Source organism: Miscanthus floridulus, chromosome 6 (genome assembly GCF_019320115.1).
Source record: "Miscanthus floridulus cultivar M001 chromosome 6, ASM1932011v1, whole genome shotgun sequence".
Taxonomy (NCBI): domain Eukaryota; kingdom Viridiplantae; phylum Streptophyta; class Magnoliopsida; order Poales; family Poaceae; genus Miscanthus; species Miscanthus floridulus.
The window spans coordinates 14,323,015-14,453,085 of NC_089585.1; the positions used below are offsets into that span (position 1 = coordinate 14,323,015).

Here is a 130,071-nt window from a genome sequence, read left to right on the forward strand (position 1 = left end):
GTGGTACATAAGGGTGGAGCTGATTGTGCAGTAGGTGAACCTCTTCATGCAGATTATCATTGTATCCCTCCGCATTGGCCAACTGCTGTTCCAGCTCAAACTAGTCGAGCTCTCAGGACATCTTCCCTAGACCAAGCTGCATTTCGCTGGTGAGTTAACTGAGTCATTTCTTCAGTGAGCCTTTCTATCTCGGCGTCGTGCTCCCTCTGAAGCTGACGTCGGTCTTCGCGGGCATGACCAAGAGCACCAGACACACGTCTGAGGCTACCTTCAACTCCCTCTAACACTCTCATCACTGCGAACATGGTGCTCATGGCAGGATTATCGCTGTTCTGCCTTTCTGCTGCACCAATCTCCAAAGGTCTTCCTCTTGCCTGCTGCCATGAGTCAGTGGAGGGATTACCTCTTGGAAAGACTCCAACCATAGCGGCTGCTAGTTCCTGAGGAAAACGATCCATGATATCCCTCAGGATCCCAAAGGCTGCCCTGCCAGCTGCTTCTTCAGCAGTCCTGCCAGTCGACTCATAACACCAACCTGTCCACTCAGAATCGTCACCTCGGGGACGAACAATGGCCTCCACAGTAACTAAGAGACCTTCTCCCAACCGCTCATTTGCCCAAAAGTAGCGGGGTTCCATTCCATCGGGATAACCTACATAGCTGAGCACTCTCCACAAGAGGGTAGGCATCCCAAACTCTCCAAGGAACGTGTGACGTTGACGGGTACATGGAGCAAGCTGACGGCTAGGAGCTCTACCTCCGGTGGACTTGCGAGCAGTCTGCTTGGTGCGTGCCATCTGCACCATCAACATGCACCCTTTTGTGAGACAATGCCATAATGGATAAGAGTTACATAACCGAGTAAGAATTTTATAAGGGGGAAACAATGTGATTATGTGAATGGTGTTTAACATGATGCATGCTCGTGCCGTACGTCCTCACAAACTTAGGAAAAATTTGTTTCTAACGGTAGACACGGTGGCATACATACGTTCTCTCATATAGATCGTAACTAGTCGAACTACACGTTTCGTTGTTAGTGTACCTGCATAAAATTTCATTTCAGCCCTAAACCCATAATGAAATATGCAGAATGTAATTGTAAATACTTTCATATATGTATCCCCATACATATACTTCCGTATCAATCTACCCAACAATAATTTAAACCCACAATTAAATACGTACCATGTACACATGCAAGTATGCATACATAGCCGTACCAATGCTAACTCTTCCCGACCGCACGCTCACATCTTGCGGTCATACACTCATCTTACCTTGGCGTAGAGGCATTTGATCCATACATTACCACTCAAGTGAATGGCATCCATACTATAGCACGCCGTATGGACGACGAAGTAAAAACCCCCATGTTAGTACTTAAATAGCCACCTATTAGTCCTTAATTTGGGCATAAGGAAAGTGATCATTGGCACACTTTAGATTTCAAATACCTATTATATACTAATAGTTGCTAGAGAGGGGTTTTTGGAAAACAAAAACTTTTGTTTTTAATACACTTGTGACAATTAACGTTGAATCTTGCTCTGATGCCAGCTGTCGCAGAACCGACCAATTTATAAGAATACAAGTACAATGGCAATCCGCAAGCAGTTGCACTGTCATACTTGAATCCATATAAACCCGGTAGTCCGTCGAGTACCACGACGGGTCTCGATAAACGATTTACAACAACCAAGATCGTACAGGATTCAACATACATGCCACATATTACATAAAGTTCACAGATACTTTTCATCATCAGAGTACGAATAGAAAGTTATTACAAACCGAGTTTGACTAATTAAAGCGGAAGCAAATAAGTTTGAAGATAAGTTTCCAACGTAGTTTGATACAGTGCCAAACCAGATCACGGTCCACAAAAGCAAAGATAGGAATTACTAGGGAAGCCTGCCCAAGGCTTACTCCTCATCCACAGCGGGATAGAAGCAACTCTTGCAATAACCATGATACACAGTGCCATCTGCAACAATGGGAAAATAAACCCTGAGTACGAGAAGGTACTCAGCTAGACTTACCCGTCATGAACCAGAAATAAAACGACTCCAAGGATTATGCAAGGCTGTATAAGTGGACGTAACTTGACAACATTTTGCAAAAAAGGCAATTAACCGTTGTACAGTTGTAATTCTTTTATCAAGTTAATTATAACTATCCATTTCTAGGTTAGCAACTATCCTATGCCAAACAGGTGGTATATTATTTAGAATCATACAATAGTAACCATAGCAGGTATTGTAATTCCATATTCATTTGAACCATCACGTTTCATAATATAGTTACTACGATGTTGGGACTAGCCAAGTTTCTCACTATCCGGGAGAGACGGCGATTCGAATCGATTTCAACCAGCTGGGAATTTATTCCTAACACAAACCCAGATCTATCAGCCACGATAGTCTTAGGTCACCTTTGGTACAACTCAGGTACACATTTCGCGGGTCCGTACTGCGCCGCACAATCTGGAACACCAGATGCCAGGATGCTCAGGCCAAGCCTGCCCTTGGGCTCAGTCTGATCGTTCCCCGGAAGGAGCGCACAACAAAACGGGTCCCGGCCTGAGTTGAATTACTCGGCTTCGCGGTCGGAACGAGTTATCCGGCCAGCTAAGTGAGAGGCATGCGTTCAATCTTGTCAGAAGCGCCAACAACGGTACGGTCCTTAATCGACACAGACGGGGATAGGTCCACACCCAAGACCTCCATGCCTTGTTGCTTCCCTATCGACTTCCCGTCCGGTCTCAATTTACTTTTACCTCATGGTTCTGTTCCACGATAGCAGATATAGCCAACCGTGCTCCGGTATCCACCTATATCTCGCAGGTGACAGGACATCACCCGACTTCTACCGGTCTAAGCATGGCTAAGCATATATTCGATCCTGGACCTATACCGGTTAAAGGGTTAATATCTGGACAAGGAATGTACATGCATCAAGTGGTTTCATTCAACTCTTATAACCTAATGCATCAATCATAAATACGTAAGTAAACATTTGTAAATTACTGGGAGACTTATAATGCTCCGGGGCTTGCCTCGCAGAAAGGAAGTAGGACGATGGTCAGGGCACTCCGGAAGCTCTTCAGGGTTCTGCTCCACGCCTTCGGGAGCGGGGACTTGCGGATTCTCCTGCGGGTTCCCTTCCTCTGCTTCTTCGAATTCCAGCAACGTGATCTCTTCCTCCGATCCTAGATGCATGAGTATGGTATGAGTATCACGAATGCATAGATGTTAACAAGTGCATCGCGTTGTTTGAGTAGGTGCATATCTCTTCTCAATTATTACTTAACTATTTCTACAATGCATCGACTACACCATAACCAGCAGCTACTTGTTTCACTCATAACTGTAGTTCTACAAATTCAAAAACAGTGATCCTGGACTTTCTGGAAAGCTTATCAAATTCTCTACAACTTTGTTATTAACCATTTTTACAGTCTACTCTTGTTTCAACATGTAACTCATTACACTCTAGAATCAGTCCAGAAATGTGTTAACATGCAATATAAAGTAAGAATATTTCTACATCAGGTAATCATTCAAAATTTGACAACATATAACCTACCAACAGTGTAAGCATACCAAATACAGTTAAGATGATATAATGGTGAAGCCCAAACTATTTATTAAATTGCCTTTATTATTTTATTTAGATATCTAGGCTAAATAATAAATATATATCAAATGTGCTTAATAAATTCTCAAAATTTTACAGAGTCTTACTAATGCTATCAAAGGACTACTATAAAAATTTCATGTCATTTTACTAAGTAGAACATCCTATACAAAAATGATAAGGAAGCAAGGCTTGAAATAGCAATAATGGAAAATCCTATTGAAAAGTGTCAAGCAACAGATTTCTTATTTTTCCTAACATCCATATGGTACTAGTATCACCTCCAATAAATTTCATGAATTTTGGACTTATAATTAATTTATAAAAATTCATGCAAGGATTAACTATTTATAAAAGAAAAATCTATAACTATAGATCTACACATGCACTGGTTCTCAAATTTTTATCCAAGCTCAGGTATGACAAGAATAGGCTACCACAAAAATTTCATAAATTTTGGAGCACAGGAACTCTAGATATAAAATAAACAAATTTGAATGCATTCAAAAGCACATTTGAAATCCCTATTTAAATTTTCAGAAATTTCTACTGTTGAAGCCAAGAACATATTTTTACTAAATACTACACTTCCTAAGCAACATAATCATATTTATTTCACAATTTTTGGAGCTAGCAAACTGGAGATATAAATTTCACAAAACAAATCAAAAACTGGATTCAAAATGAGTTAGCCCTCTCTACTGCTGTCGCTGACAGGTGGGACCCGGTGGTCAGGGGGCCCCACGCGTCAGTGACACGGAGCAGAGCAGCGGCGCTGCTGGGCACTGCGCGACTGCGGCTCGACGACGGCGAGCTTCGCCGGCGGTGAGGTCATCAGGGTAGGACCTACATGACCTGGCGAACCTATTGAGCCGCTTGGTCGGACCTATTGCTGACCCTAGAGCTAGTGGCGGCGGCCATGGCGGAATGGCGAGGCTGGACCACGGCAAAACGCCGGCGACAGTCCTCGGTGACCCGACCTAAGGCTCGGACGAGCACCGGGGTACTACGGCGGACCTAGCGCGCTAGCTAACGCTTGAAGAGGGGGACTGTGGCGCTCCGGCCACGATGACGGAGCTAGCGGCAGGAGCTCCGGCGAGCCTGTGCACGCGGCTGGAGCTTACCGAGCGTGGTCAGCGGGCACGGGCGGGCGCAGTGAGTCGCTGAGATGATGGTGAAGAGGTTGCGGTGGCGATTGAGTGGCCAGGCGTGGGTTGGTGCCATCAACGGCGACGGCGGCGCTGCTGCTGTGCTTGCGGGCGCTGCGAACGGCGAAGGAGACCGAGGCGAAGTGAAAATGGAGCGTGGCTGAGTGCGGGCGGGTGCTGGGGACTTGAAGGCGCGCGCCTGCCTGCCTTGGCCGCGCTGGACAGAGCGCCGGCGACGCGCGGCCAGCCGCGACGTCCACGCGGCGCGCGGACTCTGCCCCGGTCGGCCACTGAAGAACGGACGATTCAGTTCGTCAGTCGCCCGATCAGTGCCTGACAGCGCGTTTTCGAAACGGTTTATCGGCTAATCGGTGGCTCCTTCGTGCAAACATCCAGAATATATTTTGTAGACCTATGTACCATTTACAAAATCACTTAAGAAACCTTCCTCTAATTCGCAACAGATAGGGAGAAAAATCGATCCTAAGGTGAGCCTGTCAACTGCCATAGCAAAAAGGACTTAGAAAAATTTGTTAAGTAATGAAAGCTTAGTTTTGCTGGTTTTTGTGGGACCCATTCAAGCATGTTAGAAGCTAAATCAGTTCATGACCCATAAATAAAAGTTGTTCCTTATGTCAAACACTACAACTTTGCTTTAGTGAACTCCTCCATGTAAGGTCCCTAACACCTAGTTCAACTTTAGTCAAACTTGTCACTTTGAAATCATGATACACATTCAAACCATGGCTAAATGACCAAACTAGCCCTAGCCCTAAATACCAAAGTTGTTCATGATGATACCCTAAGCATGTTAAGACAATTTGCAAGGTCATTTAAGCATTTCAAGTAGTAGTCACTCATATAGCTATTCAGCCCAACACATGAAATAACACTCAAATGCTTGATCATGAAATATGGCCTTCATGAACAAGGTTCCTTTTGCTAACCTAAGTATAGCTAAGGTGTTTTAGTGACTAGCATTACCCACTTGCATTCATTTGTACAAGATCATATGCATATGTTCCAAGAAACATGAAATAACAAGAAATGTTTCATATGTTTCGATCAAATGTTTCAATTGTAAATGATGATTTATGAATGCTTGATGCTCATGCTCATGTTATGCAAGTCAAGTTATGCAAGGCTAACACCCGAGGTGTTACAGGATGTTTTACAATAGCAACCATAGAGGTATAATTACTATCCTTTCTAAGCACATCATTATCATCAATTGAAATGGGCTTAGAAATTTTACCTAGGGGACATGAATGTGCCATGTGTCCCCTTTCCCGGCATGAGTAGCACTTTCTCTTTGATTGAGCCTTCTCTTCCTTGCTCATGTGGTGCTTCTCATTGCTTTGCCTCTCATGGATTGCTTGAGCCTTCTCCTCAAGCTTGGTGGGATACTTAGAGGCAAAGTGTCCTGTACTTCCACACTTGAAACACTTGATGTGAGCGAAATCTTTCTTCTCATCTTCATTCTTGCTCACCATCTTGGCATCTTGAGTTTGCATTGGATGCCTTGCCTTTCCACCCCTTCTTGTTTTCTTCTTCTTTATCATCAAATCACTACCATCTTCATGGTTGATCTTGATTTGCTCTTAGGGTGTCTTCTCTTGCTCAACATATGGCTTTGGCTGAGGCTTCACTTGTTGCTTCACCAATTGTTTGGTTGGGCACATTGAGATAAGATGACCCAAGTGCGGCACTTGAAGCACTTGACATGCGTTAGCCTCTCTTCTTCCTTTATCTTCTTGAGCTTCTCAATGTTAGGGCAACTATTTGCAAGATGTCCCTCTTCATGACACTGGTAGCACATGGTATGAGAGAGCTTTAATTGTTGTAGCTTTTTCATCTTTCTCTCTCTCTTTCTTTCACCCTTTGTCATCTTCTTCTTGAAGCCAAGGCCACACTTGTCACCATAGTTTCTTTGAGTCTTCAACATATGCTCAAAGGTGGCTTGAGAGTTGTAGCACCTCTCTAACTTGTTGCTCAATTTCTTCACTTGTTCATTGAGCTCATTGTTCTTCTTCAAAAGGTTAGTCTCACAAAACATAGAAGTAGAACAAGCATCTATATGTGAAGAGCATGGCATTTCTAGTAAATCATCACAAAAGGTGGATACATGCTTCTTGCCTACATCACAAGGGTTAGCAATATTTTGCAATTCATCATTTGATCCATGTGATGAGCTCTCATTATTTTTAAGTTTCTTTGTAAACATTTTAATGAGAAAAGTATGTTGTTCTAATAATTCATCATGAGATGCAAGTAGTGTCTCATGATTCAATTTTAGTTCATCAAGTGAAGATTTATAAGCATTAAGTAGTTTCTTATGTTCTTCACAAGAGTTCTTTAGAAATGAGTTTTCATTTTCTAATTTCAATGTTTTAGCTTTCTCATTTTCTAATGACATGGTCATGCTAGCAAGTCTACTACCAAGCTCATCATATGAATCAACATGATCAACCACATAATCATTTGATACCTTGATGTCACCTTATGACATGAGACAATGTGGTGTAGTTGGAGAGCATGTAGTAGCATCTTCATCATGGCTTGAGCATGAACCATCATCACCATCAAGTGTGCATGGGGTAGCATCATCACTTGCAACACTTGTGGCATCATCATCAACCTTGTCAAGTGAACTTATAGTGGATTGATCATCATTATCATCACTTGACCATGAGGTGGAGCAATCTTCCACAATCACTAAATTGTGGTTATGCTCAACACACTCATGTGCCTTCTCCTTGGGCTCATCATCATCATCGGAGACCGCACCATACTTTTCATTGAGATAACTCCAAATCTCATGGGCAGTCTTCATGTCCATGATCTCTCCAAATATGTAATCAGGCAAAGATCTATACATGATGTTAGTAGCTTGGATGTCGAGATCTAGGCATTTCTCTTGTGCTTGAGTTAGATTATCTTCACCCAACACATGAGAAAAGCCTACATCTACCATCCACCACATTTGAGGGTAAATAAACTTAAAATTGCATATTATCCAATTTTTCCATCGTATAAAGTATGTGCCATCAAAAATGTGTGGACAATCAACATCTAGCCCATAAGCCGCCATCCTCTCGGGTCGGTGAAGACCACAAATGAAAGACCTAGCTCTGATACCAATTGAAAGGGTCGAGATGGTGACTAGAGGGGGGTGAATAGTCCTTTTTAGAACTTAATCACGTTGGCTAACCGAAATAAGTGTGGAATTAAAACTATCGGTCTAGCCAAGACTACACCCCTCTATCTATGTTCACTAACACCTTGCAAAAATACTAATTAAGCAATAAGGTGTTGGGCTAGCTAAAGCTCTCCTAACCAATTCTAGAAGCAAGGTCACATAAACCTATGCCACTAGTACTTTAAGCAACAAGGGAGCTCCTACACATGCTAGTAAGCAAAAGCACAAAGCCATCTAAGCTCACTAGCAATGCTCAATAACAAGGAAACCAATGTCAAAATTAGAGAGCGCAAATACTTAGCTACACAAACTAAGCAATGTGACTAATAAGGTTACACAAACCAAATTAGTCACGCAAGGGAGCTACTTCTATGCTACACAAGCAAGAAGGTAACTAGTAAGCTACACAAGCTAACTAATTACAAGAGCAACTACACAAGCACAATGTATATGAAAAGTAATTACAAGCTTGTGTAACGAGGATGCAAACCAACGGGAAGAACAATGTTGACACGGTGATTTTCTCCCGAGGTTCATGTGTGAAAGGTCCTAATATGGCTAGAGGGGGGTGAATAGCCTATTTAAAAATCTACAAATCAACTAGAGCAATTTGATTAGTATGACAAAAAGCATAATGCAAACTTGCTCTAGCTCTACAAGGGTTGCAAGCCACCTATCCAACAATTCTAGTTGCAATGATTACTTAGGCACACAAACTTGCTATGTAATTACTCACTAAGAGCTCTCAACCTTGCTACTCTAAAGAGCTCAACTAGATGAATATAAATAATAAAGCAAGCTCTCAATTCTAATTACACTAAAGAGCTTGTGTCAACTAGTTTGCAAGAATGTAAATAAGTGAGTAGAGTGATTATACCGATGTGTAGGGGATGAACCAATCACAAGATGAATATATAGCCAATCACCGGGAGAATGCCAAAGACAAGAGACAATCGATTTTCTCCCGAGGTTCACGTGCTTGCCAACACGCTACGTCCCCGTTGTGTCGACCAACACTTGGTGGTTCGGCAGCTAAGAGGTGTTTCACAAACCTCGTCCACACGATTGGACACCGCAAGAACCGACCCACAAGTGAGGTAACTCAATGACACGAGCAATTTACTAGAGTTACCTTTTGGCGCTCCGCCGGGGAAGGTACAACTCCCCTCACAATCACCGAAGGTGGCCACGAACAATCACCAACTCGTGCTGATCCTTCACCGCTGCTCCAACCGTCTAGGTGGTGGCAACCACCAAGAGAAACAAGCGAAATCCGCAACGCAACACGAATACTAAGTGCCACTAGATGCAATCACTCAAGCAATGCACTTGGATTCTCTCCCAATCTCATAATGATGATGGATCAATGATGGAGATGAGTGGGAGGGCTTTGGCTAAGCTCACAAGGATGCTATGTCAATGAAAATGTGCAAGAGTTATCCTTTGAGCCGGCCATGGGGCTATAAATAGAGCCCCCATCAAATAGAGCCGTTATACCCCTTCACTGGGCAAAACGCGCTCTGACCGGACGCTCCGGTCATACTGACCGGACGCTGGCCCTCAGCGTCCGGTCGCCCGATGGACGCCACGCGTCACCGGCTTCAAACGCTGTTTGTCAGATTTCAACGGCTATGAAGCTGACCGGATGCTCCTGTAAAACTGACCGGACACTGAAGCCCCAGCGTCCGGTCGTTTCCAGTAAGCTCCCCGAGGCATATTTTTCTGACCAGACGCGTCCGGTCCACCTTGACCGGACGTAGCCAGCGTCCAGTGCTCAACCCTGAGCCACTGTGCAGACCCGTCAGTTTGACCGGACGTAGAAACCAGCGTCTGGTGCATCTCAGGTCCAGCGTCCGGTGCAACACCAAAACTGGCGACCTCTCTGCCAGCTCGACCGGACGCAGCCTTTTAGTGTCCGGTCGCTGAGTGACCCAGCGTCCGGTCAGTAGACCGACGCTAGCATCATTTCGACCAACTCTATTTCAACTCTAACTTCTTCACCCTTTCTCAAGTGTGCCAACCACCAAGAATTTTGCATCCGGCGCAATAGAAAATAGACATTTCATTTTTCCAAAAGCGCCGAATCCTACCGAGCAAGCTCGGCGGGAGGGAGAGAGGGACCCAAACCCATCTCAACCCTATAAACACCTTGTGCACATGTGTTAGCATATTTTCACAAATATTTTCAAGGGTGTTAGCACTCCACTAGATCCTAAATGCATATGCAATGAGTTAGAGCATCTAGTGGCACTTTGATAACCGTATTTCGATATGAGTTACACTCCTCTTAATAGTACGGCTATCTATCCTAAATGTGATCACACTCACTAAGTGTCTTGATCACTAAAACAAAATGGCTCCTACATTTTATACCTTTGCCTTGAGCCTTTTGTTTTTTCTCTTTCTTCTTTTCCAAGTTCAAGCATTTGATCATCACCATGCTATCACCATTGTCATGATCTTCGTCATTGCTTCATCACTTGGAGTAGTGCTACCTGTCTCATAATCATCTTGATAAACTAGGTTAGCACTTAGGGTTTCATCAATTAACCAAAACCAAACTAGAGCTTTCAATGTGCTTGCCAACACGCTAGTCCCCGTTGTGTCGACCGCTCACTTGGTGGTTCGGCGGCTAATTGGCATCACCCGCCAAGCCCGCACATCGGGCACCGCAAGAACCTACCCCGAAGGTGAGGGTAGCTCAATGACATGCTTTACTAAAGTTGCTCTTCGTGGCTCCCGTAGGGCGAGCACAATGCCCCTCACAAAGCACTTCTTCGGAGCGCCGTACAAGCTTCTTGCGGGCTTCCATGGAGACCACCACCAAGCCATCTAGGAGGTGGCAACCTCTAAGAGTAACAAGCACCACTGGCTTGCAACTCGATCACCTAGTGCCACTCGATGCAACCTCACGATGCAATCGCACTAGAATCGCTCTCTCACATAATCGGATGATCACTATCAAGTATATGTGAGATGGAGGGCTCTCAAGCACTACTACACAAGCCACCAAGGCTCTAGTGTGCTCAGCACCAGCCATGGCCGAAGGCCACTTCTATTTATAGCCCCAAGGGCTAAACTAGCCATTACCCCTTCACTAGGCAATTGTCAGGTCGACCGGACACTCCGGTCAAGTTGATCGGACGCTAGACCTCAGCGTTCGATCGCCCGCTGACGACCACGTGTCCCAACTCCAATGGTCATTTGACCTGTTCAGACGTAGCAGCTAACACTGACCAGACGCTGAGCCTCCAGCATCCGGTCGTTTCTAGTAAGGAACCAAACATGACCGGACGTGTTTGGTCTGTCGTGATCGGACGCAGCCCCAACGTCTGGTCACTCGCAGCTTCTCTGCTCTGCCTACGTCACCATATGTCAGCTTGACCAGACGCACCCTGCCAGCGTCCGGTCACTTCCAATGCCAGCATCTGGTTACTCTCTAGTGACACTGCTTCGTCCAACAACAGGACCGGACATTGCCTCCAGTGTCCGGTCACTTTCAGAGCCAGCATCTGGTCGACTGACCGACACTGCACGCTGACTACCACCACTGACCGAACGCTGAGCCTCAGCGTCCGATCACTACGTGACCAGAGTCTGGTCCACTCTGTGGGACCTTTCTCATCTCCGTTTCTTCACCGAGTTGATCCACATCAACTCCAACTTCACCTCCTTTGTGAATGTGCCAACACCACCAAGTGTACACCACCATGTATATGTGTGTTAGCTTTTCACAATCAGTTCCCAAGGGATGTTAGCCACTCAACTTGTCACGCCACTCAATTCTAGCGACGATGCAAAGTTAGATCACTCGAGTGGCACTAGATGACCAATATGCAAACAAATTTGCTCCTCTTGATAGTACGGCCATCTATCCTAAACCCGGTCATAAACTTGTCTACACACCTATGACCGGTGAAATGAAATACCCTAGGTTATACCTTTGCCTTGCACATTCCATTCCATCTCCTCCAATGTTGATGCAACACATACACCAACATGATCAACAATGATATGATCCACTTCATATCATCACGTGATCATATTGGTTCATCGATCTTGACTTCACTTGCTCTTCACCGTTGCCATCGTCCATCGGCGCCAAGTCTTGCTCAAGCTTCACCGCCATGCGGTCCATCACTCCAAAGCCTTTGACTTGCCCTTCATGCTTGCAACCGGTCCATCAAGCCAAGTCTTGTCTTGATCTTCTCCACCTTAATCACATGACTCAATGTCATGTCTCATGTGCAATGAGCTACTTCATCATCACATGTGTGAGCTTTGTAATATTTCCAATCCATTTTCACCTTCATGGCATATATTGCTCACACACATGTACCTATGGACTAATCACTTGTATATCTCACATAAACATAATTAGTCCACCTAGGTTGTCACTCAATTACCAAAACCATACAAGGACCTTTCACACGCGCGTGGGATGGTGGCCTCACTGCACCTTCATGTCCGTGTCCACTGCCACGCTCAGCGCCAAGCCAAGCCATCCTAACTTCCCTATTTCACAGTCGTCGTGTCGCCAGAACCGCCCCCTCTGATTTCACCATAGTGAAGCCACCATAGTAAAATTAACCTAGCCCTTGGCTCCATGGTGTAGCCTGACACACAACCGACCCCACCTCGCTGCTTGTGTCCCCGCACAGTGCTTCAATTTGGAGCTACCGTGCCACCAGGTCCTTAAGATCGGGTTGGCATGCGCCGTTGGCAAGCTGCATATCCCGAGCACCACATAGCAATTACTTGCACCACCAGCCTCATCTCACCCTCCTAAGTACCCTGCGCACATGGCTAGCTTGACTCGGCCCATCTCCGAACGAACCACCACCTCGAGGGGTTCCCTGGTGAGTCACTTGTACTCACTAGCTAACTCGCTTGTGCCATTTTCGTTGTCACTCATCGGAACGCCCCTGTCATGGCTACAAGGTACCCGCCGACGTGGTCCCAACCTCGCTGCAGTGTTCTGGTTCACGCTTCCTTCGCCTAGCGCTTCGTGTTCACCCCTAGGTAAGGATCAGCTTTGTAGTTAGGGCGGGAGGGTTTGTTGTGGTCGGTGTAACCACCGATGCCAGCGGCGCCGCACCGGAGCACGCGCGCGGATGTTGGGGGTATCGTTGTTGTGAAGGAAGGTTTTTTCAAGGGCGTATCCATAAAACAATAGACTAGCGGAACAATACGCTTAGCACTCGTGGGAATACAGAGTAGTCCGGGGGTGCTTTTGAAGATTGGCCGGAGCGCGCGGGTCCTCCCTGCCGTGGGCCATCATTGCCGACTAGGCTTCCCCTGCGTGGGCCGTGTGAGTTGGGCCACAAGTTAGAAATCGGTTTCTTCAATTTCCAGTGAAGTAGAAATGCTTATTTAATTTAGTATGTGCTAAACTTTGATAAATTGTAGCAAATTCTGTAGACGTCCAAAAATAGTGAAACCAAGTTTGTTAGGTTCACAAAAATACCATCTATCTATTAGTGTAGTTAAATTACAGTTAGCTATGCCAATGGTAGGTTCATAAATTCAAACTAGATAGCTAGTATTATGTAGTGTAATATTTGTAGGAATTTTTGTGGTAAATTGGTGTTAGCTATAGCTACAAAAATTTTATAGTAGACTCACTAGATTATTATGTGCTTGCTATAAATTTTGTAGCCATAGACTAGGTTGCTAAATAGAGTAGCTATTATCCTTGCTTTATTGTTGAAAGGTCCTTGTTTGGTTTTGGTAATTAAGTGACAACTTAGGTGGACTAATTGTGTTTATGTGAGATACACAGGTGATTAGTCCACAGGTACATGTGTGTGAGCAACATATGCCATGAAGGTGAAAATGGCTTGGAGATGTTACAAAGCTCACACATGTGATGATGAAGGAGCTTATTGCACATGAGACATGACATTGAGTCATGTGATGAAGGTAGAGAAGATCAAGACAAGACTTGGCTTGATGGATCGGTTGAAAGCGTGAAGGGCAAGTCAAAGGCTTTGGAGTGATGGACCGTGTGGCGGTGAAGCTTAAGCAAGACTTAGCGCCGATGGACGATGGCAACGATGAAGAGCAAGTAAAGTCAAGATCGATGAACCAATATGATCACGTGATGATATGAAGTGGATCATATCATTGTTGATCATGTTGGTGCATGTATTGCATCAATATTAGAGGAGATAGAATGGAATGCACAAGGCAAAGGTATAACCTAGGGCATTTCATTTCACCGGTCATAGGTGTGTAGAGAAGTTTATGACCGGGTTTAGGATAGATGGCTGTACTATCAAGAGGAGCAAACTTGTTTGCATATCAGTCATCTAGTGCCACTCGAGTGATCTAACTTTGCATCATCTCTAGGATCGAGTGGCGTGGCAAGTTGAGTGGCTAACATCCTTTGGGAAATGATTGTGAAAAGCTAACACACATACACATGGTGATGTACACTTGGTGGTGTTGGCACATTTACAAAGGAGATGAAGTTGGAGTTGATGTGGATCAACTCGGTGAAGAAACGGAGATGAGAAAGGTCCCACAAAGTGGACCGGACTCTGGTCACGCAAGTGACCAGACGCTGAGGGACAGCATCCAGTCAGTTGTGGCTGACAGCATGCAGTGTCAGACTTTGACCGGATGCTGACGCTGGAAGTGACCAGACACTGGTAGGGTGCATCCGGTTAGGCTGACGTACGGTGACGTAGAAGCTGGAGAGTGACCGGACGCTGGGCTGCGTCCGATCACGACCGACCGGACACGTCCGGTCAAGGTCGGTACCTTACTATAAATGACCGGACGCTGAGGGTCCAGCGTCCGGTCAGTTGAAGCTGCTGCATCCGGTCAGGTCAAGTGACCGTTGGAATCGGGACACGTGGCCATCCATGGGCGACCGCACGCTGAGGTCCAGCGTCCGATCAACATGACCGGAGCGTTCGGTCAGCCCGACTTTTGCCCAGTGAAGGGGTAACGGCTAGTTTTGCCCTTAGGGCTATAAATATAAGTGGCTCTCGGCCATGGGAAGGGCTAAGCACCTCAGTGGACTTAGTGTCCATGCTTGTGAGTGCTTGGGAGCCCTTCATCTCACACATAGTTGATAGTGATCATCCGATTATGTGAGTGAGCGATTCTAGTGCGATTGCATCGTGAGGTTGCATCGAGTGGCACTAGGTGATCGAGTTACAAGCCGGTGGTGCTTGTTACTCTTGGAGGTTGCCACCTCCTAGATGGCTTGGTGGTGGTCTCCGTCGAAGCCCGCAAGAAGCTTGTGCGGGGCTCCGGAGAAGAGCTTTGTAAAGGGCATTGTGCTCGCCCCGCAGGAGCCACGAAGAGCAACTCTAGTTGAGCATGTCATTGAGCTACCGTCACTTTCAGGGAAGGTTCTTATGGCGCCCGATATGCAGGCTTAGCAGGTGATGCTAATTAGCCACCGAACCACCAAGTGAGCAGTCGACACAACAGGGACTAGCATGTTGGCAAGCACGTGAACCTCGGAAGAAAAATCATCGTGTCAACCTTGTTCTTCCCATTGGTTTGCATCCCCGTTACACGAGCTTGTGATTACTTTTATATACATTGTGCTTGTGTAGTTGCTCTTGTAATTAGTTGGCTTGTGTAGCTTACTAGTTACCTTCTTGCTTGTGTAGCATAGAAGTAGCTCCCTTGCGTGGCTAATTTGGTTTATGTAACCTTGTTAGTCACATTGCTTAGTTTGTGTAGCTAAGTAATTGCGCTCTCTAATTTGGCATTGGTTGCCTTGTTATTGAGCATTGCTAGTGAGCTTAGGTGGCTTAGTGCTTTTGCTTACTAGCATGTGTAGGAGCTTCTTTGTCGCTTAAAGTACTAGTGGCATAGGTTTGTGTGACCTTACTCTTAGAATTGGTTAGGTGAGCTTTAGCTAGCCCAGCACCTTATTGCTTAATTAGTATCTTTACAAGGTGCTAGTGAACATAGATAGAGGGGTGTAGTCTTGGCTAGACCGATAGTTTTAATTCTGCACTTGTTTTGGTTAGCCAACATGATTAAGTTTTAAAAAAGACTATTCACCCCCCCCTCTAGTCGCCATCTCAACCTTTCAATTGGTATCAGAGCTAGGTCTCTCATTTGTGGTCTTCACCGACCCGAGAGGATGGCGTCTAATGGGCTAGATAATTGTCCATACATTTTTATGGCACACACTTTACACGATGAAAAAATTGGATGATATGTAATTTTAAGTATGTATGCCCTCAAATGTGGTGGATGGTAGATGTAGGCTTTTCTCATGTGTTGGATGAAGATAATCTAACTCATGCATAAGAGAAATGCCTAGATCTCGACATCCATGCTACTAACATCATGTATAGATCTTTGCATGATTGCATATTTGGAGAGATCATGGAGTTGAAAACCGCCCATGAGATTTGGAGTTATCTCAATGAGAAATATGGGATGGTCTCCGATGATGATGATGAGCCCAAGAAGGAGGCGCATGAGGATGTTGAGCATAACCACAATTTGGTGATTGTGGAAGATTGCTCCACCTCATGGTCAAGTGATGATGATGATGATCGATCTACCACAAGTTCACTTGACAAGGATGATGATGATGCCACAAGTGTTGCACATGAAGATTCTACCTCAAGCACACTTGATGGTGATCTTGGTGATGATGGTTCATGCTCGGGCCATGATCGTGATGCTACTACAAGCTCTTCTCCATCACCACATTGCTTCATGTCATAAGGTGACACCAAGGTATCAAATGATAATGTGGTTGATCATGTTGATTCACATAATGAGCTTGTTAGTAGACTTGCTAGCATGACCATGTCTTTAGAAAATGAGAAAGTTAAAACATTGAAATTAGAAAATGAAAACTCATTTCTAAAGAATTCTTGTGAAGAACATAAGAAATCACTTAATGCTTATAAATCTTCACATGATGAGCTAAAATTGAATCATGAGACACTACTTGCATCTCATGATGATTTATTAGAAAAACATGCCTCTCTCATTAAAGTGTTTACAAAGAAACTTAAAAATAATGAGAGCTCATCATATAGGTCAATTAATCAATCACATATTATTGCTAACCCTTGTGATGTAGGCAAGAAGCATGTATCCACCTCTTGTGATGATTTATTAGATATGCCATGCTCTTCACATATAGATGCTTGTTCTACTTCTATATCTTGTGAGACTAACCTTTTGAAGGAGAACAATGAGCTCAATGAACAAGTGAAGAAATTGAGTAACAAGTTAGAGAGGTGCTACAACTCTCAAGTCACCTTTGAGCATATGTTGAAGACTCAACGAAACTATGGTGACAAGTGTAGACTTGGCTTCAAGAAGGAAATGACAAAGAGCGAAAAAAGAGAGAAAGAAAGATGAAGAAGCTACAACAAAGAAAGCTCTCACATACCATGTGCTACCGGTGTCATGAAGCGGGACACCTTACAAATGGTTGCCCTAACATTGAAAAACTCAAGTTAAAGAAAGAAGAAGAGAGGCTAAGGCATGTGAAGTGCTTCAAGTGCCGCACTTGGGGTCATCTTACCTCAATGTGTCCAACCAAGCAATTGGTGAAGCAACAAGTGAAGCCTCAACCAAAGCCACAAGTTGAGCAAGAGAAGACACCCCAAAAGCAAATCAAGATCAACCATAAAGATGGTGGTGATTTGATGATAAAGAAGCAGAAAACAAGAAGGGGTGGAAAAGCAAGAGAAAGAGCAATGCGTCCTAGGATGAATCAAGATGCAAAGCAAGTGAGCAAGAACAAAGAAGAGAAAATAAAGAAGATTGCTCACATAAGGTGCTATAGTTGTGATACATTGGGCCACCTAGCTTCGGATTGTCCAAACAAGGAGAAGCAAGGCAATGGAAGGCACAACATGAGCAAGGAAGAGAAGACTCAATTAAAGAGAAAGTGCTACTCATGCCGGGAAAGGGGACACATGGCACATTCATGTCCCCTAGGTAAAATTTCTAAGCCCATTTCAATTGATGATCATGATGTGCTTAGAAAGGATGGTAATGGTACCTCTATGGTTGCTATTGCAAAATATTCCGCTACTCATACTAAGGCATTGCCTAAGTATGTTGCTCCTAACTTGAGAGGACCCAAAGTTGTTTGTGTATCATCAAAAGGTGGATAATTGATTGTAGGTACCATCGGCATTGGAGGCTTGATTCAATTGATTTCATATTGATCATCAAATGTTGAATCAAGATATGAAGCCTAGTGCACATCCTAACCCAATGCCATGATAGTTGAATGAAGTCTAAGTGCCACAACATACAAGTGTCATATTCAAGTTGTGGTGATTTATTGGATTATTTGATGGCTTATAAATATTTGAGTTGAAGTTTGCTAAATGGATGATCATGAGCTAACTAAGGTATATCTCTTGTTGATCATTTTATTTTGGTGCATATGAGTTGATTGAATTGGATAAATATGCAATGCTGCTTGCTATAAGATGATTGAATGGATATTTGATTAGTAATCAAGTTTGAATTGATTTGTGTTGGATAAATTCATAAGATGACTTTTAGTAAGTGGTTTGAATGGATATATATATTATGGAAATGTTCAAACAAGATTAGTTTCAAGTTTGATTCATATTTGATGAAGTATATCTCAAGGGTTGAAATATGTTCTATAATTGAGAATCTGAGCTAGCTGTGATATTAGCCATGTTTAAGTGATCAAAACCTATTGGAATGGCATAAAAATTGGTGTACATGCTCTAGACTTATGATATAAGATGCTATACAAATTTCATGTGAATTGTATGAGAGTTGCTTTGGTTTTGGAGTAGTTCTTGTCAGCTATAGTACAACAGTTTTTAGCATGTAGCAGTGGTGGAAGAATTGAAATCTGGTAGCAATATAGAAGTCAAATGAAGCTCAAATTTTTACAGCTGGTAGATAACTTGGTAATTCATACCTCCACCAAATTTAGTGGTATTTAGATTTGTACTTTGGGAGATATGCATATTTCTTTAAAGAGTATAAAATCTGCCAGAAAAGTGACAAATGTTGGGTTGATCTAGAGTCACTTTGATTGAAAGGTCCTCAAGTTAGAAACATGTTTATAAGTAATTGAGGCACCTAAGTTTAGTTTTGAGATGATCTAGAAGTATGACAAGAAAAAGAGTACAAGGCCATTTGATTGAGGAGTATACTTTGCACACTTTTGGTACTCAAGATGAAGATGAAGATCAAACTCAAGTTGAAATTAAAGTTTAAGTTCTAGATATGATTGGAAATCTTTTGGTAGAAAGAAACGAACTTAAACAAGTAGAAAGAAAAGGACTTAAAGAAGGAATCAAGGTTACTCAACAACTTAAGTCCATTATTTGGATCAATCAATCAAGTTAATTCAAGTAAGTATCAAGAATAGTTCTTGGAGAAAGGACACTTCTCCCTAGTGTAGGGGCTTGCCGCCTATGAGTAGATAAACCAAGTGTGGTACTTGGAAGGCTAATATGAAAGTGGTGATCCGAGAGACATTTAAGATGCTTAGTTCAAGCAATCAAAAGGATTGATTAAGAAAAGCAAGCAACACCCAAAAGAGAGCTAGTTATTTCAAGTGGTATTCCAAATAGTTCTCTCATGCAAGCAAGAATCAAAAGATGAAGCAAGTCAACCACAACAAGAAAGTACACTTGATCATAAGTGATATTTATTTCATATGGGCGAAGAATAGAATTCTAAATAGTATTTATTGGTATTCACCAAGCTTATAATTGGACTTCACATTGCTATTGGAGTAATGAATTGGAATCTATGTGACTATCTTCTACTCCAACATAGCAAAGGTATTATTGTAATATGCATGATCATTTCATCCCTTACCAGTATGTGATTAGTGCATATAGTACATGCTTTATAGGGTCATGCATAACAAATTAAATATTTAAATTCATAGCCTACCACTATTGCTTGAATGATTACTTGATCTAGTGGTTAGTATATGAATTTGTTCATGAGCTAGTAAACCTAAGTACTTGATTTTAATTTGAATTGCTAAACAAGTGATAAGTACAACATTGACAAGATAACCCTTAAAAGAGGTGTGAAGAAGCTTGTCATTGGTTCAAACCGGACTTGAAAGCTTAAGCAAATCAATTTAGATTAAGTCATCATAAAAGCTCATAATAATGATAAGTGTATAAGCACAAGACAATAATGCAAATGGATATCTAGATTGTTTGTTTCAAGTGGTATCTAGACTCAAGTATTAAGTGATGTCTAGATCAACCCACAAAGTGATATCCTATAAGTGGTACTCATAAAGATAGCAAATGTTCAAGAAAATGATTAAATTGATAAATCCAACAAGTGGTTCCAAAATAGAAAATTATTTCGATTGGTATCACATCTACATATAGTATCAATTATACAAGTGATATCTATCATGCAAGATGATGGTTCCACAAGTAATCCTCAACTTTAAGTGATCGTCAAATAACGAATGCATCCCTCACCTACAAGAGCTTAAGTGCAATAAAATGGATGACCCATACATAGAATGATAAGATACAAGTAGTACAAGTTACAAGTTGTAAATGGTATCTATAAGTAGTGTCATTCCAACAATCAAGTAATATCCATAAAAAATGCAAGATTCAAGTCTCAACCATCTACCCCAAAGTGCATACATTTGCATCAATAAGAAGCATATCTTTTATGGAAATTGATGACAAAGGGGGAGAAATTGTACAAAGATATGAAAGATATGGGAGAGAGATTGTACAAACATAAGTACAAAGGGAAGAGATAGGACATGGACATGGACAAAGAGGGAGCAACATTGAAGAACAGAAAAGGATCAAAAGTCTTGGACAAGATAAGCACATAAATGGGGGGAGCAAGCTCATGAACTTTGATTGATTGCATTTGATATGTGCATATTCATGTGCTTGCTTGCATTGCATAAGTTCTTAAATTCAAAATGCATGCTTGTGTGGTGTATGTTAGTTATAGAACTTGAATGGTGATTTGATAACTAGCATGCATAGGATGATAGCTAGACACTTGGTATGCTTTACAAGTAATGCTAGTACCTTGTTTTTAAAGATGATCTCATGAGGTATCTAGTGCTTTGTATTTTCAAGTGTTATCTAGCTAACCATGGTGCTAAGGATGAACTTAAAGGTGCAACTCCGATTGGTATCATACTTCAAAGGTTTATTCCATACACCTTAGCATCATTCGGTAGTAATTACTCTCCCACAATTTCAATCTATGCATATATGCAAGCTTCAAATTAAATACCCTAGCACATATTTAGGGGGAGCTAATACTACCATTTCGGGTTTGTGGTACTTGTCCAAAATCATTTACATATGGTAAAATTGCTTGGGCAAGCAACATGAATCCAAAAGAGCTTGATTTATATATCTTTGTAGAGTTGTTATCAATTACCAAAAAGGGGGAGATTGAAAGGTCCTTGTTTGATTTTGGTAATTGAGTGACAACTTAGGTGGACTAATTGTGTTTATGTGAGATACACAGGTGATTAGTCCACAGGTATATGTGTGTGAGCAACATATGCCATGAAGGTGAAAATGGCTTGGAGATGTTGCAAAGCTCACACATGTGATGATGAAGGAGCTTATTGCACATGAGACATGACATTGAGTCATGTGATTAAGGTGGAGAAGATCAAGACAAGACTTGGCTTGATGGCCCGGTTGCAAGCGTGAAGGGCAAGTCAAAGGCTTTAGAGTGATGGACCGTATAGCGGTGAAGCTTGAGCAAGACTTAGCGCCGATGGACGATGGCAACAGTGAAGAGCAAGTAAAGTCAAGATCGATGAACCAATATGATCATGTGATGATATGAAGTGGATCATATCATTGTTGATCATGTTGGTGCATGTGTTGCATCAACATTGGAGGAGATGGAATGGAATGCGCAAGGCAAAGGTATAACCTAGGGTATTTCATTTCACCGGTCATAGGTGTGTAGAGAAGTTTATGACCAGGTTTAGGATAGATGGCCATACTATCAAGAGGAGCAAACTTGTTTGCATATCGGTCATCTAGTGCCACTCGAGTGATCTAACTTTGTATCGTCGCTAGGATCGAGTGGCGTGGCAAGTTGAGTGGCTAACATCCTTTGGGAAATGATTGTGAAAAGCTAACACACATACACATGGTGATGTACACTTAGTGGTGTTGGCACATTTACAAAGGAGATGAAGTTGGAGTTGATGTGGATCAACTTAGTGAAGAAATGGAGACGAGAAAGGTCCCACAGAGTGGATCGGACTCTGGTCACGCAAGTGACCAGACGCTGAGGGACAGCGTCCAGTTAGTTGTGGCTGACAGCATGCAGCGTCGGTCTTTGACCAGATGTTGATGCTAGAAGTGATCGGACGCTGGCAGGGTGCGTCCGGTCAGGCTGATGTACGGTGATGCAGAAACTGGAGAGTGATCGGACGCTGGGCTGCGTCCGGTCAAGGTTGGTACCTTACTGTAATAGACCGAACGCTGAGGGTCTAGCGTTTGGTCAGTTGAAGCTCCTGTGTCTGGTCAGGTCAAGTGACCGTTGGAATCGGGACACGTGGTCGTCTGTGGGCGACCGAACGCTGAGGTCTAGCGTCCGGTCAACACGACTGGAGCGTCCGGTCAGCCTGACTTTTGCCCAGTGAAGGGGTAATGGCTAGTTTAGCCCTTGGGGCTATAAATAGAAGTGGCTCTCGGCCATGGGAAGGGCTGAGCACCTCAGTGGACTTAGTGTCCATGCTTGTGAGTGCTTGGGAGCCTTCCATCTCACATATACTTGATAGTGATCATCTGATTGTATGAGTGAGCGATTCTAGTACGATTGCATCATGAGGTTGCATCGAGTGGCACTAGGTGATCGAGTTGCAAGCCGGTGGTGCTTGTTACTCTTGGAGGTTGCCACCTCCTAGATGGCTTGGTGGTGGTCTCCGTCGAAGCCCGCAAGAAGCTTGTGCGGGGCTCCAGAGAAGAGCTTTGTGAGGGGCATTGTGCTCGCCCCACGGGAGCCGCGAAGAGCAACTCTAGTTGAGCGTGTCATTGAGCTACCCTCACTTTCGGGGTAGGTTCTTGCGGCGCCTGATGTGCGGGCTTGGCGGGTGATGCTAATTAGCCACCGAACCACCAAGTAAGCGGTCGACACAACGGGGACTAGCATGTTGGCAAGCACGTGAACCTCAGGAGAAAAATCATCGTGTCAACCTTGTTCTTCCCGTTGGTTTGTATCCCCGTTACACAAGCTTGTGATTACTTTTATATACATTGTGCTTATGTTGTTACTCTTGTAATTAGTTGGCTTGTGTAGCTTACTAGTTACCTTCTTGCTTGTGTAGTATAGAAGTAGCTCCCTTGCGTGGCTAATTTGGTTTGCGTAACCTTGTTAGTCACATTGCTTAGTTTGTGTAGCTAAGTAATTGCGCTCTCTAATTTGGCATTGGTTGCCTTGTTATTGAGCATTGCTAGTGAGCTTAGGTGGCTTAGTGCTTTTACTTACTAGCATGTGTAGGAGCTCCCTTGTCGCTTAAAGTACTAGTGGCATAGGTTTGTGTGACATTGCTCCTAGAATTGGTTAGGTGAGCTTTAGCTAGCTCTGCACCTTATTGCTTAATTAGTATCTTTGCAAGGTGCTAGTGAACATAGATAAAGGGGTGTAGTTTTGGCTAGACCGATAGTTTTAATTCCGCACTAGTTTTGGTTAGTCAACGTGATTAAGTTTTAAAAATAACTATTCACCCCCCCCCTCTAGTCGCCATCTTGACCTTTCAATCGTATATAGCGTAAATCAGCATTAGCGTAAATCAGGATTAGGAGTAAGAATACCTGAAGTTGCTATAATAATGTAGGCCATACATCATACTTGTTAATAGTAGCAATAGATAACTTATTACCGTGGTCGGTAGCACTAGCTTAGTAGTTGGATGGATGTACTTTCATTTTAAGAGTTGCTGTTGCTATGTTACTAAGTGTTGCATTATCATTTCATGCATGTAGATCACGATTTAGTAGAGTTCATGCCCGTCGACGACCAGGAGTATGAGGAGGTGATCGAGGAGTATGAGGAGGAGATCCATGTACAGGAGGGAGCCTCGGTGCCTGTTGGTGCTGACCTTACTGACCCGTCGCCTGCCTAAGGCAAGCCCCGGTGCATACCCCTACTTTATGATCACTGAATATATATATATATATATATATATGATGTTCATTTAAGTTATAGGAATTTTATGAAAACTACATGCATAAATATACCTACCTATGAGTCCTACTAGTACAGGTCGAGTAGCTGCTATGCTCAGGATATCGGTAGCATGAGTAACCTGCCGTTACTCACAAGTAGGTGATAAATATGATCACTCATGATAAACTATCTAAAGGTAAATGGTGATTGGATAGGGATATGGTTTGGGTATTGGTGGGTGTAAAGGGTTGTGTCCTGCGGCCAACATGACATAGCTCGGTAACACTTTTTTCCTATTTGTGTTGATTAAGGATCGGTCGTTGCATATGGCTCTAGGCAAGTCACAGATCTATTGTCCCAAGCACATACTTGGATATGGGTGCAAGGAAGGCTTGTTGCTCTCTTATCGTGGATCCGGCTCTTTCGGGACCGACTGATTGGAGGCGGAGATGGTGGGGGTCCTTGCACCGCACTAAGTCCGGGACTCAGGAGTGGGGGCTTGGAGTCTAAGTTTGGACGGGAACCTAGACACCCAGGACATGAGAGTGATGGGTTGGTCCTGCTTGTACCTGGGGTACTAGCAGGGCGTGTGTCTTCGGGGCACCCAGCTGGGCACATTGATTTACGAATCACCAGGAAATCCGATAAGGCTTGTCTACGGTTTAGCACCGTAGTAAGAACTGAAAGTTGAAAGGAGAAGAAATGGAACTGATTGTTCAACTCTTGCTTGAAAGTAGAATAGGTGCTTATATAGACTGGCTAGATGATAACTTAGTACGGCTGATAATAATAACATAAATAAGGATTCACTATTAGTATTGCTTTCCGCCAAAATAAACCAGCAAACCATAAAGCTTCTCATATTCCTTGGAGTTGGGAAATTATTCCCACTAGTCGGATAAGTCTTGCGAGTACATTATGTAATAAGGGTTTATTTACCCATGTTGCAGGTGATGCATGAGAAGTGCCTTTGTGTGGAGGATTCTTCTAGTGAGCTCAGACGGATCCCCGTTCCTAGCGCTAGATGTTTATTTTAAATTCCATTGTTTATCATTCCGCACTCTGACATTTGGTATTGTAATAATGTACTTTTAAGAAACTTGGATATATGAAATGGACAAGTATTGTAACTCGTTCTCATTATTGGATCCTTGGAAAAAATGTGGATCTTTCGGGTTCTCCCTTGGGGTGTGCCCGATGGATACCGCCTGCGGTAGCTTGCTTTCGGAGTGCTTAGTGTCTGGTGAAAGACGAGCACCTCCGTAAGTGTGTTATTTTGGGTGGTTCTACCACACTCATAGGATAGAACATTTATGCAGGTGGGTTTCAAACAACTCCTGCAACTTAATGCACAATCAACAGAATAATAAGTGCTTAAAAATAGGGTTATGCACTGGGGCTTGCCTAGGTAACTTATTAACACTAAGTTAGTTGGCTCCATCTTCGAGACGTGATCCAACCATCAACTTTAGGACTTGGGTCATCATTCATCATCTTCCCACTTGACGCCAACATCCTTGTGTTGACCCATCAATCCATCATTGTATAAATGCAATACATGCTTAAGTCAAACAAGCATCCACACAAGCATTACAAAACTTAAAGAACAAGCAACGCGTCGTCACGGTGAAGGGTAACTAAACGTTGGATATTCGACTCTCATCCTCTCCTAACGACTTACTTGCGAGTTACTATTATCAACCTAATACAAATGAGCGAAACAACCATTTACATTTTTAAACATACAAGTGAAAGCTTATCGTAACATGCCAAGCACACTTCTACTTACTAAACATACTTTGCCTAGTCATCATGTAAAACAAGTAGCATAGACAAACGTATATTAACCCTAATCTAAACACCTAACATATATAAAAGCTTAAATAATTATAACTAAGGAATAAAAAGGTGGCGCACCAAACATCTCTTTTGGATATGAAAATTTTATGGGTGGTACATCTTAACTAAACATAACTATTGCATAAATTTCATAATTTCTGGATAAACAAATTATTTACTAGCATTTAATTAAGACTTAATGGTAATAAAAGCATGTGGCACAGGATAATTTAATAGCTCGGTAAATACGCATGCACTGGACCTAAAATTTTTACCAGAGCACACACACATCGGGAGCAACTTACTATAAAAATTTCACAGCAAAAGGATCAACATAACAGGAGATATGAATTTATCCCTAATAAGCATAGGCAAAAATTTAGAGCAATATTTTTTTCTACTAAAACATACAAAATTATACATCTACTGCATAGATCTAGTCACAGGGATTCCAAAACATCTTTATTTTTCTTTTTATGATTTACTATGAATTTTTAAAGTTTCAACCGATTTAAACATAAAAGAAAAGGAAAAACCATAAAAGACAAACACTTTGCAGGGAAGCACCTGAGCTTTTCCTGAATCAACCCGCAGTCTATCAGTACTATTCATGTGAGTCCCGAGATTTACATTCGGAACCCTGGAAAAGCTTAAATTTAGGCGCGAGGTAATTCTCTTCTTCTTCCTCATCTTCACCGAGCAGAGGAGGTGCTCGGGGCGCGGTCGAGTTCGCGCGGCAGGCCACCGGCGAGGGCGAGGGCGGTGCGCGGGGGCGGCAGCGTCCACGCTTGCATGCGTGGGCGGCGGCAGCTCGGCCAGGTGCAGCCGGTGGTGGCCCGGCCACACGCACGGCGCCCGCGGTGGGCGGCTGCACGACGGCGGCGGTGCTATGAGGCGCGGAGGCCGACGAGGACGGACTGTGTGGCACTGGGAGAACACGGCGCACCCGAGGCTGGCACCACCTGCGTCGGGGTAGGGCGCAGCGGCCTGGCCGCGTGCGTGCTGTGCCGCGGTGGCCCGAGCAGGGTCCGCGGTGCTCCCGATGACGCGGGCTCCAGCGAACGCGAGCGGGGCACAGAGGGGAGCGAGGAGGAGGCGGTGGTGCCGGCAGTCGAGCGCGAAGAGGGGTAGAGCGGTGGAAGCGGCGGTGCAGAGGGAGCTCGGAGCCGGCCATGGTGGGCGCGCTCGCGTTCCTGCGGTAGGGAGCGAGGGAGAGAGCCGAGAGAGGGAGGAAGATGGACCGCGAGGACGAGCAAGGCGACCTCGGCCTATAGAAGAAGGGAGGGAGAGGGAGCAGCGCGGCGTGGGCGGCCATGGCGCGTACTGTGCGCGGCCAGAGCGCAGGCGGATTATGTGCCCGACTTGGGATGGCTATGCAGCGGATTCGGTCAAGCTATGGGTCCCACGTCCTGTATAAAATATCTTCAACTCAAAGCAAACTCCAACTTTGCTTAAGGGACCACTGTCATTAGCACCACGGATTAGGAAATAAACATGCTCAAACTTTGGTTTGTCTGATTCCAGTGACTTAGAAATTTTCTAAGTTTCCCAGAAAATTGAGTTTGATTCAAACTTTGGAGCCTTAACTGATCTATCAAACATAAAACTAGGCGCAAGCAAGCACTCCACTACAAAGTACAAAACTTATACTAAGCTTTTCACATAGGCATATTTTAGAGTTTCTATATAAAATAATTATTTATTTATCCTCAAAAAGCTATTGAGCAATTAACACCAATTAGGGTTTTTGACATTTTTTAATCATTTTTCCCACATTACCCTAAATAACTTTTGTTTGTAAACTCATTTAGAGATGTTTAAGCACAAAATCAAGGTTGGTTGACCTCACACATGTTGACTATATTCACAAAGGTGATTTAGACAAACATGTACCGTATCATTTTGTGCAAGAATTTATCACCAAGCATAGAAAACTTATTTATTAGGTTTTATTAAGCCTTAAACTATTATTAAACGGGTACGTAACACCGGGGTGTTACACAAAACACTGAGATGCTTTCAGAAATACCTGCACAAGCAACAAATTAGATGTAGCCTTCGCTGGGAAAGCGGGGAACATTAATTCCAATTGTTTTGTCAAATAACTAGTTAAAGGTAACAAAAATATTAGAGCACATATTCAAAGAAAATGTACAAAAACGGAGTGCTTAGACTTCATATGATGGGAGTTGTTTGCATACTCGAATAACTGCTCCAGCTGCTGTTTGAAGGACTTTCACACCATCAATTTCCTATAAATGCCAAATTCTTAGTAGAAGAACCCAACATCTGTAAGAGTTCTCAACAAATCCAAACAAAGAATCTGATTGATGCACACTTCTATATAACTGATATGCACAAAAGGATATCATGAAAGATTCAGTTAGGCGATATACCTTGGGGTTTGGAATAATTTTCATCTTTAGTTCCTCAGCTTCTACAAGTCTCTTGATATATCTTTATGGTTCACACACCTGTTGGCAAAAACTGTTAGAGAGATAATATTTTCGTTAAAGGTAGATAGGCAGATTTCTTACAAGTAGTTAGTGCTGAATGCCTTAAACTTCTCAGCTGATTTAATTTCATTCACTTGTAAAATACAAAGAGGAGTAGAAAGGGTTGTGTTATATCCGAGTACAAAAGGCTGATGAAATCATGGAATAAACTATGAAATTTAAGTTATGCCTTTTATTTTGACTCAAACTTGCAAACTCTGTTTACACTGAAAGAATTCCAAGGCCAAGATTGTTTCTTTTGACCAAGTGTACTGAACATCAAGTAACCTATATAGATTGGTTTTCGAGGATGATGTATGCAAACAAATTAATAGATAATTGATCGGCCTTATCGATAATAGGATGTCTTAAGGCAACTCTGGTGTTTAGTTTATCCCACTCATGAGATTCCACCACTCAAATCAGAATTATGGAAGGAGATGGTACATCCGTAATCTTTTTATTATTTTAACCAAGATTAGTTGCTTTTCTCTTGACAGAACCTCGGGGAGAACTAGCAATTCAGGGCCCTTCCTTCTGTATTAATCTGTCCTTATCCATTTTTGATGCACAGGGCTAGAACTTTTGGTCTCTGTGTTGATCTTATTTTGGATGGAAGTATGCCTGTCCAAAATGTTTTCTCCCATTAGGGAACTTTTTTGGGATAAGGCATACAAAAAAAATAGAACTATCTAAGATTTTAATTAGCATATAACATAACTGTTTCTCTTAAACAAGCACACTGTTCGAATTTTTTACTTTTTAGCCCTTTTTTCGAAAGTTTCTCACAAATAGATTCCTGGCGGAAAGAATTCAGAAAATGGATCCTAACTCGGAGCCACCGATGCTGGCGCCGAGCTCGGCGCCAGCGTCCCTGGCGCCGAGCCCCTGGGCTGGGGCAAACTTACATGGAAGGAAGCTCGGCGCCAGTCACTCTGGCGCCGAGCTCGGCGCCGTAGATGCTGGCGCCGAGCTCGGCGCCGTTGACGCTGGCGCCGAGCATGCCAAAATGGATATATAAAATTTTAGCCATTTTTGCATATGTCTGTCCCACAAATTTCAGCATGTCCATCTCATGGTAAATTTAAAGACTTAGCCAAATTCTAAGTTGTCCATCTCACGGTAAATTTACCATCTCATGGACAACTTAGAATTTAACAATGTCCAAGTCATGGTAAATTTAGGGACTTAGCCAAAATTTTATATATCCGTCTCACGGTAAAACTAAGATGTTAGGTTAAATTTAGTGGTCGACGCCATGACCTATGGCGCCGAGACGTTACCTTGGCTTGCCGCAACAGACTAGGCAGCGGGTATGCACTACCTCCGGTAGCATCGTCTCTACCGCTCTGAATGGTTTCCCGGCACCCGCAACAGGCTAGGTTAAAATGTTTTCAAAAGGGACCAAAATATAAAAATTTCACTTCTGCTCGCGCATCAATCGATCCATCGACAGACTGGTCTGGTATTCAGCCCTACCCGTCTGGGACGGCACACGGACGGCAAGGCTTGGCCCTGCCCGCCCGGCTGCATGTCCCTGATCCAGCGGATTCTTCTTTCTTTCCTCCCCCTCTGGCGTAATTTGGCCCTCTGACCTCTGCTGTAAAATCACGCACGTCGTACTTTGCTATTCACGCACGTCGTACTGCATGCTCGGCGCCAGCGTCAACTAAAGATGGCAACGGGTACAGAATGCCTGCATGCCCGCGGGCAAGGATACGGGCACCACTTCTTGCCCGCGGGCACGGGTGCGGGCACCATCCTGAACCCAGAGGATAGTTCTTCGCGGGCAAAGAAATTTGCTATCCTCGCCCGCTTATCCGCTAGACCCGCTCCACAGGTCTGACATGTGGGACCTACAAGCAAATATATGTATATATATATACACGATTTGTTGTGAATATGTATCTTCGTATCTCTTGTAATACACTATGATTTATGTATATGCTCAAACTGGCGGGCACACGGGCATGCCCGCGGGCATTTCATGCCCGCGGATGGAGGGCGCGGGCGTGGTTTGTTGCCCGTGGCGGGTCGCGGGCGAGGGATTTAGCTGGCGGGCACGGGCGTAAGAAGATAGTATCCGCGGGCACCACGCCCGTTGCCATCTTTAGCGTCAACGGCGCCGAGCTCGGCGCCAGCATCTACGGCGCCGAGCTCGGCGCCAGAGTGACTGGCGCCGAGCTTCCTTCCATGTAAGTTTGCCCCAGCCTAGGGGTTCGGCGCCAGGGACGCTGGCGCCGAGCTCGGCGCCAGCATCGGTGGCGCCGAGCTAGGGTCCATTTTCTGAATTCTTTCCGCCAGGGTCTATTTGTGAGAAACTTTCGAAAAAATGGCTAAAAAGTAAAAAATTCGGGCACACTGTCTATAGATGCTATGTGATTTAATCATGCATCTGGTCAAATTCAATTCAAGAACTAATCAAATAGTGAAACATGATTCTTGAATAAAGCATAACGATAATATGCGTAAAGGAATATAACTTTTTCTTTTCATGAAATAAGTAACCACTCCAATTGTAGGAGACTACAACAATTAATATTTAAGTGGAATATGAAAACCACAGAGCACAGAATCAGATTCAAAATCACTTATGCTAGCCAACTTGAAAATAGCTTAATGCGACAGGGTGAAACAACGACAGTTGTCAGCAGGCCCTGGACTACTGTCAATGAGCATGTGTTTGCTGCATCCAACTCAAGTAGTATATAAGATGATGGGGGGTGAGAATCGTACCAACCATAATGAGCATGTGATTGGGGATCAGAGTGCAACAAAGGGATTACCTTGTGCTGGGTCATGGCGATGCAGTCCAGACTCCAGACACTGATGACGAGCGTTGTGGTCACCTTCGGGTCGGAGCAGATCGGGGCATTCCTCCGGCGCCGGCGGCCTCCGTCACCGGGCGCAGATGGTGCCGTAGAGGTAGGCGACGGCAGTACCAGGTGCGGGGATGGTGATCTGGCCGCTCGCGCTCTGAATCAGATTTGCGGGGACGGAGGTCCCGTCTCCTCATCTGACAGGGATATGGCATAGGTGTACTACAGCTACATGCCTACATTGAACCAGTCCACACCTAGCCGGCTCACATCCTTCTCCCACATTGCGCCCCTTGCCCCCTTCCAGTTCCCACCTCTCCCACCACGGACACTACCGCCGCCTCTTCCCACCTCTCCCAGTCCTCCTACACTACCGCCGCCTCCTCATTGGCGCTACAGCCACTTCAGCTCGATTTGAAAATGGAGATCCTCGAATCGGCGCTGTTGGGGGAGTTCATCCGCTACATCAAGTCTAACTGGTCGGCGCACTCGCGGGTGGACCAGCGCCAGCGCCGCCTGCGCCAGCTCGTGTCCAAGGTCCGCGCGGTGGTGGACGCCGCCGAGGGCGGCGCGGGGGCGGCCGTGCGGGACGAGTCGTTCTCGGCCTGGCTGCAGGTGCTCCGATCCGAGGCGCTGCGGGGGCAGGAGGTGCTCGACGACGCGGCCCGCGCCACGGCCGTCGCCAGCTCCGCCCGCCGCTTCCTCGCGGGCTTCAAGGCGCTCTTCGTCTGCAGCGCCGAGGTGGACCGCCTCGCGGAGGCCGTCGAGCAGCTCGAGCTCCTGGCGGGCCCAGGCGGCGACCTCGACATGTTCGTCAGGGTCCTCAGACTGGACTCCGCCCGGGCCGCCGCCACGGAGGAGGACATGGACGTCGACGGGCGTTCGGCACCCGGTGCTCGCCACCGGCAGGAGGGGAGCGGCTGCAGCTGTGGATGCGCGGGCACCGTCGCGGCCCTCCTCCCCTCGCCTGGCGCCAAAAGGAAGCGCGCCTGCGGCGGCAGCGGCGGCTCAGGCGTCGACGCCGGCTCGACATCGCGCGGCGAGGTCGACGCGGTGCAGCCGCAGAAGCGGCGGCACCTGGCGTGGATGCGCTCGCGCCAGGGGCTCCCGTCCGGCTTCGGCAGGGTCTCCTCCGCACCTCGTGAACCGCCGCCGCCGGCGTTGCCGCGCTCGCGTCGCGCCCGGTCGGTGGCATTGGCGATGTCTAGGATTCGACGCCGCATCGGAAAGCCGACGGCGACGAGCCATCGGCGGCAGCCCAGCCTCGGACGGCAGTTCTCGCAGATTACATTGTAGACGAGAAACCGACGGGGGTGAAGGGAGGTAGGCTATCGCCCATGATTTCTTAGTGCATTTTGCAAAATTATGGGATTCCTCTAGCAATTAACCTACTGGTAGTGGCAGTTCTTCTTCATCTTTGAATGAATTTAGAATCAATGAACTTGCAGCAGCAGCAGAGTAGTAAGTGCTACTTCGGTTAGTTTGTGATATTGGTAGTAGATTCAAGCTGCACCTGCACTTGTGAGCTGTGACTCCAGCTTAGGAGTAGTAGTGCTAATTCTACTGCTGACTGAGACGAACCGATGGATAACGTTAAGATCTTTGTTCTCTGCAGTTTTGTTGTGCGATGTTGTTTTTTCAGCTTTTCTTATTAAAGAACTGGGAGGGCAACACGTGCTGGTATGAAAAGAATGTAATTTCTCGTTTCTTGACAAGCTAATCAATCTTAGTTATAATAACTAAATATATATAAAATTATATTATTTGTCTCATTAATCATTAATAATGATTTTTTTACAATAAATCTATTTAATAATTGTATAAATATCAATAGTATTTTTATAAACCTAGTTAAACTTATAAAAAGCTTAATTTAGGTTAAAATTAAAGGGTATGTTTGGAGTTCCAGCTTTTTTTAGTTTATTCTTTTTCACATAACACTGTTGAATTAGTCGAAGACGCACAAAATTGCATTATTTTAGGACGGTTTTTGGATGGTGGTAGTTTATTGCCCCGATCATATCGTGCTTTGACTCTGGTCAAGCGGCACATGCACGGATGAAATGGTAGATCTGGGTGATGGAACAACAAAAAATTACACTTTTTTTTTGGCGAAGAATGTGGCCGCCACCTCTCGCTTGGCCGCCTGCTTTGCGAGAACAAGGGTGCGTGCCTGGCACCACGCCTGCATCGATGGAACGACGACTTCCGCTGAAGCTGTTTTGAACTGTTTTGTTTTGTTGCTAGAGAAGGCTGACGCCGTTCCCATGTGCTGACGCGACGGTTCGTTCTCGGAGTTCGGGACTCCATCAGGATGTGGCCGAACAGTTCGGACTCCAACTACAAAGCGCACTGTGAGCCCGTGACTCGCCATGCAGCAATACGATTCCAAGTGGGTCGAGTCCACTTGAAGCGAAAGTCGAAGTACTGCAGGCCCATCTCATGTCAGCTACGGTGCTAGAGACGATTCCAGCCCGGCCCAATGAAGTCTACGGGCCGAGCTCATGCCAACCATCCTACGGGCTTCAGCATCTGGTCTTCTGCTCAACAGCAAGTCAACAACCCGGTAGAGGAGATTGTTTTAAAATTCAATATTTTTTGGTGGAAAAACACCTTGATTGATGTGGATTTTGGTCAAGATCGTAAACTAATCTTTGTATAAGATTCATTAAGAAAGCAACAGCCCGTCTGTGCTTGCGCTAATGATGCGTGTCTTCACCAATTAGCGTCCAAAATCAATGCGTGGAATCTCAAAGGGCGCTCGAACTAACATTATTGATTATTCCCTGCACCCGCAGGCCGCAGTGCGATGCTATGATCGAGTTCGGTGCGTGGTGGATCCTCTTTTCTTTTCGTTCTAGCGAAAAAAATGCCGCCGACGAAAACGAAGCATTTGTATAAATTTGTAGAAATGTGGAGCTTTATTTCGGTTTGAATTGATGCAAAGTTACAAAAGACGCTCAAAAATCGATACGTGAAAGATCACACGCGACGGCCGAATTTACAATTCCAACGGAAGGGGACGAGAAAATGGGAGTATTTACCACGCAGAGACTAGACGATAAAGAAAGGGGAATCGATCGATCGATCGATGGCAGCATTACACGGGTGCGCGCCGGTCACTCAGAATCAGAGGTCCTCCGCGATGCAGGCGAGGTGCGGCTGCCACGGCGCGGCGTGGCTGCCGGTGCTCATGCGCCGCCGGTGCTGCTGCGCGGCCGCCCTCTTGTGCTGCTGCTTCTTCTTGGCTGCCTCCTTCTCCGGCGGAGACTCGGCGCCGAGCTGCCCCAGCTGCCAGTCGGTCACGGCGGCGACGACGACGCTGCCTTCGGACTTGCTGCGCACGTGCCGGCTCGGCGTGCCAGCACCGCCTCCGGCGCCGGCGGCCTTCTTGGCGTCGGGCACGGACGCGGCCGGGATGAGGAAGTAGATCTCCCCGCGCTCCAGCTCCGAGTCCGGCGACACGATGAGGATCCTGCGCACCACCCCCTGCGGCGACGAGCAGGGCCTGCTGAGCACGTGGTTTGGGTGCGCCGCCAGCACCTCCCCGGCCGACACGGCGCGGCCGTACTCGTCGACGCGGCCGCTGAGGTGCACGATCCGCACCAGGTCCAGCGCGCCGCACGGCAGCACGCACGCCAGGCAGCACCGCAGGCTGTTGCCCATGCCGCCGCGCCTCGTCGTGTTCGATGCCGCGCCTGCGCGCCCGACTTATTCCACCCTCTCTCGTCTTTCTGTCCTCGCCGTGACGACGCGGCCGGCACGTATATATAGTTGGTGAGCTCGAGTTGACGACAAACAGAGAGCCAGAAAATGTACTTTTAGGTGACTAAAGCACGGCTCAGCTTCGAAGTTATTATTTTGTTTTAGCTTCGTGAGTAGCTTTTTGATGAGCTGTTTTGAGCACTATATTTCACATAATAGGTTAAACTAATCAAATTACTAAACTGCCCTACTTCATTATCCTCTCGGTTCTTCCCCCACACCTTTCCATCAGATCCACGCAGCGTGCGGCCCTCCCAGCCGAATTGGTCGACGCCGCGCGCGTCCCCTTCCAGCTGCCGCCGCGCGTGCCCCTCTCCCGGCCGAGCCCGCACCGCGCAGCACCCTGGCTACAGCCCGCCATGCCTCGGCGGCCGAGCCTGCACCGGCCGCCGCCGCGCGCGCTCCGACGACGGACGGCGCCCCGGCCGGCCAGGCCCCGTCGCCTCTCTGCGCCCCGGCGAGCGGCAAGCCTGGGGGTATGCTGTCTTTTGTGTATGGTGGGGGTATGCTGTCTTTTGTGTATAGTGGGACCCACGTACGGGAGATGAAACTAGAATAAGCTTTTTTTTTCAGCTCTCTTTCATTTCATTCTCTTGTGAATGGAGAAAAAAACAACTTTATTTATAAAGCTGTTTTAAAAAAATATTTGACAAAAAAAAAGAGCTCACAACAGTTTAAAGCTGTTTCGAGCTTTGCCATCGAGGCCCTGAGTGAAGACACTCACCGGAGAGACGAAAGGATGGATTAATCACGTCATGTTTTTTTTTCCTTCTTGAGAGGAATAATTAACTAGCAAACAAATAATAATGTAATAGGTCATTTAGTAGGGCCCATGTTCTGATAATCATTTTTATTTTGTTTTCTGTTTCGGAGGTAGCGGATGCGTCAATCGGCCTGTTCGCTGGTTGGTTTCTGGGCTGGTTTGGGCTAGCTGGTGCTGATTTGTTGTGAGAGAAAAACACTGTTGGCTGACTGATTTGGACTGGCTGAAACCCACAAACGAACAGGTTGAATGATTCGCACACGGCACACTCATGCGCACAGCCATGCTGCCCTGCTGGAGCTTGGTTGTACTGTATCCTTCCTCTTCCTCCTCGGTCCTCCCTGATGGTGCGTGCGTTGGATTGCATTGCATCAGTAGCCCTCCAATGCAAGCGATGCGACGAGACGAGGACGAGTGTGAACGCACCATTGGAGGATGGATCATGGATGCCAGAGATTGGGTTCTGAATTATTCACGCATTTTTTTATAGGCAAATAGAAATATTTTTAGAGCGGAATTATGCGTGTACATACAGTACTGCTGCTTGTGATTGATGTTTGGTACGCGTGCTACGTGCACAATGCTCCAAAACGAACCCGGCCGTGCAACGTCTTTTTCGTGAGCAGTGGGTGATCATTTTGGGGGGAATATTGTATTTATATTTGTGTCTTTTTTGTCCCGTTCGTTTTGCTGAAAAAAATCGAAACACTGTTCCGGCTGATTTGTTGTGAGAGAAAAATACTGTTTCGACTGAAAAAAAAAAGCTTAAAAGTACGGATTATAAGAGAAGCGAACAATGTCTTTATAGAGAAGGTGAATACGGATTAAGCTAGCTACCTGCCATGGTGGCCTCCGATTCGAGCCAGGCGACTACTACGTGTGTTGGATCATTGGAGTAGCTAGGTAGCTCCGAATTGAAGTTGAATCATTGTGTTGGAACTAATCGTGTCATTAGTCTCTTGCTTAACGCACGTGTAGCCAAGCTGGACCAAAATTATTGTGCAGCAGGTTGGTTGGCTTTGGCTAAGAGCCTGTTCGGCAAGACTGAAAAATAAATTAAAATACTGTTCCGATTAATTATTATAAAAAAAAATACTGTTCTATCTAAACGTAAACAATGTTTTTGTGAGTGAGCTGGCCAGCCAGGCTCAGCCCAGCCAGCCAGCCGAACGAAGTGTAAGCTACTGGCCTACTACTCGATCCCTTGCTTGCTCTCCGGTCAACCCGTCGATGCTCGCCACCGTGGTTCTGCTAGATTGCGTTACCAGACAAACTAATTATGTCAATCGGGTTTTCTATTTTTCTTTTTCTTTTGCGAGGATGATGGTTTTGTTTCACATCGGATCCACAGGCCTCAAATGTTAACCGCTGTCCTCCGCCAGATCCAACAGTTGATCAGCAGCCAGGGAATATCATTAGTGCGGTAATCATAGGATTGTCTTACAGAAATTGACAGCTTCCGTCAGTGTGTCCGAGGTACTACGCACGCGCGGGCAGGTGGCACGGTAACGTGCCAAGTGGCAAGTGAATGGAACTTGCTAGTAGCGGTAGCAGTACCTGTACCTGTTGTACCTTGTCCTTACCATACGTGTGCACGTGGTGGCCGCACGTGGGGGCTTCCATGCAAACAGTAGTGTTTGGAAACACTGTTCATTTGGGAGTGTTCGACTCATGGGGTTGTTTTTGTCCTACAGGTAAATTTTAGTTCCTGTCCCATCGGATATTTAGACACATGCATAAAGTATTAAATATAGACAAAAAAAAAATAACTAATTGCACAGATTGTGGCTAATTTGCGAGACGAATTTTTTAAGCCTAATTAGTTCATGATTTGACAATGTGGTGCTACAGTGAATATGTGCTAATGGCGGATTAATTAGGCTTAATAAATTTGTCTCGTAAATTAGTCTCCATCTATGTAATTAGTTTTATAATTAACTCATATTTAGTTCTCCTAAATAGCATCCAAACGTTCGATGTGACATGGACTAAAATTTAGTCCATGAAACCAAACACCCCCTGAGTCCTCGTTTAGTTCTAAATTTTTTTCTAAAAATGTGTTATAGTACCCATCACATCAAATCTTGCGATATGTGCATGGAGCATTAAATGTAGAAGAAAAAAAACTAATTGCACAGTTTGGTTGAAAATTGCGAGATGAACGTTTTGAGCCTAATTAGTCTATAATTGAACACTAATTGCCAAATAAAAACAAAAGTGCTACAGTAGCCCAAATTCCAAAATTCAGCCAACAAAACACGCGCTGACATAAAAACATTATTTTTGGACAACACTGTTCGGAATGCTATGAGAAAAAAATACTATTCCAGTTAAAAAAACCGAATAAGCCGACTTCTTTCCCAGCCGAACACGCCGAAACAAGTGCCCTCTCCCGTCCCATCCATCGCCCCCCCCCCCCCCCCCCCACACACCCCACACACATCACGACACGTGGCCCGCCGGCGCGGCCCCACGTCCACGCGGTCGTTGTCACCTGTCGATCGATCGGATGCGCCGGTACACCGAACACGTTCCCAAGTTCTTCTCCACGAATCGGCATCGCGACGTGTGAGCGCGTCGACCTCGACTACTTGGCTTCCAGTCCGTTCCCCGGTGGGCCACGGCCGCGGCCACATGATGGGCTAACGCGTGCAGTCTCCAGTGCCTGAGCCCAGCCACTACCACTGGGCCATGCCAGAACCTCCGGCCCGCTTACTACTACTCCGTCGCAAAGCAGCCCATAAGTGAGGACTGACCGACTGAGGACTGCAAAGGCGGTTCATGACCCTAGGCCCCTCGCGTCTCGTCTCGCTGTAACCGATCGCCGTGCGGCCGACCGACACGACGACCGGCAGGAGCACGACGCAACCTGCCCTTCCTCGCGCTCGATTCACCGGCCCGCGTCGTAAAGGACTAAAGGCGGTTGCGTTCCATGCCACGCCTTGCCGTTCTTGGCTGCTCACACCCGATGCGTCTTCAATTCGCCAGGCAAACCTTCTTCCATTCTGGGTTCCTCGATGAAGACGCGAGCGCCGCGTCTTCCGCGAGTGCGCGCTCGTTCATCTCCATCTCTTTCGCCCTTTTCTGCACCTCCGTCTCGGGTTAAAGCCGTGTACGTGACGAGGCCTCTCCTTCCATTGTTACCATAAGCTCTCGATCGGCTGGGAGCTCGGTTATTCGGTTTTGGGTAGTAGCCACGCCACAACTCCACAAGAGCAAGTGAAGAAGAATCTTGCAAGCTGTCTGCCTAGCACATCCGTTCTCCGGGCGTGATCGGCCGCGGCCGGGAGGGACCGGCCATGGACGACGACGGCCTCGGCTGCTGCTGCGGCTGCTGCCTCCTGTGCTGCGCCTGCGCCGCCGAGGTCATCTGCAACTGGTGCACCTTCCTCGTCGCGCTGGCGGCCGCCGCGGTGCTGGTCGCCGCCTTCGGCGTCGCGCTCCCCGTCCGCGCCACCGTCACCGACGCCTCGCTGAGCCGCCTCGACCTCGTCGTCACCAACAGCAACGGCACCGCTACCGCTACCGCCGCCTCATCCGTCTCCGTCTCCGTCGCCTACAACCTCTCCCTGACCGTCCAGCTCCGGAACCGCAACTGGGCGATGCGGGTCGAGCTGGCCGCGCCGCTCGACGCCGAGCTCCGCTTCGCGGGGCGGCGCTTCGACGGCGCCCGCCTGGCGGACCCGGGCAGGAGCGTCCCGCCGCGGGGCACGGAGGAGTTCCGCGTGCTGGCCGCGTCGCCGTCGCCCGGCGGGGCAGCGCTGGGAGGCGCCGGCGCCGCGGCGGAGCTCTCGAGGGAGCGCGCCGAGGGGGTGTTCGAGGTGGAGCTGCGGATCGCCGGGGAGGTCAGGTACCGCCCCGTGCACGCCGGCCGGAGGAGCAGGCTGGAGGCGACGTGCCCGCTCAAGTTGCTCATGCCGAACGCGCCGCGGGGGACGCACTTGGTGGTGCTGCAGAAGGACGTCAGCTGCTATTAGCCTACTATAGCTAGCTTGCTTGCTTACCAGGAATTACGTACGTACGTATGCTAGCATTGCATATATGGTTGCATTGGACGCAGTTTGTTGGGGATGCGTGTGATCTCTGATCTGATCTTTCATATGAACAAACTAACCTAGCATGGATTCCTACGCATTTGCATTGTAATTACTATAGTCACGAATGAATGGCTCCACGTCTACTGTCATTCACCTTCAAGTAGTCATTTACATTCTTCGGTTTGTACATCAATATGTCGTTATTAAATGCGTAGCATGAAAGTTCCTGAAGTGCCCACAACTACACTAGCGAACGCAATACTAGAGAATTTGCAGGAAATTCGCCTTTGTTTGGTTAATTAAAATCAACCTGCAACTTTTTGATCACCAACTACGTTGTGCACGTTGACTATAAGCACTAGAAAATTCTATGGACAGTCTTCTTTAAAAAAATAGTTTCATAATAATAGAATTTGAAAGAAAATACTAGTTATTATCAAATTATATGCACTTTTCCTATCTACCAGGTGCCTGATTTCCTTTAATCCGTCCAGGCGACGTAGCAGCTGTTGATCGTGTTTTGTTTTTTGTGCATGATCAAACTCTCAGATGGAATCCAACGGCTGTACAGTGTCGCGTGAGAGATGGCTACTTTTCAGACACCTGTAAATTAGCATCAAACAATTATATGTGTAACTCTGTTCTCTTAAAGGCCTCGTTCGCTGGTCTGAAACTTGGTTGAAACTGGCTGGTTTTGTGAGAGAGAAATACTGTAGCGGCTGGTTGATGAATAGTATTTGCTGAGGGGATCAGCCGGCTGGTCTAGATGGACCAGACCAGCAAACACGCCCAAAATATGGATTCATTCTGAAATGCTTGACATTTAATTTTGTCCATTTTCACCGTATGCAATTTCACCCCAAAAAATCAATTTTAACATTTTAAATAAAATGTACAGACAATAATTATCGCTAGTTGAGGTGGTTGGAACTAAATCCAGCCAATTCAATTGGCTTTCAACCGGAACAAATGGCCGAAAAGTCAACCGCAGCTGCTGCCGCTAGCTGATCCGGCGGGAGAGATACATTTGCAAAATTTTAGCATGGGAATTTTTTAAAGAAACCGATTATATGAAGAAAATAATTTTTTTCCACAGCAGGCTGAGGTTCTAGCGTTGCCCAACTCAAAAGCCCGGTGGTGGCTGGGCTGAGCCGCTCAGGCCCAGGAGCGCAGGCTAGGCAACCCAACGCACCGTCGCCCCTCCCGTTCCTCACTCGCGCCGCCTCCCACACGCGCACTCGCGGCTCGCGCAGGCAAGGCGCCGCCGCCGCCCAGCGCCGCCGCCCAGCGCCGTCGCTCAGCGGCCGCCGGCGACGAGCCTCCGCGGAAGCCAGCGGCCCTACCGGCGAGGCGGCGAGTTCTTCTTCCTTCTCCACCGACGGGACAGCGCTTCTCCACCGACGGGACAGCGCGTGGATCCGGCGACCTCTGGGCTCCGGCGAGGCGGCGACGGCGAGTGGTGACTGCTGATAGGTGGTGAGTTTATTTGCCTTCTGTCTCAGCCCTTCCTTAGTTTATTTGATTCGATTTCTTCTTATGAGAGCTGCTGTATTTTGAGTGCAGCGTCCACGTCGACCTTTGCCCACTTGGAAACTGGAACTGGGCTGAGCGGATGTAGACCGTTCGAATTCCAATCGCACGGTCTGCGTTCCTCCCTCGTCAAGGGCTTCGTGTCTTCACCGGCAGCGCGCCGTCATGTCGGAGACTGAATCGGCGGCAGTGGCAGCGGCGCCGGACCCGGCGGCTGCAGCGGAGCCGAAGCCTCGGCGGCTGCGGGGGCACAAGAAGGGCGCCGTCACCTGCTGCGTCGCCTCCTCCGCCCGCCCGGGCGTCGTCGCGTCCTCCGGCGAGGTAGGCGTTTCCATCACGCTGCTCGTCTACTCTTCCGAGAACAAACACTGCGCCGTACGATGACTTGGTGTCCTGCTTTGGGAGTTGTTACAAGGGCGCCCCGTGGTCCATGGGCGTCGGCCAATAGTTGCAGTGCAGGCCATGGTGTCTTTCGCTGAGGACACGAGTCGAACACCTCATGCGCAGTGGTCGCTGGTTAATTGGTGCTCGGTTGAGACATTTTGTCGGTCGGGTGGCAAACCATGCGCTGACTGCACATCGAGCTAAGCGTGTTGCCAGAACAACGAGCCGCACCATGCGTTCTCCTCCTTGCATTCTATCAACGCACTGGATGGAATATCCTGTGTGGGATTAGTAACATAGATGATTCTTTCGAGTGTCCAGTGACCATTGTCTGAAAGTGAACTATCTGGTAACAATCTTATAAGGTTATGCCATGCCCCATGTCCCCATGCCTTTTTGTGATTTTATCCATTATATCCATTCGGTATCACAGTTTCATTACATGTTTCATGCTATGTTGAAAGCACCAGTAGGAACTAGGAAGAGATGAGATTTTCATGCGGTAGTAGACTGGTAGGCAGAGAAGAGAAGGCAATCCATCACTAACTACTTGGTCACTATGCTGGAAATTCTTGTATCATAGGGTAGTTGGTGCTCTCCTTGTGTAGGTCTCCTTTTTAGCGACTTGTCCTAAGCTGCAGTCAGGAGTTACAATGATTCATAGGGTCGATGGTTCATACTGTCACATCTCTTTTCACATGGTACTGTCACATCTCTTTGGGACCGCATGAAAAAAGCTTGGTGCCACGTGCCTAATTGAGGAACCATCAAGCCAGGCTCAGAAGATCAACCCAAGTACGATCTGGGCTAGTTCTGTGAAGCCATTCCCACCTTAATCTGAGGGCGCACCCAAAGAGACAGAAATCCTGGAAACCTAGGCCACCAAGCTCAGTAGGGTGACAGATCAATCTGTTCAATGGCCCATACCGACAAACAGGTGGCAATGGAGATGAATATTGGAATTGCAGAGTGTGTGACCTTCACCAAGGTAACCCGCCCAGCTAAATTTAGCATGTTGCCCTTCCAAGTGAGAATTCTATCCACAATCATGTCCACCAACGGCTGCTCCTTGTTGTGTTCAAGCTTGTAGATCGAGAGAGGAACACCTAAGTAGTGACAGGGGAAAGGAGCAATCTGACAGCCGAAAATCTCCTGACCGAAGGCAAGTTCGGCCATGGAGCACCGGATGGGTGTCACCTGGCACTTGTCCAGGTTGGTCTGAAGCCTGGTCAGTGGTCACCCCCTCGTTGAATGTACCCAGAATGTTTCTCAAGTCAAGACCAAAAAAATCCCATTGAAGTGGAGCGACCAGGACCACGAGATCATCCGCACCAGATGCTTGGCACTTGATGGCACTATGGCCCAGTGGCCTGAGAATATCACATTGTTCCGCCAAACAAATCAGTGCATTCAGCACCTCCATGACAATAACAAAGATCATTGGCGACAACGTCACCCTGGCACAGACCTCTTGCATGGTCGATCCGCCTCCCAGTCCGTCCGTTTAACAAAATCTTCGTGCTTGTTGTTGACAAAATAAATATAAATCCAATCATGCCATCCTTGTAGTGCTCCTTTAGCTCAAAATTTTCCTCACCAGCGGTGAGGCTATTGCAGTAATCTTATGCATATGATTTGTACTATTTGCCCCCCTTCCCCCGTTTTTCGAGCCCTTGGTGGGTTAATTGTCATGTTCTCATGTCTTATCCTACTGCCTCAGGATGGATGTCTTTGCTGGTTTGATCTGCGCACAAAAGATGTACTTTTGACCATGGAGGCAGCAAATAAACCAATTTCTTCAATTTGCTTTAAACCAGGTCAGCATGCCATCCAAATACAAGCATCTTTGTATGTTAATCCATGAATTGAATATTTGGTGGGCGTGCAGACATTTTGCACTTACAAAATCATTATTTGTGTAGGAAATGAAGATTGTGTGTATATCTCTGCTGGAAATGAAATATTGTCCTTTGATGTTCGTATGGTAAGTTCAGAATTCAATTGTATTTTTATTGTTAGTTTGAAGTTATATGATCCAACTTACTATTATGTCGCCTGTGCCTTGGTTTCTTGTCAGTAACATGATTACAGTGGTTTTCTTATAGGGAACTCAATCAAAGCCATTAGAGATGTATAACTACAATAGAGATGAAATCAATCAGGTAGTATGCTATTCTACAAAACCACTATAAAATATCCTCCTACTCTGATCTTTCTCGTACAATTCAATTCTAGGCTTTATGATAACATTGAATTGAGCTAAAGATTCAGAATCTGATACTTCCACTTTTGATGCAGATTGCTGTCAGCTCTAAAGGTTTTCTCGCTGCTGCAGATGATAGTGGGGATGTTAAGGTATAGAATATTTTGCAAGTGTATGAACATAAATGTCAAAGATCATTGCATTTTAACAAATATCAAATACCACATTCTCCAGATTTTGGTGTTGGCTATTTTGAGGTTGTTGCATGAATGTGTTGAAAGAGTTTGCATACCTCCAGGCATTGTAGTGCTGACACGAGTAAATTTAGACAAATATTTTATATAAAATTTACGAGTTTATTGTATGAGACTAGTAAAGCAAATTCTAGGGCACACTGTTTTTCCTGCTTAAGGTATATAAGCATATTGTATGGAATTTATTTTGGAATGTTCTGTTTCGAAAATGGCACAAATGATGCTCCTGAAGAATAAGTTTGCTGTAAGATCGTTTGTCATTATGAATTCAAATTTATCGGCTTATATATTTGTGCTTTGTTCTGAAACCAAGAAGAGGTTGTTATGTTACACTTTTTGAATCGCATGTAGATTGCTAGAGGGTTTGGGAACTGGAGAACAGTAGAATAAATGCCTCGAGTTAGAAGAAAGATATGTGCAACACACTGATAGGCATGATTAATCTTGTACTTGTTCAATGATTTTGTTCTTGAGAAGTTATGGTCTATTTTGCAGATTGTCAATACCATTCAGAAGTGCCTGTATAAAAGAATAAGGGAAGCCCACACAAGTGTATCCTTATCTGGTGTAACTGGATGCTTTTGATAATTTTTATTTGTAGTAGCGTTCCATTTTTATGTTTAAAATGTGCAATAAGTTCCTCTCTATATGCAATATGTACGTCAGTTGTTCCTTGATAATTTTTCGTACAGATTTGCAGCAGCGTGCAATTCATTCCTTGGAGACCTTGGACAGGTTAGTGTTATCATTTTCTTTTTCTTTTTTCAGGGTTTTGTTTGGCTTAATCTTGTAGTCTTGTGGCTCCTTTTTTGTCGACCATTTAGGGAGCCAATCCTAGAAAACTTTGTTGGATTTTAATTCTTTTTTTTTCAATGCCTTTATTGTCAATAATAAATATTTTTCATTTGGCAGCAATTACTGGTGGCCTCGACTCAAAGCTCGTTGCATGGGATTTCTCCAAAGGACGAACACTGTTTTCTATTGATTATGGTACCCCCTTTACTTTCCATGGAACACCTGTGAATAGCGTGCATTACTTAGACTGCTCCATGTTCTTTTTGTCTTTGTAAAAGAGTATCCTAGCAGTTCCTTGATCTCATACATTTCCATTAAGCATTGGTAAATTGAGCCCTCATATTGTCCATCGGAAAGTCGGTTCACCTCTGCTTTACATAGAAATATCAGTTTCTGTTCATGTATGACAAAGCTGTATCAGTATTGTTTTCACCTCAAAATAATCTCCAATTCGGATCAATCAACAATTCAACATAATATTCATTACTGAGTTTCAGGATCACCTGAATTGCAAAATGGCAGTTCTTCCGGTAGTGCAGGGCAATGTTTCAACCCTGCTTTTGTTCATTCAGTAGCAGTTTCTGAAGAAGGTATTTTGGGAGGGCTCTACAAGGTTTGTGCTGTTGCAAGGGGGGATGGTGCTGTTGATGTGGTTGATCTTGAGTATGAACTGGCTCCTGCGAAAATCGAAGGGAGCCTCCTCGGGCAGCTATTTCAAAAATGAGTTCAAAAGGAGCTGAACTTGGAGATGGGAGCTGTAATCAAAGTCAAGCGAAAAGAATCCATCTTGACTACACGATGGGTGGCCATACAGCAGCTGTGTCTTGTGTGTAAGTCCCTTCATTTTGTCAATGTATCAGTTAAATATCTCATTATATGCAGCTCTCTTGTGTATTGAGGCGAATCTTGTTTTCTTGAACTAATCAACTGCTTAACAGAGCATTTTCAGTATTTGGTGAGAAGGGGAAGTTCCTCGTTTCTGGCGGCAATGACGCATCAGTGAAGCTGTGGGATTGGTCCAAAGGATTTTCCTCTGAAACAAACAGCAAAGTTGAATTGGTTTTGAATATTGATGTAAAGAAAAAGGTCAGGACTGAACCTTCAATTTTTTGCAACTATTGTGATGTTGTCTCTTTTTTGTCTTGACTATTCATATGTACAGCTGATAACAAAATATAGAAATCTATATAATAAATGGGTTTTTCTATTTTAAAAGATGAAGTTCTTAGGCTCAGTAAAAAAATTCATGATGACCCTCTGTTTTGGCAGGTAAATTGGCTGTGTACTGCTCCAACTGATTCAGATAACTTGATTGTGTGTGACACATCCAAGGTGGTCAAAGTATATAATTTCCGATAGATGGATCAAGGTGTAGCCTCAGTTTGTCAGACAGTTATCCGAGGGAGTGAAGATTGTCTGACCGTTGGAACCAATTTGGTCCTGACTCATGGTATCCAGATATTACAAGCCTGGTGCAGATAGTTCCTGAATTGAGAAGTCATTGGTTAAGCAATTCGCAATATCAGTTATGGCGTGGAACGGATCTGATAAAGTATCGATTATTCTGTTACTGGCGGATCTTATTTTGTTCCGATATATGTGTACAATACAACTTCCACAGGCTGCTAGCTAGACTTATCTTTGTTGTATGGTGAAATGAATTTACGTGTTTGGAGAAAAGAAGGCTTGCTTTGTGCTGGAAGACATTATCTTTTTTTGTTTCTATATATTGTAGCTGTTATTTCTCGATATGGTGCTACCTTTGGCAGCACATATAATCAAGAACCAAGGAAGATGCATGACGAATGTTTTTCTGCGCTATAATGTGTTAATGATGGCCTGTTGAACTATCTCTGAAGGATCTCTCTGTTGCACTCTTGGGCAACTTGTCAGTCTCAGTGGTTGCAAACTCTTGTTGTACCCATGGAAATTGGAAACAGGAGGAAGAAGAGGAGTTCAAAGCTTTCTGTGACATGACGTGATCTTGGTGTGGCTGTGCTGGACTGGATAGCTTTCTGGATTAGGTTGCCCATTTGCCTTTTGCCCCTCACATTTTATACAAACTTAAACAAAGGAGCACATGAATTGATAACACATTTTTGCAGTCTTTCCCAACAATTGCTCAGAAAGTTCTATCTTGTGATGAGGAGGGTATTTCTGCAAAACTTCCAGGTCTGTATCATCTTTCATTTGCATGTGGTCAGGAAGTGGATAGAAGCAGGCCTGAAACTCTCTCCATTGGAAGACAGGAACCAGGGGTTGTGCTGCTGTTCTTGGAGGAGAAAGAAGAGAAGAAATGGGAGGCTTGCTCTTGCCGCATCACCGAAACCTTTCCAAATTCTTTGCAAGCTGCCATCCCGGGATCTCTCTCTCTTCACAAAGGTGACCGCAAAAACCTTCATTACTTCACAGTTGGTAGGCCTGATTTCACAATCTTTGGAAGCTTTTATGGTGAAAAAATAGTGTTTGCAGAATCTCTCGTTCTGCTCTTTGGCAAACAAAAAATAACGATGAGAAAAAACAACAGCGTGCATGGATCAACAGTTCAGCACCTGACTGGAAGCTGCAGTGAACTGCACACTATCGCAAAATGGAACTGAGAGTTCAGCAATGTATCTTGACGCAGTCACTGAACTTGCAGGTGTGCACCTCTTCTGTTCTCCGCGGCAAGGCTTTCCACGCTCATTTTGGTCGGCCATCATCAGATCAGAAGCCAACGGCAACGGCGTGGCGTCGCCAGACATGGTCAGCAAGCATAGCAAGGAGGAGCTCATTGCTTTCTTCAGAGACATTCAGCCCTCCATTGCCGAGAGCTCGCCTAAAGCTTCCAAGAGGACGAGGAAGCAGCCACCTGATCCGTTAAAAGAGGTCCACAGGAGGGAGCAGTCACACGGTATGTCCAAGCCGAACGATGCTGGAGTTGAATTCTTTTCTAAAATGGGCGTATTACAGCTCATTAGTCCTCCTGCAAGCACATGCTGTTTGCTTTCTAACTCTAGATCATACATGCTTTTTATCATGTTGTGATGTGAATTGATCATCACAAAGCATAGGTAGAGGAGACGGCGATGTTTCAGAGGAACGACAGAGGAAAGTGACCATCCTCAGTAGGACGTACGCAACGCGGGGATCATGTGCACTGTATCAGCGTCGGGACCTTCAGCCGATGGAAGGAGCCGGAAGGGGAGGGCGGAAGGGCGCGGAGGCCGGAGTCGGAGTGGCCGGGGCGGCGGCGTCGCCCCTCACGAGTTGGGTCGCGGACTCACGCGAGGAGGTAGGCGTTCGCGCGTATCCACAACGTAAAAAACGTTTTTTTAAGCAATGGGACGATTTTTTTTTTTAAGGGCGGTTGGCGATAGAGCCGCCCCCTACAAATGGTTACCAAATGAGCCGCTCTTACAAATAAATTTATAGACGTAGCCGGTGTTATCAGCCGCCCCTACAAATGGCCCGATTTGTAGGGGTGGCTGGGGCGGCTGGATATCCAGCCGCCCTTACAAATTGATTTGTAGGGGCGGCTAAACAATGAGGTGCCTCTACAAATGGACGCCGAATATTAAAAAGTAAGCACTAAAATTCAAATTTTGTAAACGACCTTGGATGAAGAAACAATAAAAATAAAAGTTGTAGATCTCGAAAAGTTATGAAACTTTGTCATTGACAACCTTTTCAGTTGAGATCATTTACTACTTGAAAATACTGTTTGAAATTATTGTTCCCGTTTTGTCCTTTAATTCGGAGTCAATTCTTAAAAATGGTCTAGTTTTCGCGTACGAACTCCGATTTCGACGTTCCATATATCAAAATCGATCAGAATTTTTTTTTAAATTGGTCAAAAACTGGTCACAAGATCATCTTTACGTGGTCACAAGCTTTTTGTCAATTTTGAGCACGTCTTCTGAAATTTCCACAGGCCACGTCTTTCACTTATTTGAGCTTATATTTTCTGTGGTTACTTCTTTTGTGCTCCTAAGTGAAGGAAAAATATAAAAAAAGAAAAAGAAAAAATTAAAATTTTCAAAAAAAAACAACGATAGCCAAAAAAAAATAAAAAAAGAGAGGGGCAAAAGAGGAACAATATCTAGAGGAGCACATAGAGAAGGTCAAACGTTATTTTGGAACACTAATTGATTTCAGATGAAAAAATCATGAACATAGAAGTTGCAGAACTTATCAAGATCTACAAGTTTTATTTTGGTCATTTCTTTATCCGATAAAGTGGTAATAACATTGTTCATAAAATTTACATATCTCTCTTATAGTTTCATAAATAATAAGAGGGATATGTAACATTTGTGAACAATGTTACTACCACTATGTCGGATAAATAAATGATGAAAATAGAAGTTGTAGATCTCGGAAAGTTATGAAACTCTATAGTTGACAACTTTTTAATTTGAAATAAACTTGTCAAGAAAAATTATGTTTGAATTTTTAAAATTTGAAATTTAAATTTTGTAAATGACCTCGGATGGAGAAACAATCAAAATAAAAGTTGTAGATCTCGATAAGTTATGAAACTTTGTAGTTGACAACTTTTTGATTTGAAATAATCAAGAAAAACTACGTTTGAATTTCTATTATTTGAAATTTAAATTTTATAAGTTACCTTGGATGGAGAAACTACCAAAATGAAAGTTGTAGATCTAGAAAAGTTATAAAACTTTGTAGTTGACAACTTTTTTATTTGAATTAGTTTAGGGCCTCAAACAATCAATTTATGCTCAGTTTTGTATAATACATGGAGAATCAAAATGGATTATGGACAAAAGTGAATGTGAGGTGTAGTGGTAGAGGAGATGGCGCGCGAGAGAGAGGTCGCTGGTTCGAATCCCGATCGACGCAAAGTGTGCAAAAATCGTGAAAAATGTTGCAACTATAGAGTGAGGGTGTGTGTGGCTACCGGTGGGGACCTCCTCGGTTAAATTTTTTTTCTATTTTTTTGCCCATTTTTTCGTGGTTTCTGAAAATTGATTTGTAGGGGCGGCTCAATATCCAGCCACCCCTATAATTCTGATTTATAGGGGCGACTGATAACACCAGCCGCCCCTACAAATCGATTTGTAGGGACGACCTGAGAACCGCCCCTATAAATCAGTGATTTTTAGCCACCCTTTCATAGGGGTAGCTGATAAAACCGCTCCTACAGAGGGTAACCAGCTGCCCCTAAAAACCTTTTTCTACGTAGTGATCTTTAGGTGCGGACGACCTGTTTTTAGAAGTGCTAAAAGACTTGGAGATGCGATTAGGAGTCGTTTTTTATATGGTTTTTTTTATTTTGCTAAAAATCTTAAATTGGGAGAATGTTTTGAAACTCTTGGAGATGCTCAGTCCTGGGCATCGGGCCGGCCCGGCCCGGCACAGCACGGTCATGGGCCGGCACGGCACGATGGCTATCGGGCCAAGGAGGCACGCCGTGCCCTGCGGGCCGTGCCTCATCGGCCTGCGGGCCTGGCCTTCGGCCCAGGCACGGGCCTGTGGGCCATTTTTCGTGCCGTGCTGGCCCGTGAGGCACGACAAAAATAACAGGCTGTGCCAGCCCACAGCCCATTAAATCTAAAACACCTTCAAATAAACATCTCAATCCATTTAAATATCAAAAAGAGCTGTTTTGTGCAATGCTGCCTCATTAAAAACCTACCTAGATAAAACTCACTCTTGTGAGAAACTCTAGGCAGGAAAAAAGAGTGCAGCCAGCTCCAAATGTCTTAATCTTACATAGTTATTACAGACCATTGTTTAAATGTTCAAATGAAAACTAAGCAAGTGAGTGAGGGACACATCCACTCTCAACTCACACAAAAGTACTCCAACACTCCCAGCCAACCAATGCCACTGTTAGCCACCAGATCCATCATCTTCACCTTCTGGTTCATACAGGAACAGATTCTCGAATGCATCTTAATTTCCTTGGTATCAGCAGCTTCATGTTGTTCCCTCTTCTCTCCTAGCTCTCAGTCCTTCAACAAGGTCAGCATCTCAACATGTTCTGGTTTCAAGCTCCGGCGCCGTTCTTCTAGGATCCTCCCTGCTAAGCTGAAACAAGACTCTGAAGAACAAGTGGAAACAGGAACTGACATGATATCTCTGGCCATAATAGCCAGGATAGGATAGGTTAGTTTGTGGTCCTTCCACCACAGAAGAATGTCAAAACCATCCTCATAAGCAGTTATGCAGTCGCTGTCCAAATAGCTTGAAAGTTCAGAAGCAGTAGAGTGAGAAGAAGAACAGGCAGTGCCACTAGAAGGACCAGGCAGACCTGATCCTCCAAAAATTACCCCCCAAGCCTGTTTTCTCTTACCAGTGGGTGGGGTAGGACCAGCAACCCTTTGTGACCTGGTTGCACCAAACTTTCTCAAATATTTCTCAAACATTTTATGCAACTCAGTTTTCAAATCAGCATAGTAAGTAGTGTAATCAGTACCAGTATATTCAGTAAGTAAATGGAGGACCCTTTGCATACCTCTCAGCTTAGCTCTAGGGTTAAGAATGAATGCAAATGAGTATAAGAGAGGAATATCCTTCCAATACTTAAGAAATTTATGCTGCATAGGATACACAAAGGGTCTAAGATTAACATCTCTTTCACATGCATGCAAATGAGTTGCAATCTCCAGAACATGGTGCAGCACAAGAGGACTGGTAGGATAATAAACACCAGACAGTGTAACAGTAGAGTCATAAAATACTTCCAGGAACTCCAATATTTTCCCAGCCACGTGCCAATGGGCTGGAGACAACAGTGCAAAACCATAATTTAAATTTATGAACACAGAAAATACTTCACTGTAAGGAACCAAGTGTTTTAGCATGAGATAAGTAGCATTCCATCTAACATCCATGTCTAAGCCAAATTTTCTAGGTCTCATACCTTTAGCTTCACAGTAGTTTTTAAACATAGCAATTCTTTGATTAGAGGAGTTCAAGAAATTAATTGCAGTTCTAAAATCCTCTATATAAGGTTTGATTCTTTTTAGTTCAGATTTGACTATCAGATTAATAATGTGACAAGCACAGCGTTGATGCACAAGACTGTAACCAGGTGCAGGATCATCAGGTGCAGGATCACAACCAAGATAACCAGCAAACATGGGTGTCAAAGTTTCCATAGCCTTAGCATTAGAAGATGCATTATCTAAAGTGATAGAAAAGATTTTATCAACCAAGCCATACTCCTCAACAACAGATGCAATGGAAGCAGAAATGTTTTCACCAAAATGCTTAACTTGAATCAACCTAAGACCAACAATCTTCTTTTGCAATTCCCAATCAGCATTCACATAGTGAGCAACAACAGATATGTAATCCTCTTTAGCATTACCAGACCATATGTCAGAAGTCAAAGCAACAGATGCAGAAGCATGCACACAGTTCCTAATCATAGCACGATGTTCAGCAAATAACTTATCCAGATCTCTAGTGGTGGTTCTTCTAGATGATCTAACAAATCTTGGGTTATGAGAATTTTTAATATATTCCTCAAATGCATCAGTGTCACCAAAACCAAGAGGAAGATCAAGCCTAGCAATCAATCTATATAGTTCAGTTCTAGCAACAGCAGGATCATAGTTCCAATTATGCAAAGACCCATCAGCATTAAAAGCTAGTCGAGACTGAACCCTAGAAGTATTATCAAGTTTTTGTTTGTAAGATTTTTGGTGCCTAAGAATGTGACCAGTACCAGCAGTAGATCTAGCACTCAACACAGTTCTACACATCTTACATATAGCTCTAACACGCACATCGACACCATTAATCTTCTCATAAACCTCCTCAAAGTCACCCCAGCACTGAGACTTGCGCTTACCAAGTCCAGAAACAGCACCAGAGGAAGGAGTACGAGTACCATTACCATCAGCATTACCATTAACACCAGTGTAGTTGGAGTGGGTGTTGGAGTCCACCGTCCCTGTCCTCGTTGCCCCTGCATCGACGGCATCGACGTCGATCACCGGCTGTGTCCCACGGGTGGCGTCATCAAACACCGCAAAGGGGTCACGGCTGTCGTCGTCGTGCTCCGGGGACAGCCCAGCCGCGACCAAGTCATCGTCGCCAGTCATAGGGAACATGGCACCGTCGCCCTGCGAGTCACACGCCATGGGGCCCTCGGCCGCGGACGGCTGAACTCCAGCATCGTTCCTCAACGGTGCGCGGCTACGGCTTGGCCGTGGTGCCATTGCCCGTCGTCCGTCTACGCCAAGGCTAGTTGACGACGAGGCATCGGCAGCAGACCTGCAAAGAAAAAGAACACGCAAAGAAGAAAAGGATGAGAAAATGATCCCAAAAACAGAATCAAAACACTGAGAAACGTATAGATCTAGGGGCTAGGGTTAGGGTTACGAATGGGGATGGACTTGCCTGCGCAACCGGAGCCGGATGAGAAAATGATCCCAAAAACAGAATCAAAACACTAAGAAATGTATAGATCTAGGGGCTAGGGTTAGGGTTACGAATGGGGATGGACTTGCCTGAGCAACCGAAGCCCGGCGCCGGAGAAGACGAGGGCCACACAAGGGCAAGACGGGATTAAGAAGGACGGCGAGTGACGGTGGAAGAGAGACGGGGAGGCGGACTCACATGTTCATCGACAAACAGAGGAGAAGGAGTAAAAAGGAAGACGGAGAGGGACTGAGGGAGCAGGGAACTCAAGGAGAGCCGGAGAGGTGATGGAGCGGCGGCGATATCACCGGATCCAAGGACGACGGTCGCACCGGCGACGAAGATGGATCGACGAGAGGAGGCGAAGATGGACCGAGCAGGTGTCGAGTGCGGCTGCGGTTGGGAGGCGAATGGGATTAGGGTTAGGGTATCGAGTGCGGCTGCGGCCTGCGGTTGGGAGGCGAGGCGAATGGGGTTAGGGTTAGGGTGATGGAGCGGCAGCGATATCACCGGATCCAAGGACGACGGTCGCACCGGCGACGAAGATGGATCGACGAGAGGAGGCGAAGATGGACCGAGCGGGTGTCGAGTGCGGCTGCGGTTGGGAGGCGAATGGGATTAGGGTTAGGGTGTCGAGTGCGGCTGCGGCCTACGGTTGGGAGGCGAGGCGAATGGGGTTAGGGTTAGGGGCCGGCCGGGGGGGGTCTCGGTTATATGGGGAGCCGGGGAGGAGCCGAGGAGGCCAGGAGGGGAGGGGGCCGTTCTTGGGCCGTCGGCCTGCTTGCCTGCTTGCGGGCCGTGCCGTGCCGGCCTGTGGGCCTAGGGTTCGGCCCAAGCACGGCCTGCACCCCGTGTCGTGCCAGCCAGGGCCCATTGACCTTCGGGCCGGGCCAGGCTAGGGCCGGGCCTAAATAGCGGGCTCCGTGCCGGGCTCACGGGCTCGGGCTTTGTGCCCAGATATGGATATGCTCTTAGGGCCTATTTATTTGATAAAGGTGGCTAATTGCTAGTTGAGCTAAAATCAACATAAGTTATCTAGGGTTGCTGAGCTAGTTGACTACCTAGTACTAGTCAGACATTTGACTAAAAAATAACCCACCTATTACTAGCTCTCTAAAACTCATTTTAGCTAATTTTTTAGCTAGCTAGCAAGTAGCTCTTATATCAAAACATGGCCTTAGTCTGGTCCTAGTCCTAATATATAACATGTTGGATGTTAGCCTCGGTGCTCAACGTCGGAAATTGACTCCTAAGTTTAGATACTGGTTTTGCAGAGTTGCCATTGTTGCCACTATTACGGAGGGGGCTTTGTACGGGCGGCTCCAAACTATTTGTAGGGGCGGCTGCCCAACCACCGCTAGAAATCAATAATTCGTAGGAACGGTTGACCAGCCACCCTAGAAATTGATTTATAGGGGTGATTCGGTATTTTTAGGGGCGATTGAAAAACGAGCCGCCCCTGCAAATCGTTTTTTAGAAATTACAGATTCAGGACAAAAAAAAAAGCAAAAAAAGTTTTTTAATTACAGGAAGACAACCAACCACAAGCACACAACCATCGCAATTCCCGTGGGGATTCGAACCCGTGACCCACGACCTCCTTGTGCGTGCCTTCCCTAACTACTACACCCATAAGACATTTGTATCTAGTTTGGATATTCGTCCTTATTTTATGTCTATCCGATTTTAAAATGAGTATTTGGGATCCTAGACAAATTTAAATGAAAAAGTTGTCAACTATAAAGTTTTATAGACTTTCAAGATCTACAACTTTATTTGTTTTTGGTCATTTCTCCATCTGAGGCCGTTTGAAAATTTTGGATTTCAAATGTAAGAAATTCAGATATAATTTTCTTTGGATAAATGATTTCAAATAAAAAAGTTATGAACTACAAAGCTGTATAACTTTTCGAGATCTACAAAATTTGTTTTGGTCCAATCTCCATCCGAGGTTGTCGAAAAATTTGGATTTCAAACATGAGAAATTCAAATATAATTTTCCTTAGATGATTTCAAAAGAAAAAGTTTTGAACTATAAAGTTGTATAATTTTTCGAGATCTACAATTTTTGTATTGGTTGTTTCTTCATCAAGGTCTTTTGAAAAATTCAAATTTTAAATGTGAGAAATTCGAAGGGAAAATCATACTTGTGGGGTGTAGCGGTAAAAGTAATTTGAGTTGGAAGATATCTTCTTTGCAATGACTCCAGCTGATGTATGACCTTCTCTTTCCTTGTAACCACTACGTTCCTTACGGGAAAACCGGCCTTTCCCGAGAGCCTAAATAGTTGCCGAGCGCAAAACAAAGGGCTCTCAGCAAAGAACTGATTTGCCGAGAGCACCTCTCGACAAAGTAAAACTCTGGGCAAAGGTTAACTTTGCCGAGAGCACGGCTCACGACAAACAAAAATGCTTGGCAAACTTGTCCTTTGCCGAGAGCTGCGCTCTCAGCAAATAAGAACTCACGGCAAACATAACATTTGCCGAGAGCCAGCCTCTCGGCAAAGAAGTCCGCACGGCAATAGGCTTCCAGCGGTATTTAGGCTTACGGCGTTAATTATTTGCCGAGAGCCGCTCTCGGCAAAGTGACCTATTTGCCGAGAGCCATGTATGGCTCTCGGCAAAGGGTGCTTATTATTTCATGTGTTTCTCTTCTCCTCGCTTTTATCCAAAATATTATTATTTTTTTATTTTGGGCGCTCTAAACTTTTTTCTCTATACACATACTATAGGTTCTACTCAATATTAAAATTTTGTGTATTTTTGTAATTATTTGCTATATCTATTTAATTAATTGCATTTCAAGCAGTTTTTTTAATCACGGGTAAAAATTAAAATTTGAACGACGAGTGATTTAAACACGGGAAATAATTAAGTATAAATTGATATTCATGCTATTTATGCATTATTGAGGCCAAATAACATCTTGTTGACGTTTTTTCACCTTTTATTTTACGAATCGAATACCACGAAAATGTCGCCGAACGATTTAAAAATTCTTAAAAAACGGAAACGAAGTCGGAAAATTGTGATATTTGCAATAAAGTCATGGTACCACACTTGGAGGCCGTGGTAAAAATTTGAAAAAGTTTCGCACAAGCGGTGGCGTCTGATTCTTACAATCTGAAACATCTCCGAATATGTTTCATAGAGTTGAGAAGGATCCATTAGGATTTTCAAACAATGTCACGCGTGAATTAGGTTTTGGACTTCCAAACTTTTTCTATAGTCATTAGAAAGCATAAATTATAACACGGCAAAATTTCGTAATTTTTGGGAGCCGTTTGCTATTTTTTAATTCTTTTTTACAAATTATTTGCCGAGAGCATATGGGTTTTGCTCTCGGCAAAGAACCTTTGCCGAGAGCTCTCTGGTTAGCTCTCGGCTCCGATTTGTTTTTTTTACCTAGCCTGCATCAAGGGTTTGCCGAGCGCCCCTAGAAGCTCTCGGCAAAGAGTTATTTAAAAAAAAAAACATTTTGAAAAAAAATATTTAAAAAAACCTTTCTTTGCCGAGAGTGGCTCTCAGCATAGATTTATTAGGTTTTGCCGAGAGTAGCTCTCGGCAGAGGATTAAAAAATTTTTCCATTTATTTTGAAAAAAATCTAGGCGGAGTAAAAAAAGAAATTTTTTTTGCTGCTGCAGTTATTTAAATAAGAAATAAGTATATTTTTCAAAAAAAAAATGTTTGCCGAGATCCGGATCGGCCTGGTGCTCGGCAAAGATGGGATGTTTGTCGAGAGCTGCCGTGATCTGGCTCTCGGCAAAGTGGGCCTCTAGGTTATTTAAATTTTTTTGCTGCTGCAGTTATTTAAATAAGAAATAAATAATTTTTTCAAAAAAAAATGTTTGCCGAGAGCCGGATCGGCCTGGCTCTCGACAAAGGCGGGATGTTTGCCGAGAGCCGCCGTGATCTGGCTCTCGGCAAAGTGGGCCTCCAGGTCTTATCCAATGCGCCCGCGACACAAAGGCTCTCCAACCGCCACCGGCCCGCGCTCACTGCTGCCCGCCACACCGTGCCCGCGCTCACTGTTGCCTCACCGCCGCCGCCCGTGGAGCTCGCCGCCGTCGCCGTTGCAGGCTCGCCGCCCGGCCCCACCCGCGCCGTCCAAGGCCCACCGCCAGACACGCACGCCCCGTCGTCCGGGCCGCCGCAAGCAGGCCTCGCATGGCCGCGCCGCCGCTGGACTCGGGCCGCGGCACGCCCGGCCCCGCCCTGGGCAGATCCGCGCCTGGACAAACAAGGCAGCCGGACCTCGAATGTTACCTGCACCTGCAGCAAGGCCTCGCCTGTCGCCCGCCGCTGGCTGGTGCCGCGGACCGCTCGCCCGCCTGGGCCCGCGCTCGCGCGCTCCCGCCCGCCCCGGCCGACAGCCGGGCAGCCCCTCCCCGACCCGGCCACACCGCACCGCCTCCCTACGAATTCGCGCCCCGGCCGCGCCCGGCCCCTCCCCAGCCGTGTCTGCCCGCCCGCGCCCTAGCCGCATCCCCCGGGCCGCCGTAGCCCCGACCCCCGCAGGCGTCCGCCCGTCTCCGCTCTATCGCACGCCCAGCCAGGCAGCGCCGAGCCTGACCGCACGACCGGCAGCAGGCCCTCGCCTGGTCGCCCGCCGCTGGCTGGCCGCGGCCGCCCGCCCGCCTGGCCCGCGCTCGCGCGCCCCGCCCGCCCGGCCGACAGCCGGCAGCCCCTCCCCGCCCCGGCCACACCGCAACGCCTCCCTACGATTCGCGCCCCGGCCGCGCCCGCCCTCCCCAGCCGTGTCTGCCCGCCCGCGCCCTAGCCGCATCCCCCCGGCCGCCGTAGCCCCGCCCCCGCCGGCGTCCGCCCGTCTCCGCTCTATGTGCCCGGCGCCCTAGGTATTGCAATCTTGTATTTCTTGGTAGTGGTAGTGGTAGTGGTGGGGTGGTGGTGGAGTGGTGAAGTGGTGGCGGTGGTGCTGGGGTGGTGGAGGTCATGGTGGTGGTGTTGGGGTGGTGTTGAAGTGGTGGTGGAGGTTTCGGCGGAGGTTTCGGCGGTGGTGTGCCGATGGCGTTTAGACGTTTGGGATTGTCGATTGTTGTTTATGTTGGAATTGTATATGTGCATGCCGGCCATCATGCCGTTGAGATATATATGCTTGCCGGCCATCGTGTCGTTTGTTTCTTGTAGGTTTTGGAGACCTCACCCTGCAGGGGAGGTGCTGCCAAAATTTTGAATTGATGGTCTTGTGTCCTTTTGATTTTCAGAGAAGATCCCGTCGGAGGCTAGCCGGAGTACCTCGTCTTCCTTGACGTTGCGGGTCTGCCCGCACCGCGTCGCCTCGCCACTGCACCGACCCGCCACGGCCCCGCTAGCCTGACTTCACCGCCACCTAAGGTATAACCACTATTTCTTTGTCCTGGGCATGTATCTCCACGTAACCCAGTTAGGCGTCTCCCGTTCGAAAGAGATAGGGTTACAAATATGCAGATCTATGCATATCTATAACCGTATTTGTTTTGAATTGTCCACATTTTTTTGGACAGCCCGAGGATGCGTAGATGGTGTTAGTTTCCATGGTCTGCTCTGATCCGAGACAGAGTTTCGACAGTACCTTCCTGTTGTTCTCCGGATACACAATCTCCCTGTCCGGACGTGTATTTGGAGAACAGCGGGGAGGTGCTGCCGAATTTCTATCTCGGATAGGACTAGACCATGGGAACTAACCCCATCTATGCATCCTCGGGTGGGATTAGGACCTATCCTTACCTATTAGATGGTAGGAACGACGTGTAGATGCAAGTCCATGGTCATATTTATTACTTGGTGATATATATGTTAGAGGATGGATGACCGTGAGTGGATGTACTCGGGCCGCCGGAGCACCCGTGAGATTACCAGAGAATGGGTCGTCAGGACCGAGGCTTTCATCGAGCAAGCATTTGACCAGGCTCCTGGAGCGGTTGCCGTTTTTTGTCCTTGCACCAACTGTAAGAACAGAAAGAGGCAGACAAAGGAGGTGATGACTTCACATCTTGCTAGGAATGGATTTACGAAAAACTATACCCAGTGGACCCACCACGGTGAAGCCGATCGTGTGAGAGAGGAGGTGGTGAGACCACGTGTCGAGGATTATAATGCTGATGCCGGGGTAGCAGATTGGTTAGATGACTTTCACGAAGCACACTTCGCTGAAGGACGTAGGCAGGAGGAGGAGCCAGAGGCAAGCGCAAAGATGTATTACGACATGTTGTCTGCGGCAGGAAAACCCCTTCATGTCCACACACAGATTTCAAAGCTTGATGGCATTTCACGCTTAATGGCCTTAAAGTCCCAGTTCAACCTCAGTCGAGAGAACTTTGATGAAATGTTGACAGTTATTGGCTCCATCCTTCCGGCTGGTCACCTTTTGCCACAGAACATGTACGAATCGTAGAAGGTCCTTCGTGCACTTAAGATGCCGTATGAGCAGATACATGCTTGTCCGAAGGGTTGCGTCCTCTTTAGAAAAGCACACGCGGATGCAAAGTATTGTCCAAAGTGTAAATCCTCTAGGTATCTGGAGGTAGACTCTGGTGATGGTGAGAAGAGGCAGAGTCCGTACCCCATGAAAATCCTACGGTACCTTTCATTCATACCGAGGATCCAACGGCTATTCATGACAGAGGAGTCCGCGAAACAGATGACATGGCACAAAAATGGAAAAAGATACAGTCCTGAGAAGATGGTGCATCCAGCCGATGGTGAAGCATGGCATCACTTTGATAACATTCATCGTAACAAAGCTGGAGAGGCACGTAATGTGCGTGTTGCACTGGCAACAGATGGGTTCAATCCTTATGGAATGATGGCTGCCCCATACACTTGTTGGCTTGTGTTTGTTATCCCCCTCAATCTTCCTCCTGGCGTCTCCTTCCAACGACAGAATGTGTTCTTGTCGTTGATAATTCCAGAACACCCTGGGAATAACATGGGTGTGTTCATGAAGCCTTTCTTTGATGAACTGGTCCATGCTTGGGGTCATGGGTTTTGGCCCACAAGGGTAAGGCGACAGACGAAATCGACTAGAACCCGGACGACCCAGCCGAGTCCTTCACCAACGAGAGCATCCCCGAGCGCATCAGTCAGTACACCGAGGCGGCAAGGACGGTCCATGGGGCAGACTGGGATCCGCACACCGTGGACATTGACGACGACATCGTCATGAGGGTGGGAGGAGGCAAGAAGCATGGGCGGTACCTCATCGGCAACAGCACGCTCGACCCGCACAGCACTCCCACTCTCTCACAGGTCCGGGCAAGCAGCACGAGCGGTAGCGTGCCCATACGCCCAAGGCAGGACACTTCAACGCATCGTGTGGCAGCACTACAGGTTATTTCTGTTTTATTCGTCGTTCTTTGGTTTTACATTCCTCGAAACTGCTTGTAACAATGCGGTGAAAAATTACAGGCCCAGGTGCTTGCGCTCCAGGAGCATAAGGCAAGGATGGAGGAAGAGCGACAGAGGGAGCGGGAGGCCGAGCGACAGAGGATGGAGGCCGAGCGACAAAGGTTGGAGGCCGAGCGGACGAGGTTTGACGCCTTGGCTCAGTACATGGCAAGTCTTGGCGTCACGATGGGTCGTCCAGCGCCACCAGAGCTGTTCGCTCCTCCACCGCCTTACCCATACCCACCTTACCCATCCGTGAGTTCAACTTCTCTAACAAAAGCTCTTTACTGTGCATGTCGGCCATCGTGTCGTTGATATGTGATGGGAGGCCTTCGTGCCGTTCATATATATGTGTGCCGGCCATCTCGCCGTTGATATGTGGTGGACGGCCATCGTGCTGTTGGTTTTCTTGCAGGTTTTGGAAACCCCACCGTGCAGGGGAGGTGCTGCCGAAATTTTGATGTGTCTAGGCTTAGATTTTAATTTTATACCTAGTTCTGCAAATATTGACTTGTGTACGCTTAGATTACAATTATATGCCTTAGTATTACTATAATTACTAATTTTTCTTCTCCTTTGTGCAGAATCAATCGGCGGGTTCGAATGAGGGGCCTCAGCAGCCGCTGTCGGGAGGGTCGTGGCACGCGTCGTATCCACCACTTCCGCCGCATCAGCAGCCGTCGGGAGCGTCGGGGTACCAGCAGTATCCACCGCCGCAGCAGCAGTAGCCGCCGGAGGGAGGGTCGAGGGACTGGGATGCTTGGGGGTGAGCTTGTTGCTCTTCATAATGTATTGTCGTGCACTTTGTGAGATGAACTGTTGGATTTGAGATGTTAAGATGGATTATGTGAGACATGTGATGTGGATGGCATATTTGTTAAATATGTGATATTTGTGATATATATGATGTGTTATATTTGTGAAATATGTGATGTTGAAGCTGGAAATATAAACAAAAATAAAAAAATGCTCTCTGGACTCTTTGCCGAGAGCTAATATTTGCCGAGAGCCCAACTAACTGGGATCTCGGCAAAGAGTAAGATTTGCCGAGCACCTAACTCTCGGCAAATATGACTCTTTGCCGAGAGCATATTCTAGGGCTCTCAGCAAAGCTTTCCTTTGCGGAGAGCTGGCTCTCGGCAAACCTTTCCTTTGCCGAGCGCTGACTCTCAGCAAAGAAGTTTTTTTAAACCACCTCAGCCCCATAATCTATTTTTTTTTTAAATTCTTTGCCGAGAGTTGCTCTCGGCAAAGAAGTGTATGGGACGACCGTTACGGGCGGGTTGCCGTTACAGCGGTGATATTTTGCCGAGAGTTAGGTTTTGCTGAGAGTTTTTATTTTGCTCTCGGCAAAGAGTTTGCCGAGAGGGGCTTTCGGCAAATAAACCTTTGCCGGGAGACCTTTTGCCGACCGCTCTTTGCCGAGAGCAGCTCTCAGCAAATGATCTGCCGAGAGTGAAATCCTCTTTGCCGAGAGCTTCGGGCTCTCGGCAAAGGAGGGGAATCCGGTTGTGGTTAGTTATCTTCAGATATTTGTACTCGAGATGGTGTTCCGGAATTTGTTGAAAAATTAATGTAGTGCATATCTATAAAAAAATATATAGCTAGCTGTTAAATGTTTTTTTTTTGGTATAATCACCACACACTAATGTACAAATATCTAAATAGCCTAATCGATCATATATGTAGACTGTGTCTAAAATGGCCGTCGTAGGATGACCGCTAGCGTTTACCTCAAAAACACAGCTAAACTAAGCTCAAGCATGAAAACGCCCTGTTGACAGATCTGATCGAACTAAGCCATACGGGCTTAATAATAGCACAAGCTACAGTAAACCTGGTCGAGCACTGAAGGGGACTGGTCGTCGCTTACATGCGATAGGAAGCATAGAGTGGAACAACTTGAATGAGCATGGCCCATGCATGATAACGGCACGCTCGATGCCTACTGGCCTGCAGGGGGGCAGGTTTATCTACTGTCATGTAGCATTACTAAGTTCCTTAATATTTTAAAGCATCTTAATGTGAGCGGTGGGATTGACCTCTCAAATAACCAAATGCATGGTGCCATACCCGTGTGGGCATGGGAAAAGTGGTCGACAAACTGCGGCCCAAACTATGGCCTTTTCTTTCTGAATTTTTCACACAATCAATTTACTAGTGTTGGCTACAACACCTCTCTTCCTATTTTTTCAGTAGTCCTAAATCTTGAGGGGCCAATACCCCTACCCCAATATTCTGGAGATTGCTTGACTTCTCTAGCAACATGTTCTCATCAATGCCACAGAACTTTTCTACTCAACTTACAGATACTATCGTTTTCATGGCCTCTAGAAACAACCTTTCAGGGAATATTCCGACATCTTTTTGTATGGGTCTAGAATTCCTTGGCCTCTCTTACAATGCCTTTAATGGTTCGATCCCCTCTTGCTTGATGGAGGATGCCGATACATTGAAAGTTTTAAATCTCAAAGAAAATAAACTTGATGGAGAGCTTCCTCAAACATGCAGTCTTGAGTGGCTAGATATAAGTGGAAATAGGATCAAAGGGCAGCTTCCCAGATCTCTAGTAGCTTGCAAAAGCTTGGAGGTCCTTGATACCGCAAATAATGAGATCACTGACTCTTTACCATGCTGGATGACTACACTCCATAAACTTCAAATTGTCATCCTAAAGCAAAACAAATTCTTTGGACCGGTGGCACCATCTAGCGCCAAAGACAAAAACACTTGCGGATTACCAAGTGTACGCATTTTGGATCTATCCTCCAACAACTTCTCATGTACACTGAACAAAGAATTCCTTTCACAATTAATGGGCATGATGATGGAAGAACTTAGTAATAAGACATTGGTGATAGAATATTATCCTCAAGGGGTCAACCAGCTGACATATACCAGGCTACCACTGAACTCACATACAAAGGGTCAGAGCTCACATTCGATAAGATACTGAGGAACCTTGTATTCCTTGATGTCTCAAATAATGCTTTCCAAGGAAGCATCCCCGCATCTATCGGTGAACTTATTTTTTGCTGGATGTGTTAAACATGTCACACAATTCATTCACAGGACCGATTCCATCTCAGCTTGGCCATTTGACACTCTTGGAGTCTTTGGATCTATCCTCCAATGAGCTTTCTGGGGAGATCCCATTGGGGCTAGCATCATTGGACTCACTTGCAACATTGGACCTGTCCAATAACATGTTGGTGGGAAGCATACTGGCATCCCCCCATTTCTCAACATTCTCCAACAGTTCATTTCTAGGAAATGTTGGTTTGTGCGGACCTCCATTGTCCAAAAAGTGCGTCAACACAACAACAGCAAATGTGGCATCACATCAATCCAAGAAGAAATCCGTAGACATCATACCGTTTCTCTTTGCTGGAGTGGGTTTTGGTGTCGGGTTTGCAATTGCAATTGTTTGGGGATGTGGAATCCCCATCAGGAAACGACGATCTTAAAAGCCCAACAAGCACTACTTCATGTATGTATGCATTTGGAATGATATGAAGTATCATGTTTGCGGTTACTTGCAATCAGGGAGGTGTCTTATTGTAACATGAGATTTTTTCATGTGCACACAAATGCTTATATTTTTGTAATGGAGGTGTGTTTGACTATTAGTAATTGTAGTGTGTGGCTTAGTGGAGCTATACGGTCATGTACAAACACTCTCATATATACATGCATGATTCTCAGGCATGGCCATGTATTTTGTGTATTCGTACCTGCATCAGTGCTTGGCATGCACGCTATAGTATCCTGTTACAATAATTAATACAAACACACTCATATATACTGAGTTACTTGGCATGCGCTCCTGGGCCTGAGCCCATCCACCACCGGCCTTTTGAATTGGGCAGAGCTCGTCGGTACGTCGCAGAGCAGCCCAAACCAAAACCGAGGGAAGCTTCTCGTCTCCGCACTTGTGGCCTGGCACCTGCTGCGCACACACCCATTTCTATTATCCTACCCACCCCCCACTAGCCCACGCAAGCGGCCGATGGTTGCTAGTACTGTAGAGTACTAGTACTTGCTACCACGAGCACTACTACCTCCGGGGCGCTGCTGCGCGCGGGCGTGGCGATCGAACTAGCGGTGGTTGTAGCAGCATCCGCCGATCAACCCCGCTCCCCGGCGCCCAAGCACGTAAGCGATCCCTCTCCCCTGCTTCTCGCCTCGGTCTGGGCGCGATCGGTGCTTGTTTCCCCCCGTTTTGGTGGGGTTTTAGGCGGGTTTTGTGGTTGTGGTTGTGGTTGGGAGGATGCGGGCACGGGTTGGCGCTCGCTTGCCTGTCGGAGCGCGGTGGGCGATGCGGCGCCGTTTTGAGCGGTTTCAGGGCTAGGGTTTGGGGGCTGAATGCGCGAGCCTGGTTTGGGTTGCAACGGGTTGAGGTGGTTCTGAACTTTGGGCGGTTGGGGTTGGGATTTGCGGGCTTTGTAAGAGCGGAGCTGCGATTGGACGTCTTCCTGCGAGGCGTTTGTTGGTTTTCGCGTGTATTTTCCCTGGTCTGCTTTTAATGTAGTTCGTTAGGGGGACATTGCCGGAATTTTGTGTATTATTTTTGCCATTTTTTTTTCAGACCTGCATTTGTTGTAACAGTTAATCGCTTGTGATTCTGGTGCAGCTTGGCTACTCCGAAATTGCTGGAGTTTTGGTATTTAGGGGAGCTGGGGATTTGGGAGGCCAGAACTGTTGTATTATTTATTTTGTTTTTAATTGTTTGCATATCACAAAGCATGTGTGCGTGGTTCACTGAAACTGGGGAATGATTCCACTTTTCTGTGTGGTTGGCGAATGCTGTGGAGTACTTGAGTAGCCTTTTGACTTCTGTTCTGCCCAGGTGCAGAATTTAACACGGTGGCTTGCTAGATGGCTCACCTGATGATGAGATGTGTATCAGCAGTGATTTTCATGACCAGCATGACAGAAAGCTGGGTTGTTATTTTTGTGCTATGAATTATTATTATTTTTGTTATTCCAGGTGGTGATCCAATTGCACATTATATGGAGTCTTTGAATTCCTTTGGTTACTTATTTTGTTTCATTATGTATTATTGAATTTGGTACTCCTAGTTTACCTGCATCAGCATGTATAATGTCCATACTTGTTCAACTTTCAAGTTTTATCAAAGAATGGACGTTTTATGAACATTTGAGATGAGGAACAACTCTTACGAAGCAAACATACCTATGAACTAGTAACTGAGAGTCCATGATTCTTTAGATTTTCTTTTCCACTTTCCTGTTAGTAGATGTTCTGTACATTACTTCCCTTTTTATCTGCTCTTTGCTTCTCCTTGGTGGCTTCGTGGTCCTAGTGTGTTACTGGTTCCAAATATATTTTTAGACATTTATTACTCCATATTACTCTGTGTTGCTACCTATGGTGAATTATCTCAGTAACGATTTTGTTTGTCCAACTTGCCCCTGCATGTATGCTGTATGCATATTAATGTTGCCATTTTGCACGTTTTTTCATGATTTCCAAAGAATGGGTGCTGGAAGGAAGACTGAAACTTTCTATGCTGCAACACCAAGTGCACAGACACAAAATCGAAGCAATGAATGGTATGGAGCCTTTTCTGTTGCTGCCCGTAATCTTCGGGAAGATGAGCTAGGAGGAGTGATTTTTGGCTGCAAACACAACACCATGAATGAATGCCTCTCTAAACAGCTGTTTGGTTAGTAAATTCCTTTCCACCTTTTTCTTAACTAGCATTTCCTTTTCCACCTTATAATGCAACGCCGCTACTGCAATTAAATCATCACCCCCATAAAACTATAAACTGTCATCCTCACATCAGTTCTTAGCTTTTTGGAACATTGATTTCTCGTCAGTATTTTGTTCAATAGGTTTGCCTTCAAGCCATTTCTCATATGTGAAGAATGTTAAACCTGGCATGCCCCTATTTCTGTTCAATTATAGTGACCGAAAAATGCATGGAATTTATGAGGCTGCATGTGCTGGCAAGCTTAACATTGATCAATTTGCTTGGAGTGATGGTGGTAGAATAAAGACACAATTTCCTGCACAGGTATCATCAAATAAGAATCCTTCCATTTATGCAGCACCATACCCATGTATGTATGGTTAATCTGGCCATAGGTTCATAAGCTTACTGACTCGTGAGTGACTTGTGTATTTTGAAGGTCCTCATCTCCATGAAGACTCACTGCTTTCCAGTTCCAGAGTCTCAATTCCAAAGTGTGATCTGTGGCAATTATTACAGACCTCGTCACTTCTTCTTTGAGCTAGACCATGAACAAACAAGAGCTTTGATATCTTTGTTTAAGCCTGCCCCTGTTCATGATGTTCCAAACAAATGGGATCCTTCCAGATCTATGCAATCTCCAACAGTCGAAGCATATGTTAATCCTGGTCATGTGAAGCCTGAGTCCTATATAAAGGATCTCAATTCATTTGATGTTTCTTCTGAATCTCATTGTATTGACCCGAACAAGTTGGTTGATCCAGATGGTGAATATGCTAGTGCGAGTAGAACATCAACAAGCCACCTTGACGATGAGTCTTCTAACTGGGATGATTTAGATGATGTTGCGACCAAGGAAGGAACTGAATTTGTCAATGATGACCATCCGCATATTAATCCACAACATAATGAACAGTATGGCACAGTGGCTGTTAGGCAGAAACTACAAGAGATGTCTGTTTTACGACAGCAGGAGGCTCAATCCTCCAAGGATACTGTTGATTCTGCTTCAAATAAACCAATGCCTCAAGAACCACAGTTTGATGCCACACTCCCCACAGACCCATCTGATTCCACCTCAAAGGGTGATGTATGTATTGAAGACCTGAAATCATTAGGGCAATCTCGTGGAAATGCTGAGGTGCTTTAAGCTATTCCATTCTATTGCTTTCTCTTTCACAGAAATTACTTTCGGATTACGCTCCATATTTTCAACTGTATTATTTGTAATGTTTGCTATGGCAGTCCTATCTGATATGTCTTGTTGTCTGTAGCTTCTTCACATCGTCAAAGAGCTATCCAAGAGGAATCAAGCAATGGAGAAAAAACTGGTACTGCTCTTCTTGACCGTTTAGGTGGAAAAATGAAAGCATTATTATCCATTAGAGTATAAATAGATAGATTATTTTACTTTCCTCATTGGCTCCGGATCTGCATTAGCATATCTGTGGTTATTTGGATTTTGAAGTTAGCTCAAATGTTCAATAGAATTATGGAATTACATATGATATGTGTACCCTGTAGATGTGGTTGATGCCGAGTTATGTGGTATTGATGCATGGTATATGTGCAATCTCCCTCTTAATTGTGGTTCTTCTATCTACCAGTTTGAGTCAGATAAAGAAATACTGTTTCTGAGGGAATCGATGAAGGACACAGGAAGAAGAATTCAGGAACTGGAATACCACTATGAGAAACTACAATCAAACTATAACTCTTTGGTCCCACTCCTTGGTAGTCCACATGATAATATGGAAGGACCATCAATGTTTCTAATAGGTGGCTACAGGGGCAGTACTTGCCTGTCATCACTAGATTCCTTTTGCCCTAAGACAGACAGAGTAGTGCCTCTGTGTTCAATGAGCTCAGCCCGTGCATATGCAGCAGTAGCTGCATTGAAGGATCATCTCTATATTTTTGGTGGTGGGGATGGCAGTTCATGGTATCACACAGGTAAATGTTCTAACATGATCAAGTGTTTTATATAAGTTCCAAGCTGTTGACTATCTGCATTCCTTTTATTGAAGTGGAATGCTACAGTATGGGCAGTAATAAATGGATAACATGCCCCCGCTTGAAACATGCAAAAGGAAGCCTTGCTGGAACTACATTGAATGATAAAATATTTGCTATTGGTGGTGGAGATGGGTCTGCAGTTTTCTCAGAAGTTGAGATGTTTGATCCAGCACTTGGGAGGTGGATAGACAGTGTGTCAATGCGGCAAAAGGTATGGTCTCACAGTCTCACACTTCCTATCACATTTAGTTTGTTGGATATAGAGTAGAATGTTCTAAACTACTCACTCTGTTCCAAATTGTAAGTCATTCTAGCTTTGTCCTAAGTCAAACTTGTCTAACTTTGACCAAGTTTATAGAAAAATATACTAATATCTACAATATCATACAAATACACTATCAAAATATATGTTATGATGTACCTTATGAATCTAGTTTGGTGTTGTTGTTTGTGCATTTTTCTACAAACTTGGTCAAACTACAGATGCTTGACTCAGGACAAAGCTAGAATGACTTATTGATGGCTTCCCTACTAGTCCATTCTTTATTCTCGTGTTATGGTTAACAAGGTTCAGGATCCATATAATGGAGCAAAATTTAAAAAGGAAATGTTATAGGGAGAAATTGTTTGAACTCTATAGCTAAAAGTTCCAGATCACAAGAAGAAGCAAGCTTTTGCAATAGGTAGTCATATTATTTTATTATTGTTTGCTTGTCATAAATTGGCAAAGCAGTGTTCATTCTTATAGTAAGATCAGTAATTATCAACTGCATTAGAATATGGATAGCTGTTTAAGCGTTGGGATGGTGAGTGTGTATATTATATGGAAGTAGTTCTGCATATCTCTAATTTAATGTAATTTCTTTTGGAACTAATAACATATATCGTACATATTTTTCACAAATATTTTTCCAGTCTGTATCAAACTACTCCATCCAGTCACAAATAAGTGATGATTTGGGCATTGACATGGTCTGCAAAACACAACTTTGACTAGTACTTATTATGAAGTATTTGTAAAATATAGAAGAGGTTCATTTTTATGAAACTACATTTTGAGATAAATCTACTGTTAGCATTCTCAAATATCCAAACTCAACATTTAAAAAGTAACATGCGACAAAAGCTTGAAATGGTTGACTTAAGACAACCCCAAAACATTTACTAATTTGTGAGTGGAAGGGAGTATGCATCAAATTGCAACGCGTGAGCGTATTTGCTGGAGAGAATTGGGCGCTATTTCATGTGATTTGGTGTCTGTAGGATAAGGATCATCTGCATGTGTCCATGACTTATTTGTTTTGTGTTTGTGAGATAATCTGCTGCTCTCCCTCTCCAGCTTTTTGCTGCAGCAGAGTTTGAACCATTTCGGTCAGCTCTTGCTAGCTTCTGTAGAGGTATGGCAATAGGCCATCGCCTCCTTGTACTAGTCTGTACACTTAGAAGTGGCAATAGGCCACTAGTAGTAGTGGCTTACCTCAGCCATACATAGTTGGTAAGGCTGATCTCAGCCATGTGCTAGAGGACATTGTAGTTGGTGTACTCACCTCTATACTTGTGCATATATTCACTAGGCAATACAAGGAGAAAACCAGTTCAATTGAACACACATTCAGAGTTTCAGTGTTGTTCTCGTGGTGTGTCTGCCCTTCTTCTACCTCTAGTTGTGGGTGTGTTTGGACACCAGAAAATCCGCCTTAAGCGGCTTCTCATGTGGGAAAGGGGTGCGGGCGTGCCAGTGTACTAAGTACACAAAAATAAAGAGAGGAACGAGTATTTTATTAATTAACCATGAGTTAACAAATACAAGTTCCTAAAACAAGATGCGCTCCATAGCCTGCTAGCGGCGATCTAACTTGGGCGATCGTGGTCTTCATGGGTCCTGGGGCTTCGGAAGGCTGCCATTTAATTATCCCGTGAGGTAGCTCATGGAGTACCTCCGATTTTGCTGCTGTGGTCGTCGTCTTCAATCTTCGCTTCACGTCTCCATGCATGGTGTTGGTGTAGATGTGGGTGGCGTTGGCGTAAGGGCCTCGTCGGTCCATGAGCCGGTACAACATGGATGGAATATCAACCATGCCCGCCTGCGTCGTTCGCCTCGTCGGTGTCGAACGGCACGTGGTGTCATCGTAGTCGCACTTACGTGGTTGGTGTAGCTTGGATCGCTTCGGACTTCTTCGGCAGCATCGTCGTGGTACGCTGTAGAACTTGATCACAGTGGGGTTGTTGAAGAAGAAGGCCTCGCCAGCCTATGAGTCGGTATAGTGCAGCTAGACTATCAGCTTCGCCTCACTGGCCTGATACACAAAAGATAATAAAATTATACAAATTTGATCCAGAGCTCGAACGACAGCCGAGCTCCCTATGGTTTGCTTTGCTTGTAGTTTTCCTATGCAAGGCACACATTCCTTAATAGAGGTAATTCAAGCGCATGCACGTATATACATGTATATATGCAGCTTGGCAGAGATGGTAGTTGGTACCTTCCTGCTTGTTAGTTTGCATGTAAGCACGCATGTGGGCGTAGCACCTCGCCGTTGATCTTGACAAGCGCGGCGCGGAGTAGCCCCGCGTCGCAGTGACAGGTAGATGGCATTGTTAGTTTGCATGTAAGCACGCATGTGGGCGTAGCACCTCGCCGTTGATCTCGACGGGCGCGGCGCGGAGTAGCCCCGCGTCGCGGTGACAGGTAGATGGCACGGGCGTTCGTCGATCAACCGCTGCTTGTTGTGCGCGCTGAGCCGTCCGACCTCACCCCTCGGGTGCGGCAGCGTCGTTCTGGTGTAAGAGCGGAGCCGTCGTCGATGGCGTCCGGGCTCGCCTCCGTGGTGCGGAGGCGGTGTTGGTGCAGGTGTGGAGCCGTCATCGATGGCGTCCGGGCTCGCCTCCTCAGTGCGGCTGCGGCGGCGGCGTTGGAGCCGTTGTCGACAGCGTCTGGACTGCTTGGCGCAGCGATGAAGGAGCCTACGTAGCACGGCTGGAAATCAGCTTGGCTCGCCGACGCCCTTGTTGTCCTGCATGCATGCACCTATATACAAGCGCACCTCTACTCATATATGTGTTCAAACGTTGCTTCCGGCTGACGAGCCTTCAGCAACAGTGCAGCAAGAGAGTGCGGCTGCACGCTGCTGGCGGCCGACGATCCTTCAGCGACAATGCAGCAGGAGAGTGCGGCTGCGGGCCGCTCACGGCGTCGATGAGTAGGCACTAGAGCAGATGTCGCCACGTGTGCAGTGGACACAGACCGACATGGGGTGCAATACGGTAGTGCTCCCGATCCTCACATGGAGCCGTCTCAAGGACGCCTTCTTCTCCGATTGAACGCATAACTGGATGAAAGTCTCGCGCCTGTTCGCTTGGACGTAATGAAGCCGATGCACAAGGACTGGCCTCCGGCCTGAGCAGGGTCGTCTAGACAACGTTGTTCTCCTCCGGCGACGCGGTTAGCTGACGTAGATGAACGTGGGCGTAGAGGGAACGCCGCTGCCGATCATAGATGCGCTCTGGATAGAGGTGGCTGGTGCCCTGCCGTGGCCACCTTTTCCATCTTCCGCACGGCCGCACTCATCTCGCGTTGATGGCGCCGGTCCAGGCCGGCGAGCCCGTCTACTCGTGCTTGCGGGGCTACTAGCGGCTGCTCCTCACGTAGAGGAGCTTGTCTTCGGCGCCTGTGATTAGCCGGCCGAGCCTTGCTGCGACGGAAAACGGCGAGACGGCTGCCTTCTGCTTGCTTTCGATCTCGGTCCGGCGGCTCATACCCGGGTCCGTCTCGATCCCATCATCTCATCTGGATGGCACTGGTAGACCGGCCGCCTTCGATCTCGGGCCGACGGCTCATACCTGGGTCCATCTCGATCCCATCATGTCATCTGGATGGCGCTGGTAGACCGGCTGCCTCTGGTGATGATCTTCGCCGCTAGCGTCGTTGCGGCGGTCATGCTCCTGGCGCCGGCGGCTGCCTTCCTTCGTGGATCCGCTCCGAGCCTCTGAATGGATAGCGCCCTGGTGGCGGCTGCCTCCGATCGGCCGGGCGTAATTAATCTTCTCCGTGATGACCTGAGGGTCCTTTATATAGACAGCAGCTAGGGTAGCAGCGGGTCTCCTGGACTCACGCACGCGCCGCCTAAAATCTGTTGGTGAGCGTGACATACCCGGAGCCACTCCTTCCTTCGTACGCCGGGTGACGCATCCACGTGCCGCAATTATCCCTCGTGATAACGCTTCTAGAAGGATTCTGGTTTGGACTTCCCATCCGCCGGCCCAAAAATTCACCGGGCCGGACTGTGGTTGAGGTACAAGATCGTACTCCATACACGGCTTCACCTATACGCTGTATAATACGCACAGGATCTGAATTCGGCCCCCCAGCACACAGACGCCATGTGCTGTATGGCTGCCTGGTGGGCTCTGATCGCTTGCTAATTAAAGGCGTTTGGGCTCCGCCGTATTTGAGAAGTGTATACCACACATGGACGTATACATACTTGCTAACTTCTATTGCATGTCAACACGTATGCATGCATGCACGGCACAGTAACGTGTTAGCTTCTTTCTTTTCCAGCACACGTAAATAAACATGCGCACTATGCATTAGCTCATCACGGCCCAATGCAACTTGATTCATGTTTTTACCTTTTACTATTATTTTCAGTAGCATGTATATATGTACATGCATACTAGTGAAATTTTGTACAAAATCTCGTCAAACAGGGTGTGTGTGAGGGTGTTGGTGAGCTAGCTGCTCACCTGTGCAAGGAGATCCAGGGCCAACAGTGTTATCTAGTTAACTCACGATGGTTTGATTTAGAACTCAATTCTTGCTTTTGTTTGTTATATATATATGTTCCAGAGATTTGCTCCTGCTGCAGCCGTATTAAGTGGTACACTCTATGTAACTGGTGGTTATGATGGCAACACGTACTTACAGTATGATCCTTGACCATTCTTTCAGTATTATGATTATGATTTAGATGTCTTTTGACTTTGCTATTGACAAAATGATGGTAATACACAGATCTGCAGAAAGATATGACCCAAGGGAAGGTTTCTGGACTCTGCTTCCAAGTATGAGTGCAAGAAGAGGATCCCACTCCGTAGCTGTCATGAGGGAATCCTTGTGAGTTCTGCGACTCTCTCTCCATCTCCATCCTATGACCTCCTTGCAACCCAAGACTTGCATAATCTGCCTCATTGTTGTGTACACTGAAATAGGGTAGCTTATGTTTCAGATTCGCTGTGGGAGGGTATGATGGAAACAGCAAGATTTCCACTGTAGAAATCTTTGATCTGCGTGCCAATTCATGGAGGATAGGCAGTTCATCCAGCATCGCAAGAGGATACGGATGTGCGGTGACAATGGATGATAATCTGTACCTCATTGGTGGGGTCAATGATGCTGGAGAAACTATCGAGACTGTAAGTCTGTTGGTTGTTATTCTCCCATGATTTATTTTCCCTGGACTTGTTGGATTCTTGAATTTCTTCTGGTGCTGTTTCGCAGGTTGAAGTTTACAATGAGAGGCAAGGCTGGTCGATCTCTGGCTGCAGATCCATAGGGAGGAGGGCCTTTGCCTGCGCTATCACCGTTTGACGGGACCACGGATCTCATAGCCTACCAATTTTTTGGAACAGAGTTATGGTTTGGCAGCCTTTGCCCTCTTGCTGGTTCTACACATTGGTCAGAGTATACCTTCTTCCCAAAACAGTCACTGGGTTGAGAAAAAATTTGATCCCTCCTTCGGCCCCTACTTATACTACTTCCATCCATGGATAAATCAAATTTTAGAGTTGTCTTGAGTCATGTTGTCTCAACATAGCAGGTCCCAAGCCCTGATAAATGAGCAGGGTTGTGATAGGTGTGGCGAGCCAACGTTAAATCTAGCCATTCCATTAGAGATGAAACCTGAAAGAAAACCGTTGGGGCGTAACCCTCTTAACGATGCGCCATATCGGAACCCGGGTATGGTGTTAAATGGGCAACGGCCGGGTCGGCACCCCACCCCTTTGGTGACGTGCCGTGTCACGATCTGGGCATGGTGTCAAGTGAGCAAGGATCGGGTCATCGCTTCCTTAGTGGCGCGATACATCGGCGTCCGGGTGTAGTGAAAAATAAGTAAGGGTCTTCACATCTGAGTCCATGAGTGCGAAGGGTAAGGAAGCTAATCAAACCAACTAGGATCCGTTTAGGTAGTTGGAATGTAGGGTCACTTACAGGTAAGTTAAGAGAATTAGTTGATACCGCGACTAGGAGGCGTGTAAATATATTATGCGTTCAATTGACTAAATGAAAGGGTCAGAAGGTGAAGGAGGTGGAGAATACAGGTTTTAAGCTTTGGTACATAGGGACAGTTGCGAATAGAAATGGAGTAAGTTTTGATTGATAAGAGCCTCAAGAATGGTATGGTGGGAGTGAGAAGGCAAGAAGATAGAATTATCTTAGTTAAGCTTGTCGTTGGTGATATGGTCTTGAACGTAATTAGTGCGTATGCCTCCCTAAGTAGGCCTCGATGAGAGTGCTAAGAGATAGTTCTGGGAAGACTTAGATGGCCTAATTAGAGCTGTACCTAGTAGTGAGAAGCTTTTTATAGGAGATCTTAATGGGTATGTAGGTACTACAAGCGTAGGTTTTGAGGCAGTTCATGGAGGTTTTGGGTATGGGAGTAGGAATCAGGAGGGGGAGAAGTTCTAGACTTCGCGATAGCTTTTGACCTAATGATAGCCAACACTTTTTTTAGAAAGAGAATCTCATCCAGTGACCTTCAGTAGCGGACAACACTCTAGCTAGATTGGCTTTGTCCTCGCAAGAAGAAAGGACAAACGAGCATGCTTGGGTTGCAAGGTGATACCAGGAGAGTGTGTTGTTTCTCAACATAAGCTTTTGGTGGCAGACTTTCGTTTTCAGGTGCGTGACCGTAGGGATAAACAAGCTAAGATTGAAAGAATAAAGTGGTGAAAACAGAAAAAGGAGACGTCAGAGGTATTCAGGGAAAGGGTTATCAAATAGGGCTCTTGGAAGGAAGAAGGTGATATAAACAACATGTGGAAAAAGATGGCAACCGACATTCGGAAGGTGACCTCAGAGGTGTGTGGAGTAACCAAAGGAAGTGGATGCGAGGCTAAAAATACTTGGTGGTGGAACGAGGAAGTCCAAAGGGCTATTAAGGAGAAGAAAGAATGTTATAGATGCTTGTACCATGATAGTAGTGTATACAACATAGAGAAGTATAAGGTGGCAAAGAAGACTGCAAAGCAAGCTGTAAGTGTGGCAAAAGATAGATCGTACGAGGACCTTTACCAACATTTGAATACGAAGGAAGAAGAGAAGGACATTTATAGGATGGCTAGGGTTCATGAGAGAAAGACAAGGGACTTCAACCAAGTTAAGTGCATTAAGGATGAAAGGGAACATCTCTTGGTGAAGGAGGATGAGATCCGACATCGATGGCAAGAGTATTTTGACAAATTATTCAATGGTGAGAATATGGACATAACCTTTTAGTTGGATGACTCTTTTGATGACATCATTAGGCGCTTTGTGCGGAGAATCCAAGAATCTAAGGTTAGAGAGGCGTTGAAAACGATGAAAGGAGGTAAGACGATGGGACGCGTTGAAAACGATGAAAGGAGGTAAGACGATGGGACTGGATGGTATTCCAATCGAGGTGTGGAGATGTCTCGGGGACATAGCTATAGTATGGCTAACCAAGCTGTTCAACCATATTTTTCAATCGAACAAGATGCCTAACGAGTGGAGAAAAATATTAGTACCGATCTACAAGAATAAATGGGATATTCAAAGTTGTATTAATTACCGGTGAATTAAGTTGATGAGCCATACTATGAAGCTATGGGAGAGAGTTATCGAGCATCGCTTGAGAGCAATAATGCGGGTCTCTATGAATCAATTTAGTTTCATGTCCGGAAGGTCAACCATGGAAGCCATTTTCTTAAGAAGACAAGCTATGGAGCGGTATATGGAGAAAAAGGACCTACACATGATTTTTATTGACTTGGAGAAGGCTTATGATAAAATACCAATGAATGTTATGTTGTGGGTTTTGGACAAACATAAAGTCCCAACGAAGTATGTCGGGCTTATTAAGGACATGTACAACAATGTTGTGACTAGTATTCGAACAAGTGATGGAGATACGGATGACTTCCCGATTAGGATAGGATTACATCAAGGGTCAGCTTTGAGCCCTTATCTGTTTGCCTTAATGATGGATGAGGTCACAAGGGACATACAAGGGGACATCCCTTGGTGTATGCATTTTGCGGATGGTGTAGTGCTAGTTGATGAAAGCCGGACAGGAGTGAACCAGAAACTGGAGTTATGGCAGAAGACTTTGGAGTCTAAAGGTTTTAGACTCAGTAGAACTAAAACTGAGTATATGAGATGTGACTTCGGCACTACTATTTGGAAGGAGAAAGATATTAGTTTAGAAGGTCAAGTAGTGCCTAGGAAGGATACCTTTCGATATTTAGGATCAATGCTACAGAGAGACGAGGATATTGATGAAGATGTTTGCTATAGAATCAAAGCAGGGTGGATGAAGTGGCGCCAAGCATCTGGTGTCCTATGTGACAAAAGGATACCATAGAAGCTAAAAGACAAGTTTTATAGGACGGCGATTAGACCTGCTATGTTGTACGGTGCATAATGATGGCCTACGAAAAGACGACATATTCAACAGATAAGTATCGCGGAAATGCGTATGTTGCGTTGGATATGCGCTCGTACAAGAAGGGGTCGAGTTCGAAACGATGATATATGTGATAGATTAGGGGTAGCATCAATTGAAGAAAAACTTGTCCAACACCGGTTGAGATGGTTTGGACATATCCAACGGAGATCTCCAGAGGCACCGGTGCAGAGGAAGATCGAAGTTGATTTGGGTAGAGGCAATAAAAAGAGACTTGAAAGGATGGAATATATCCAAAGACTTAGTCTTAGATAGGAGTGCTTGGAAAATAACTATTCACGTGCCTGAACCTTGATTGCTTCTGTTGGGTTTTAACTCTAGCCTACTCCAATTTGTTTGGGACTTAAAGGCTTTGTTGTTGTTGATGATGATTGAATTTATAGACCAGTATTTATGACACAAAATTATTGGATACACCATGGAATATATTTTTCATATTGTACTCATTTAGTGTCATAGATGTCTTTCTTATAAAATTGGTCAACTTTACAAAAGCTTTAGGACAACTCTAAAAGTTGGTTTATTTGGGGACGGAAGGAGTACAAGACAAAGCCACCTATTTTTCTGGTAGTGCATTTCGGAATTGACAATCACAGAATGCCACCAAATGGTTAAGGCCACAATAGCATGTTCTGTTGTGTAACGTTCAGGCAGTCTACTGCTGCTTGAACTTTTGAGAAACTAGATATGGTATAGGTGATGAGGCGGTCGACTGAATTGTTGAGGGTTCATGAGTATTTTGGGGAGTTCAAATGTACATGCCGAGCTCCTTACAGCATTCGAGACACGCTCCTTGGAGCATTATTTCTTGCTCCGTAATTGCTGAATGCTGATGGTAGCAATCTAGCTAGCTCTGGCAGCTCTAATTGGCAGCCAGTGGATATGATTGTTGCAAGGGAATCGCTCTTGTCCGGTGAACTGGTAGCATCTCTATTCTTCTCATATATAGTGCGTTAGGTTGGTGGAATCGGACTCTGCGGCAATGCATTGAGTTGGTAAACGGCGTGCAACGCTGCTAAGCAAGGAATATGGTCCTAACTCTAGGGATTTGGCTCGCCAAACTGCCTATCGTAGGAGCAAAGATTCGGTGCGACTGCGGACCTGTTGCTTGTGCGAGATTTCACAGGGTTAGTTAAGCCTTGATCAGTTCAGCCATTCTTTCCAAAGATGCCCGATTGCGTTGCGTGTTTCTGAGTAAGTTTTTCGTTAGCCTGATGAGGGCTGGTTATCTTAGCATAAAAGGGATTTCTCTCATTCCCAAATGTTAGATGTGAGCAACTCCAATAGCTTAGCTAAAATTAGTAGCCAAATTCTATAGTTTAGTCATTTTGTCGGCCTTACTATTTTTTATTTTCAGAAAGCTGGCGTCGATGGTTGGCTTTATATGACCACATAAAATTAAAGGATATCTAGTTTTCTATTTTACAAAGTTAAATAGCACATTTGTTAGAGCATACTTAAGGATAGCCAGCTTTCTATTTTACAAAGTTAAATAACATATTTGTTAGAGCATACTTAAGGATAGCCAGCTTTCTATTTTATAAAGTTAAATAGCACATTTGTTAGAGCATACTTTAATAGCCGAGGTGTTGGAGTTGCTCTTACGTATGGATGAAAATGGAACTTGAGGACTAATTGGGTGGTTAGACAACCGATAAGCGATTGGTGTTTAAATTCTGAAACCTCACGAAAGCAAAGAAAAAAAAGATTCTTCCGATTACCAATCGACAGCGCAAGGTTCCCGTACAAGGCTAGCACATCAATTCATCGTCCAGAACGGCAGAATCCAAATAAATCAACAGTGGACTCCTTCAGACGTACACACCAAATAAACCAACACCTTCGTGTCGTTCTCACTGCAAGCAATTATCCAGGATCCACCCTAGTTTATGCGATTAGCATCGCGCTTTCCCCAGCTTTCTTATTTAAAATCACACTGTTTTCTTCACTGCAGCATAAGGCACCAACTTGAGCAGAAATATGTTGCACCGATTTACCTTTGGCTCAGCACGGAAGTATAAAAGGGAGATTCCTCAAGGTCCAATTGACAACATAAATTCTTCAACTCAGACACCCATCTTCAAACCGAGAATCTGCTTTACCCGAAACTTTGCCGGGCCTTACTGGACTCAATCATCGTCGACCAGAATTCTATCCCAAAAACATTGCCTTCGTCCTCTATAAAATCTACCTATTCCCCTCATCGATCATCAAACCACCAGCTTAAGTTTCCAGCACTAGAGCAATGGCCTCCAACTTTGTGCCTGATGCCTGGGCTTGGATCACCAGCCTGCCCCCATTCACCCATTGGCGCACCAGCGCCATGTCCCTTTGCATTTGCACCACACCATCATCATCAGCGTCATCACAGCCATCAATGAACCTCTCGATTGTGAAAAACCCTTCCATCCCCCAGCCTTCTTATGTTACCTTCTCCATCTTTGCAAACTACAGTGTGCCAGTTTCCCTGTGGACGTCAAAACCAGTCCATCTGAAAACAAAGACACAGCAAACTCTAGATGAACAAGATATGATACAGGTCTTCGTTGACATTGTCAACTCAGTGATGAGGTATTGTCCAGACAAAAAATCGTCATTTCGGTTCCCTGGGGCACAGCCTCATGCCAACTTCAAGGACGTGTTCAACATAGTTTTCTTGTCCCTGGCCTTCCTGGTGTGCATCTACGAGTCTCCTCGTGATCTCCGTCCTGGATGCTTGGATTCACTGAGAACCCAGCTTACTGGTTCAAAGTGCAGAGATGCCGCAAAGAACCTTGTAAAGATGCTTGGGGCAAACCTTGAGGACCAGTGGATGCAGACAATGAATCTTGCAGTAACTAACTGGATCATTGAGCTGAGATCCGCAAACCAGTCATCTGGGGTATCATCGCCGCTGTTCTCATATGCCCTCTCAGCAAGCGGGCTCTGGAAGGTGCAGCTGTACTGCCCAATCATAGCCATGGGCATGGAGGAACCTGCAGAAGCAACACAGGATGAGCGCCTTCTCTTCTCACTCATTTATCAGCAGGTTGAATGTGTGATTCAGCTAGCTTATAGAACAGCAAGAAGGGGTAACTGGATTGATGTCGAGGTGAAGGTAGACAACATAAGGTCAGTTATTTTAACATATAAGAACCAGTTCTTTCTATTACATGAACTCACAATCAAGTTTCCGTTCTTTTTCCTGAGGTAGCAATAACAACTTGATTTTTTAGTACAAAGGCCAAAGAATAGTTCAATTTTAGTGGTACTCTGTAAAGTGTATCCGCATAAGTTGGCATCAAAGCTAGATCATTAGATAACAAATAAAACCTAGACATGTCAAAATATAGTCACTTTCTACACTAAAGTAAATTGACATGGAGTAAGGAATCATGTATATTTTTGTAAAATGTTGTTAACTAGGAACAATATAGATCTTAGAGTAGAACTCCCATTTGAGTAGTCTACACCAGAACTGTCTAGAAATTCATTAGCATATGTAATCTATAAGCCAACACTATTTAAAAATCATTAGAAATTCATGGTGGTTCATTGTTTCACAGACTATGATTAGCTGTAGAAAGCAACTTCATTAAAAAAAAAACATTTGTCCACATACATGGACTATCTAATACAACAAAATAAAAGGGAACAGACAGCACTCACTTTTGGCATCTATCACAGGTGTGATGTGGACTCTTTGGTCTCTGAGACCCTCATGGCAGAACGTGGATATGGCTCTGAAGAGAAGCACTTCCCATCTCGTGTCATGCTGCAAATCACACCTATGCAACAATCTGATGTGCTGTCTGTTTCTGTCGGCAAGTCCACCGACAACCCCACACATGAATTTGGTATTGAGAAGGGCTTTGAGGGTTCCTTTGATCCCCCAAACTCATTTGGTCTGAAGGCATCAGTCACTGAAAGCCTTACACTGGCCATGAAGCCCTGGAAATTTGAGCAGTCTGTGCATGGCAACACTGCAACCTTGAACTGGTTTCTTCATGATGGTGTCAATGGAAGGGAGGTTTATTCCTCAAAACCTTCAAAGCTTTCTCTGCTTCAACCAAGGGCCTGGTTCCGTGACAGGTACTCAAATGCATACCGCCCGTTCACAAAGCAGGGGGGTGTCATTTTTGCACGTGATGAGTATGGAGATAGTGTCTGGTGGAAGATCTGTGGTGCAACACTAGGAAAGACTATGAACTGGGAAATCCGAGGCTGGATTTGGCTAACATACTGGCCTAACAAACAAAGGACCTTCCATAGCGAAACAAGGTGGCTTGAATTTAGAGAATGCCTGCAGCTTCCCCTTACAAAGTTTCCATAAATCACTTTACTCTGAATGATTGTATAGCAGTATGAGATATAACCATTGAAAAATCCATGCATGTATGAGGCACAAAAAGTATGATTACTCTATTGTAACTGAATGTACCATTACAACGAAATAACTTGCTCATATGCCTGCTTTGCAATTTAATGCAATCCTAAAGATTTATTCGGTGTACTTACCATTCCTTTTCTTGACCTAACTTGAGTTCAGCCGAGCAAATGTGCAATATTAACAACCAAGAGAGCTCATTAAACATGGACTCATTTCCTACTATAGTACAGGAACTCAACACACAGGACAACTTCTTGTACCGGTTGGCTCATAGTATAAAGCTATGTCTCAGTAAGATGAAAACCACGAATGACTACAACGCTTCAGGTTGAAGCATTTTCCTAACATCTAGAATGAAGTTATTCCTACTTCTCCCCATAACCATGCTTCTAATATGCAAAAAGGCTAAACCCATCATCTCCATCATGGTATTCTTCATGTGCTTCAATTTTTTTATCAGCATTCAATTCTATAATTATCATCTCAACCACCTCTTCAACGTTGAAGTAATCATAACTTACTTCCCCTTCTTTGTGTAACACACTCTTCTCAGATTGAATGACGTCCACGGTCTTGCAGGCAACGTGGACACTTCCCAAGTCATCATTCCCTTCTGTTTTCACCTCATGGACCTCAGTCTCCACAGATTCCACCTCAGTCTCCACTTTCTCATCAGACCGTTGCAACGTGGCAGCCGGTACACTAGATGCCAGCAACGAAAGCGCCGACGTGCAGCCAGAGTTGGCGTCAGCAGAGTTCTCCGAGAAGTTGACACGTGCCTTGGGGCCATACATGGCCTTTGCCGCCTCATCGTATGCATGTGCAGCCTCCACAGCGGTAGGGAAGGAGCCCAGCCATAGCCGCCGGCCACGGTTGGGCTCGCGGATCTCCGCCACCCACTTGCCCCACGTCCGCTGCCTCACGCCGCGATACACGCAGTTGACGTTCTCAGGCCCTCCTTTGCCCGCCATGCACCCTTTCTTGGAACCCTTGGCCGGCGCCTTCCTGGAGCCGCTCTCGTCCTGCAGCTTCTGGTTCTGCTCCTTCCACCACTTGATCGTCTCGGCAATGGAGTCAGGGCCTGTGCTCTTCCTCCTCATCCTCTTCTTCCTGACCCAACAAGGCAATTCATTCATCATTTCATAAGGCCCGGAGCGGAAACACTCAAATGAAAATCATAAGATGTAGAAGGTCATCTATCTAATCCACTTCAAGGAAAGAAGTAAACGAGCCCTGTTGATTCCTCCAAGGGCCAGCAGTAATCTAACCAAGCTGAAAAGAAAGAGAGAGTCGTTTTAGATGCCGTGCACACAAGGCAGTTCTTCTGCTGCCATGGCACTCCAGGAAGAAAGGCATGGACCTGCACCACCATAAACACAAGAGACTTCCACACCCGCTACCCAGGGACAGCATCGCCTGTCTCGCCCAATTCAGCACTGAGACACAGCCTCCAAATAATTTTGAACCGTAATTCTCCACCCGAGATGTCTATCCTACAAAATTCTCCACCGAGAAAGCTAGAAGTTAACAAAAACAAGACTATATTTGGAAACGAAGATCGGATGAAATAGTGTCGGGAACTACTCCTAGACGTGGAAGATTTGGTCTACCCAATCCGCCGCCAAACGAGCACAGCAGCGAGATGAACAAACCAGGTCAGCAGCAGGAGACTCGACAACACTACCCAAACACAAACCCAACGGCCCAACCCACCAGGCACGCACCGATTCCGCGGCAGGCAGGCGCACAGCGCCGGCGCAGCAATGCTCGACGACTACCCAGCACCGAGCAAGGAAGGAAGGAGGACAGGACAGCTCACCTGACAAGGGCCCCGGAGGCAGCGTCCCCTTGCGCTCCCTGGCCGGCGGCGGCGGCGTCTCCCAGCTCCATGGACGGAAGAGCGAGAGATCTCCCCGCTCCTCCGCCGCCCTGCCTAGATTTCGTCGTCCCTCCCGCCCGCCTGGTCCTGGCCGCCTCTCTCCGTGGCGGTGGCGGTGGCGGTGGTATCCTCGTTGTTTCTCGTCTGGGCAGCAGCCAGATCTTCTACGGCCGGCGCGCCCCCCTGGATCTCTCCCCCTCTTCCCTCTCCCACCTCACACCTCGTAACGCGGCAGGTGTCGGTGTCCCACCCCAGCCTTCCCACCTCTGACGCTGCCGCCGCTTCGCTGCCTGGCCTGCCTGACGTGGACGCCACCGCGGTGCGGCTAATCTGGCAGGCTGCAGGCGGGCGCGGGGCGCCGGGGCGGGTCAAACGTGAAACAACACCCCGCGCCAGCAAGCGTTTACACGCCAGCCAGCCGCAAATACGGCATCCGCCCGCCGCCCTGCCAACACCAACACGCGCGCGTGCTTCTCGCCCCGGGTCCGAGTAGTGTACCATCTCTTTCTAACAGAAACAACATCGTGTCCGTGCAACTAACTCCGGATGGCTTTTTCGGCATCACCATTAGAAAAACGAAAACCCTTTGGATAGCTACTACAGCGGCCTTTGGCTGACCATGGATGCTGCGGCCTGCGGTGGCTAACGGCCACCCCATTGTATGCTCATGAGCATTTGTGTCCACGATTTGAGTTGCTTGACGATGACACAGATGGACAGTATTATGGCATGGTAGATCTTAGGCTTGTGTGGATTCAGGAATTGCATAAAAAGAGGTATATAGGCTAAATTTGGTTGCCGAACAAATAGATATACCATACATAACATCACATCCGTTGGGAGGAAGGAAGTAACGTAACTGTCAACTGTAAAAATACCCCCCCCCCTCCCCCTCCCCCAATTCGAAACGTCGAAGAATCCAAAAGATGCTCGAGTAGGCTACAAGGCGTCTTCCTTTACGTGGCAAAAAGGTAGCAACTCTCGGACAAATTAAAGAAGAAGAATGTTAAAGTTGAGGCTCGAAACCCTAGACTAGCTTTGTCCAGTTCAGCTGGATCAGCTGACTCTTGTTTACACGTATCCCGACAATTTAAGTGATACGTAGAACTAAGGTGGCCATCTTGTCTACTTTTATCGCACCTTCTCACTCCTCTATCTCTTTTGTGTCCTTTGTCAATTTTGGACATATGTGTCGTATTGTATACTCTTTTACTTTTTACCAATACCGACGTAGCTGCTCATACATGTCGTGCATACACTTACTTCTATCAATATCTTTCGAATTTGACGTTCATATATCGTACTCCTGCAAGCATCTTTGGAAGATTAAGGCTGAGCTCTTTGATAGGCACAGGCAACACAAACCAATCTATAATCTCAATTTTACAATTTTATAAATCCTATAAGAAAAGCCTCTGTTGTATCACCATCGGTTTCCTTCTCGCGCCAATCATATGACGCATAATTTTTTCCCCAAATTCCCTGTCGTTGTATCGGTTCACCTTGTTTTATTCGTAGTTACAACATTTGTTCAACATATACGGTCGTCATCACGCATCAGCGGCGCTCAAGTGCTGTGGGTACATCATCCAGTCAGATAGTGTTGTCTCGGCAGATTTCAAAGAAAAAAAAAGTGTTGTCTCGGCAAGGCGGTGGCGGTGGCGGTGGCGGTGGTGCCTTGCCGGACGGTTCTTGCGGCTAGCGGTGCTGGGTGCCAGAGTGCCAGACAGCGAGAGTCACGCGCCGTTACGAGGGACAGGTGGGGGGAGGACGGCAGCAGGTGGCTGGGCTGCCAACGTCAGACGCGGTGTGCCGCTGAAAGGCGTCGTTCGCGCTGGTTTTTTTCCTTATTTTTTTTAGAAAACCCTGGCCTTTTTCCTACCACGGCTTTGGCGGTTGATGGGCACGCATTGATCGCAAGGCCTCGTCGTCGTCGTTTGCGTTGCTCGGCACGGTGAAGCTCGGCCCGGTCGGTTCGGTACGGCCCACCTTAGTTCAAGATCACATATTCAGAAATTTTATTTGCTGCTCAAAAAAGATTCAGAAATTTTATTTTATACTTGCTAAAAAAAAGAAATTTTTATTTTACTTCGGTTTGGTGCATCAGATTGCTGACTTCACCCAACTTTGATCAAATTCATGCATGTGCGCTGCCGCAGTGCATCAGCTCATTACAACATCAGAATATTGCATAAGCGAGGAGGATTCAGTTCATCTATGATCAAGAATTCATTACTGATAGATACAATACTAGTCTGAAGAACCGGAGGTCAGAACTAATTGTTCCATCTGTAAGGAGGTTTCGGTTTCCTTCCAAAAGACGCCGGAAGGATTTATATTTGTTTAATGAGGCATTAAATTTTGAAACCCACAGGCATCAAATTTTGAAACTCACCATAGTCAAAACTAACTGGAAGAAACGAAGTAAAGTTGGATTATTAACATGCGATTTGTTGAAGGTTTCAATTCAATGCCCACTAGCAAACGGTCAGATATCATCTCCATATATACCCGGAGGTTGGGGTGATTAACAAACCAATCTGGAGAGAAAGGAAAGAAGGAAAGAGCATCATATCGTGGGGAAAAAAATGGCAACAATTACTGTTCCTCGAGTTGTCCCTTCTCCTGCTGAAGATGCCGCGGCTCTCTTGAAGGCGTTCCAAGGTTACTGCTGCTCCTGAATCCTGATCTTTCTGACTGTAGCGCGCGTAACATGCTCAAATATTTGTGGTTCATTCAGGATGGGGCACCGACGAGCAGGCGGTGATATCCATCTTAGCTCACCGCGACGCGACCCAGAGGAAGCAGATCGCGCTGGAGTACGAACACAAGTACAGCGAGAGCCTAATCCAGCGCCTGCAGTCAGAGCTCTCCGGCGATTTTGAGGTTCAGATTAGTGTGCATGCATTTGCCCTCCTGCTCCGATGATCTTATTTTTTGTCAGTTCAGTTCGCCTGACCGCTAATGCGTTTGCAGAGAGCAGTGTACCACTGGATGTTTGACCCCGCCGAGAGGCAGGCTGTGATGGCGAACGCCGCAACGGAATGCATCCAGGAGGAGTACCCGGTGATCGTGGAGGTCGCGTGCACCAACTCGTCCGCGGAGCTCGTGGCCGTCAAGAAGGCATACCATGCCCTGTACAGGCGCTCCCTGGAAGAAGACGTCGCCGCTCGTGCCACGGGCAACCTTCGCAGTGTACGTGCAGCTAGCTGCAGTTCGCTTACTTGTTCACCATGCATCCAGCATCCTTGACGACGACACTCCTTGTCGTGCCGGCCGGCTAGCTACCTAACCTGTCCTCGTACGTACGTCACCTTCGTTCAGCTTCTGCTCGCGCTGGTGAGCACGTACAGGTACGACGGCGACGACAACGTGGACATGGAGCTAGCGCGATCAGAGGCGAAGATCGTGCACGAGGCTGTGCGAAACGGCGCGGCAGCGGGGGGTCACGAGGAGCTCATCAGGGTGGTGGGCACCAGGAGCAAGGCGCAGCTCAGGGCCACGTTCGGCTGCTTCAAGGACGAGCACCGAGGCAGCGTCACCAAGGCGCTGCCGCGCGGGGACGACCCCACGGGGTACCCCCGCGCGCTGCGGAAGGCGGTGCGGTGCGTCGCGGATCCCAGCAAGTACTTCGCCAAGGTGAGGCGGTGGTCGTCGACGATGATCGTCGTCGTTGTTGAACTGAACAGAACTGATTATTGTTGCCGTTGTATGTGTCGGCTGAAAAGATCGATTCTGAGATGGATTAGGCACGCACGCAGGTGCTGAGGAACGCGACGCGCGAGTCTGCAGGGACCGACGAGGATAGCCTGACCAGGGTGGTGGTGATGCACGCGGAGAAGGACGACATGGGGGCCATCTGCGCCGCGTTCCAGAAGAGGGCGTCGTGCACCTTGGAACAGGCCATCGCCAAGGAAACCTCGGGTGACTACAGGAGCTTCCTCCTGGCTCTTCTTGGAAGCTAAACAACAATACGTATAATGCTAATCCATGATCCCCATCCGTCGATGGCCCGAACGACCATATATCTCGTCGATTATATTACGAAACAAAATAACGGTCTTAGCTGTTTAATTAGACAGTGAGATGATGCAGTGGCGTGGTACATTTACAATTTTACAGTGTGCGTTTTCAGTACTACCTTATATATCTGTTAGTTTGGAGTAAGATTAAGATGTAACAAGTGAAGACAATAACAACAAAAGCAATATATATAATAATATAGAGGACCTACCAAGACTGGATTACCTATGAATCGTGCTAAGATATGTGTAAGTTGTTGCTCTAATGATCGGCATATGCAGAAGTCACCATCTCCTTTAATATTTAGGCCCCTTTAGAACACAGAATTATTTTTCTGTTCCTGCGTTTTTGCTGTGAAAACTGAATTGATTCCTAAAAAATTCATATACTAAAGGAGGTCTTAATTTGATTGTCATCATTTCATTGCAACAGAGCCCAAAGTCAAAACCAATGTGTCATTTCATCTTGCACCGGATAAGCAGCTCTGTCAGGATGTAACATACATTGCCTTTTTTAATAATGGAAAGATATGCATAGTCGTGATTATTACAATACTGTCATTGTGTTGACTCGGCATATCAAGAAGTCACCGTCTCCTTTTGGTCCCAAACCAATAATGCGTCCCTGAATAGTACATGTAAATAAGATTTTGCTCACATCTGTCAAAAACTAGCTCATTCTCATTGACCATAGTATTGCCCAACACAGAGCTGAAGCTCCTATCAATATTTTTGATAGTTTTAGTTTAATGCTATACCCCAGCTGCATACATCACCCATTTGGACAAACCAAACACATTAGTTTGTGCCTTGGTGGTACAATGTTAAAAGTGAATGGAAATGCATGCAAAATAAACTTAGCATAATGTCACTAAAAAAATAGTGTATGGTTTCATGTGATTAAAAAACTGTACCCCCTCCGTTCAAAATTTTATAAGATGTTTTGGCTTTTATAGAAACACTGCTTTTACTATGTATCTATAAACATAGTATATATCTAAGTGGATAGCAAAAGCTATGTATATAGAAAAGTCAAAACGTTTTGCCTTTGAGCAAGAGCAAGGATCCAAGTGTCTTACACAAGAGAGACCGAGAGAGCAAAAGCTATGTATCTAAGTGCTCTTCCTCCTAATGATGAAGGATTCAATTAATTTTACTGATAAAACCATATATTAAAATCAATGAATATAAATAGGTTATCATTTTGATCTGTGGGTTACAAAAGATACATCTCCAAAAGTGAACAGGGCAAGGGCAACAGAGTGAAACAAGTAATAGAAAAAAAATTCAATTACACATGCTCAGTAACAATCTGAGACTAATCGATGATTTTGCTGCAGAGCTAAGTAATATATCTTCATGCAGTATGATGCTAAATGTATGGCCTTGGACATTCATAGTTGAGCAAGCACCTTTGTTGATCATGAGCTGCCGTGGCAGCAATTGTATTATTTCAGCCAATGGTTTAGAAGAAAGCATCGACATAAAATTCTTTTCTCATGTATTATATCTGCAGAATGTAGAGGATAACATCAGTAAATCTTGGAGTCTTGGACCTCAAATCAGGCGCTATCATCCTGTGGCCTCCACAAACCAAGGAATTTGATGTTTTAAATAGATTTACTGATGCCTAGCTGGTGCCACACACCAACTAGAAAATTTGCTAAAACCAGGCTGGTGCTTGCAGGCTGCAGAATTATGGCAAGACAAGATAAGGCTTACCTTGAACATTTCGCTGAAAAGTCCTTCTAAAGGGTTCTGGCGCTGTATATTGTAAAATTTTGCAGCTATTTCATCCAGTAACTGCAAAATGCAACCATGCAATCTCATAAGCTGCCAAAGTTTGCAAATTTTCTAGTTTGACATGATACTATGATAGCAAGTTAGTTCCATGACCTCCAAAAAAAAAAAAGCAAGTTAGTTCCAGAAATACAGCTAACTTTCAACAGATTCCTACAGGATCCAAAATAATCTTTTACATAAGCACATTATTACCAATATTTTTCCACTTTTTTAAACTATTATATCCTGCTTCCTGTCAAATTCATGGCTACAGTTGTAAAAGATGACATGTGATGCTGAACAGATATTCTTAACAAGCAACAAAATATTTGAGAAATGGCACTACCTCCTGAAACACAGGGTCACGATCTGTACTTGTCTTATACTTCTGTCGAAGTGTCCTAAAAAGAGGGTAAGCATCTCTCTCAAGCCTGTAAACAGTGTCACATGTTACAAATGCTTTAGTGCTGGAAACAAATAATATATTCCATGACATATAAATTGTCAGAATTTGAAACAACTTGAAATGTTCCATTAAGATCATTTAAAACATATATGGTGACATTAATATGTTCAAAGTGGCCAACGGGCCTCTAGTCCATCTGGTTAGAGAGCCTCAGTGGCACTGGCTGGCACTCCTCAGGTCCTGGGTTCGGCTCCTCGTGGGAGCGAATTTCAGGCTGTGGTTAAAAAAATCCCCTTGTCTGTCCCAGGCCGAGGCACACAGGTCAAGAGCCGGCCCACTCACAGGTTACAGTTCCGTGTGTATGGATGGGGCAGGGGTTCAGGGATTTTCTCGATTTGTGTGAGAAGACCTTCTTAAGCACAATACCCAGGGGGCGGTCTTGACCTCTCGCAGGCTGAGTTTTATATATATATATATATATGTTCAAAGTGCAGGACTAGTTTGTTATAAAGAAAATACCTAGCAAATATCTTAATAGTGCAAATTTTGTATCCAGGGGCGTGAGCATCCCCATTAGTGGAATTCATCATGCAGCAATACTTCAAAAATTCATCAAAGGAATATTGTATGTAGTGCACATAAAGTTAAGTATAGCTACAACAATTCAGTTTCAAATTCATCCTAGTTGTTAAGAATCAAAATAGAAGAGCAGTCAATCTGGCACTGTTCATCACGTGATGACAGTAGTGTTTTTCAAATAATTTGGAATTCACTACCCATCGTTTCCTGGTAATACTGATACTCTGGAAGATGAATTTTGTCCTGTGTTTTTTTGCCTTAAAACACAGGGTTTATCTTTCTTTTTCTGCAACTTTGGTTCTGCCTTTTCAATAAAATGCACATAGCGGCTTCCCTACTGTATTTCGCTTAAAAACACGTTTTTTGAATGTCGACATGAAAAATGAATTTGAGATTGAATTTTTGCAGGTTTATTTAGCTTGTGTACTGCATACATGATTGTGTGATGATTTTTGAACCACAGCAACATGTTGGCTTAACTATATTTTGGCTAAAGAGGATGATCCCTTCCCTGAACCCTGGGACATCAACAAATTATTGATCTCTTAATACGGGGCAACATACCACAGAAGAGAGCAAAAAATAAAACATGATATCAGTGATTTGTGATACTGGCATTCAAATATAATTCCTGCAATACTATTATATGCTTCAGAAAGCATAGCATGACACGGTAGCAAATCATTAAACAAACCTAACAGCTTGAACTAAACCCAAAAAAAAAGAAAAAATAACCAAAGCTCACCATGAAGTTGTCAAGAGAGAAGTGAAACTATTCTAAAAGAAAAGAAAGAGGCGCTACACCTGTCCAATTGGCATATTAACTTACTTTATGGCCTTAGACGCATCAAAATAAAAACAAAATTTGCCTTTGATCATAACTATTCACAAGAAACATATATGAATCCACACTCCTTAATTAGTTTTTTTCTTGAAGGGACCAGGACATCAATGTATCAGTTCAATTGTTACTAGTTGTTTTAAATCAACTCATCAAGAGCAAGACATGAATCTTAGGTCGGAAGGGCGTACCCAGTGCAGAGAGCTACCGCTCTGTGCGGGGTCTGGGGAAGGGTGTCTGTGGCAAGCCTTACCCTCGCCTGTGCAATGCGAGGAGACCGCGACTCGAACCCGGGACCTTCCGGTCACAGGCGGTAAGACTCTAACGCTTGCATCAGGCCCGCCCTTCGAATCTTAGGTCGGAAGATCACACAAAATTAGGCAATCTACTCATTTTGCACTTGACAATTCATAACTATTCATCCAAAACTGCAACACTTTTCCTGCAACAATTTGTCCAGTCTGAAAGAGAGAACATTCTTACGTTGATAAAAGATCCGGAAAGAATAGGGGACAAACTTACGTTGGTAAAAGATACTTGATGAACTGAATCAAGTCTGTTTTGGGAAAATCCGAGTTAGCAGATTTTAGTTGTTCCTTCATCTCATCCATAAGTAAATTCGCATCTCTCATGTTCCCTTGAGATAGGTACCTTAAAGAATGAATATTATGTCAGGAAACAGAATATCTCTTATTCTCTACCCAACAATAATATCATAACATATACTTGTATCCCACCAATGAAACCGTCTAGTTTACTCTGAAGTATGCTACTCTCTGCATTCGGCATAGGCCAAAGGGAATTTGTGGATCACATGTCAGGATATTTATTCGAGACAATATAACCTAGGTAGTTGTTGTTAATCATGTACCGATTAATTAAAGAAAACTCAACCAACCTATGAAGAACTAGGTATCATTGTAAATAAATATAAAAAATTGGCAGCCAAATTCAAGCAGAGAGTGTACACCCGCAACTCCCACCGAACTAGGTTCAGTTTCTAATTATGGTCTAGCTAGCCTCTACCTAATAACACTGCAAATATAACAGAAACCAGACCTTTCCTGCATTGCAATACACTGAAGATCTGCAATCATACATGGAAAGGACATCCTCCCGATCCCAAGAAAAAATTATGGAAGGATATCTTACATTAGAACCCCACGTGCAATTGCAGTATCATCTTCACCAGGGTAACACTGCATATCACAACAAAAAGGATTAGATTATCACACTATGTAAACTTATTTAAGAACAAAACCGCTACCTTGCCCATAAAGTTCACCAGCATAGAAGCGAACTTTTTTGGATCATTTCCACGTACAAAATGACTTGAGACTTTAGTCATGTCCTGCAGTCAAGGTACTAAACATTAAACCTTGGAGCAAAATCACAAAAGCACTAAACTATAGCAACAGCAGTGACTCATAAAAAAAACTGAAGCTTCAATATAGAAGACATCCACATTCTTATCAGCCAATGAATTATAGCAAGTTACCGTCTCTGGAGATTCCGAATATATGTATTCTGCTAACATAACGTGCAGCTCAGGAGAACCATTTCTTGATGTTCCAAACTCAGCAGACCACCTTAAAAAAATAAATGACACATTATTAGTGTCGTATGAAAACAGCACCTTGATAAGAGGGAGAGCCATCATAAAGCTCAGTAACAGAGTAAGAATGGAAATAACAATCGTAATTCATATTGCAGTGTCAAAACCATACTATTTTAGCATAAGCCACATTTCAATATTTCATCTTGAAATAACAGCATGACCAACTCTAAAAACCATAACACCATGATCAACTATTGAAGTCTCAATAAAACATGTGAAATGAGAGCAATATTATGGAAAATTATCTTTATTCTTTACCTTTTGACTTAACCAGTCAGATGATTCTGAATTTTCATATGAAACGAGAGCAAATGAGTCAGAACCATGCATTACCCTATCACTATAACCCCAATAACTCATTGATGTTATCTGCTAGGTTATGCACATAAGTTTGGAAACAATTTGATGCTTTAATGGCAAACATTTGTTTATTGTTACTTGCATTGAATAAAATTAGTGTAACCCTACCTGATCGCAGCTTTCAGGAATGATGAACAACTCTCTGCACGCACTTTGGCAGCAGAAATAGCTTCAGATAATTGATGCCCTTCATCATCATAGTCATCTCCAAGGAAATGTGGAACAGTTATCCTTGGTAATGCCTCATATATCTTTCTGATACGATCTAATGTGACACAATATAATTACTATCACAAAATGTGATATCTATCAACCAAATTATTGCATGCATCAATTTACTAGAAGGGGATTGTTTTATTCAGTTCATGCAGAACCATAAGAGGACCAATAAAACTTTCTGTATGTAAAGAGAAAAAAAAAGAAGAGAACTAAATATGCTAAAATCAAATTTGGCACTAGAGGACAAGGGTCACTGCTTTCAACAATATTTTAGGCTCTTCAATATTTTGCACGAAGCTAGGAGTAACAAAAAAATGATATACTGTACAAATGGATTGGCTAGATAATTTAAGGAAAAACAAACTGAAACAATAGGAAATATTGGGATGATCAGTAGAAGGAATTTATGCATTGTGCTTCTTTATAAAAGAAAAAAACTGACCAAAAATTTGTTCACTATATGCAAGCTCTCCTGTGATGAGGGTGTCAACAAAGAGGACAGCAAGTTCACCACCACAGGTAACCTGGAATTGTTGATAATAATATAAACACAACGGAATCTTTTACCAGTAAGGAAAATGAAGGATTTCAAAGTTCTACATGCTGCTTGCAATGTGGCTTCTACCATGGATTGGGTCCAAATGCAGTTCAGGTTGGCACAAGTACATAAGCAGTTAACAGCAAAACTAGTGCTCTACCATTTATCCAGAAAATCCAAAGCACCTCGCTATAGTACAGCAAGGTAGCCTGTGCTACAATAACATCTGTTTCCAATTAAAGAGCAAAATGGAATGGGCATTTGTAGAGTCTGTTTTATAAATTATTTCGGGAGTGCAAAAAAAGAAGGAAAAATAAACACAGGAAACATTAACGGCTTGCCGAAGAGGAAGAAACTGCATGCATAAAATAATCTAGCTTAAGCTGTTTTTTTTTCCTTTTTGATTCTGCATCCCCTAAATGGGAAAAAGTTGAAGAAAATTATGCAGTTGGGTAATTCCTACATAAAAATTAGGAAAACTCGTAATGAGATCAAATCAATAAATATTCTTGGTATAAATTGATGGATGACATCAGCTGCTAACAATATTTGTTAACTTGCACTATCACAAGAAAGTAACCTGCCCATGCTTCAATTGTACCAAAGCGCCTGATTGAAGGATGTCCAAGGCTTCTGAATACTTCTGAGCAGTAATATATCTACACAAGATGTGTCAAAACAAGTTAAGATGATCTACTAATTGTTGGTATATTGTGATCACTGAGACTACATTCTCCCTTGGCTAATTCTGGTAAAATTTTCGGCTATTTATTTTTCTAATTATCCGATACATTTTGATCCTTGAAAACCGCACTGTTTCGCATCCTGTTGAATCAAATTACATAAACACCTTCAAATAAAATTCTTTCCTAAATTACCCAGCCTAATCTGCACTATCCTTCTGGCTTAAGAAACATGGGCATCTCATGTGTGAATAACATTTGTCCACAATGCAAAGTTTTTGTTCTTTCTTTTACTTGAAATGTTCTATAGGTATGTCCTGACATGAGTACCTTTAAGATGCTATATGAGCCAAACTAATAACAAATAACAAACCGATTCAGCTCTTGCTCAGGGAGTCAACTTAAAGTAATAATGGTGTGTAAGGTTGATCTCCATCATGTACTAAGAAACTCTTAAATAGACTGAAACATAAGGCTGTTGAAATTGTGCAACAAGAGGAACAAAGGGAGCCAACCATTTGTTATTAAGTTACATAATATACATAGTACCTTGCACTGGTTGACTTGTACATTTGTTGAGCTTCATAGAAATTTCCTCCAGCCACCATACTCTCAAGCCTTTCAATTGCCTGAGAAACATAATTCACAATTATTAATTAATTGAGTAAAATTCTACAGGACATGTGCCTAAAATACAACTTAATGCTGCCAAGGAAGCACAAGCTCACATAACAGCTAATGCTAAAAGGGTGCAGTGAAATACTTTAGAGCAGATAGGGCAAGGTTTTGTTGCTAAATCCATTCACTTTTCATTAGTCGAAAGTCGAAACACACAAGCTACTCATGAATATTCACATCATTGAATTGTTTTTCAAAATGCTTCTACCCTCTTAACGGATAATGACTGCTTTCTATAGCAACAGAAATTTCACACGAGAACTGAAAAAGTAATATTAAAGAAACTTTCAGAGTTTATATAGGGAATTACATAAAAGAATTCTAGTTTCGAGGTAAAAATTGTGCTTCGTTTTGTTCGAGTAAATGGCGCCAAGCTTGGGGAAGAGAAATCATCAAATTTGGTTGTTAGGTTGCTATGATATGGTAATTCTGGTGATAAAAGCATCAACGTTGGGATCTTAATATTATATACAGGACTACTCATTGCTTCCCTTTTTCAATTGATTGAGAAAAGTGTGCAATATCTCTTGTGCAGACAACTAGATTCAACCAAGTGAAACTCAGCATCATTATTGAATTTTTGTCCTCTCGAACGCGTGCCCGCGCCGCCGTGCATTGGAGGTATTCAGCAACCCTAGTTCCAACAAATTGGCGATAAGAGGCGATGCCCCGGAGGCGCAGACGTTGGTTCCCCGAGATCCAACTCGCCCATCACGCACACGCCCGAAAGACACGAACGCTCACATTAATGCGGGCGCGCTCACCTCATCCGCGGGACCCGAGCAGAAGCCCGAGGGAGGGAAGGGATGAACGGGGAGAGGGGATCCCTCACCTTCTCGGGGGGAGGCAGGTCGCGGCGCGACCTCATGCTCCCCCTCATGCTCAAGGACCGCGACATGGCTCCCCGACGGGCTAGCCCCGGCGCCGGCGGCGAGAGGAGGACGGCGGGCAGCGGTGGTGGGTGATCGGAGTCGCCGCGTCGGTAAAGGAATCGCCTCTGTGGTAAGAGACGGCGTGGCCTGGCTCTTGGTGGGTGGGCGCTGATCGTGCTCGCGCGAATCCTAAAGCGATCTCCGAATCCCGAGCCCTTTAGTTTAGGGAAACGGAATTGATAGCATTAGGCCGTTCCTCCGGACGGAAGAAAATTAGGTGGAGACAGGATTAGGCCGTTCCAGGCGTCCGGCTCTTCCGCAGCTCCGCATCGCGTACGGCTCCAGTCCGGGATGTTTGGCTGATCAGCGGCTCGGCTTTCAGGAATATCCTCACGTCCGTTCGCCGTCGCCGCCTCCTGCCGTATCACGCCGTCGTACGTCCTTCCAGAACCCAACACTCCATAGACGCCAGGCTCACCGTCATATGAGAGACACCACAGGTGTTTGTCATAAGCTAAGCAATGAGTTTGGACTTAAACGCGAGACGTCAAGTAATGATCAGGAGCTTTATTTCGAAACCTTGCAAAGATGTTGTGTGATTCTATGGAAATGAGACCCAACTTAAACTTTTCAAGAACAAAAGCAGAACTTTTTGGTTGCATGTTTTCTTTTCAAAAAACATATGCATGAGTAGCGTTAATCATATCTTTTCATGTGCATCACATCAACATGCATCTATGTTGGTCGTAGGAAAAGTTTCATGAAATTTAGGATCACTTAATCATATTAAATAATAAATTATAACATTTGCATCCTTTTTCATGTTACTGCTTTGACCAACATAAAACTATAGGTTTGACCTTAAATGAAAGTTATAGTATTTTCCTTGGGTCATCAGTCATCACACGCGCCGCCCTCTCTCTCTCTCTGCTCTCGCGCCGGTGCGAGCGCCACTAGCTTGGACCCTGCTTGCCCACGCTTTGCATTGATGGGGCAGCACGTGAGCAGGGCAGCCGCCGCGTGTGGCCGCTATTGGGGTTGCACGTTGCCGGCACTACTACAGGAAATGCCTCCCTTAATCAGGCTTTTCAGAGATCGGCGCCATACTCGCCTCCATTAATCCATTAACGAAGGCGGACGCTTCCGGGGTTTGAATCCACGACCTCACACTCAACACTACCTCCTCTCTATCAATGCACCGCACACTTTTTCATGTTTTTTTTTGTAATATATGCTATTGTTTTATATTAATAATTCGTAATCTTATATTGGATATTTTAGGCTAGTACTCAAATGAAAAAAATAACTATAAAGTTTTAAATCTTATCAAGTACTACAACTTTGGTAGGATGTATCTCTATTTGAGATTGTTTGAAAACTTCAAAAAATTGAATATAAAAATATGTGAATTTAAAACACATATTTGAGACTCGAAATGACTTTAAATAAAAAAAAACTTATCAACAACAAATATGTAGCTTAGGTTGGCCACCACAACTTTGGTATTCACTACATGAATATTCAAGATCGTTTAGCAATTCTAAATTTTAATTTCAAAATATATAACTTTCGAACACATATTTGGGACTCGAAACAACTTCAAATATTTTTTTTCAATTACAGAGTTTTAGATTATATTGAGAACCGTAACTTTCATATAGACTATGTCAACAATCGAGATTGTTTGATAATTTTAATTTTTAAATTTCAAAATCTAAAAATTTACAACAATATTTTAGTACCCTAAACAGTTTCAATTTAAAAACTTTTTAACTACAAAGTTGTAGATCAGATCGAGTGCTACAATTTGGATATAAAGTTTGTCTCCATACAAGTTTATATGAAAAAGTTATGAATTATTTTTTGATGCAACTGTTTATGAAGATGTCCACCTCCGTAAATCGATTTAAGGAGACGGACTCTTAGAACGTCCGCCTCCGAAAATCATTTATTAACGGAGGCAGTCATCTTAAAATGTCCGTCTCCGAGAATCGATTTACGGCTCCGTTAATCAATGATTTTCAGTGACAGACATCATATAGGACGCCCGTCTCCTTAAATGATTTTTAAAGGCGGACATTTTCTTGGAGCTCTCCTAACCATTTACGGATGCAATCGCTGGATGTGCCTGCCTGCGTTAATATTTTGACCTGCCTAGCAAAATGTTTTTTTTTTTGTAGTAGTGCGGCGTGCTCGCCGCCGCTGGAGCTGCGCGTCGCCTGCCGTCACTATTGCGCACTGCCGGAGCTGCTCCCTTGCCTTCCGCACACGCGCAGCAGAAGTGGGTTGAAACGATTTCTCCAATTTGGAGGAACGGAGCGAAACCAGATCTATAGGGAATATTTCCTCCTGGATGAATGTAACCCACGTGCTTTCCAAACCAAACAACACAAAAATGGGTTCTACCCATCCTAACCCAATTGGGCCACCCAACAAACACACACTAAAAGAATTTGAATCCAAAACATTTCTACGTCCGTATCCCTACTGGCTACTACCAAACACATTGAGTTTTATGGGTATGAATTATGAAACGTGTCTCCTATCTCTCCTCTTAATTCTCCCATTATCAATTTTGCTGATGTTGCACTATAATAAATGAGAATGAAACTCCGAATCATTAGTATTACCTAGGCCTTGTTTAGTTCCTCCCTCTAAAGTTTACTCCATGTTCCATTGAATGTTTGGACACATGCATAGAGTATTAAATATAGACTAAAAATAACTAATTGCATAGTTTACGACTAATTTGAGAGACGAATCTTTTAAGCCTAATTAGTCCATGATTTGATAATGTGGTGCTACCGTACACATGTGCTAATGGCAGATTAATTAGGCTTAATAAATTCGCCTCGCGGATTACTGACGGATTATGTAATTTGTTTTTTTTTATTAGTATCCAAACACCACATAAGACAACCCCATGTGACACCCAAAAACTTTAGACCCTAGATTTAAACAATGCCTTAATTTAGATGACTGTAATATTTTTGACTTGGGACGTGTAACCAATCAAACACTACGTCAACCGGCCAATAGCAACGTGGGGCGCCCATGCTGAACCTGCTGCATGCATGATACCCATTGCGCCATTGGTTGTTAAGTTGTTCGGTTGGATGGATATTATTATTCTCTCTCTTCAAATGAACGGAGAGCTAATAAGCTAGAAGCCGTTGTGTGATGCTGTCGATCGAATAAGGACTACTGTTTGGTCATTATGATCGATGACATGCATGAATAAGGACTACTGTTTGGTCATTATGATCGATGACATGCATGGCCGTGGTACCCAACTAGTACCCAATCAACCCTCACTGGTACAGCAGAGCTCGGTACTAACAGTTCCAGACCTATTTGTACTGACGTCTAGTGTCGTCGCCAGTATAAAAGGCCAGTGAAAATCGTGATTACTACAGGTGTTTGTTTGAGATGCCGCCAGGTGTTAATACATTTACAGGTTCGTTCAAAACAACCACCAGTGTAAAAGAGATTTACACTGGTGGTTCACCTAAGCCAACTGCAAGTGTATATCTATTAATACTGGAGGTTGGTTTATGTGAACCGATAGTGCAACTATTTTTACATAGGCGATTTACCTAAAAGAGACGTTTCTGGAAAATCTTTTCCAGAGGTGGTTTAGTAGCATAACCGCTAGTGAACTGTTTTTAAAATTTAAAATTTGACGCTATATATTTCCCGCTAGTGAATTATTTTTATTTTTAAATTGAAATAAATCCAAATATAAATCACATGCAATTCTTCCATGCATGACAAAAATAATATTTATTTCAATCTACCATAGTCATAAAACCCAAGTGTATATACAACAAAGTTTTCAACTCATAAGTCCCATGAATTCTCTAATAATAATCATATTTGTTTAGCTCTAGCCTGGCAATATCTACAAGATCTCGGTACCGTGGCTGAGCTAACACAGAGGTAGGATCATGATACTTCCCGTCGCAGTGATTGTTTCATGATGAACCAACACGTGTCCTCGCAAATGTTCATGAGCTCTGTATTTGTGAGGCGATTATCCGTTGGACGACACTTGTATGTCTGCAAAAAAAAGTCATCATATATTTACAAGTGACCAATGCATTTGCATCAGTAATGACAAAACTTCATATATGACTATAACTTACTTTCTTAGGGTTGTTGGTGTATCGTCCGTTTTCTCTAAGAAACTCGCACACATAGAACCCAAAGAGGACCGTTCCAAATGGTTGCTTGTGGCACTATATAAGAAGTGGCAAGTGGTTATATAGTTGCTAGGTATACATATATATATAGATATATTTAAAATTTACCAGATAATTCTTCCGTACGAACAATTTTTTTCCTGCCCGTTTTAAATCGTACGGTCCACCTTGGAACTTATAACACGTGTATGCCCAGCAGAGCTCGAATAAAATCACCAAGTCATTTCCAAACTCTCATCAATAATATAGAAATGTTGAAAAATACGCATGCAAATCTTGACTTACTATTGTAGAATATCGATGAATTTTTTATCATTGATCCGTGCGTAATCTAGAGAGTGAAGGACCAAAAGCATCTGTCGGGTATCATAAAAAGGGATCCCCTAAGCAAGAACCAAAAAATCGCTTAGACCTTGTAAAAATCGAAGCTAAGAGACAAACACCGGCAAACCCCCACCTTATCCGAGGCTCGGCTGGACCGCCCGGCCCACCTCAAAAAATATCCGGGCTCACCCGAAGCGGGATCGGCCCAGAACGAAACCACGAGGCCTCGGACGAGGTACCAATTCTCCGACTCGCCCGAGGCCCCGCCCGTAAGGCCTCGGACGAGGTACCGATTCTCCGACTCGCCCGAGGCCCCGCCCGTAAGGCCTCGGACGAGGTACCAATTCTCCGCCTCGCCCGAGGCCCCGCGCCACGAGGCCTCGAACGAGGACGTCACATCCAACCAACGCGTCCAACCACTCCCACGACGTCAGCCGAACGACGGCTCGATACAGCGGAGTGGCCGATGAGATAGGAGTCACATCGACGCAATGCCGTCTGGGACAGGACGGGGCGAGGGTTACCGGTCGCTGCGCTCGGCGTTGTGCCCACGACTAACACCCGTGCTGCACTGTGCTGCCTAACCCCACCTGCTCTAAGGACAGCGTGGCGTGGAGAGTCAAGTCTGGGTCCCTGTAGCCTCGGAATCGACGTACAAGACCAACTGCTCCCTCTGAGCCTCGGCTATCCGCTTCCGGGCCCCTGTAGCCTCAGGACTCGTGCCCGCCGAGCCCCCCACAATGGTTCAGCCTCTGCACCGACTGGGCCTTGGCTCTCTACGATTGTCAACATACAGCGACCAGCACATCGTCTGCAGTACACACCATACCCTGCGCCAAGCCGCAGGAGCTCCCACGTCGCACAAGATCAGGCGTGACCGGCGTGTCGCTCCAGTGCACCGAGGACAAGGCCGCTCCACCGACCATGCCGCCACAGTGACGAGCTATAGGGCTCGGCATACCGCCTCCGCTCATAAAACGCTACGTAGCAAATACATGTACCGCCCCTGTGCCGCCCTTCAACTATAAAAGGGAGCGACCAGGGCCGCTTCTAGGACACACAGACAAGCAACGCACAACGCTCTATAACACACACGCTCCCTCACTACGAGAGATCAACATCTCAAGCAACCCACGCCACTCCACACAGAGACCTAGGACTAGCTCCCTCTCTCGCTCAGCTTGTAAGCCCCTACTACAAGCACCTCGGTGCAAGGAATACAAAATCACTCTCTTAGACTAGACGTAGGGCACCTATTGCCTGAACTAGTATAAACCTTGTGTCTCTTTGCATCACCATCCGGGATTAGGGGCATGTAGTACACTTTCACTAGTCGGTTGAGGATCCGCCGGACCCGAAACACCGACAGTTGGCGCGCCAGGTAGGGGCGCTACTGCGTGTCAGCTTAATCATCCCAACAAGTTCTGGATGGCAGACCCCATGTGACCACTGCATCACGACACAGTGATCTGGTTCGGGAACCTAGAGTTCATGTCTCTAGGATATGAGTACGATATGGTACTCCTCCCACCCAGAGCCCCATCGATCGACGACGACATCACGCACCAGCAGCCTAGGCGTAGGCAGCGCCCAAGCTACCGCTCTCATCATGCTCGCCAGGCACGATGCGAGCAGGACCACCCCAACACCGCGCGAGCTCAGGGCGACGCACCGTGCTCTGCCAGTGTTCCATACTCGGCTGTTGGTATAGAGTCCCTGGCTGGGGACCTGTCTGGCTTAAGCCTGGGCAAGGAAAAGACGCTGATGGCACGTAGCGACGCCCCATCATCAAGCTCTGCCCCGCCACCTCCTGAGGAGCCGACTCTGGCGGAGCGAAACCCAGCGATGACATCATCCCCGTACCCCTTTGGGTTGGGCAATGCCGCCGCCGCCTACCAACGTTTTGCCCTCGACCTCATCGCCACAACCCTAACCCACACCCACGCTGACTCCTCGGAGGAGGACGGGGCGTGGGCCAGAGCGAACTTCTCTGGGCTTCACGACCCTAAAGCCATGCGCCGCTTCATGGCCATGAGCGACTACTGCTTTGGCTACTCTGACTCCGATGACAAAGGCACTTACGATCCCACTCGCGAGTGCTTCAACATCGAGCTCGGGATGCCAAGCATGAGCGATGAGGACGAAGGGGCAGGCAGTCGCTTCCTGCCCCACGAGGGGGCAGGCGACCACACACCTCCATGCATCGAGCCCCGGGCAGCGTGGAACAAGAACCCCGCCCCCGAGGAACTTCTACGCCTTGACCTGGAGCAGCTCTATGAGCTTCAGGCTAAGACCGACTCCTTCTGCAGCAGCTCCGAGACACCCTCGAGCAAGAGCAGCGGGGTCGCGGTGATGGTGGAGCAGCCCGGTAGAGGGCTCACGACGTCAACCACAGCATCAACAACAACGAAGGGGGCGAGCAACCCCCTATCTTCAATCGCGCTAGCCAGAACGTCTTGGCAGCAGCGATGCTACTCCTGACAATGCCCGAGCCCTCTACCACGGAGGGGTGACGGGTCCACGGCAAGCTCCGAGACCTCCTCGAGACCACCACGGTGTAGTAGGCCAAAAGTTCTGCCTCTCGACAGCGCGAGGGCGCTTCAAAACTACCCACGGCACTGCCTCGGCAGGATAAAAGGGCCTCGGTTCATCCTGAGCCTGCTCGGGCACCAACTGCCAATAAGGCCCCCTCGGTGCACGACCGCCTCAGCGACCGATGCGAGGCACAAGGTGACCACGATGTGGTCAGCAGGCGACGGTGCCATGACAACGATGGGCCTGCCCGAGGCTACCACAAGCACTGAGGCGGTCGCTACGATAGTGGGGAGGACCGTAGTCGTTCTCCTGGGCCACCTGGCCCTCGAGTCTTTAGCAAGGCCATCTGCGGCGCCCACTTCCCGGCCTGGTTTCGGCAACCGGCCAACCTCTCAAAGTACAGCGGCAAGACCAACCCCGAGCTGTGGCTGGCCGATTACCGCCTAGCTTGTTAGCTAGGCGGCATGGACGATGACCTGCTCATCATCCGCAACCTCCCCTTGTTCCTGTCAGACTCAGCGTGAGCTTGGCTTGAACACCTTCCTCCCTTGTAGATCAACAACTAGCGCGACCTGGTAAAGGTCTTTGTCAGGAATTTCCAGGGCACATACGTGTGCCCCGGGAACTCCTGGGACATCAAGAGTTGTCGCCAGAGGCCGAACGAGTCTCTCCGAGACTTCATCCGATGCTTCTCCAAGCAATGCACCGAGTTTCCCTGCATCGGCGACTTGGAAATTGTCTAGGCATTCCTCTCCAGCACCTCCTACCGAGACCTGGTCCGAGAGTTAGGCCGAAATGTACCGACCACGGCGGCCGCACTCCTCGACATCGCCACCAACTTCGCCTCGGGCGAAGAGGCTGTCGAGGCCATCTTCCCCGGCAACGACGCCAAGGGGAAGCGGAGGGATGAGGCCCCCGGGGCCTCGGCCCCCCACCTCCCTAAGAAAAAGAATAAGGGTTGCTAGGGGAAGCAGGAGGTCCTCGAGGCCGGTCTAGTCACAGCTGTAGATCGCAAGAATCCCCGAGGCCCCGCCAGAGGCCTTGGGCTCTTCGACGACATGCTTAAGAAGCCTTGCCCTTACCACCAGGGCCCGATGAAGCACACCCTTGAAGAGTGCACCATGCTCCGGTGTTACTACGCCAAGATCGGGCTCCCCAATGATGATGCCAAGAAGAAGGATGCCGACGATAGGGACAACGACAAGGACGACGGGTTCCCCGAGGTGTACAACGCCTTCATGATCTTTGGCAGGCCTTCAGCGTGCCTCACGGTGCGTCAGCGAAAGAAGGAGCACTAGGAGGTCTTCTTGGTTAAGGTGGCCACTCCTCGATACCTCGACTGGTCTCGGGAGGCGATCACCTTTGATCGGGATGACCACCCCGATTACGTCCCAAACCCCGGGCAGTACCCACTCATCGTCGACCCGATCATCGATAACACCCGGCTCACCAAGGTGTTGATGGACGGAGGCAGCGGTCTCAACATCCTCTATGCCAACACCCTGGAACTCCTAGGGCTCGACCAATCACGTCTTCGAGATGATGCCGCGCCCTTCCACGGCATCATGCTAGGGAAACACACGCGACCCCTCGAGCGCATCGACTTGCCCATCTGCTTTGGCACTCCCTCCAACTACCACAAGAAGGTCCTCACCTTTGAGGTGGTTGGGTTCAAGGGGACCTATCATGCCATCCTGGGGCGCCTGTGCTACGCCAAGTTCATGGCGATCCCTAACTACACCTACCTCAAGCTCAAGATGCTGGGCCCCAACGGTGTCATCACTATCGAGTCCATGTACGAGCATGCATATGACTGCGATGTCGAATGCACCAAGTACGCCAAGGCTCTCGTGGAGGCCGAGACCCTCATCATCAACCTTGACTGACTTGGTAGCGAGGCGTCTGACTCCAAGCATCGCGCCGGGACTTTCGAGCCCACAGAGTCCGTCAAACTCGTCCTGGTCGACCCCACCTGCTCCAATGACCGGGCGCTGAGGATTAGCGCCACCCTAGCCAGCAAATAGGAAGCTGTGCTCATCGACTTTCTCCGTGCGAATGCTGATGTATTCGCGTGGAGTCCCTCAGACATGCCGGGCATACCGAGGGAGGTTGCCGAGCATGCCTTGGACATCTGGGCCAGCTCTAGACTGGTGAAGCAGCGCCTACGCCGGTTCGACGAGGAAAAGCACAGGGCCATCGGCGAAGAGGTGCAGAAGCTTTTGGCGGCCGGATTCATCAAGGAAGTGTCCCATCCAGAGTGGTTAGCTAATCCTATATTAGTTAAGAAGAAAAATGGGAAGTGGAGGATGTGTGTAGACTACACCAGTTTGAATAAAGCATGACCAAAAGTCCCATTCCCATTACCTCGAATCGACCAAATCATTGACTCCACTACGGGATGCGAAACCCTATCTTTCCTTGATGCGTATTTCGGTTGCCATCAAATCAAGATGAAAGAATCCTACTAGCTTGTGACTTCTTTCATCACCCCATTCAGCATGTACTGCTATGTGACTATGCCATTCGGCCTCAGAAACATAGGGGCCACATACCAGCGATGCATGACCTAGGTCTTTGGCGAGCACATCGGGCGAACCGTCGAGGCCTACGTGGATGACATCATGGTCAAGTCCAGGAAGGCCAGTGATCTCGTCGATGACTTAGAGGTAGCCTTCAAATGCCTTAGAGAGAAGGGCATCAAGCTCAACCCCGAGAAGTGTGTCTTCGGGGTCCCCCAAGGCATGCTCTTGGGATTCATAGTCTCAGAGCGCGGCATCGAGGCCAACCTAGAGAAGGTCTCGGCCGTGACCAACATGGGACCAATCCGAGACCTCAAGGGAGTGTAGAGGGTTATGGGATGCCTTGCGGCCCTGAGCCGCTTCATCTCGCACCTTGGCGAAAAAGGCTTGCCCCTGTACCGTCTCTTGAGAAAATCCAAATGCTTTTCTTGGACCCTCGAGGCCGAAGAAGCCCTCACCAAGGTCAAGGCACTGCTCACCAATCCTCCCATCCTAGTGTCACCGACCAAGGGCGAGGCCCTCTTACTCTATGTTGCCGCAACGGCCCAAGTGGTCAGTGCGGTCGTAGTGGCCGAGAGGCAGGAAGAGGGGCATGCTCTACCCATCCAACAACCTATTTACTTCATCAGCGAGGTGCTCTCCGAGACTAAGACATGCTACCCCCACATCTAGAAACTGATCTACGTCATAGTCTTGACTCGACGCAAACTGCATCACTACTTTGAGTCTCACCCGGTGACCGTGGTGTCGTCTTTCCCTCTGGGAGAGATAATCTAGAACTGGGAGGCCTCGGGTAGAATAGCCAAGTGGGCCATCGAACTCATGGGGGAAGCCCTGTCTTTTGCGCCTCAAAAAGTAATTAAATCCCAGGTCTTGGCCGATTTTGTGGCTGAGTGGACCGACACCCAACTGCTGCCTGCTCAAGTCCAGGCGGAATGCTGGACCATGTACTTTGATGGGTCCCTGATGAAGACCAGGGCAGGCGTGGGTCTGCTCTTCATCTCACCCCTCGGAGTGCACATGCGCTACATGATTCGGCTCTACTTCGACGCCTCCAACAACGCAGCTGAGTACGAAGCCCTCGTCAACGGCTTGTAGATCGCCATCGAACTTGGAGTACGGCGTCTCGACATACGAGGCGATTCGTAGCTCATCGTCGATCAAGTGATGGAGTCGAATTGCCATGACCCCAAAATGGAGGCGTACTACAAGTTGGTATGTCGCCTAGAAGACAAGTTCGACGGTCTCGAACTCAACCACATTGTGCGAAAATTCAACGAGGCCGCGAATGAACTAGCAAAGGTGGCATCAGCACAGGCCTCGGTCCCCCCCGAACATCTTCGCTAGAGACCTCCATAAGCGTTCCATCGACTACTCCTCGGTGGCGGAAGAAGGCCCACCGATCGAGCCCACCACAGGGCCCAAGGCCCCCTCTGTCACCGAGGCCCCCGTGGCCGAGCTCGAGGCCATGGAAATCAACGTGGAACCTCCCAAGGCCGACCAGGGCATAGACTGGCGAGTCCCGTTCCTTGATTGCCTTGTTCGAGGAGAGCTTCCTGCAGATAGTGCCGAAGCCCGACGGCTTGTACGATGAGCCAAAACTTATGTCCTCAGCAACGGCGAGTTGTACAGGTGAAGTCCATCTGGCGTCCTCCAATGGTGCATCACCACCGAGGCAGGTGAAGCTCTACTTTGGGACTTGCACGCAGGAGCCTGCGGGCACCATGCAGCGCCTCAGACGCTTGTCGGAAATGCCTTCCGCCAAGGGTTCTACTGGCCAACGGTGGTTGCTGACGCCACCAAGCTGGTACGCTCCTGCGAGGGATGCCAGTACTATGCGCGGCAGACGCACCTCCCGGCCCAAGCCCTCCAAACCATCCCCATTACATAGCCATTCGCCGTGTGGGGGCTAGACATGGTTGGGCCTCTACAGAAGGCCCCCGGGGGCTATACCCATTTGCTGGTAGCGATCGACAAGTTCTCTAAGTGGATCGAGGCTCATCTGATCACTCGAATCAAATCCGAGCAAGCGGCGCTGTTCTTCACTGATATCATCCACAGGTTTGGGGTTCCAAACACCATCATCACTGATAATGGGACACAATTCATTGGCCACAAGTTCCTGATGTTCTACGATGACCACCACATCCATGTGGCCTGGTCAGCCGTAGGACACCCCAGGACAAATGGCCAAGTAGAACATGCCAACGGCATGATCCTACAGGGCCTCAAGCCAAGAATATACAATCAGTTGAAGAAATTTGGCAAGAAATGGCTTGCCAAACTCCCGTCGGTCATCTGGAGCCTGAGGAACACTCCGAGCCAAGCCATAGGGTTCACACCGTTCTTCCTGATCTATGTAGCTGAGGCCATCCTCCCCACTGACTTGGAGTACAGTTCCCCAAGGCTACAGGCCTAAACGAGCAAAGCAACCGCACTGCCCATGAGGACACCCTCAACCAACTGGAGGAAGCCTAAGACATTGCGCTGCTACACTCAGCCAAGTACCAGCAAGCCCTACGATGCTATCAAGCCCGGCGCATTCGAAGCTGAAACCTAAAAGTGGGCGACCTGGTGCTGAGACTGAGGCAGAGCAATAAGGGACGCCACAAGCTGACCCCACCATGGGAAGGGCCGTACATCGTTGTCCAAGTGCTAAAGCCTGGGACCTACAAGCTAGTCAACGAGAAGGGCGAAATCCTCACCAACGCTTGGAACATAGAACAACTATGTCGCTTCTACCCTTAAATTTCCAAGCATTATATACTTTGTGTAACACCTCGGTGTTAAGCGTGCATTACCATTTCATCCCATGAGCATAATCATCATCACCTCATGCATAAGCATCATTCATGCATTTCATTTCGAAAGAAATGAAGTGTCATTTCATGTCGTGCTTAAGTTGATTGAATTTCATTATGTTTAAAACAATGTGAAATGCCCTGCTCATGTTTGGATGCCATGATTTCTTATTTTGATCACTAAGATAGCTTATAAATACTTAGGATACAATTTGGAGCAAAGTTCATATTTAAATTTTTACCAAATTTTGCCTTTAAAAACAATTCTCCAAAATTAGGGTTTTGAGTTAATATTGATTTTATTTTGTAATTCAAAATCTATTTGAAATTGGACTTTGGTCATAAAAGAAAAGTTGTAGATCTTGAAAAATGGAACAACTTTCATTTTTACACCAACTTTTGAAACTACTTTGAAATAGTTCAAAATTTCATTTCAATGAAAAAGGATTTGAAAAGAATTTGAAAAAGAACATTTTTCATTAAATGGGCCGCGCGCCTCGCCTTCGGCCCAGCTACGCAAGCTAGCCCGGCCTGTTTAGTGCCACACCCCTGCTCCCGCACGCCATGCCCGTCACCGCGCACTCACCCGGCCACGATAGAGCGCGCACGTCGTGCGGCAACCCCGGCCTGCCATGTGCCCTCCTGTCGCACCTTCATCTGCCTGACCGCGCTGCGCTCCTCCTCACTCCTCCACTTCGCTCTCTCGCCTCCGCCAGCGCTAGCAGCAGCCGCAGCACTCGCCTCCACCACGCGCCATTGCTGGAGTTGGCCGTTCTGGCCGCTCCAGTGCATCGGAGCCATCTCCATCTCGCTAGTAGCATCGCCTCCACCTTTCGCAACCGGTGCTCGAGTTTGTTCGCCATGGTAAGTCTTCTCCGGCCGGTAATTCCTCGCTGGAGTAAGCTCTTCCTCACCGGAGCTTGGCTCCACGAGGATAGCCCCTCTCCACTCCACCTCTCTCCTTCCTTTTGCGTGCAATGAGCACCGCCTTGCCATCGCGAAACTCTTGCGCGCCTCCCTACGCCCTGCCGTGGCCGAAGTCGGCGTACCACCGATGAGCCGTGCCTCTGCTCTGCCATGTGTGCCGTTGAGCTCCATTCTGAGCTCCTCCCATGCCTTCTCTTGGTGCACTGCATCTGCCTCGTTGTGGATGAGATGCTGGTGGTGACCGTACCGCTGGCTAGCTCACCGTCGGCGAGAGCCAGCCGGTCAGCTTCGCCCCTGTCTCGATCTGATCGACAAGTGGGGGCCATTGACCATGAGGACCCGCTCGTCAGCACCCTGACTCGGGTCTGGCTGCATAGCACCGGGTGCACACAGCATTTTCATCGGCTGATTTTTTAAAGGATTTAAGAAATGATTTTCATATTTCTATTTAAATGTTTTGGGAATTTATAACTTGCTCAAAATGGCTCCAAATTTGTTGAAACAAATTTTGTTGTGTTCCTTATCACCAGATCTACATGATAAAAATATTGCATGTCATTTTTGAGATACTTTAACGTAGAGCTTTATTTAATTCTTGATATTGCTGATATTTTGTAAAATGTGTAGTAAAACCTATATGTATCAGAAAAATATGCTTCTAAGTTTGTTACTCTTCTTGTGTAATGTACTTCCTAGGAAAAATATATACCATGCATGTCCTGTAGAAAAATTATGAGGTGTAGTTCAAGTGCCTTTAATGGCTGATTTTTGTTATTTTTGCTAGAGAGCAAAATTTGTATAAAATATGCATGTGATAATTTTTGTGCAGCGATTATTTACTGTGTAGAACATAGGAAAAATATTACATCTGTTGTTTGACACTTTTCACAGTACAAAGTATTTTAATGTTCATAATTATGCCATAGCTTGTCATTTTTGTGTAGGCTAATCCACTTATCTAAATGCCATAAAAATTTAATGGTAGACTACTTAGGTAGTACTGTGCTATGGTAATTTTCTAAGATTTTTCTAAGCTATAAAAATAGATGTTGCTATTCAAACCTATTATTAATTAGGGTTTAATCAAATGTTGCTTTGTGCATGATTAAGAAATTAGTGAAGCTTTGGTGTATCTTTGAAGCATTTAATGAGATGTGTTGACTTAGCATATTAGTAGTAGAAGAGAGTGCAGTAGATGACATGTGCTTGTAGTACATGTTCTTGGATGATGTTGACTACCTTGCATTCAAGCATATTCATTGTGTTCATTTCATCCGATGCACCTTTTGCATAAGCACTTACGCACCTGCATCATACAGGATCACAAACCGAGAGCCCAGTCGTCATACCCAAGGAGCCCGGGGAGCAGCTCAAGGTGCAGCCGCAGGAAGTGACTGAAGTAGACGAGGAGGACGTTGAGGAACTTCCAGAGTACCCCGATCACCGCCTGAGCTCCTTCGAGAGAGGCAAGCCCGGAGCATTTTTCTCCCTGGTTTGCAATTATTAATTAAATGCTTTACTTTAATTGATGCATTATGTTCAGGAGTTGTTTGCAACCGTTGCTGCATTATACCTTGTCTACCTTTGTTATACTACATCCTTGTTACCCTGGTATCCGCAGTTGAGTCAATGCTTAGTTGGCTTAGACCGGTAGAAGTCGGGTGATTTCCTGTCACCTACGAGATATAGGTGGTTACCTAGATCTGCTTGGATAACTATGTAGTCATGGTATAACTAAGTGTTAATTTGAAGTTGAGACCAGACGAAGACTTACAAGGTTTTGGACTGTAGTGTTTTCCGTCTGTGTCGATTAAGGATCGACCGTTGTTGGGCCTCGAGTCATGTTGAACGCATGTCTTACATTTAGCTGGCCGAATAAAGTACCTTTCGACCGTGAAGCTAGGAGATTATTCGGGCCGAGTAGATTGCCCACAGCGCACTGTACCAGAGCAGGTGTGGTAGGACACGGGGGCGCGATGATAAGACCGAAAGGCAGTCGGTCGGCCCTCAGGTACATGTGGTTCCTAGCAAACTCAAGATTTTCCTGGATAGTTGACTCGGTGACCGATACCTCACTTTAGCGGGTGAGTGAGGTTTGTGTAAGGAATAAATCACCAGCTGGTTAGGAATCGATTCGAATCGCCATCGCTCCTGGATAGTGAGCACCTGACTTGAGTGACTTCATCGTAGTAATGTTGATGGAACACTTGGACAGTTATAATGAATATGACATTATCGAAGTTGTTAATGATCATTGGTTATCATTAATTGCTTAGTCACATGCTTGCTCTAGTATAGGTGCAAATGTAGTCGATAGGTTAATAATAATTAACTTGACAATAATGCTTTTGGAAAGGTGCTTGAAATACTAAAAATGCCTTTTTGCAAATGAGTCAGCTACCCTACTATAAAGCCCTTCATAATTCTTGGTGTCACATTATTTTCGGTTATGTCGGGTAAGTCTAGGTGAGTACCTTCTCGTACTCAGGGTTTTATTCCCACTTGTTGCAGATGGGTAGATGTATTACGGCTACTGTATCAACTGCCTTTATCCTGCGATGGGTGATGCTTAGGACCATGGGCATGGTCATTCCTTACGTCTTGTCTGATGCTTTTGTTGGAGATGATCATTAGCTAGCACTGTATTTGAACTCCGTGTGAGTGTGTGTGGTTTTGAACAAATGACTTTCGCTACTTCTATTTAAACTCGTTTTGTAATAACTATGTTTAAACTCTGATGTACCTATGATGCGAACTTTTATGTAATATGTGATGGTGACCGCTAAACTTATTATGATCTTGGCTGGTATATGAGTTGGTTTGAAATCCTTCGTGATTTCATGGACTACCGGGTTATACGGGCTTAAGTTTGCTAAATCGTCTGCTCTAGCAGATGATTTTCTTACTTAATTTCATATAATTGGTCGGTTCTATTACAGCTAGCATCAGAGCATGGTTTAGCATGTTACTGTTCACAAGTGTATTTAAAACAAAAAGGCATTTGAAAAACGTGATTTCCAAACTAAAAAGTGTGCCAGTGGTTATATCCTTTATGCCCAGTTAAGGACTCTAGGTGGCTTAATTAAGTGCTGACTTGGTGTTCTTGTATCATATTTCTCTTTCATTGCTCATACGGCGTGCTATTGTATGAGTGCCACTTGTTTGAGTGGTAGTGTATGGATCATTTGCCTCTACGCCTCGGTAAGTGTGAGTTGTGAGAGCATGATCGGATACACCGCCGATCTAGGGTGAATGCTTATATGATGCTGGAGTAATTACATGTTCTACGCATATTTTACAAAGGTATCTCATGTGTGGGTATTCTGTTCATTGAGGCGATGCCGTCAATAGGACGATGGTTCGGGTAGTTACTACTGTTGTACACGTATCTGAGGATTCATATAGAGCGTGTAGATAAAATTTACTGCTTTTATGCATTTATTGGGAATTGGACTGAAATGAATCTTCTGCAGGTACATAACAATGTTATTGTGTAGAACGTATTAGATACATATTTGAGAGATCATTTGTATTCCACCGAATTCGTCGCTAGAAATTATTTATTTCATAAGTTTGTGAGAATGTACGGCACGTACATACATCATATTACTTGTGCATTTCATTCATGTCATGCATTCCTCCCCTTATAAATTGATTGTCTCATTTTGATAAAAGTTGTATCACCTAAAATATGTTCCCACAGGGTAATAAAAGAACTTTTGCTATAGATGGCCCGCACGAAGCAGACCGCCCGTAAGTCCATAGGAGGAAGAGCACCTCGACGTCAGTTGGCCCTGAGGGAGCACCGCACCATGGACACCTTCTTGAGCGAGTTTGGCATGCCGACCTTGCTTTAGAGAGTGCTCCATGATATGGGGTACCTAGAGGGTCAAGAGCCAGTGTACTCTTGGAATGAGAGCCAGTTAGCAGAGGATGGACTTGCAGTGGTAGAGATCACAGTTCCTGCTCTTGGTGATGCTCCAGAGTGGGATGGTTGGCACTTGGAGTTTGAGGGTCACACTCCTGTTGAGGGTGCAGAGGGAGCAGCTTTCCATGTCATCAGGGACATCATGAGCAGATTTCCCAGTGAGCTTGCAGCAGCTCTAGCTAGCACCTTTCCTAGGGATGATCCTCGTGATGCTATTTGGGTTCAGCCTTAGGGAAGTGCTTTGGTCAGAGGTCCAGCTGAGGGACAGGCTAGCGACAACCATGCTATGAGTGCTATGTTTGCCGCTATCAGAGCGTATCAGGGTCTTGAGTGTACCTACTGGACTTTGACTAGCTTACGTGGTCATGATAAGCTCAAGGTAGGAAAGCAGAAGAAGAAGCAGGCACGTGCTATAGCTAGTTTGTAGGAGCAGTTGGCTGATATGAGCTTATAGCGGGACCAGGCGGTAGAGAGAGGTGATAGAGCTATGCAGCGAGTGCATACGTTGACTCAGGCCAACAACAATGCAGACCGCATGATTGGACAGTTGGTTCAGTGTAACACCTCGGGTGTTTAAATATTAAAATCTGACATGTCATCATATGCATTGCAAAACATTTGGCATTTGGTAAAACTTTGATATGCATACACTAATACAAGTTTATATTTATGTGGTATGTGTTGCAATGCATTGTTTGACTCAAGTTCAATGTTTGTTTGGATTTTGAATTTTTCGAGAAAACCCCGCTTTTCAACATTTAAATCCTACCCTGAAAATCCATTTCAAAATCTAAGCATATTTTGGGGTTGGGCCCAAAAGAAAAAGTGTAGAGCTTGGCAAGTTATACAAAGTTTGTTTTTGGAGTTTTTCAAGTTGTTTAGAAAATTTTTGAGTAAATCAAAAAGGCGTAATTCGGTAAATTTCCCTATTCAAATTCAAAAGTTCATTTCAAAATCTAGACCGAATTAGGAGATGGTTATAAAAGCAAAGTTGTAGAACTTTTGATTTTGAACAACTTTTATTTTTGGAGATTTTTGAGTTATTATGAAAATTTGGGAGTAATTTGTGAATTTTGGCGAATGGCAAACTTGTAATTTCGATGAACAGTGTTCACCGCTTGCGCTACACCGCCGGCGAGCTTCGGCTTGCTTCCAGTCACGCGCATGGCCGTCTGGGCATCGCGTTGGCACATTGAAGGCTTTGTCGTGGCTTCTTTGCGCTTCCTTGGCTGCCCTATAAAGCTCTGGAGCCGCCGCCGTTCTTCTTTCTTCGTTCTCTGTTTTTCCCGTCGCCGCTGCTCCATCTCCGGCGAGCCCGTGCCGTCGTTGTCGTGCTCCACCGTCGCTGATAAGCTAGTCCTAGCTCCGCCTGAACCTTGCGCGTCCATCTGACCCACCAATTTGGCTTGTCTTCACCGGGAACTCGAGTTTTATCGCCTTCTTCCTCGCGGCCGGTAACCTCACCGTCACATACGCATCTCCGTGGCTAGAGCCCGTCGGTGAGCCGTTGCCCTTGATTGGTGTACCTTTAGCTTCGTCTCGATGCCGTAGTGCTCATTTCACTGTTGATTGGCCGTTTTGTCTACTGCAGTCGCTGGCACACCGTCACCGACGATCCTTGCTCCGCCGCCGTTGCTGTTCACGTCGACCCGCGTCTACGCTGCTTCTTCAGCCTTGCTTTCTGCTCTGTAGTGTTCGTGGTGAGCTACTGGACCTTCCCATGCCCTCTGTTTCCCCGTTTTCGGCTCTGTTTCGCCGGCGTAGCACTGCCGAGCCACCGCGTCCGCCATGGCCGACGCCAAGCTCGTAAACCGTAGTAATTCGTCTAGCTAGCGCCTTTAGTCGATGCGCTGGGATGATGTGGTCATTTTGGTACGTTGGTCGTCGCCGTTGATCTCACCGTCGGTGAGTTTGCGCCGGTCAGCGCCATCGTCGTCATAGTCAACACGCGGGAGGTAGAAGATGACAGGTGGGGTCACCATGTCAGTGACTCAACGTTCAAAATGAATTTTTCTATTTTCGGATTTGAATGAATAGTGTCTATTTTTGTTATTTTTGTGTAGATTTATTTAGAGCTCCAAAAATTATGAAACTTTTTGAGTGACTTCTCTATGAGGTATAGTATTTAAGAAAAATATGAAATAATGTTTTTCAGTAATTTTTAAATGTGATAAAAATTGCTCAATTTATTCATAAATGGATTTCCAGGATTTTTCTAGGCTTATTTATTTATCCAAAAATTATGAAATTTGTTTTGCCACTTAGTTAACATGTAATGAACATGTGCTAAAATTTTGAGCTCAAATAGAATAAGTTGATTTATTTCATAATTTTGAATTAAATAATTAATTCATAAAAGCAAATAGTAACCTTTAATGATTTAGGTTTTTGTTTGGACTTTTGGCTTGAGTGATGACCTCGGGTCATTTGTTGTTAATGATCCTTGACTGTTGATGTATGTGTTACGAAAAAGATTTAGTTTGTTTGACTTGCAACTGTACCGCGAAGGAAAGTTGTATTCAAATTATTAACTTTGCATCCATCATCGAGCATCATATTTCATATTCCGCATCATGTTAAACATGGCATTGTTATTACGTGTAGTGAACGAAGGTGAACACGTGGTAGTTAATCAAGTCGTGGAAGAGGTTAATCCGTCTGTTGAGGTCAGATCGAATCCTTATGAAACATCGCAGGAATCAGACTTTTCCATCAACGAAGGCAAGCCCCGGATGCATACAACCCTACCTTGTATTTTATAAATTAATTTCGCTTTTGCTTTCTGTTACTGCATTAAGTGATTAAGAGTTAAGTAAAAGCCTAATTGGTGCATTACCACCCTTGTTATTCCATATTTACCATATTACCTGTTTTAAACTCGTATATGCCTAGTTTTGCTTAGCTATGCGTAGAACGATGAAAGTCAGGTGACTAACTGTCACCTGCTAGTTTTAAATGGAACATTGGTTAATTATGTTAGCATGTGATATGGGAATGTGGAGTAATAAATCTAGACCGGACGGACTCGGTGTGTGTGAGCCACAGGACATGGAGGTCTTGTGAGCGGGTTCTTTCCGCCTGTGTCGATTAAGGCACGTCCGTTGTTGAATTGTATGAGGTGAGAATTTGTAGTACTAACCACATACTCCGATAAGCCTAAACTTGGCAATTCTATTACGAGAATGGCTACTCGCGTACTGGGAGTGGAGAGATGGCGGGAATAACGTGTACCCACGTGGCCATGGGCTGGAATGGTGGAGTACTGTGTTCTCGGGTGGCGCGGACCCATTCTTGTTTTAGAGGATCCGAGGGTAGGTTGGTATATGGAGGTCAGGGACCTGCATATGTCGTGTGGTCTGGAATTCCTAGCTGGGTTTATAATCGGTTCGAATCGTCATTGCTCCTCGGTTAAGGAGACTTAACTCACTGTTCATCATCGTAGAATTAATAACCGGAACTTGAATAAGGCTTGTGAAGGTGCTGAATATGAAGTTTCATGATCTCAGTGCAGATCGTGTCAGCTTTGTATATAATTCTTGAGAAGTTTTCTATATAAAGAATGTTGTTAAAATAGCTTTTACGCAAAAGAACTTTGATCATTGTTAAAGCTATACCTTGAATCCCTGAGCTTGCATTACTGAGTTTATCAGTTAATATTTCGGATAAGTCTTGTTGAGTACTTTTGTACTCAGGGTTCGTTGACCCCTTGTTGCAGGTGAACCTCATGAGCAGATCTGTTTTGGATCATGCTGCATGACTATCGTTCGTTGTGACGATGAGAAGTAAATGCGTGATCCTTGGGCAGGATGTTTATTTTGTGTGTTATGTATATATTAATTATGCCACTCCACTACTACTATGGTTTGTAATAATTAAAGAACTTAGTTTGTAAGGTTTGAAATAACTGGTTTGTAAACTATGTTATCGTAAGACTTCCGCTGTTTTTACTCTGGTTTTGATATTTGAATAAATGTTGTAATACTGCAATGACTCTGTAACGTGATCCTGCTCGGAAATCATGGATGATTCGGGGTTCCCCGAGGACACCTGACAGTCTTTTTAAGTTCATGGAAACATATGCATAGATGTCAAAGGTCGCCGGACAGTGACAGGTGCATGTGGGCCCTATAACTTAGGAGGTTCTGCCACATTCAGGAAAGGAATGAAGCCTGGGACGAGAGGGACCTTCTGCTACAGAGGGTCGATGAGCTAGAGGAGTACAACGTCAACCTGCACGAGGAGTTTCACGTGCTCTATAATGGGGTTGGCCCATATGCTCCTCCAGACACTGCTGGCATGGACATCGACGGCGACGACGAGGATGAGCCTGTAGTTTCACCTAAGGGTGATGGTGATGTCTCCGACCCCGATGACGGCCCCGAGGAGTAGGCTAGTTTCCTTGCGCTAGTGTTTAGGTCCTGTCGCGATGACCTTTCTTTTGTTGGCATGTAACCTAATGTATCTTGCTTCGAACTTATGACACTTGCATGTGATTGGAACTTGGCTGGTAATGCGATATCTGAACGCATAAAAGTCTAGTGTATGTATGCTGGCAATTTGGTTGTATGGAAGCGATGTTTGCATTTGAAGTAATTTAATTAGTGATGTTGTTTTAATTAGGATGCGATTATTGTGCCTCTGTTTTATTGTATGAATTTATTCTTTCCAATAAATTCAATATGGCATAATTTTTCCTTCACTCACAATTATTATAGCTTCACTCAATCATTACTTGTTGCTAAAAAATGCAGATGACAAATACTCGCTGTACCACTTATGAGGCCGCTGAGACCGGTGCTAATGGTGCTGGGACCGGTGGTGGTGGTGGAAACCACGTCAACAACAATGAGCCCCCCCATGAACCGCATTTGCCACCTCCTCCCCCGCTCACCCCAGAGGTGTTCTTCGCACAGTTGCTCGGGAGTCAGCGTAACACGGAATAATCCCAGAAGAACATGGAGGATTTTCTGTGTACCATCGCCAACAATGTTCAGCGCGTTAATAATCAGGGTGGTGGCATTGGGGTGAATCAGTACAGCAGCTTCAAAGATTTTATGGACACCAGGCCGCCAATATTCAAGGAAGCAACAAAACCACTCGATGCTGAAGAATGGATCAACACTATGGAAGATAAATTCCGTGTGTTGAGGATGACTGAGGTATTGAAAACTGAGTATGCTACACATCAGTTGTAAGGACCAGCGGGAATGTGGTGGAAGCACCATCGCACCACCTTCCCTCCAAATGCTCAGATTACGTGGAGAGAGTTCGCTGAGGCCTTCCATGGAGTTTATATTCCACCTGGGCTGACCGAGATGAAGTTGGGAGAGTTCTTGGCGTTGAATCAGGGCACCAAAACCATGACGCAATATTTGCATGCTTTCAACAACTTATGCCGTTATGCTCCCAACATGGTTGACACCGATGCTAAGAGAATCGCCAGTTTCAAGAGAGGACTCAATCCAAAGATGATGAAGCATGTGGATACCAACACCCGCGCCAGATTCAATGACTTTATCAGTGATTGTTTGAAGTAGGAAAAGAACAACAACGCCAGTACCGCAGCCAAGACTCACAAGAGAGCACTAGAAGGTGGTCCGTCCCAAGCAAGAGCACCTGCAGGAGGTCATCCTCCCTATCGTCCATCTGCACCTGGCACTAGGTTCAGGCCACCTCAGCAGAGAGGTCAGAATTTCAGGGGACCATAGAAGCCTTACAAGATGGCAGTGCAGTCCAACAAGGTAGCTGCAACTGTGGTACAGGGCAGTTCTAAGGGAGCTATGGGATCTGTTGGTATAGTGAGGGGACCCTGCTATAATTGTGATCAACCTGACCACTTCTCAAGGTTCTGTCCTTATCTGCCAAAGAAGAAGCAGCAGACCTATACTGCTAGGTGTATAGTACGACTGTGGCTGAGATTCCTGAGGGAGAGCCCGTAACCGCTGGTAAGTTTCCTATCAACCAAAACCCTACAGTTGTTCTATTTGATTCTAGATCATCGCATTCTTTTATGAGTCAAGCATTTGCATAGAAACATGAACAACTATGCACAGAATTGGGTTATGGTTACCGTATAAGTTCAGCGGGGGCTAATGTTTTGACCAATTGGATGGTTCGAGGGGCAACCCTTGAATTAGGTAGCAGAAAGTTTCGAGTGAACTTGATAGTTATGCTTGGACTAGTTTTGGATGTCATTATAGGGATGAATTAGATGAAGGATTGGGGAGCAATTATAGATATAGGAAGTCGGGTACTTACCCTTGAGGATCCCTTGGGTGAGGGTACTTTCCAAGTACCATTGCCTCGAAGAATAGACCTTATAAGTGTGACATGTGTTACTGAAGTTATTCCTATTCATCAGATTCTGGTAGTGTATGAGTTTCTGGATGTATTCCCAGACGAGTTACCTAGTCTTTCACTAGATAGGGATATTGAATTTGGAATTGAGTTAATCCCCAGAACAACTCTGATTTCAAGGAGACCCTATCGGATGCCTTCGGATGAATTAGTTGAGTTGAAGAAGCAGCTAGAAGAGTTATCGAAAAAGGGGTTTATCCAGCCAAGCAAGTCTAAATGGGGATGTCCCGCCTTGTTTGTGAAGAAGAAGAAAAAGGGCATGTTGAGAATGTGCGTGGATTACAGGCCACTTAACGCTATAACCATCAAGAATAAGTATCCCTTGCCTCATATTAATGTTCTATTTGACCAGTTAGCCAAGGCTAAGGTGTTCTCCAAGATAGATTTGAGATCCGGTTATCATCAGATCAAGATTAGGCCACAAGATATACCAAAAACCACATTTTCCATCAGATACGGGTTGTATGAGTATCTTGTCATGTCCTTTGGCTTGACAAATGCTCCTACATACTTTATGTTTCTGATGAATACTATTTTCATGCCAGAATTGGATAAGTTCGTGGTTGTGTTCATTGATGACATTCTGGTGTACTCCGAGAACAAGAAGGATCATGAAGAGCATCTGAGAATTGTCTTGACCAGACTTAGAGATCATAAGCTATATGCTAAGTTTAGCAAGTGCGAATTCTGGTTGAAGAAAGTTCCTTTCCTTGGTCACATTCTGTCAGAAAATGGAGTTTCAGTCGATCCAAGTAAGGTGCAAGAGGTTATGGATTGGAGGCACCGACTATAGTTCCTGAGGTTAGAAGTTTCTTAGGATTAGTTGGTTACTATCGTCATTTTATACTAGACTTCTCAAAGATTGCCAAGCTAATGACAAGTCTGCTATAGAAAGATCACAAGTTCATGTGGATAGAGGAGTGTGAAGCAGCTTTCCACACCTTGCGGAAACTGTTGACCACTGCTCCTATTCTAGCACAACCGGACATTGAGAAACCATTTGATGTGTTTTGCGATGCATCGAAAACTGGATTGGGCTGTGTTCTTATGCAAGAAGGAAGAGTCATTGCTTATGCCTCACGTCAATTGAGAAAGCACGAGGTCAACTATCCGACGCACGATCTTGAACTTGCTGCAGTTGTGCATGCCCTAAAAATTTGGAGACATTATCTACTTGGTAATGTGTGCAACATTTTCACATATCACAAGAGTCTTAAGTACATCTTTACCCAACTAGAGCTGAACATGAGATAGCGAAGATGGTTAGAATTGATCAAAGATTACAACTTGAATGTGCAGTATCATCCTAGAAAGGCCAATGTAGTGGCAGATGCTTTGAGTAGAAAGTCACATTGCTTGAATGTATAGCCATTACTTGAAGATGGGTTCGATCTGATGCATCCTGCTGTGTTACATAGTATTCCAATTAGTTGCTCTTTGGAGAGTAAGATAATAGAAGGCCAGAAAATAGACAAGGGAATATTCTAAATCAAAGAGAAAATAAAAGCTCATTTTGAATTAGGATACAATTTGGAGCAAAGTTCATATTAAATTTTTTACCAAATTTTGCCTTTAAAAACAATTCTCCAAAATTAGGGTTTTGAATTAATATTGATTTTTTTGTAATTCAAAATCTATTTGGAATTGGACTTTGGTCATAAAAGCAAAGTTGTAGATCTTGAAAAATGGAACAACTTTCATTTTTACATAAACTTTTGAAACTGCTTTGAAATAGTTCAAAATTTCATTTCAATGAAAAGGATTTGAAAAGAATTTGAAAAAGAACATTTTTCATTAAATGGGCCGCACGCCTCGCCTTCGGCCTAGCTGCGCAAGCCAACCCAGCCTGTTCAGCACCGCGCCCTTGCTCCCACACGCGGCGCCCATCGCCGCGCACTCACCCGGCCGCGATAGAGCACGCACGCCGTGCGGCAGCCTCGGCCTGCCCCGTGCCCTCCTGTCGCACCTTTATCTGCCCGACCGTGCTGCGCTCCTCCTCACTCCTCCACCTCGCTCTCTCACCTCCACCAGCACCAGCAGCAGCCACATCACTCACCTCCACCATGCGCCATCGCTGGAGTTGTCTGTTCTGGCCGCTCTAGTGCGTCGGAGCCATCTCCATCTCGCCAGCAGCATCACCTCCACCTTTCGCAACCAGTGCTTGAGTCTGTTCACCGTGGTAAGTCTTCTCCGACCAGTAATTCCTCGCTGGAGTAAGCTCTTCCTCACTGGAGCTTGGCTCCACGCGGATAGCCCCTCTCCGCTCCACCTCTCTCCTTCCTTTTGCGCGCATAAGCACCGCCTTGCCGTCGCGAAACTCTTGCGTGCCTTCCTATGCCCTGCCGTGGCCGGAGTCGGCATACCGCCGATGAGCCATGCCTCTGCTCCACCATGTGTGCCGTCAAGCTCCATTCTGAGCTCCTCCCGTGCCTTCTCTTGGTGCACCGCGTTTGCCTCGTCGTGGGTGAGATGCTGGTGGTAACCGTGCCGCCGGCTAGCTCACCGTCGGTGAGAGCCGGCCGGTCAGCTCCGCCCCTGTCTCAGTCTGATCAACAGGTGGGGGCCATTGACCATGGGGGCCCGCTCGTCAGCGCCCTGACTCGGGTCTGGGTGCACAGCACCGGGTGCACCCAGCATTTTCATCGGCTGATTTTTGAAAGGATTTAAGAAATGATTTTCAGATTTCTATTTAAATGTTTTGGGAATTTATAACTTGCTCAAAATGGCTCCAAATTTATTGAAACAAATTTTGTTGTGTTCCTTGTCACCAGATCTACATGATAAAAATATTGCATGTCATTTTTGAGATACTTTAACGTAGAGCTTTATTTAATTCTTGATATTGCTGATATCTTGTAAAATGTGTAGTAAAACCTATATGTATCAGAAAAATATGCTTTCAAGTTTGTTACTCTTCTTGTGTAATGTACTTCCTAGGAAAAATATATGCCATGCATGTCCTGTAGAAAAATTATGAGGTGTAGTTCAAGTGCCTTTAATGGCTGATTTTTGTTATTTTTGCTAGAGAGCAAAATTTGTATAAAACATGCATGTGATAATTTTTGTGCAGTGATTATTTACTGTGTAGACATAGGAAAAATATTACATCTGTTGTTTGACACTTTTCACAGTACAAAGTATTTTCATGTTCATAATTATGCCATAGCTTGTCATTTTTGTGTAGGCTAATCCACTTATCCAAATGCCATAAAAATTTAATGGTAGACTACTTAGGGTAGTACTGTGCTATGGTAATTTCCTAAGATTTTTCTAAGCTATAAAAATATATGTTGCTATTCAAACCTATTATTAATTAGGGTTTAATCAAATGTTGCTTTATGCATGATTAAGAAATTAGTGAAGCTTTGGTGTATCTTTGAAGCATTTAATGAGATGTGTTGACTTAGCATATTAGTAGTAGAAGAGAATGCAGTAGATGACATGTGCTTGTAGTACATGTTCTTGGATGATGTTGACTACCTTGTATTCAAGCATATTCATTGTGTTCATTTCATCCGATGCACCTTTTGCATAAGCACTTACGCACCTGCATCATACAGGATCACAAACTGAGAGCCCAGTCGTCATACCCGAGGAGCTCGAGGAGTAGCTCGAGGTGCAGCCGCAGGAAGTGTCCGAAGCAGACGAGAAGGACGTTGAGGAACTTCCGGAGTGCCCCGATCACCGCCCGAGCTCCTTCGAGAGAGGCAAGCCCCAGAACATTTTTCTCCCTGGTTTGCAATTATTAATTAAATGCTTTACTTTAATTGATGCATTACATTTAGGAGTTGTTTGCAACCGTTGCTGCATTATACCTTGTCTACCTTTGTTATACTACATCCTTGTTACCCTGGTATCCGCAGTCGAGTCAATGCTTAGCTGGCTTAGACCGGTAGAAGTCGGGTGATTTCTTGTCACCTGCGAGATATAGGTGGTTACCTAGATCTGCTTGGATAACTATGTAGTCATGGTATAACTAAGTGTTAATTTGAAGTTGAAACTAGACGGAGACTTACAAGGTTTTGGACTGTAGTGTTTTTCGTCTGTGTCGATTAAGGACCGACCGTTGTTGGGCCTCGAGTCATGTTGAACGCATGTCTTACATTTAGCTGGCTGAATAAAGTACCTTTCGACTGTGAAGCTGGGAGATTATTCGGGCCGAGTAGATTGCCCACAACGCACTGTACCAGAGCAGGTGTGGCAGGACATGGGGGCGCGATGATAATACCGAAAGGCAGTCGGTCGGCCCTCGGGTACATGTGGTTCCTGGCAAACTCGAGATTTTCCTGGATAGTTGACTCGGTGACCGATACCTCACTTTAACGAGTGAGTGAGGTTTGTGTAAGGAATAAATCACCAGCTGGTTAGGAATCGATTCGAATCGCCATCGCTCCTGGATAGTGAGCACTTGACTTGAGTGACTTCATCATAGTAATGTTGATGGAACACTTGGACAGTTATAATGAATATGACATTATCGAAGTTGTTAATGATCATTGGTTATCATTAATTGCTTAGTCACATGCTTGCTCTAGTATAGGTGCAAATGTAGTCGATAGGTTAATAATAATTAACCTGACAATAATGCTTTTGGAAAGGTGCTTGAAATACTAAAAATGCCTTTTTGCAAATGAGTCAGCTACCCTACTATAAAACCCTTCATAATCCTTGGTGTCATGTTATTTTCGGTTATGTCGGGTAAGTCTAGCTGAGTACCTTCTCATACTCAGGGTTTTATTCCCACTTGTTGCAGATAGGCAGATGTATTACGGCTACTGTATCAACTGCCTTTATCCTATGATAGGTGATGCTTAGGACCATGGGCATGGTCATTCCTTATGTCTCGTTTGATGCTTTTGTTGGAGATGATCATTAGCTGGCGCTATATTTGAACTCCGTGTGAGTGTGTGTGGTTTTGAACAAATGACTTTCGCTACTTCTATTTAAACTCATTTTGTAATAACTATGTTTAAACTCTGATGTACCTGTGATGCGAACTTTTACATAATATGTGATGGTGACCGCTAAACTTATTACGATCTTGGCTGGTATGTGAGTTGGTTTGAAATCCTTCATGATTTCACGGACTACCGGGTTATACGGGCTTAAGTTTGCTAAATCGTCTGCTCTAGCGGATGATTTTCTTACTTAATTTCATATAATTGGTCAGTTCTGTTACACTTTGTTTCGCGAAATACAATAGCGAAGCGTTCTTTAGTTGTTCTAATTTTTCGAGAAACCCCCCGAGCCCATCGATGGGGGATTGGCGTTACAATAACGCTATAAGGGAGACTCAGCTCTGCCTCTACAGAACCGAGCCTCCCTTGGGGGCTAGAAGGGGGGACCCCCCCCCTAAGTCCCAGACACCATTTTTAGTCAATTTTTCGAAAAAATTTCTATGCCAAACTCTCTCACGTACTCTGACTAATCGATTGTAAAAAACCTAAGGACTGAAAGTCTGTCTTAGGGCCAAAAGGCCGGCCGAGCCACGAGATGGCCTATGCCTCTGGGCTACGGCAACTCCCTCACCACCTTTTGCCTGAGGGGCAGCTTAGGCTATGAAGGAGTTTTTTGCAAAAAGATATGTTCAAAGACGAGACAGAGGGCAGAGGCTCAGAAATACAATAGAAAACGATAAAAAGTGTATACGCATAAGTACTTTAAAAAGGCCTTGACGGCCACAAGCATTATGGTACAATAATGTAAGTCCTAATCTATTTACATGGCCCCTTTGGCCCAGGTCAAAACTCAGGGTCGCTAGCATCGGTGGTCGGCGTAGGAGGAACCACCTCCTCTTCGAACAACCTGGCCAGTGCCATGCTAGGGGCCTCAGCAGCCTCCGCCAGCTTCATGACCTCCTCCTCGGCCTTCTCGTCATCCTCAGCCATGACGTAACCGTTGCTGATGGCCTTGAGGTCGATGCCGGCATAGTGCGAGGAGACGATGGCCAGGGCACACTTGATGCTTGTATGCAACGCCCCCTGAAGCCGCTCATGGACTCGGCCGCTCAACGCGATCAGGTGGCTCCTGAGGGAGCTGCCCGACTCGACCCCCCAACTTCCAAGGCCTCGCAGGAAGTACGGGCGGCGCCCTACAACGCGTTGTGCTCCCGGATCTTGGCCTCAAGCTCCGCCTACACTGTGACGGAGGCCCTCGGCTGCCCAGTTGACTTCCTTCTCCAACCCTGCGCCAAGACAGGCGGGATGGGGTCAAGCACGAAAGAAAAACAAGCCAAACAAGGGCGCAAGCCTATGAGACTCACCCTTGGCTTTCTCCCTCCAATTTTGGACCTCAACCCGAGAGGCCTCGGCCCGCCCTGGAAGCCTCCCTCTCCAGCTCTGCGTCGCATCAGGGAGTCAGGGGTCGAACGCAAGAAAAACAAATAAAACAAGGGGCACGGCTCAACGGGACTCACCCTCAAGCCTTTTCCTTCTAGGCTAAGGCCTTGACCCGGGAGGCCTCGACCACCTTGAGAGCCTCCGCTAGGGGCACCTTTTGTCAGCAGGTGTGTGCCCTGCTCCGCCCCCAGCTGCTCGGCAATGGCCTTAGCAGAGGCCTCCACTTGTTCGGCCCAGGACCTGAAGGTGTCCTACTCGCTGGCCACCCGGGTCAACTCCTCCTCCAGCTCCTTGATCTGCGCCACCAAAGGGGCGGCCTGCTCCTAAGCCGTGGTCGCCTCGGCCTTCATATCAGCACAGTGAAGCGGAGGTCCTCCACCTCCGTGCTCTGTGCTGATAGAAGCTCATTAGCATTGGAGAGCAGGTCCTTCCGCTACCGGAGCTGGTCCCAGACGTCCCTCTCCCGCTGAAGGAATATCGACTTTCTGAGGGACCGGGCCTTGAGCTCCTGGATAGGCAGAACAGACGTCAAGCACTACGAGAAACTCAGGAAAAAGATGACACAACACAAGAAAAGAAGGCGCGTACCTAGGCAACACCCAGCAGGTCATCAGCCATGACGGACAGCGCTGTCCGTAAGTGACCGCTCTGCCAGCTAGCGGAATTGCTTGAAGGAGCCCTAGTGCCTCCCTCGGCCACGTCCTCGAGGGCGAAACAGAGGCTCCCCTCAGGTTGTCCCGGCTCTGCCACAAGGACACGTGGGCTATCCTACCCATAGGGCTCGGGTTGTACCCAGACAATGGCCGAGCTCCCCTCGCCAGAAGTTAGAGCTGGCTGCTTTGTGGTGCTGGCCGCCTCGGCATCCGCCACCTCCTTCCCCCAGAGTATCATCGGAGGAGATTGAATGACCCTCCACCTCCCGGGCACTCTGCTATGACGATGGCGGGTCTTGGGCTGGGGGCGGTACCGAAGCTTGCCCTACCTCTGTCTTCGCATCCTGGGCCACCGGCTCTGCCATGCCAAGCCAGCCTCTGCCACCCTTGGCTCGGTGGTCCTGGGAGCCCCCTGCAGTCCTGCCACCTCGGGCCTCGGTAAGCCCTGGGAGCTCCAGCCTTCGCTACCTTGGCCCTCGGAGGTCCTAGGGGCCTCGACCTCGCCCCTCGGTGGCCCTCAGCGACTGAAGGCGCCATCGGCTTCATATGACTCGTGGGCCTCGGACGCGTGGGGCATAGGAGCCTCCTCCCCCGCTTGCTTCCTGGCCGCCTCGGTAGCCTTCCTGGGCGATCGGCTCCTTCGGTCGGCACCTGCCGATGTTGCACCACGCTGTATGGTGGCCTGAACCTCCACCACCATTAGGCGGTGGAGCTGGGTGGCTCACCTTGAGCGCCTTACATGGCGCTTAGGGCAAGCGCTTCCGCCTAACGCTTTCGGCTAAAGACAAAAACACTCACTGAGGTCAGCCTACGACCAAAGAACGAGTGGAAGGTGCTGCAAACTCCATGACAAAACACTTACCTCGAACGGGGACATAATAGCTTCTGCACTGCATCCCTCATCCTCTGCAACAGCGGTGCTGGTGGCGGTGGCATGGCCCCTATGTCCGCCGGTGCCGGCCGGCCCTCGTCGGACTCCAACGCCCCCTCGACCCTCTACGGAGGCTATTAGGTCGCCCCCAGCCATCGCCCGTTCCACCTCCACCATCAAGCCCATTGGGCTAATGGCGCGCTTCCCCCAACGCCCGTCTGTCCAAGGCATCCCTCCTCCTCCTCCTAGAGACGCCGGGCCGCTCGCCGACACACCGTTGCCGCCATCCCCCTGACGTCAGGAAATGGCCAGAGACCCCGCCTCACCTCGCTCTCGTCATCATCGCTCGAAGAATCCATCGACGACGGTGACGGAGATGGCTCCTCCGGGAGAGGACGTCGTGCCTCTACTGCTGGCGACATTCTCTAGCTCATCGCGCTCGAGGCTCTTCCTTTTGCGCCTTGCCTCCTCAGCGGTCCTTCCACTCTTTGTACGCCTCGGCATGCACCCTATTCGCCGCCCGCCGCTCTGCTATCCTCAGGAACAGGCGGCGGGGAGGCTCGCACATCCCTCATCCCCTATGGGAACAGCAAACGCAAATAAGGGGAACAGATTGAAAATGTAGGAGCAAGGGAGGCCTCGGGGGCTGTAGCGACGCGTGACTTACTAGAGAGATATACCCCACGATGGGCGCATCAGGAACGGGGTCAGATCACTGCTCCTCTGCCGCCCCTTCCACCGTCTCTCTCACCCGACGCAGAACCTCCTCGTCGAAAAGGGCAACGGCGGACAACCGGATGCCGTCGATCGGCTCCCCCGATGTCATCTCAAACAGGCATTGCCGTTGAGACATCAGCAGCAGCACCCTCCGACGGTGGAACACCGCCATGACCACGGCCACTGTAAGGCCACAGCTGCGTAGCCCTCTCTAGCGGTCTTCAAGAGTGGCTGCAGCTTGGGCTGATCAACCAACAGGACACCGTACCTCCACCTCTCCGGCTGGCTCTCCACAACCTGCCCCGGTATAGGGGGGAGCCCGCCGTCATCATTATGGAGGTAGAACCAGCTATTGTACTAGCGGCGGTTAGATGATGCGAGTTGGGCTGGGATGTAGAAGGGCTGTTTGTCTTGGCGCACTTGGAGAGTGCAGCCGCTAGCCCTCGATGCCTTCCGCGTGCCCGTCGTGCCCGCCGGCTTATTGTTGAGGCCCTGCTCAAAAGAAGTGGAGCCACAGCTCCTAGTGGGGGGCGATGCCTAGGCACCCCTCGCAGACGGCCAATGAAGATGGCTGCCTGTGTGATGGAGTTCTGGGTGTTGAAGTTGTGGAGCTCCACGCCATAGTAATGCGGGAAGCGCCTGCATGAACCGGTCCATCGGTTAGGCTGAGACCACGCTCGTGGAAGCGCACGAAGCTCACGATGCAGCCATCATGTGGCATCGGCTCAGCTCGCCCCCAGAGCAATCCACTCCAGTCTATTGGGGTCGGTAACCGAGTGGAGGAGACCATCATCGACGAGCAACTACAGCGTCACCGCAGACACGTCGACGGACCCAAGGAATCTGCCTGGACGACAACAGCGCTAGCCGGCCATGGGTATGCGGTGGAGAATGTAGCTACGGGCGGTTTAAGGCGTTGCTCTCGCTATCCCTCTCTCTCTCTCTTTCGCCTTTCCTCACCCCTTCTCACTTTTCTTCCCCCGGCGGCTCTCTTCCTCTGTTCTTAGCAATATCTCGAGGGTAGAAAAGGGCGAACATAGGCAGGCATGGTAAGGAGGGGTGGGGCAAGGCTCATCACGTATTTATGGAGGGAGGGAAGGGGGCAAAATGGTATGTGGCGACGAAACTGTGGAAGTTTCCATCAGATCTAGCGCAGTAATCGGATCCAACTAAAACCGCCCACGCGTCCCACCTTTTCCTTATAACGCGCGCACAACAGTAACGTCCATCCGTAGATGTCGCGCGCATCCGTACCCTAGCGACGGCAGGCGCCATTCCATCTCCCTGAGGAACTGCCTCAAAAGGCGCACCGCGTTGTCAGGCGATGGGAGGGGAATATCCCCACCGATTCCTTTTTAGACTAAGGAACTAGGCACCGAGCCTGTTACGGTCCAGGGGTTCGAAGGCTGGGCCTCCGAGGGTCTCGATAGCCGCCTCAGGACAAACAGAGTCAGGGATGACTATGGGCAAGCCTGTACATGGTCGAGGCCCAAGCAAGCAATTGCTTGGGATGCCCTAAGTCATGTCCGAGATCGACAGGGAGGTCTCTGAATGGGATCACACCATAGGGAGGCACCGATCCCCGGGGCCAATCGAATGGCCCTGGGACCCACTAGAGAAGCCCTCTTGTACTTTTGGAGTGCGTCTCTAGACTGCTAGCCGACCCCTATCGAATGGGGCATGGGCCTCCACTCGGACTTAACCGATAATAGCTCACTAGAGGTGTCACTACTCACGCCCACCGAGGGTAGCCTGGCATACTCCACCCCTCCTTCCAAATGAAAAGAATGCGCGACGGGCCGCACAAAAAGACAGGGAAACT

General features: G+C 46.0%; 9 protein-coding genes, 1 long non-coding RNA gene and 2 pseudogenes across 16 annotated transcripts; 8 read left to right on the forward strand and 4 right to left on the reverse strand.

The window, feature by feature from the left end:
- Nucleotides 1–28,094: 28,094 nt before the first annotated feature.
- On the reverse strand, nt 28,095–31,391 carry LOC136457697 (uncharacterized). The gene is made up of 3 exons (XR_010759788.1): nt 31,262–31,391; nt 28,377–28,454; nt 28,095–28,232 (listed from the first exon to the last, which is right to left on the reverse strand). It is a non-coding gene; the product is annotated as an uncharacterized lncRNA (long non-coding RNA).
- Nucleotides 31,345–33,619, forward strand: LOC136457696 (uncharacterized). 2 transcript variants are annotated; one of them, XM_066457717.1, is made up of 2 exons: nt 31,345–31,476; nt 31,694–32,750. In XM_066457717.1, exon 2 carries the CDS (start codon nt 31,715–31,717, stop codon nt 32,588–32,590), a length of 876 nt encoding a protein of 291 aa, XP_066313814.1. In that variant the 5' UTR covers nt 31,345–31,476; nt 31,694–31,714; the 3' UTR covers nt 32,591–32,750. The 2 variants fall into 2 exon arrangements, with proteins under 2 accessions (XP_066313814.1, XP_066313816.1); XM_066457719.1 differs by lacking the exon at nt 31,345–31,476 and adding an exon at nt 33,547–33,619 and having other exon boundaries at nt 31,627–32,617.
- A 586-nt stretch (nt 33,620–34,205) lies between these two features.
- On the reverse strand, nt 34,206–35,094 carry LOC136457698 (uncharacterized). Its single transcript, XM_066457720.1, has one exon. The coding sequence runs from the start codon at nt 34,958–34,960 to the stop codon at nt 34,424–34,426; it is 537 nt and encodes a 178-aa protein (XP_066313817.1). The 5' UTR covers nt 34,961–35,094; the 3' UTR covers nt 34,206–34,423.
- Nucleotides 35,095–39,121: 4,027 nt separating this feature from the next.
- LOC136460237 (NDR1/HIN1-like protein 10) lies at nt 39,122–39,799 on the forward strand. Its single transcript, XM_066460023.1, has one exon. The coding sequence runs from the start codon at nt 39,122–39,124 to the stop codon at nt 39,797–39,799; it is 678 nt and encodes a 225-aa protein (XP_066316120.1).
- A 1,192-nt stretch (nt 39,800–40,991) lies between these two features.
- Nucleotides 40,992–46,477, forward strand: LOC136457699 (uncharacterized; annotated as a pseudogene).
- Nucleotides 46,478–46,794: 317 nt separating this feature from the next.
- LOC136457701 (uncharacterized) lies at nt 46,795–61,443 on the forward strand. 3 transcript variants are annotated; one of them, XR_010759790.1, is made up of 6 exons: nt 46,795–47,197; nt 47,275–47,407; nt 47,667–47,918; nt 48,079–48,299; nt 58,630–58,759; nt 61,375–61,443. XR_010759790.1 is itself a non-coding variant. In XM_066457721.1 (5 exons), exons 1-5 carry the CDS (start codon nt 47,168–47,170, stop codon nt 58,672–58,674), a joined length of 681 nt encoding a protein of 226 aa, XP_066313818.1. In that variant the 5' UTR covers nt 46,795–47,167; the 3' UTR covers nt 58,675–58,926. The 3 variants fall into 3 exon arrangements, 1 of the variants encoding a protein (XP_066313818.1); XR_010759789.1 differs by lacking the exon at nt 61,375–61,443 and adding an exon at nt 59,205–59,306; XM_066457721.1 differs by lacking the exon at nt 61,375–61,443 and having other exon boundaries at nt 58,630–58,926.
- Nucleotides 61,444–62,709: 1,266 nt separating this feature from the next.
- LOC136460238 (receptor-like protein 20) lies at nt 62,710–64,257 on the forward strand (annotated as a pseudogene).
- A 551-nt stretch (nt 64,258–64,808) lies between these two features.
- LOC136461703 (uncharacterized) lies at nt 64,809–74,322 on the forward strand. Of its 3 annotated transcripts, XM_066461005.1 has the most exons (12): nt 64,809–64,945; nt 65,424–65,734; nt 66,290–66,480; nt 66,653–66,834; nt 66,950–67,651; nt 67,785–67,841; nt 68,118–68,463; nt 68,538–68,737; nt 73,376–73,452; nt 73,541–73,642; nt 73,755–73,941; nt 74,027–74,322. In XM_066461005.1, the coding sequence occupies exons 3-12, from the start codon at nt 66,291–66,293 to the stop codon at nt 74,114–74,116; spliced, it is 2,133 nt and encodes a 710-aa protein (XP_066317102.1). In that variant the 5' UTR covers nt 64,809–64,945; nt 65,424–65,734; nt 66,290; the 3' UTR covers nt 74,117–74,322. The 3 variants fall into 3 exon arrangements, with proteins under 3 accessions (XP_066317102.1, XP_066317101.1, XP_066317103.1); XM_066461004.1 differs by lacking the exon at nt 65,424–65,734; XM_066461006.1 differs by lacking the exons at nt 64,809–64,945; nt 65,424–65,734 and having other exon boundaries at nt 66,343–66,480; nt 66,726–66,834.
- A 111-nt stretch (nt 74,323–74,433) lies between these two features.
- LOC136461704 (uncharacterized) lies at nt 74,434–81,646 on the forward strand. The gene is made up of 2 exons (XM_066461007.1): nt 74,434–80,342; nt 80,898–81,646. The coding sequence occupies exons 1-2, from the start codon at nt 79,477–79,479 to the stop codon at nt 81,541–81,543; spliced, it is 1,512 nt and encodes a 503-aa protein (XP_066317104.1). The 5' UTR covers nt 74,434–79,476; the 3' UTR covers nt 81,544–81,646.
- A 146-nt stretch (nt 81,647–81,792) lies between these two features.
- On the reverse strand, nt 81,793–83,911 carry LOC136461705 (dehydration-responsive element-binding protein 2A-like). 2 transcript variants are annotated; one of them, XM_066461008.1, is made up of 2 exons: nt 83,420–83,911; nt 81,793–82,710 (listed from the first exon to the last, which is right to left on the reverse strand). In XM_066461008.1, the coding sequence occupies exons 1-2, from the start codon at nt 83,488–83,490 to the stop codon at nt 81,990–81,992; spliced, it is 792 nt and encodes a 263-aa protein (XP_066317105.1). In that variant the 5' UTR covers nt 83,491–83,911; the 3' UTR covers nt 81,793–81,989. The 2 variants fall into 2 exon arrangements, with proteins under 2 accessions (XP_066317105.1, XP_066317106.1); XM_066461009.1 differs by having other exon boundaries at nt 81,793–82,872; nt 83,420–83,910.
- Nucleotides 83,912–86,045: 2,134 nt separating this feature from the next.
- Nucleotides 86,046–87,625, forward strand: LOC136457702 (annexin-like protein RJ4). Its single transcript, XM_066457722.1, has 5 exons — nt 86,046–86,143; nt 86,220–86,365; nt 86,456–86,674; nt 86,804–87,118; nt 87,241–87,625. Exons 1-5 carry the CDS (start codon nt 86,068–86,070, stop codon nt 87,442–87,444), a joined length of 960 nt encoding a protein of 319 aa, XP_066313819.1. The 5' UTR covers nt 86,046–86,067; the 3' UTR covers nt 87,445–87,625.
- Nucleotides 87,626–88,648: 1,023 nt separating this feature from the next.
- LOC136461706 (protein GET4-like) lies at nt 88,649–96,335 on the reverse strand. Its single transcript, XM_066461010.1, has 12 exons — nt 96,038–96,335; nt 95,077–95,156; nt 94,425–94,503; nt 93,749–93,830; nt 93,196–93,352; nt 92,608–92,698; nt 92,377–92,460; nt 92,262–92,308; nt 91,632–91,760; nt 89,630–89,714; nt 89,224–89,304; nt 88,649–89,011 (listed from the first exon to the last, which is right to left on the reverse strand). Exons 1-12 carry the CDS (start codon nt 96,101–96,103, stop codon nt 89,006–89,008), a joined length of 987 nt encoding a protein of 328 aa, XP_066317107.1. The 5' UTR covers nt 96,104–96,335; the 3' UTR covers nt 88,649–89,005.
- Nucleotides 96,336–130,071: the final 33,736 nt, after the last annotated feature.

Excerpts from the sequence above, each read along its gene's own strand:
- LOC136461706 (XM_066461010.1), bottom strand. The coding sequence starts at position 96,103 with ATGTCGCGGTCCTTGAGCATGAGGGGGAGCATGAGGTCGCGCCGCGAC. Across the intron at positions 93,831-94,424 it reads TACAATTGAAGCATGGGCAG|GTTACCTGTGGTGGTGAACT; the intron begins GTTACTTTCTTG and ends CAACAATTCCAG. Across the intron at positions 89,715-91,631 it reads ATCAAGTATCTTTTACCAAC|GCTTGAGAGAGATGCTTACC; the intron begins GTAAGTTTGTCC and ends CACTGTTTACAG.
- LOC136457698 (XM_066457720.1), bottom strand. The coding sequence starts at position 34,960 with ATGGGCAACAGCCTGCGGTGCTGCCTGGCGTGCGTGCTGCCGTGCGGC.
- LOC136461703 (XM_066461005.1), top strand. The coding sequence starts at position 66,291 with ATGGGTGCTGGAAGGAAGACTGAAACTTTCTATGCTGCAACACCAAGT. Across the intron at positions 73,453-73,540 it reads GATGGCAACACGTACTTACA|ATCTGCAGAAAGATATGACC; the intron begins GTATGATCCTTG and ends GGTAATACACAG. Across the intron at positions 73,643-73,754 it reads GCTGTCATGAGGGAATCCTT|ATTCGCTGTGGGAGGGTATG; the intron begins GTGAGTTCTGCG and ends CTTATGTTTCAG.
- LOC136457696 (XM_066457717.1), top strand. The coding sequence starts at position 31,715 with ATGGAGATCCTCGAATCGGCGCTGTTGGGGGAGTTCATCCGCTACATC.
- LOC136457701 (XM_066457721.1), top strand. The coding sequence starts at position 47,168 with ATGAGGAGGGTATTTCTGCAAAACTTCCAG. Across the intron at positions 47,919-48,078 it reads CAGGAGGGAGCAGTCACACG|GTAGAGGAGACGGCGATGTT; the intron begins GTATGTCCAAGC and ends CACAAAGCATAG. Across the intron at positions 48,300-58,629 it reads TCGCGGACTCACGCGAGGAG|AGAAGATCCCGTCGGAGGCT; the intron begins GTAGGCGTTCGC and ends TTTGATTTTCAG.
- LOC136461704 (XM_066461007.1), top strand. The coding sequence starts at position 79,477 with ATGGCCTCCAACTTTGTGCCTGATGCCTGGGCTTGGATCACCAGCCTG. Across the intron at positions 80,343-80,897 it reads GTGAAGGTAGACAACATAAG|GTGTGATGTGGACTCTTTGG; the intron begins GTCAGTTATTTT and ends CATCTATCACAG.
- LOC136460237 (XM_066460023.1), top strand. The coding sequence starts at position 39,122 with ATGGACGACGACGGCCTCGGCTGCTGCTGCGGCTGCTGCCTCCTGTGC.
- LOC136457702 (XM_066457722.1), top strand. The coding sequence starts at position 86,068 with ATGGCAACAATTACTGTTCCTCGAGTTGTCCCTTCTCCTGCTGAAGAT. Across the intron at positions 86,366-86,455 it reads AGCTCTCCGGCGATTTTGAG|AGAGCAGTGTACCACTGGAT; the intron begins GTTCAGATTAGT and ends ATGCGTTTGCAG. Across the intron at positions 87,119-87,240 it reads CCAGCAAGTACTTCGCCAAG|GTGCTGAGGAACGCGACGCG; the intron begins GTGAGGCGGTGG and ends GCACGCACGCAG.
- LOC136461705 (XM_066461008.1), bottom strand. The coding sequence starts at position 83,490 with ATGGAGCTGGGAGACGCCGCCGCCGCCGGCCAGGGAGCGCAAGGGGAC. Across the intron at positions 82,711-83,419 it reads GCCTCCGGGGCCCTTGTCAG|GAAGAAGAGGATGAGGAGGA; the intron begins GTGAGCTGTCCT and ends TTGTTGGGTCAG.